Source organism: Pavona decussata, unplaced genomic scaffold (genome assembly GCF_977016875.1).
Source record: "Pavona decussata unplaced genomic scaffold, jaPavDecu1.1 SCAFFOLD_161, whole genome shotgun sequence".
Taxonomy (NCBI): Eukaryota; Metazoa; Cnidaria; class Anthozoa; order Scleractinia; family Agariciidae; genus Pavona; species Pavona decussata.
This window is the reverse complement of record NW_028145572.1, coordinates 353,022-482,221: the sequence shown is the minus strand read 5'-3', so window position 1 is coordinate 482,221 and position 129,200 is coordinate 353,022. Positions and strand designations below refer to the sequence as shown.

The following is a 129,200-nucleotide window of genomic DNA, read 5'->3' as shown; positions in this document are numbered from 1 at the left end:
GACTTTTACATACATATGACCCAAAAAGGAAAGTTTAGAAAAACGGTATGGACTGTAATCGAAATAATATTTTTTCTGTTTTCTCATACGTTTTACGAATTTCTGTGTAGCCGGAGGCTAACAGAGTTTAATCTGTTTGGATTCTTTTAACGGATCGGATATTAAACTGTTTATTAAAGTGACAAAATTTCTCTGGAATCCCATCTGGGGCTCAGATTTGTTCTGTGTCCTCTTATGGTCGATTCTGTACATCTCCCTTTATTTCCTTTATAATAGGAATTGAAAGAGTCCAGAATTTGCCACCATCTTAGATTCCAGTTATTTTCTAAGTTAGTATTACCAAAATTAAGGAGTAATATTGATGAAAAGAAAGTTATTGTGTGTTATTCTTCTGCGCCGCTGCGGACAACATTTTGGGAAATGCTAATATAAAAGATTTTTCCAGAAAACAGTTAATCATTTGAATGTTAATTCTCACTGGTACAACATAAGAACGCATATCAAATGTGATATTTTCAATCACAGCTGAAGAAATACAATTCCATGCCTAGTTATTTTAGAAAATAAACAGAGAAAGGTAATGGGGTTAAATGTGGGCGGATTTGCGTGTGCTTAGGCTGATCTTTTTCTTCGCTGACGCAGTTTTAAGAAAGTTCAATATCAAAAGTGAGCACAGCTGACTGTGACTTATGTGATACATCTTTATGACTCTGCCATTAGTAATCGCGATTGGTTCAAACGTTAGTGGATTAAGTGTACTTTATCTCTCGCGAGTGGAGTTCTACTAACGTTCGTAAAGTTCTACAGTGGCCAATCAGCGCTCGAAGTTATTCTTCAGTGATCATGCGCAAAAGGAGAAGAACTATTACGCCAAGAATGTGCTCAAAGAGGAAACAGAATGAAAGGAATTTGTTTTAGTCTTGGCTGAAACCCAATTGCAATATCTTTTAATTTTCTCAGGCTCGAGCTAAAGCAAGTTGCATAACGATTTGGATAATAAATTTAAATAAATTATAAATTTCAATAGCGCATAATTCCAAAAAATTCCAAAATAAATTCAATGTCAAAGCGTGAACTCTAGAAATAAGTATTTCTTTAATTCGAAACGCGGAGTAACGAGTCAAATTTACTTGTATTAGAAACTGCACTTAATATCATTTGTTTAGTATTGCTCAATAATAGTGTTTAAACAACACAAAACAATCAATAAAGGTGGATATAAATGATTCCATTATTTCTAGAATGGGCTTTAAGTGAAGAGGTGCGCGCAAAAACTGATATTTTTACATCCAGCTCCGATGGATGATTCACTTCTTTTATATATATTTTTTTAATTTGTGGTAGCACTGTTTTTAATTTTATAAATTGCTACTTGTATCTCGGTTGAATAGCTATTGCTCATTATCGCTATTTGTTTAAATTATACAAAATATTATGCTTAGTCAATAAAGGTGCTTTATTAGTACTTCGCTTTTCTAATGACGATAGCGTTTTGGAGATCGAAGGTCAATACTGAAATTATTATTACTACTTGATCTGTACAAAGGTTGTTGTAGAATCGAACTGATTGAACTTACTAAAACACAAATAATATTCTTTTAGTCATTCTGAAAATAAAAAAAGGCCAGGTGTTTTTTTAGGAGAATCCTTTTTTTCCTGAAGCAAGCCCAATTACTCCGCATAATGAGTATCACACAATTGATTTTCCTCGGTGTCGATCTCAGGGTCTTTCCCTTTCATGCTGTGTGTTCAGTTGTTAAACGTCCTGCGGTTATTTTATTGTTATTAAAGTCTTGCTTTGGTATCACCATAGCAACATGGAAAGTCCTTTTGTACAGTGATATTAGACTTGATATTGTGGTCAGATCATCTGAAGATATTTTTAAAATACTAAGCAAATTTATCGTATGGCTATGGCTGTCGATTCACTTTCACCAGAGAAAAAGTCGCAAAGCTTTACACTTAACAAAACAAGACAGTAACGATGGAATTTTAATGAAATTAAACCGTTCAGGCTTGATGAAATCAACCTGTAGTATTTGAAGCTAGGCACTATAGACTAGGGTTACTTTTAATTTTTTGAAAGCTTCTGAACTACATTTGCCACAGTCCCGTTATTTGCAATAGTGGCAGTCAAGCCTGTTTCTTCCTTGCAGCCAATCTCGTCCCCAGAGCCATCGTTACCCTTGTCCAGCGGAACGTCCTTGGTGCTGACCAAAACAATCGCAGCCTCTGGGAATGAGATTGCCTCGTAGCAGCAGGCTCGGTTACATTAAGGTAACTCTTGAATAATGCAGGGACAACTTGTACAAACAGCAGCAAAGTGTCGCCGGATCTTAGTGTAGATCAGGATCAGCAATGTTGAATAAAACGTAAAATCAAATGCAAGGCTGATCGGACAGTGAAAAAGGGGAATTTTATTGCTTAACATTTCGGTTAGACAAAACTAACCTTCTTCAGGGGTTGCAAAAAGCTAAGTAAAAATTGGAAATAAACGGTTGCAATGTTTAAAATGATACTAGTGAAAAGATGAAATATGATTGGTTGATAAACATACAAAGCAAAAACATGTACAGAAACCGTTATAATAGAGATATAGACAGATTAAGTTTCATCGCGTCTGTTCATCCCATAGGGTTCAAGAGTCTTGCCTTGGGAAATTAAAAATGCTTCTCTAGCTTTCCGAATGCCATCTAGTCTCTGTTGGAGTTGATGAGTTCTGGGGGAATGAGTTCTATGTGGTTGATTGAATGACCAGGAAGAGTGAGGTGATCTGAAACGGCGGTAGGTTGATCAATGTGGCGTTGGTTTTTGATTGCGCGTCTGTGTTCGCCAAATCTGTCGCTTAGATGTCGTTTAGTCTCTCCGCTGTATTGTACCTTGTATCTGGAACACTATATCATGTATATGAGATTTGAAGATAAGCAAGTGATGTGATGTCGTATAAGTCTTTGTTCGTTTGCAGAGAAAAAGGTGTAAAACGTGGTTCCCTCCGTAATAAACATAAGCATACCCTTTTCTCTTTGGCAAAACCTCAAGCCCCCTCCCACCACGCCCAGCCTCTAGAGTTTGTCGGTGGAAAAGAGATCAATGTACAGTACAAGCAAGTTCAATACCACTTCGTAATTTCTCTGGGCAAGGTTTCGTAAGTTACTTTTAACTTTACAAGAGTCACTAGAGCGCTAGTGACAAGAGTTACTAGAGTCACTGGAGCACTTGACAATTTAAAAGACCGGTCCAGGGTAGGTTACTTTACCCGCTCCAGTCCTTTTAGTGCTCCTTTTGCTTCACCTACTCCTCTCCAGTTTATGGTTCATCTCTCACCAGATCACTCCGATTTGTAGCTAAAATCAATCAAAGAATATCAAAACTCCTTTAAACAGTCGTGGTAGCGTAAACAGTTTTTGAAAAGCAACTTCCGAAACCTTGCCCAGAGAAATTACGAACAGGTATTGAATTTGCTTTTACTGTACATTGATCTCCTTCCACCGCTGAACTCTCGAGGCTGGGCGGTGTGGGAGGGGGCTTGGGGTTTTGCCAAAGAGAGAAGGGTATATTCATTTAGAAGTTTCTTTTCTGATCTAAACAATGTATGATTTGCAATTACTGTTTCAGGCACGCCGGAATGTTCAATCCAACAGGAGAAATGGCTTACAAAGTGCTAGAGTGACTGGATCACCTGGCAATTTAAAGGATCCGGTCAAGGGTAGATCTGAAATGGTAAGAAACGCAATTAAAACTCTGCAAGGGCGATACAAGGGTTAGAGAGCAGGGAAGATTTATGAAATGGTGCAAGTTTTGAGATAAACCATGGACTGACATATACAGAGAAAAGTGTCGTGATAGAATGTAAATTAACAATTTCCTAAATTTGGGTCACGCCCAAAAATTGCGGGGAGTAACGATCCCAAATCAACCATGTGCACCTGTGCCTTTGGTCCTACGTCATTCTTTTTGAGTGCCCTCCTCCGCTACGCTTTAGAGATGACCTCAGAAAAACTCGATCAGGGCATAAAATCGAAAAGGCAGCTGGCAGCATGTTTAATGATGACATTTGCCGACGCCGGTCAAACATTCGCTCCAAATTTCGCAACGTTGTGCTTCTCATGTATGTCTAAGACCGCAAAGATGGAAATTTAATGAAAACCGTTTATCCTACTAATTGCTTCGTGTAACGAATATGTGGTTAATCGAATTAGGCAGTCAGTGAGACCTTTCAGAGTTTTAAATATTCAATATTCTTCTCGCGGTATCAGTTTTCTCGTGTCTCTGAAATTTTCTGTGTCAGCAGTTTACCATTTTAGAGGTTATCAGCTGTCATATACTTCTAAAACAGAGTGTCACTTCCCAACTTCAATTTTTTTTTCATGAAAGCAGTTTGCAAATATCTCTCAGTGAAGCTGGAGAGTTAATTGAACTATTTTATTCGAAAAATTTGTTTAATTTTGAGGAATTAGTGGCTAAATCGCACCTAATTATTGGCATCATTCATCGCGTTTAGCCGTTTAACTGAAACGAGTCAAGTTGCACCGCGAAAACTCTACGAAATATAATGCACAAGGCAATGCTTTAAATATTGTAGCAGTATTACTGAAATAGCTGCCGTTTGCACAGGGGTGGTTCAGTAAACACTGTGCTCTTGTTTTATAATGGCATTTGAGGATATCAATCGCGCAATTTTGAATGGGTTGGATTGAATTTGTGGTGTTTGTAATCTTCATAACTGGTATAAAAATAATTTCTGTTTAGTGAATATTGTTAGGAAATTGAGAAGGAATCATTTTGCTTAAAAAAGTCAATCACATATTTTTCGATTAACTCGAACGTTGACTTGTTATCCTTTATAACGGCGAATTTAATAACATCTTGAGGTACATTTTCACTTGAGCGCTCTTTTACTGAAACATACTTCACTTTTCTTGCTCAAGCGATCTATATAATAGATTTTAACGTGTCATATCAATTTCGTTGCCTTTAGCTAATGTTAATTCTTGTCGTCGCCAAATGCTTCATTGGTAGTGGCTTTGCCTTTGTCATAAACGTAATATTTACAACTTTCAGTTTTGCAAATATGGGTAGATTTCAGTTGCTACTCGTTAGGAAGTTGAAAAGGAATCATTTTTATTAGAACGTTTTTAGTAGTCTCAGTTAAGGGTTTACTCTTATAGGTATTTCTCGTTTACAGTTTGTTCTTGGTCTAAGGTCATTTACATTCAAGAGATTTTACCGGCCCTGAGATTCCTGTTTGGGTTTATTGTCTAACTTTGTACTTTTGTTATGGAGTTTTCATTGGTGGTCCTCCACTTGTTATTGTCGAGCATGTAGGTATGTTTTCGCACATTGAGTTAAGCAGTTGAGTGTGAAGCTAGAGCTCCCTTGCTCAGCAAACCCAACTTTGTCTACAATTATAGTATATAGCTATAGTGAGGTTCGTAAACAACGTTAGATGTTAGTTGAGAGTGCAGCCTCGCTCTCACCGTTTAAATCTTTAAAAGGATTTCAAATGCAGACTCATTTGAAGTTAGCAATAGGATTGAGTGAACCTGACATTTCTCTACTTATTAAGCTTTCATGAAACGTTGAAAACGCACTTCAAATAGTCAGCGTCTGTTGATGAAGTCAACGAACGGTTTCCTGTATATTAAACAAAAAACGGCGTCGTAGCTTAGGTTACCTTACACATTCAGAGGTGTCTTCGGAGGTATCTCGCGTTCAAGTGATGTAGCGCGTCCAGTTTAAACTGTAGATACCTACACCCCTCTATCAAATTAAAGCTTATAGTGCTCACAATCAAACTAAACTAAGAATTTTGAAATAAAATGAATTGCCGAATTTTTAGCGCTATTTTCTTGAATCAATTTTTTTCACTTGGAGGAGCCACTTCAAAGAGCTAAAACTCAAAGGGAATTTGTTCGTTTGCCTTCAAATTTGGACAGTAGCTAGTTTAGCATATAAACAACAAACAGGTGTCTGCGAATTTTTTCTTTCGAAATACTTTTTCTCCGAGAGCGATTTTGGTACGATCACTCCACATTTAATTCATCCTATTTCGAAAATGTTCTATAACTTTTCATTGCGATCGAATATGGCAAAACGCAGACACGATTTTTTAGCGCTTTGGGTCCGGAAACTGAGGAGAAAATTAAATTAGCGAAAAACAAAATTCGCTTTGACTTGTAGCTTTAAAAAGGTGATTCGGACGCTCGCATTTAGAGGTGGTGAAAAATTCGACAATTCACTTTACTTCAAAATTCTTGGTATAGCTCTATAAGCTTTAATTTGATATAGGTGTTTAGATACCTACAGTTTAAACTGGACGCGCTACATCGCTTGGACGCGAGCCACCTCTGAAGGTATAGGGTAACCTTAAATGCAGTGACCCATGTGGAGTTAGCAGTAGGATTTAGTAACGCATAGATTTCTCTACTAAGCTTTCATGGAACTTTTAAAACCCACTTCAAAGAATAGCACCTGTTTAGTAACTAACGGCTTCCTTGTATAGCAAAAGGCCCAAACTACGGCCTCGTAGCGTTTCAAATGCAGCGATCCATGTGGAGCTTGCAAGAGGATTTAGTAAACTAGATTTCTCTGCTAAGCTTTCATGAAACTTTTAAAATGCATTCAAAGATGTGGCGTCTGCTAACGATTTCCTTGTAACAAAAACCGGCGCCTTCTTTGTTACTTTCTTTTCCATACGCTTCGTTTCGTATTCGGGGGAGGAAAGCATTCATTAATTTAAATCAAAACCAAAGGAAATTCTCTTCGAGGAACAGTTGTTGTCTGTTGCATACATCACATAACATGTAGAAAAATTTGGTGCGAGAATTGTACCCTCCAAGATCGCAGAGAAGATTAACACCGTTTATTGCATTAATCGCTCTATGTAACTGAAGAAATATGTGGATAACCCGATTAGCGCGCAAGCCCGTGAGATCTTTTTCAGTCTTCAATTCCCAGTAATTATCATCATGGTGTCAGATTCCCCTCACCCGAAAAGAACAGATGAATTTTCCTTGTGGGAGTAAATTGCTGTTAAAAAGGTTATTAAGATTATTAGGTTAGTTTTTATTAGCTAAGAGAAGACCGTGCACCCACAGCTGAGAATGCCGAAACGTTTAGGGAAAGGAAGATATCCAAGATTTAGTCAAGGAATTCTAGTTCGAAATATTATTGTTTCTGTTAAACTGAGAAAGAAACTAAGTTAACTTTCTTGGAAGTTCTCATTACTAGATTTCTTTCTTGGTTAAGCTGAAAAGTTGGGAAAAAGATTAAGCCATGTTATTCTAAAAAAAATGTTCAAATTAACCTCTTTCTATCTGGGTCAAGTAATGCCCATGCGGTGCTCTAAGATGGGGCTTGAATTTCAACGCGACGCACGTCTATTTCTTTTCAATCGAAGCTGGGAAATAGATTAAACTGTGTTTAATATTGTAACACTGTTAAATTTAAAAGCATTAATAGATAATCGCACGGATTGTGGCCTCTTTGAACTTTAAAATGTTTTACTTGTATTGCAATTTTGTTATGCGACACAGTGCAGAAGCTTTTCAGCTGGCTTTTGCAGGTCCAGATATAAATGGCCATCCATAATTGATCTCCTAGAAAGTTTGTGCGATTTATGATGCCTGATTCCTGCTCAAACAACGGCTGTATTCTTGTGCATTCCCGATTGGTCGACACCATTACGTTTACACTCACCCTCCCCTCCCACTCTCTCTACTCCGCCACTTCCTGAATGGTAGGTGTCAAAAGGAGGGGGTGGTGGAGAGTGCGCGAGTTGTACATTACATGACAGAATTATTATCTCATTTCATTCACATCTCGTAAGTTATCCCTTCACAAAAAAAATGTATCAGCAGATACACCTAAAAAAGAGATCAATTTAGAGGACATATTTTTTGGCCTCTCCCAGGCGTTCAGGTAAACCGCGCAAAGTATTTTCTCGTTTTTTTTCTTGCTCGCAATATTTTTCCTCGCCTTGATCATTCGCACACATCGCAACTTTCTTCGCGCCGCCCTCCACTTTCTGAACGCGTGGAATAGGCTAACAAAAAAGTCACCAAAGGTGTCTTAACAAAAGGTGGGAAGATGATTTTAAGGTTCTATTTACAAAATAAACTGTTACCCCTCTAGTTCGTTTGTTAGTCAGTATCCCCGTTCTCTAAAACATTAAACAGGTCCTCTGTGGGAATTTTGAACAGAAGCAATCCAGTTTCATGCTCTCAAGGCTTGTTTGGCTCCCGTGGAGAGTTGCAGTATTTCCTGTCCACCCCACATCGTTTCCAGCCGCCGAGTTGTTATCCCCGTTCTCTAAAACATTTAGCATGTCCTCAGTGGGAATTTGGAACAGAAACAATCCAATTTCATGCTTGCAAGACTTGTTAGGCTCCCGTAGAGAGTTATTTCCTGTCCACCGCGCATAGTCTTAAGCCGTTGTTTGTTAGTTATCCCTGTTCTCTAAAAAAATTAACAGGTCCTCGATGGGAATTTGGAACAGAAACAATCCAATTTCATGCTCTCAAGAGGCTTGTTAGGCTCCCTTGGAGAGTTTTCTGATTCCGAGCGCTGATACCTATGACACTGACTGAAAAAAACAAAAAACACAACACAACAACTATCGTGACTTCCGTGTGTTTGAAACCTAACCAGATCGCGCCATCTTGTTTTCTTTTTCTGCTAGGTTTTGTCATTCTTGTTGCCAACCTACTGTAACATTTTCGAACTGTCAAACTCCGCCTGGGATGCGGTGAGGTCGAGTGGTTAGAAGTGCGTACTTGTAATCTGGAGGCCCCGGGTTCAAATCCCCTCTCTGACCACTAATTGGATTTGTTTCTGGGTAGTCCTCTGTTAAAATCCTCGGCCACGCTTTGTAAATAGCCAACTGGTAAGCCTCCCTGCCAGTTGCGATTTTAAAGAGTTTCTGTTCTGTTTAAGATATTTGTTTAATTACACGGTCCCACAAGCTTCTATCCTTAAATCTAACCGTGTATAAATAAATTTACTTTATCTTTTATAATTTTATGTCGACTGCGGCAGTTTCTTTTGCTGATATTGTATCATTTACGTACTTCCAGAATCAATACGTTCATGCCGACTACTGTAATACTAACAAGGTGATTGTCAACGTCAATAAAGCTACAATTGTGCCACCTTAGCTTATGCTATTCTGAGCGGGGATGTATAGTCCACAGGCAGCTATTTAATATCTGAACGACTGTAAATTTCTATCAGCACGGTCATCATGCAGCAAGACCGTGAAGACTTTTTTTCTAATATTGTTATACAAATGCTACAGGTCAATAACTACTGGCATTTTTGTGGTCAAACTGTCAAACTCCACCAAAATGTACAGTTGAAGTTCCAGCATACCACTAGACCCCCAGGACGATTGTGCCTTGATTTTGGTGCTTGAAGAAGTCCGTTGAGCCGTGGACCTGATTTCAATGACTCGTGTACTACAGTACGTACCACCCTGGTTACTGCACCCAAACTCGCTTCATGCATTCCTTATGTATTTCTCTATAAAAAGAGAAGAAACTTGTAATCTCCCACGGAAATGGTTCTTTGAGTCATGCGAATTGGCTGCAATGGGTCGCAAGTCTAACAATTTTCCTCCTCTGTGTCAAACTCGATAACTCTAATCCATGAATTCATGGCACTTCTCTCACGGCCCCCACAAACGGAAATGCTTTTAAATTTCCTCATTTCTCCAAATGGGAAGAAAGGAAAAATTAAGAGATCGATTCTATAATTTTTTTTGTTTTCTCGTAAAGAAAAAGAAAGCTTTTATTTCGGCCTTCTTTGTCGCAGAGAACTTGACGATTTTCAATGACATTACTACAACCTGCTCACTAACATCCACAATTCTTCACCCTTTAAATCATTCGCCGCAAATTAAGGGTGCTCCTGTTCACAATCACGCATGGCTTTTTTCCAACTGTAAGAAAATGAACAATCCCAACGGACAGTGCCTTTCCACATGTTTCATTTGAATTGTCACGCAAACTATTTCATTTAAAACTTAAAAGTTAGAGACTCTTGTATTATTCGAGGTTTGATACTGGACTGGGAGAAGTGATGGAGACTGAACTCGTCCAAGTGTACCGTTTTTGAGGGGTAGATATCTCAGTGCAGCATAACAGATAAAACCGCCAAGCGGTGTGGGACGTCATCACTTCAAGGTTATCATAATCGCAGCAAGTACCTCGCTAATTAGGGTTAAGCCGTCTCCATCCCCCTGACCGTGTGAAAAACGCGGCAATAAAAGCCCCAAGATGATCTAACATGCTTTAAGTGTTGCCACTAGTTGACTTGGTACAAGGGCGTTTTTGTGCGCGGAGATAACACTACTTTGGCAATGGACATCAGTATGTACTCGGTCCAGCAGTACAGATGGCAACAGGGCATACACAAATTTCATGGTCAAAGGTAGGCTTTGAGGAGACAAAATTTTCATTAAATGTTTTTGCCATATGTTGTCTGTAGAAAGGCGTTTGCATGTCGACGCAAAATCGCTTTAGTGTGTACGGCACTCGATTGAAAGAAGCAAAATCTAAAAAATCATGGACACCTTTTCTTGATCAGGGCGAGTTTAATAGACACTTTCGAGGCAGTAAGCGTTAGATCCATTGGCTGGTTAGGAATTAGCTGTTTGTGTGTTTGTGTGTGAGGGGGAATGGTCGCCTTATTGGGAATCAGCGTATTTTCAGAAAGCAAAAGATCATGGGCCTACGTATGGTCATGGCCAGCAAAATATGAGTTACAGGAGATCGTAAAAGACTGGTCAACACAGTGTTTACACGTTGAACAAAACAGGAATCCAATTGCAAATAATTTGTGTCACTGAAATTTGAAACAGTTTTATTCAAATTTGGTCTATTTTTGCCCAATGAGTCCTCATTCGCCGGCGACTTTAATCTATCGCGATCGACGACTCAATGAATTCAAAGACAAATTTATTAACGACGTCGCACAAACGCGACTTCTTGCTTTCAGTACAGTAAACTTTCAAGGTTGGCGTCTGAAGTTTGGGATTCGTCATTTTGTTCTGAACTAACCCGACAAAAGTTATTTCATAGTGATTTCTATTTCGGCCATATTCTAACATAGTGTTCTTTCCAATCGTCCAATCGGATCTCTCTTGAAATAAGGTGGATTGGGAGAAAAACCAGGAAAAGAGATGAATAATTGAAATGTTCGGATATTCAAAAACTTAGCTCGATGAGGTGACGGAGAAAAGAAATTTATATCGCGACATTTGCCTGTTGGACGTACAAATTAGTGTAACGTTTGCACCCAAAAAACAACTATATATGCGGGCCAACAAGGGCAAAACTCTTGATTTCGCGTGATATCATACCAGGTCCCAGTTGTTCAAAGAGCGGATAACTTTATCCACTGGATAAGTCGCTATCCAGCGGAGCAAATGTACTCCAACCAACGCTTCTGGCAAGTTTTCCACGCAATCCCATACTTAAATTTGACATATGCTCCTACTCTATTCACAAATTTTAGGATTATCGGGAAAATACTGCTCACATTTTAACTGCCGGATAGCAACCTATCCAGTGGATAAAATTATCCGCTCTTTGAACAACTGGGGCCAGAGCTCTCCAAAAATCGTTTTCTCTTTTCCTCTCTCTCCTTGAAGGAAGATATCTGAATCGAATGCAGCCTTTAAGCCGCGAAACGGTACTTAGATACATACACAACTCCGTGACTAAAGCAAAACCACTTAGCTGTTAGGTCCCACAAAAACGCGAAGGAAGCATCATTGAGGAAGCATGTTTGCAAAAAAAAAAAAAAAAAAATTCCTTGCTTGTTAGATGTCTTGTTTACACAGGCTTTGACCTTTTGTTCTGCAAAAATGTTTTTCCTTCTATATATAGCACCAAGTCGATCTAGATTTTGAGTCATCTAACTGGAAGTGTTTCTCTCCATTGAGTCCTCAAGTAGTCGGTTTAGAAATCCTTGAGTGTGACAATTCAAACTATAGATAATCTTCATATGGCTGTATGCTGTTACCAGTACTTTTGATTTTTCTGAGAAAGAATCAGACTTTTTTAATTTCCTCTATGTTCACAATGATCGAGCTTCTATTTTTCGGCTCAATTTTCTCTTTGTCTGGAATATTAAACTCAGCAGGGAAACGCTTTTCACAGCTGCCCTTTTTTCACCGGTTATTTTTTTTTCAGACTTAATTCTCGTTGATTGAACTATTACCAAGTTAAATACTGTTTATCAACGGTGATTTTTTTCTAGTTAAATCGGTGTTTCTTTGGCGGTATCTTCCAAATTAAATTATACTCACAAGAAATTGATTTGGTGAAAGACAATGATCAGTCGGGTAGGTATTGCCGAACAATCACTACACTTTGCCGACAAAAGCTTATCATCTAGAAGCAAATGGTTTTTCGTTTAACTAGGTAGCCTAAAATCGAACTTCATTTATACAGTCAGCCAAAACAATTGGTATGATAGACAAAATAAAAGGCCACATGCAAGCGGTCACACTTTAGGATTTCATCCACAGACCAAAACGTTTGAACCGCATCTTGCATGTTCGGCATAATAAACAGCACCACAGGTAAGTACAGCTTAATAATTTCATCTGAATGGTCACACTTCAGGATTTCATCAACAGCCTCAAAGTTAGAGCCACATTGCACAGCATAATAAACAGCACCACAGGTAAGTGCAGCTCAATAGTTTCATCTGAGTGGTCACACTTCAGGATTTTATTGCACAGCATAATAAACAGCACCACAGGAAAGTACTGCTCAGTAGCTTTCATTCGAATAGTCAAACTTTAGGATTTCATCCACAAGTTAGAGCTACCTTGTAAACCATAATAGACCATAATAAACAGCACCACAGGAAAGTACTACTCAGTAGCTTTCATTCGAATGGTCAAACTTAAGAATTTCATCCACAAGTAAGAGCCACCTTGTACAGCATAATAAACAGCACCACAGGAAAGTACTGCTCAGTAGCTTTCATTGGAATAGTCAAACTTGAGAATTTCATCCACAAGTTAGAGCCACCTTATAAACCATAACAGACCATAATAAACAGCACCACAGGACAGTACTGCTCAGTAGCGTTCATTCGAATAGTCAAACTTTAGGATTTGACCTAGGGACTAAAAAGTGAGTAACCACCTCGTCTTCTCAAATTATCATCCACAAGTTAGAGCCACCTTGTAAACCATAATAAACAGCACAACAGGAAAGTACTGCCCAGTAGCTTTCATTTGAATGGTCACACTTTAGGATTTGACCTAGGGACTAAAAAGTGAGTAACCACCTCGTCTTCTCAAATTATTTGATAGGAGACAGAGCTAGCAGTCTTATAGAATCACCTTGTAAAGCAACATAACAAAAAGGTGCGGCCCAATATAGATTTCTTTGGAATGCCGGTTAAACTTTATGCTGTTTCATAAAAATCATTAATTTCAAGGTATTGAACTACTCTATAGCGCGAGGTCCGTATTGTGGCCAATTGTTTTGTTTGTTTGATTTTTCTTTGTTTTTTTTTTTGTTTTTTTTTTTTTCTCTTTTACAAGACCAATATATTTACTTGCGCACCGAACAGCCTCGCTCAAAAAGATTGTACTGTTATGGCTCTAACACAAATTCGCCAACAGCAAAGCGTGTTTCTTTTGGCACGGTACAGAGGAGAAACTTGTTTTTCATGCCAACGTTCTTTCAAAAATGTCGACAAGACACCCGCAAAAAGACTGCATCTCATCAAAATAAACAGTCACCTGTTCGCCATCAGTTATTGGAAAACAACGAATTTTGTGAAATAAGTGGTCCGTATCCTAGCGGTCGGTATAGCAAAATTCGGACTGCTCTGTAAACCAGTCTAAATGCTCTTTTTTTTATCATTGACCTGAAGGAAAGTATTGGTCATAAGTCCTTTTTAATGGCCTTTTAAGGATTCACTCCAGAAGCTCAAAAGAGAATACCAGATTACTCAAGTCAAGACTTGCCCTGGAAGTAGAAGAGTTCACCCTCGCTAAACGAGGAGACTTTTATATCGGTTAGTCCGGCTGGTGAATACCATACTGGCTAAATGAAAGAGGACATTGAATAATGAATCATTTGAAGGACAATGGGAGAACACCACGGTTCATCTCTTCCAGACGAGTAATAGCTAGCTTGCAACTATGCCTGATAGCTTAAAAATGTGTTTGTACATAGACGTTTACAAGGGTGACACATATCTCAGTTAACATGAAGTGACAAAGAATTAAAGCGGCCGATAATAATCCACGGAATCTTTCTTTTTTGTGCGTTTTCATAAAATTGGAGCGTTCGGCTGATAGTTTATTGGGTTGCGTGTTTTTTCTTTGAAGTTTGTAAAATCAAAAAGCTTGCCGATCTCCTGAGGAACAGCCCTATAACACATCCTGTTGTGGCAGATTTTCACGCGAACCTACACGAGTGAGATCGTGTCCAAGAGAAAGGGCGATCGATATTAAATGACTGAAGTTCAATAGCAAGCCGGAAAGGAGTGTGTGTACAAAAAAATCAAATTTCTTTTCACTTAATTCAGTACTGTTACCACCACTATTCACGATATTAATGACTAGTATACGCACTGCAACCAATCGATGACTCAGAAAGTTTCTAAAATGAATACGAGACAGATATGACTGACTCACTACGATTTCTGAACTTGACATATGCCGAAGGAAGGAAGGAGCAGTTATAATTACAGACTGTACAGTAAATACGGAACTAGAACTACAACAAGAACTGTCTGGGGAACTCGGGAAACACACGAAGGGCAAGAAGAAATTATTTCACTTTGAATTACTGGAACAGAATAAGGAAGCCGGATACTGCTTGTGGTTCAAGTTTTTTTTTTGCAATAGTTTGGTGTTCGTTAGATCGTGTTCAAGTTGGCTATACTGACTGATTATTATTTTGTAAGACGACACGGAGTAGCTATATGCCAAACCTACACGTTTATAAAATACCTGGCGTAGTATCCACGATAACGAAGCTCTTCACGTCAAGGCTAAAGGTTGCGTTAGTCAGCATTATCGATCCGTTGTGTTCTCCCTAGGCTGCTTTAAATGGACGATTTTTCGCAAATAAACGACCTTACATGAGCAGTTGTTACCGGCTTTCATCGCTGGTAGATTATGTGGGAAATGCTATCCCTTATGTGGAGTGGTTACATCAGTAATCCGCTTCACTGCAAGTATAAACTGAGATATCAGCAGATGATCCAGCTAAGTCGAGCCGACCTTGCACTCCATCATTTGTTAGCTAAACTACTTAAAATTATCTCAAACCAATGGTGGCATCATTGTGCAAATAATGTCTGCAGAGGCATTGACGAAGCTGTCTCCATCAAAGCGATATTTAACCAACAATCTTTAGAAAAAATTCCCCTTTCTGACTGAACCAAATATCAAAAAGAAGATTATGCCGTATTTCACTCTTACCTTTGATTGTTCTTGGTAGTGAAAGCAATAAATCTTTCACTGAAAGCTAAAACGATGGATATATGGTATGGTTTCCGTGTATTGGCCAATATTACCCGGCTGATATTCGGGAATATTGGCTAAATGTTCTGTAATGACATGGAAATTGCAAGCGTATGCAGTTTGTGAAATTTGGACAGGTGTGGTTTTGTTCCCAACCGCACAAATTCGCGTTTAATTTAGTTTGCTCACCCAGTGTTTAATTCTACTCAGTTCAGCTGAATGACTTCCATTTGAAATATCTGAAAGCCCATTCTCTTGGACCGGAAACTGCGTGTCCCTAATGATGAAGTTATCACGGAAGCCCTCTCTTTAAAGAAGTACAACTGGTCCCACGACACTTTGATGACAATTTCAAATCTCGTTTGACAGTTCCATTTAAGTATGATCACTTCAAAAATACGCTCTGAAATGATAAATCCGATAATCAATCAAAACACTTACGTCTGCGATGCTCAATAATGCCCTCGGGTATAATCGTCAAAATTTGCGGATGCTATTTCTTGGCTTTGAAAAAGAGAATTGAACTCCGTCGTGGATTTGGTTTCGATGCAACGCGATCGGGCAGTGTCGCAACTGCTTCAAACACGTAATAGAACACTTTAAATTGCCTTTTATCACCTTTGAATGCGGCAAATATATAAATTAAGAATTGTTTTCGTTAGATTAAATTAAACATTTTTTCATGCGTTAACCAAGTCATTTGATTAGAATAAGTGACAGCATATTCAATAGTAATAGCATTACTTTTAAAGTAATTCTTTCTTAAGAAAATCGGATTGGTCTAGTGAATGGCAAAAGTGAGTTATGCCGTCAAACAACTAAGGGATTTTGAGGTTCAGCACTGCGAGTTGATATAAATCGATAACACACGGCTTCGCTCACAGATCTGCAGCTGAATAGTTCGCTTATCAAACTGAATCTTCACAATAGCCCAGTTAAAATCATCAGTGATTATTTATCTCAGTTGTGACATGTTTCTGCAGGCTTCCGGCGCATAAATGGAATTGTGTTTTAATGCTTTTTTGAGCCTTTTGTGTTACTCTTTTCGCTTTCGACGCGATGTCGGCTGTAGTTGCCATTTGTCGCTTTAACATCCCGCCTTTGTGTTTCATTAGAACGAGTGCTTCTGAGCCGCGGCCTTGAAATAATGCGCCTTAAATTATCCTACTCGTCTTCGTAAATGGAGTAAGCGTTTCCTCAATTTGCGCATTTTCGATATATTGTAGGTATTAAAAATGCAATAAGCCCGGTGAACAAATATAGTTTTCTGTTTTTATTTACAAGAGAATATTTAAAAGCACATGCTTTACAAGCGAATAATATTGACGCGAAATTCAAAGAAATCTCAGCGTGGCGTAAAAGTTCGCTTGATCACAAGTTAATCACTTCTTCCGAACAAAAGCGTTTGAAAATCACCCTCGGAAATAACTTCTTTAATATCCCCTGATGCATGTGTAAGGAGCCTGCAGGAGATAAAAACAACTTTTTCTTCACGGAAACCTAAATAAAAAGGCCAAAAATCTAATAACTTTATCTGTACTAAGCAATTTAGGCATGCATCTTTTTCAATTTACCATTAAGTTAGTGGAGTTCCGGTCGCGGCGCAGTAAATTTAATGAACTGATAAGTGAGTCGAAATCTTCTTTTGTAACTGAGACAGTCGCCCAGAAAACTTCAATGACGAGGCAATCTCGTCAAAGCGAAGGTAATTCAATTAGAGAACAGGTCAGTGCAGCTTAAAGGGATGTGACGATATTTACTCTGGCTTATATGCACTGTGAATTAAGCTTCTTTATAATTAATATCAATTCCATTTTATTAATGTATTATTTAAAGCAGTGTGAATAGCCTAGAAGATGCAATTCACGCAGGAAAAAATCTCTCCTCCACGACAAACTATAGTCCTTCACGGAATTGAAAGATACGGTGGACATCATAAATTGACATTTAATCTATCATTCAAAAATGTATTTGAAACGATTCTTAACTGCTTTTAGTTATTACGTTTATATCATCGCACGCGCCAATGACTTCTTTTAATCCTCGCACATTTAGGAACATTACTTATTGTATGGTTTTAAGCTGTTAATTAAACTTGTCACACATCTCCCAACTGGTCAGTCTGTTTGCTAACCTGAAAACTGACCATCTATCCGTCATGAATATATTTGATAACTTTTGCTTGGTTATTTTGCCTTCAGAGAAGAACAAGGCAAGGTTTTGTGAAACCCCAACTGAGAAATCTCCGTCCCGTTTGCATCGGGAAAGTTCTAATGATCAAAAAATGATTTCAATTTAGAAGCAGCGAAAAACAAAACTATAAAAGATTAATCATTTGCGCTGATCTTTGTACTAAAAGTAATTATAACTGCTAATTGAAAGACCGAGCTCAGTTTATTGAATCCACGATAGTCTGCATTAACCACAGAACAGATTTTTTTTTTTTTTTTTTTGAAAAACTGAAAAACAGTAGGCAATGTTGGCAGAAGATAAGAATTAGACGAGATCAAGGTCAAACCCCGGTCCTTTAAGAATGATCCAAAAAAAACAGTGGTTCGTAGGGAGTTACTTCACATCGCAGCAAATGATTCATCATTATCACTTGACAGGGAGCTGATCTAGCGTTGTTCGGTTTAGCAGGTGAAATTCTCTGCTGCAATCTTTCGTCCGGTTCCCGACTTGGAGTAAATGTTCCGAGGAAAAACTTTCCGGCCTGTTTTTTGTCGTAGCATCAGCTGTTAGACTTCACAACGGCGCGTAGCCTCTCTTATCGTATGTTTATAACAAGCCACGTACATTTTCCATTTAGTAATCCTTTTGCGGTTAAAAGAGACGACTAAACATCTTAACACCGATTTCTCTGTCTGCGGATAGAATTATAATGCTTCTGACCTAAAATCAGCGCCAGTGACTTAAGGTGTTCATTCGCTTCGCTCGTCATCAACAACACAGCGATTAGGAAGGGAATTGACGTATTTCATAACGAAAATTCTTGCTAGATCGCTAACGTTAAGCCAGAAGTTAACTCAGTTTTTACCATAAAGGAATTTAAGATTCAGGAAGGTGACTCGATCTCCAGCACGCAATAGAATGTGAAGTTAAATAAAATGTGATTTTGCCACTAAAAAGGAGGAAATTTCATGATGTCTTAACGTGTAGGGTACAAACTACGAAGAAATTATCGATCCATAATTACCACTTGTAGCCTAACTATGGGCTATATTAAATTTTTTTACGAGCTTTTTCAAATTCTTCTTATCCCGGAAATGAAGCTTACCCACAAGGGATGGATTTCTGTTTCCTTTGTGCCGGAGAGAAATGAAACTTTTAACGAAAGTCATACGCTGCTTACACTCACAATTTGATTAGGCTTGTGCCTACTCACTATTCTTAAACCAAAATCTTTGGGGGTTTTCAGTTGAAACTGACTGTTCCAACTAGGAGAGTAATTCAGTAGAAACGTTTGAAAGTATAACATTTCAACTTTACCAATTTTTTTGCACGAATTAAAAAGAGTACGAAGAAAAGGAAAAAGCACAAGAAAGGGAATTCAACTCTGGAATTGATTTTTAAAAATGGATGTATATGCACCTCAACTCGCTTCCAATCTTACTGCACTAAGAAAAACAGAAAAAAGAGAAATGAGAACAAAACTATCTATTTTGGTAAAAACTCCAAAGAAAAGATAGAAAAAACATCAATTGTTTTCCAGCAACATTTGATCTGAAAACTAAAAACAGAAATGTCCATCGCGATGTCCAATGAAATCATAGGCTGAACCATCCAAGACAAAAGAGAAAAGGCGTCACCAGCCAAAAGGAGAGTTCTTATATTTCTTAAAACGAGTGTACGAACGCATTAATACATTAAATCCGTAGTTCAACGAAAAATGTGTTCCTGGCAAGAGAGAGAGAGGAGATCAGATTAAAGGTAACGAATTTTTGCTAGCGTTTTTCTGTGATTGTTGGAAGTACGTCACTGCATGATAGGAATTAAATAGAATGTAAAACTGATCTTTTGAACGGAGTAGAAATCGAAAAAATATTTCAATCAGATTACTTTAATACTAAACATGTTGATTGAGTTCGATGATGGCTTCCGAATATTATGTTATTCTTTATCAAACGAAAGACTAAAAAGTCCAACAATATATTTACGCCAATAAATATTAAAATTAGGAACTTGCCTTCTACTAAGCAATATTACGAATATTCGGTTCAACTCGCATCGAAACAAAAATAATTAACTAACATATTTTTTAAAATTATTTTCGGAGTTTGGAGGAAAGAGTTGCGGAAAATAAAATCGAGTTCTTAATTAGCAAAAGAACCGATTCAAACAAAAAAATAAATCCCATGATAGTTTGCTCTATTTGTCTCAAATATTAATATTGTTTGCCGGCTTTGATCTTGATTACAACACAGTTTATTATTTAATAAGCACGACAACTATAAAATTTGCTCACATTACGTACAACGTTCAAAGTACATATCTCTTTTTGCTGGGCGCTAAGTTCAGTTTTGTAACAAGAATGGAGTCTGATAAAGAAGCCAATCTGTGGGTGACGTTACTAGAATACCACCAGATTTAGAATTAGAAACAAATCCATTTAATTTAAAAACGTGTGCCCATGTCAATTATGTTATTGTTCACTTTGAGTAAATTTGCTGTTATCTTTCCTAAAAAAAGGCTAAGATGACTACAAGCAAAAGATTTGTGTAATCGAACAGAAAAGAAAGCGAAGTTCGATTTCTCTTTGCTCCTACTTTTAATGTCTTTGCTTTTGGCAGCAATTTCATGACTCTTGGAAGTTAAAACAACGTTTCACTTTTAATTCTAGTCCGGCCCCGTTTAGTTTTAATCGATTTTGTAATCGTTCAATTCACAATCTAAGGTGATAAACGGCAGGTTGCACCAAAAGTACGAAATGAAGGAAATCGATCAAGATTTCACTGATTTTGGTCCTATAATCTATCCATTTGTTGACATAGAAGCCAACACGTGCAATTAAAGATTCGCTACTTAGACCTCGCATGTAAACCTCTCTGGTACAAATTTGCAGATTTTTTATTATTTTTTGTGATTTATCTCTTCGAAAAGGCTTTTTTTCTCTTTGAGGGTCGAAAAAGGTATGCATTAATGCACGTCATGAATATTGAGGAAGACAAATGTTCTCTGTTTTAATTTACGAAAATTGAATTTAAGATAATTTTGGCCTGTGTAGGAAATATTGCCGGTTTTATATTCCTAGAACGATAAACATATTGAGCTTGGCTTTAATGGCATAAGCAAAAGGCTTTTAGCAGCTTAACGGACTTTACCATTATCTAATATGTCATGATTCGCTGCAATAAACAAAACAAGTTGAATACCACGCAAAAAGAGAAATCTTTGAGTTATCAATATAACTGATCTAAGACCAAAGAATCACCTTGACAATAGGCGCACACATATACTTATATCTCTACCTTATTACATCTATTTACCTCGCTCGTCAAAATTTAATTCATTTAACTGACAAAGAATTAATAAAGCAGTTGTGTGAATCTTAAATGAACGTTTTCAAGTGCTGCAAGTCAAACTTATGAAAATTTCCGTTTGGTCTGGATGAGGCTTTTGTTAAAATTCTAACTTCGAGTAGGGTAGTAATCATGATTTGTAATTGTTCATTACGGAATAAAATAAAATAAAAAATCTAAACACTAGGAGTTCATTTAAGAGGATATGTGATTACGACTTTAACATGACTGTGTTTTGAGAAGCTGTTATTGAACTACAATAAAACATTCAATATATGAAAGATAAACAATGCGCAATATCAATAGATTTGAGCTCCACATAGAACTCATAAAGGAAGCTTACGTGCACGATAAATGAAATTAAAGGTACCGGAATTCATAATAACGCCAAGTAAGATGTACTTCTATTGAATGATTGAATTTTCTTTCAGGGAACATTTGTCTAAATAAGGATGTGATAATGAAAAGCTTTTTGTGTGTTATTGACAATGTAATAAGCTTGGAGCGGGTCAAGCACTCTGTGATATGGATTATTAAGTATGTTATCGACTCGTCTATATTAACCACCACTCGCCGGCAGCCTTTTCACAAAGCATTAAACACAAAACTAGGAAACAGAACTTAGATCCGAGTGTGGCACAGGCCTTTTAATTGCAAAGTAACAATACGTGTAATAATGAATAATAAGGAAGCAACTTTGTGGGAGTCTCACGGTATAAAGACCTTACACGTCCAATCTTCTTAGACAACCTGGCAAAATTACGGACAACGTAACGCTGGACAAATCCGGTTCCAAAAAAATCATGGATTCACTAAGGTAACTCAGCATTTTCAAATTGTCTTTTTCGCAGTCAACCAAGAAAAAGTGATTTGGGTAATTATCTACTGATTTTTTACGTAATAATTTTAGGAGCTGTAAATAATTTTAACTGACGTTAAAACTCATCTATCTGTGTATAGAATTCTGTTAGTAGCTTAGAGCTAAGAGTAACTTCGTCACAAAATGCTCCTGTTGAAGTCTACTTATCTCACATTGAAGTTGTAAATTAAACTTTGTCTCACCGGGTGAAATTTTCGAATGATGTACGGCATTACAGAGTCACCTCAAACATGCATCGCTTGAATTTATCTTTCTTATTACATGACTATAAAATCCGTCCAACAAACAGTGTTTAACTCAGATAAAAGTAATGTTTGTTGTGTTTGTGGCCGACGTACGCTTAGAGATAAGCTTCGTATACATTGTTCGTTTTCTTTACATCATTTTCCTACACTGAACTCCTACGAAGCCGCTAAACCTGAAAAGAGAAAACGTTGTTTTGGTAGAAGTGTGCTTTAATTGTTTCAAGGTGTGGTTCCTTGAGTTTGCCCAATTTTCTTGCTTGCAAGTGACACTGAAAATCAAATTAGTTGACTTCTCTGAAGACAACAAATTTTTTTAATTCAACAATCGTCAGTTCGCAGATCTCGTTAAAACATCTCTGAACTTTGTTTCAACCCTTTCTCTTGGGATCTATATATTCCCTAGCTTTCGTTTACACTAAACAACCTACGCCATATTCTCTGAGATCTAAAATGACGCTGCAAAACTGGTCAGTTCTGATCAACAAATTTGTGAACATCCCAGTGCTTATACAACGCTTTGTTGTCCGTGGTCTTTCTTAAACAATAAGATTCTTTAAATAAGATTCACCGAATGATCTTAAAAAAGTATCCAAAGATAGTCTTAAGTTTGTTTGCTTCTTGATCGAGAGCAATCTTACGATTTAGTAATACCACTAAATATCGCTCATGAGATCGACTTTTCAGCCATTCAAATCAGTCATGTTGTACCTTCTGTAATTTTAGTTGAAAGTGATCTACAATTTGCAAAAATTTAATGGTGTTTGACCTCGGCGGTGTAAGAAACGGCTCATTTGAAGATACAATCATTGCAGAGAAAGCAAGAAATATTTGAAGTTCCCGTTCTTTCTTACACAATCTTGTCAGCAATGCCAGCCTAGAGAATTGACTGTTACTAATCAAAATTGGCACAGATTTTATTTTTTGTAGTTATCTATCTGCCCACTGAAGGTACCAGGTATTTTTTCTTTTTGCTGGGGATTAAGTAAGTTTGATTGTTAATTGTCGGCAGGCCACAGCTTAGTATTGACCATAAATTTAACCTTCTTCGAAACAATTTTGCGACTCCTGATTCAGTACTTAGGCCGGCTTTGGTGCAAAAATGTACAGTTCGTTTTCGCCTCCGAGGCAACATTAAATCTATATTTTACGTGCTCACGATAATAATGCTATACTAAGATAAAATTAAACCAGCTTTACATTCGGTACGTGACCAGTCTGAGTTCATCAACGTTAAATTGCCAAAACGTTTTCCCATTAATGGCAGCTCTCATCGTTTCAAGTTGAGTCTAATCTGTAGATGACTTCCTCCGTGATATACGATCCGGCGGAGAATGGCCACACTTTCATCAGAATCGAATGTTTCCCTGAGTTTACAAAACTGCCCGGTTTTTTTTTTGTTTGTTTGTTTGTTTGTTTCTTTTTAGCATGATAAATTCATGTACCAAAACCTCCAGCCCTTGAGAAAGATGCCGAATCTGTAGATGGAGATTATCCCCATGGACGTCATGTGAACCGACGCGAAGAGCGCGCGGCCATGAAAGCTGCTGCGACATTTTCCCAAAAATGTTTGTTTTCAGGATTTTATATTTGTGTAACATTTCCTGTTTTTAAAATTTTTAATTCAACATGACGAGTGCCAGAAGTCTAGCACTCAGTAAATTATGCAGACATTGGCAGAGGATTGTCTGTTATGATCGTACAAGCGTACATGTCCAGTTCTATCTGGTGTAGCACTTTCAAAAGAGGTGTTATATGAAAAAATTAATCATTTGTTATTTCAGTTAATCTTGAATACCTCGAACCCACAGAAGATCTTTCCGAGAAATAGTTGAGTCTTCTGCGAAGTACGTTACGCTGGGCCATTTGAATGAAGACTTCTAAGAAGTGCTTGTTTCTCAAAAATAAATTAAATGTTACTCTTCTCTTTTTTTAGTATTGAATTTATATGGCTCCGTATGAGGAGCGAATTAAATCTTTGAATTTCTTATGAATCAGCAGTTGATTTAGCTTACAAAGGGCCAGCCCTTAGAATTCTGACCATATGAATATCCATATGTTTGAAACAAAGCAAACATGTGTGCATGAACAATAAAACATTTTTCAGAAAACAGCTTAATTAAAGCTACACTAGTATGTACTTTACAACCGATATCCTCTCTCTAAAGAAACCTTTTTTTTGTTAAGTGTATTTGTTTACATTGAAAAGGAAGGATAATTACTGTTTTGAGACTTTTCCATTGATGTATTTTGCTTTAGCTGTCCAATCAATAACTCCAGATTCCAAACTTGTTGTTGAAGGAACACCCAAATCGTTGCTATCTCGCTTCACCTCCCCTTTTTTGTTTTAACAACAGTGATCGCATTATAACCTGCAGCTACTGTGTGATGAATTAACCAACAATCCCTCTTTCTTTTCTTATTTCACACGAATTTGTTTACTTTAATCAACTTCCAGCTGACAATGTTTGGCTTCGTTTCTGGTTCGTAATTTTGACAATGAATTGTGCCTGAATTTTTTTTGTTCTTTCAACGACTTAAACAAACAATGTATTGGTTATTTGCATGTTTCATGTTTTCATTTTTCCTTCATTTGTTTGAAAGTTAATGAGAGTCAAGACCAATTTATAATCTTTCGATTTCAGTTTACTTTTGAAAATTCTGTGATCCATCTTGAATCAGGAAACGATGTTCAGTTCCCTCGAGGCCAGCATGAGCAAAGTGTTCTTTGCTGTGAAGCTTTCTATGTTAATTATTTAATTTCCTGTGCTTGTCTTGGAATAATAACTCCGTCGCAAGTGCCTCCTTTGTAAAGGACAATGCGAACTACTGAACCGATTTCAAGTCACATGGATTATTAACAAAATTAGAAACCTTAACAAAGCCGGCCAATTCTCAAATCGTCCTGCATCTATAAATGGTTTACCTTATTGCCAACAATTATTTACAATACGGTCAATTTACTCCGCCATACTATCAAAGCGGAAGCCGTTAAACGACATCTACGTGTCAGCTACTCGACCAGATTTCCGAAGCGGCTTAAAGTTGCCCTCTAGAAAACCACAATGGCGGTATTTATACAAGACATTCATAATATTTGAATTGTATAATGCGCCATTGTTTAAAAACCATTGAACTCTTGTGCGGTTTAAATCACAGGCACCGACACAGCCAAGCTCATTAACGTCAAACATCGAAAACTGACACGATTGTTGTAGGGAGTGTGGCGTAAGTGAAGGAAATTTTCGAGATATTATCTGCACTGGGGTTCGCAGATTGTTCTTAATTGCCCGGGTTATTAGCATTGTTGGTAACTTGGTAAAACGTTTACCGCCTTATCACGAACCAAGGCGTTGGGCAAATGGAAAACCCGTGACAATTGTTTCAGGGAAAATATCACCGATAAGGTTCTGATACGTAGTAATTATGTTAAAAGCGCCGGTAAGTAAACAGCGGCTTGGCGCATTCTCTTGAAACAATATGAAGAAATGATCTGGACAGTTGGACGAGGAAGAAACTCATTCTTTTCTCTGTGAACGTTTATTTTGGTGTTTTTCTTTAGACAGTTCTTCACAGAACTTATTAGATTTAACCGAGTCGACAAAACATACTTGTTAACAAAACAAACCCTGCCAGAAGATACTTTACATAAGGCGACATGTTGATTGAATAACAATTATAGAGTTAGTGTGTTTTTCTCAATCAAACTTCTTTGAAAACACCAAGCCCACCGTGCAGTTTATCTTTTGCAATCAGCAGGCTATTTATAACGCGACACGGCTGAAAAGTATTTAACCCCTACCTGGCTATTTTGTATGTAATGATAAACAAGAGAAAATATTTTGGCGTTCGTCCGCACAATGGTTTACCTTTAGGGAAAACTCGGCGTTTTTGAAAAAGTCTTGGTTTTACGAGCCAACGGCAGAAAAATCACAAATTTGGGGCTGATGATTATCTTGGATATTACACATGATCAGGATTTAGTGTTGGGCATTTTATTGGCACGGAAATCTACAAGATTTCTTTGGTGACTCATTTTGTCGGCAAGATCACAGTAGTCTCGCTTCGTGCGTCAGTCAAATGAACTCGAACCAATGAGTGTTAGGCTTTCTCAAAATGTGTGCTTTTGTTCGTCCGACCCCTCCTTACGCCAAGCTTTAGGATGCTTTTCTACTCGTGATTTTTTTTCTCTCGTATCCGATCATAACCAAAAACTGCTTGCACAGAAAAAGGTCTTATCTTTCACCAGAACAATTACTCCAGTGGGTTTTTTTCCTAAGTGAGCATTAGGTGCTAATCGCTATCACAACTCATCGCCACTTGAGGTTGTCAAATCATTCAATTAATTTGGATGACAATTATGCGTGCATACAGCAATCAAAACAAGCTCGTCGACCGACAGTGACTTCTATTGTACCGCCTCACATTACTCTAGTATAGACACCGGCTTAATCCACCCCCAATAGGGAAACCCGAGGTTTCGTAACTCCGTGTGCATTTACGGCGAAACGGCGTCCCGCAACTCGCTGTTCATTGTAGAGACGCTGAGCGCTAGCTAGCAACATGCAAGGCAGTGACCGGTTTTCTATCAACTCTCTCATTGATAACAGGAGTCGAGGCAGCCTCAGCAGCGATACGGAGGACACCCAAGAACTTTCTGCCGCTGAGGATGAGTCCGTGCAAGAAGCAAGACACATAGTGACGTCTTTTACTGTCAAAGACATTTTGGACCCACATAAGTTTAACGCTCCCAAGCGACGATCGAGTGAAAGCGACTCAGACAGTGAAAGTTTTAGTAAAGAGGATGCAAGAAGCGCTTCTTCGTGGCATCCGTGGATGGCGGCAACGCGGCTGACTCGGGTACAAAAGGCAAATGGTAAGAATCTCGCCGATCCGGTCTTGTGACAGCCTTTTGCTCAATACTTGTCTTTCATTTACCTTTAAATTCGCGTTGTTAGGTTATGGAAGCAGCATTTTCCTATTTTTGAAGGGAGAATTTCATTTAATAGTCTCTACAATGGAACATAACCAAAAGCGATTAAAGACATTAAAGGAAGCATAAAGGTGTCTGTTTGGCGAATTTATTCTCAGTCCTGGTCAAATCGCATTAGTAGCAGGTTAAGCTTAAATGTTTTTAAAAAACTTGCAATTAATTCACCATAAAATGTGTTTAAGTTGAATTACAGTATTCTAGTTTAACACACACTGCTACCATTTAACCAACTAATTTACTGTTGATAATGTCTTTTCTCACAAGACAGCGCAGCGGTATCTCTTCAATCACGATCATTTAACCCGCTCATTAAAATGTCTGTGTTAATCTAAAATACAGAAGTTCGAATTTTTCGACGCTTATTAAACGTGAAATTTTCAATTCTTTTCACACAGAAACTGAGAAATGTATGGAAAAAGAGAAGGTTACTCAAGAATCGCCTAATGTCCATGAGAGTGAAGACACCAAATCAACAACAACCTCGAAATCAAAGAGAAAGCGAAGCGGCTCCGAACGCTCAAAGGAAGGAAAACCGAGGCGAGCACGAACTGCTTTCACGTATGAGCAACTCGTTGCTTTAGAAAACAAGTTTAAGAGCACAAGATACCTATCTGTTTGTGAAAGACTTAACTTGGCTCTTTCTCTGAGTCTAACAGAAACGCAAGTGAAAATTTGGTTTCAAAACCGTCGCACAAAATGGAAGAAACAAAATCCCGGTGTTGATGTGACCGCACCACCGCGACCCACTACCTTACCACACGCGCCTTCTCTGGCAGGTTACGGAGCTGGGATTTTATGCACATCGCAATGCCCCACACAGATACATCATCATTTCTCACATTATCCGAGTCCCACAACAGCTCATACGTTACCATGTATAATTAGACCACATCCAACATATGGGCATTTGTAGGTGAATGGACTGATGCGGCCGAGGGACAACAAAGTTGTCCTTTTGTGAGCCCAGAGAAGCGAAGCCCAGTAGGAACTTTGTACCGGCAGAAATTAGATGTATTTATATATGAAGTCATGCACTGTTGTAGCGAAATTATAGTTTCCCCACAACTGTGGTTAATGTGGCATGCTTCCGTCTTTGGCCTCCACTTATTATACACGCTGATTAGATAGAGTGAAAGAAAACGATTTTTGCTATTGGGTAGATAATTTTAATAACTCAACCAAACAAAGAGGTCCTAATGCAGTTTGTCAAAAGCACAGGATCTTTAGAGATTCCTCCGTAATTTACAACCATTTCTTTAATAACATATCGCGTCTGCTGTGGAACTTGGGTCAATATTTTAGTCTTGGGAGTAAAGGCGATTTTTGCGCCCTTTGATTTCCAAACACTGGATAGCTCTTTCTTCAAAGGACGGCTCGTGCTATTTGTTTCGTATCGGAAACGCTGAAATGACGGAGAAATTAGAATATTGGTATACTTCTTGAACTTCTGAACTGTATATACTGTGTATAATTAAATGTACAATAGATAGCCTCGTGAAGTTTTATTTATAATAAGAATGAAAACTGAAATTAAAAGGCAACGGTATATGTGATAACAGATTTATTTTCTTGCCAAGATAGACAAAGCAAAATAGATCTATTTTTTGTCCTATTAAATATCTTTCCAAGAAAGTTAATCGAAATTGAAAAGGTTTCGGTCAACGTCTGATTAGAATTTTGCGTTGGTACATCGTAACATCATTATATATACTATACAACGGCAGCATTTCTGGGGAGAAGCATTGCAACAACACATTACATTGGTATCGTGCAAACGCAGTTAAAATGGTATTCTTAGGGTTCCAGAATTATCTTTGAGCGAAACAGTGTTTTGTCGTCCTGCCGAAAATTTGTTTTGCTAATTGGTAAGAAATTTTTCTTTGAATACGGAAAAGTTCCGCCTTCTTTGTCGATCCATTACGGCCCAATTTAACCAAACTAGGGAAATCATTTGCCGCAATTTTCTTGTTTTCTTCCCACAATAAGATATTTAAATCTCAACAAATATTGAATTTTACCACTTCTGATGTCGGCTTTGTTTGATCCAGTTTTCGAGCGGAAAGGCGCGCATTATACAGCATGGTCTTCGTATGGACACCTGGTTGCTAGTTACACAAAATATCCTTCGTTTCAAAGCAAGACCTTGACTTTTAAGCGTTGCCTAATTTCGATGTTTTCAAAACATGTTCTGTGAAGGCGTTTTATAGGAATATTTGTTTACGACTGTTAAACCCATTCAGTAAGGTTCGTTTCAATCTATTTATCCACGTTAATCTGACAAGACTCCCACTCCTCATAAAAATTCTAGATAACCTAATCTCCTCAAGTTTATTAAACTTATTGTTGAATGGGTATCGATTTAAGTGGCCATGTCTTCGATTATTGTCATTAATTATTCTGTTTAAATTTCCGTAACCCTAAAGCTACAACTCACGACTTCAATTTAGAACGGAGAAGGTTCGGGATTTACATGATGGTATAGAAATAATGTTTGAAACTCCGCGCTGTTGACCATTGCCTGAAGTAAAATATCCGCGTTGAAACAAACGAGACGCGCTCTAGGGTATGTGTTTGTTATGTAATGTTAAGCGTCGTCAATCTTATTATCATGAAATTTCTCGATTTGGTTTTTTGTGGCCTCGAAAGATGACTGAGCTCAAGCCAAGAACACATGGAATCAGTGCGTCTGTCTGCACGATTCTTTGTTCCATAGCACGGAATGTGGGTTCATTGTAGTTTATGACTGAATAGGTGAACCTCGAAAATTATATGTCAAATGACACTTTAGTTAGTAATCCGTGAATATTAGGTGCTTTAAAGAATAATATTATAACATTTTGGATCATTTATATTTTATAGTTTATAAAGGAAGAGTTTTGGTTTTACCGTTAGAAACTGAACGATAACCCGACTTTAATAGCACCAAGTTTTACGAAACAAGTTAAGATTCATAAGTCTCACTTCATAAACATCCGGCCTAACGCCTTGAAGCTAACTGGCTTGTAAATTATCGTTCCTGTCTTAAACCTTTGTGGCTATATCCCCATCACCCCCCCTTTTTTTTCATTTAATAACGTGGTTGTTGCCTAAACAAGGAAAGCCGATTTCTAAAGACAAGTTGGATTGAAACAAATACCGGCAAGATGTTATCTGAAGCCCGAAGCACACTGAGAAACCCTATTTGCGGTCCACGCTTTCGGTAAACTTGTGGCGCCAAAGGAGGAGATTTTGGACATTTTCACGATGATTTGTTAATTAGAAAATAAAAGTTGCCTTCATTTCGCTTCTGTTGGCATTTAGCAAGCGTTTCTAACTGCGATGATAAACTATTGTTACGCCGCGTTAACATTTGCTTAACTTTGTTGAGGGTTGGAAACGTGACCAAAAGATTTCAGTGGACATACAGGAAGAAGTTAGCCCGGGGTGAACTTGTCTCGTCACGGAAGAAACTAAACGAAAATTGTTATGTCGAGTTTCGAGTAAGATCGGATAATTAATTTATTAAGATGCTATCTGATCTGCATTATTCTCAAGTGACTGTCGAGTGAGTTCAGTTCTCTTAGGCACCTGTAGTGTCTACCTGAAATGGCTTTAACTTATGGATGAGGCCTTCTGTTAGGCATTGACTCCGTTCGACTCTCAAAGGTAACGGATCAAAACAGTGTTTACAATGACTGTACAGAAAAAATGGTTTGCCTTCGAGACATGCAAAAGCGAAACATACCGGTAGGTTGGGAACATCTTGTATCTAATTATGTATAGTGTATAATGCTATTGCTGTATGGAATACAAAAATCTTATAACTCATCGATCACTTAGAAACCTTAGAATGAATCGTCTTGACGTCTTCGTTTCGTCCCTACAGTTTGCAAATTCTATCGGATAGAAGCCGAGGGTTAGACATTTAGAGTACATGGGCTGATTTCTTAATGGTGAAATGCGTTGCTTTCCATTCACATTCAAACACGAGAAAACCCTAGTGCACTAGGAAGTAGGAAACTCATAATATTGTCATTCTGAGACAATCATATCTATTCACAGGAAATCTTAAAGCGTGAAGGAGTGATTTGCGAAGAAAAGTGAAATGATCATTTGTTGATTTGTTAACTAGCGATGGCCCATATCAACAACAGTGCTGTTCACGGCAAAAATAAGGCTCATTCCAAAACTTCATGCATAAGCTCCTCCATCTTCACTGCTGACAATATCAAACATGTTGTGTTTTACTTCTAAGAAGAATGAAAATCGAAATTGAAGAAGATTCCGCCATTTGAGTTCTGAAAATGTTGAAAACTTGAGGGCTACGAACAAATAATAGCATACTTAGTAGCAACGCATTTTCAAGGGTTTTCGCACTCAGGAATTTCAGTCATGTGGCACATACTTGTCTAAAGGCTTGAACTAAACAATTTGTAAAGAATAATAAACAGTACGGAGGAAAGTTCTACTCAGAACTAAACAATTTGTACAGAATAATGAGAGTATTGAGGAAAGTTCTGCTTAGCGTCTATGCTATCAGTATCTTCACACTAGGCACTAGTTTTCTTACGTTTTGGGAGTGGGCGTAAAATGTCCAAAATATAATGTGACGTGAGTGTAGCATTAGACTTGACATAAATTATTGCTCTCCAACGAGATATAACTAGCTTAGTGCCCCATAGTATCGTATAAACTGTTTTTCGATATTAGTTAGTAAACTCAGTTATACTGGCTTTAGAGCCTCTGTTAGGGAGTTTACGAAATCCTGGTATAAATGTAAAAAGAATAAACACATTCCACTACATATACAATGAGATATGAAGAAGATGTACTTCCCCCTTGTTAATCCCACTTAGAAAAACTACGATTCCTTGCTGTATAGCTGGGAAGAAGCTGTTTACTTTATTTACACTTTCAGAAAACTCGCACGGGTGGCAGGGCTTACCATACAACACACTACATTGAAACAGTAATAACAGAAAAATCCTGCTTAAGGTAGTTGGGGGCTGATGTGGAAAGTCCAAACTGAGCCAAGCAGTAAATGTACACATCACATTTCTTTGCTACTTTGATAAGAATTAATGAAAGCACGGAGCCGACAGGTAGTTATTCTACCCCCCAGTTAGTTTCAGTGTGCCTGTATGATAAAACAAAGAGTTCAAGGAAAGGAACCACACAACCACCAAGAAAAGCTGGCTTATAAATTAAATTAAATTGTATCCATCTTCAGTACTATACATGTAAGCGGAGCATTTGGGAACGTTAACATCTTTTCGACTGATTGTGAAGAGCTGTGCTGCATTGTGATGCACAAATTTACTGAAAGAGGCGGCTCACCACCCGCATAACCGACGCCACAATTTCTACAGCGTCTCAGCTACCGCTTGCATACCCGGGTGATGGGAAGATGACCAAGTCCTTTGTCTTAAATGACAACTATGATTTATCATTCGATATGAAGTTAGCTGTAAACAAAATTCTTAGCTTAATTGAAAGAAGAGTTATTTTTCTCTGAGCGACCTTCTTGTCTCTAAACACAACCGGGGCATGTCGCGTGTTCAATCATGGCACCTGGCATCTTAGTTCTACGGGCTATAGGCGACAAATTACACGTGCATGCTGTAACGTAACTGTAATGATAAAAAGATACAATATAAATGATTGCTACTTTCACACTTTCTGATTCCCGAAAGCGGTTATGATCAAAACAAAAAAAAAGGAATACCAAATTTCGTTCTGAAACTTTGAGAGAGCCGTCGATATCAAATGACAGTACTGCTCAGTAGCTTTCATGGTTTTAAATTAAAGGCAATGGTTCCATGTTGGATATTCATCCAGTCAAATCAAACTGCTCAATAACTAAGCACAGCTCACACTGCTAAATAAGTAAAACCAATGTTATAAATTGATTTGTAAATTCAAACCTTCATGGGTATTCGGAACTGAAAAAGTTTCGTTTTCCAGAAGGAAATAGTTCTTTGTTTAACTCAGCCTGAGCACCGCAGTCTGTATCGTCACAGAGTTAACGTTTTCCTGTTTCGCTTTGAGATAGCAACCTCAGCGTCATAAGGCAAACAAATACCTCGTGGTTACCCGACAACGATATAGATTTTCGTGTAATTACGAATGCATGTGTTTTACTACACACTTGTTTAAGAACGTTGTTCATTATCTACGTCGACGTCAAACACCCACAAAGTTCATGATTTTTCAGCTATCCTGGTAAGCGACATATAAAAAAATAGAAGACTATAGTAGGTACTTTATGTCTGAGTATATTGACTGCAGACTATACAGAGTGAAAGGCAAACTCAAATTAGTCTTAACGTACATATTTGCATCCTAAAATGTATTGTAGCTCTTTTTCTATGGCCATCAATAGGAATTCTAAAAATTCCTCAGTCGTTGAACTTTTAAAATTTCAACATTGTTTAAACAGCTGTACTTGAAACGATTGTGATTTCCATGGAGTGGAATCATGTTTCGTCGGATAAACTTTTTCTTTAGTTTGATGAAGTCATTACTTTGTCGGCAAACATTAAAGGTGAAATCGGCCATTATTTGCGTCTCTCAAGTGGTTTGTTTATTCCTTAGTCGGTCATCATTGAGACCAGGTATTAGCCGTGGCGAACAGTTTAATTAAATACGTCTTTGAATACCTAAGTAAATACAGTTAATGAGAAAACACACAAAAGCTTGAATAATTTAGGCGCTTAACTTCTTGTGTATTACCAACACACGGTCCTCGAGTTTGATTGTTTCCGAAAGCTGACAAAGACTCCCCGCTTGATTTTCAACGTGGCTTTGTATCCACCCGGCTGGGGGCAATTTATAGCATTTCCACCCATATTCAGAGCTATTATACCAGTAATCAAATGAGGCATTCACCAAATTCCTTAAGTACACACTTTCTATGAATCATGTGGCCGGCTTCAGTGCGTTTCACTGGTTGTTAACGGTTCGCAGGTGCTTGTTAAACAACCTACAGGTAGATGATTGTGCCCGGTTTCACCATGTGCCATGTGCCACCTAAGAGAACAAGTCCTTGCAGGTAGAAAAAACTATCAGGAGCAAGTCGTCTTTTCGTAAATTTTCTCACTTTGCTATACCACTCAAATTCGTCAGTGTCGACTTTCAAACTTTATCTGCTTCCTCAAAGAATGACATTGTTCTCACTCTAAACACGTGCTTGTTCTCTTTCTGGTGCTAATAAAGAGGACAATTATCATTATAAACGTCAAAATCTGCTTAATTCAGCTGTTAATTTTCCTATGGTTTCTAATTTCAAAATCACGATGAAAGCTATATGTAAAGAGCGTTTAAGGGCTGTTGAAGAGATATGATATGAGCCGCCCTCGTTCAAACTCTCTTCCTTGTGATCTGGGTTTGTTTTCCATGCACGAGCTACCTTATTACAAGCTTTCTTCAAACGCTTTCGGCTAAGAAGCATATTTATATAACACTCTTTAAGGGAAAAGTAAATAGACCCGGTGAGGTATTAGCTTAAATCATCAGACCCAAACTGTGTTCGCCATTGTGGCTAAACGTTCCTTTCAATTCGTGTGGAGATAATTAATTCTAAAATGATTATATTTTTATTGTGCGGGTACGCTTTTCAGTGCTACGCGCTCTAGCTAAGATTCAGTGGGTTATGCAACAATATGACCACTTATAATACCACGGTAATACATGTACACGGTACCGTGAAGGCAAAATGAACTTAGTTTTGAACATGAAACGGCCATGTGCCAGGAAACGCTTTAATTTAAAAACAAATTATCTAAAGCGGCTACTCTACTAAGTGACTTGTCCCTTGAGGGATAAGTGACTTAAAATAAGCTAATATGACCCGCGGTTTCTATGAATGCTGCTTAAATCAAGCCCCATTGTTTCACAGTGTAATAAATAGGTATAAATTGCCTTTAATCAATTTGATCTATTAATTGTGGCTCTCAATCGAGACCCGACGACCTTTGAGAACAATTTGGCGCAACTCATTGTGCGGTGTTTACAATATGCCATGGTTTGATAGCCTCAGGCCCTTATGTTTAATTGCTTATTGTTCGTAATACCTTTCATCCCGCCGCAAAACTGGCTAATAAAGTTTTATGAAAAGCAAACAGGCAACAGCGCGTGACATTGTGGGTTCTTTGTTGACAATTTTCGATACTGCAAACTCGATAGAAGTCCCCTCAGAAAACAGTCGCATATGCTTGTTATTTTAGGCTACACCAAACGTCTTGGATCATGCCGCGAACAAGAGGGCAAAATTTGATATAATTAGCCGCTAGGTTTACTAACTAATGAAAGTATAGAACTCTGGTAGATTTATAAATTATAGTAATATATCTTTCTTGAAAAAGGGGACAGTTTAAGGCCAATGCGACCAAACGTCATTCGTTTGATACGATGAATAGGGCTTGTAGATTTGACGGATTTTTATGATCAGTGAGTTAGGAGAAAGACATTCTTTTGTTCTTGTCAGCGCGTGCGCAATCGGTTTTTTTCTCCAGGACTCGTGAGATTTGGGCACATGAGGTTACTCGGCGCGGTTTCGTGAAGCGTACGTCGGCCGAGTTGTCCGTCGGAGGCCGACGTAATCTAAGACATAACATTCACACGTGGCCATATTAACGTCAGGGTCTGGAAGGGGGGGTCCTGATCCCGCATTCCCGCCCCTTTTTCACGAGAATCCCGAATCCCGCACTTTTTTCACCGCTATCCCGAATCCCGTTTTTTCTCTCCCAAAAAATACATTTAAAAAAATCATTTCCGCAAAAGCTAATAAATTTAAGATGGGATGTCTCTGGTACTCAGGAAAGAAGAGGTACGAAGTAAACTTAAAGATCAATGAAGGAAAGAGTTAAGGCTGTTTGGTTTGTATCGCGTGGGCGAAAACATTTCAATGGCAAAAATATTTATACAAAATATCAAAAATCGAGGGAAAAGTATACAAGAAAATACAGAGGCACTCAATATACAATTTTGTAAAACTGCACCATTCTACTCAAATTTACAATGAAAGCCGTTTATGTATTTCTTAAATTTATTTGTCCCCTTTAAGTTTTGATTTCCCAGCACACTGTTCATAGAGAGTTTCCCCGCCACCAGCAAGTAAAATCAATCTCTCATACTTTCCAGCAGCCCAAAACAAATTTAATTAATTAATGAATTATAGGCCAATTAGCCAGTTGAGAAAGTAAAAAGAGGCCAAGGCCTTCTTGTAATACAAATTTATTTGAGCAATAGTTCTAGATTCTATTCTTCTTTTTATGTTATTTTCTCCATAGGTGCCAAAATGCCAATTGAAAAGTTCAAACATTTACATAAATGGTTCCCTTAATATTTTTTTACCTCAATCAAAATCCAGATAATTTCACTGTAATTCACTCCTGTTTGCTTGTTAGTGGTGAAAACTACTAATCATACTATTAATATTTACAGCCATAACATATGCTGTGTTCAAAGTTTCAAGTTCCAATTACAGCCGTTTTCAAGAGTGCTGTGTGTATAGGCCAAGATTTCTCAGATATAAATTCGCCGCTAACTAAAGTATACCTTAGCATGAAGAAATCATGAAGGTTAAATTATTTTCCTCATATCACGTCTCAAGATCTCGGTCAAATTATACACAGTAAATCTCCATACTTATTGGATTGTTTTGGACACCTTCAACTTTTAAATATATTAGAAAGATATCTGATTTTGATAACAAGTAAATGTGAATAATTACCCCATACAAAATTTACCTTTCATTGAAAATCGGATTAGTAGTTCAAATCAAGATTATATCTTTGACATGTGAAACAGTCATTGTAAGGGGAATAAAAGGCATGAAGGGGGAGAGTGAAAGAAACAGGATTGGTTTTCCTCTGATCAAAAGCCTGGATAAAGAAAAGAAAAGAGAAAAGCCAATATTGAGGATTACTGCCACACATCTGGACTGAAGAGAGAAATAAGCGACAACCAAAGAACTGCCATTATCACAAGCAGCCCACCTCAACCACATGAAAGACAAAGGGTCACAACAAGCAAACACTGAACTTCCATGATCACCACAAACCTTACTCAACTTGTTGGAAGAGAAAGTGACTCATGATAATTAATGGACAGCCAATGAATATTGATTTTCACAAGCCTAAGTCAAGTTTATGAGATGGAAAGTGTAAAGATAACCAACAGCCAATAAATGCTCATCATCACAAGCCTAACCAAACCTGCAGCTGTGGGTAAAGAAAAAGTGAAAATTGATAATCAACAGCCAATGAATATTCTTTGTCACAAGTCTAACACAACTTGATAAAAGAGAAAGTGTGATGTCACCCAGCAGCCAATGGAAGCTCGTCAGCATAGCCTAACCCAACCACGAGCAAGTAAAACTGAGTCACAGTAATGACAAACGGGTGCCTGTTATCACAAGGCCAAATCCACCAAATAATCAGCTTGTGCTTACAAGCCTGAGTCACTCTGCTAAATAAAGAAAGATTGAGGGGAAGATGTGAATTCCCTGGTTTGTGAGTGCTGGTTATCACATACTTGCAATACTCCTGACGAAATAAGAACAATACTAGCTGTTCTAAAATTTAACAAAAAAAAATCGCTTGCACATTAAATCCCTCTTACTGACAGTTAATGCAGGCAAGTGGTTACATATGTACAGTGGCTAGAAATAATTACTGATTTATTTATTTAATATTATTTATTTATTTATTTATTCATTTATTTATTTTCTTTGTTTCATCCATCCAGGTGTACTCTTTGGCTTTAGCATTTGCATGCTTGAGCTCAATTTTGAAGATATTTGTAATAAACAACAAGCTTGTAAAAAGGAGAACTCTATTTCAATTTATGGGTGGTTTAGTTACTGCCGTCAATCTAGGGGCTTCTTCTAAAACATTTTCATAAACAAGGGCAAAACAAAGACCACTGAAACCCTTAAATGATGAAAATAATGTACGCTTTAAAAAGTAATCTTCCAAAAAATGAAGGCCTCAACAGCGAAAAAAATAAAAACGTGACAAGAAAGCTTACCTGTATCAAGCATAGGTTGATGGGTGGTTTGTATTGCCGCCATGTTGGTGGACAAAACAAAAGAAAATTTGTACACATAGTTTGCATAATAATGGTAGTTAACTCCCAGAGGAGAAAAATCTTGTTGTTCCTGGTCTTCCTGTCCACCAACATGGCCGCCATGACGTCACATGCAAACCATCAATTTGGCGGCCATGTTGGTAGTTAGGAACAATAAAATTTTTATCCTCTGTGAGTTAAGTATGTGAGCAAATTTTCTTTTGTTTTGGCACCAACATGGCGGCAATGCAATCAACCTATAGGCACTTAAGCTTTATAAAAACGTTGTCTCACCGGGTCTGTAATAGCAGACTGGATACTGTTCACCGTTAACAAACTAAAAGCTTTTAGCGCGATTCCACGGGACCACGGATAATTCGATCACCGTATGTCTCAGTTAAACAAGAGAGTGCTAGGAGTAAGCTTATCACTTTATGCCACCCGGCTTCACAGGTGTTATACAGCTAAATAAAGGATGGCAAATTAAAGTAATTAATGTGTAAACATACCTTTTGTCGAATCCATTGCAGGTGAATAAATATGCCTCGAACCGAAGTGAGAACCGAAAAAGCGACCTATTTGGTCAGCGGTTGTTGCCACCGACCCAGGCTCCCACCAAGGCCAGGAAGGGTTGATTTTTAGAATTTTTTCTGGAAAAATTGAAGCCTACACAGCCGGATTATTACCCAGGGGACCTGCTACAAAGTCTTCAAAATTGAGCTCAAACTTGAAAAACTAAGACCTGAGCGTAAGGAACCGTTCTTTATTTAATGAAAGGGGTGGGGTTGGGGGAACGGGTGGGAAAATGGGGGACTTTGCCAATGATAAAAGGGGGGTCCCGCAGTACTTGCTGAGTTTGGAGGGGGAAGGGGTGGGGGCACACACCTGTAAATAATGGAGCAACTGAAAATGCACATAAACTGACGCAACACCAGTATTTTGGTGAAAAAAGAAGTGCTATCGCCATTTCTTGAATAAAGGATTATTTAAAATGCTATTGAGATCCTACAATAAACGTATTACAGCAATGCAATGGTAACTTAACAATGTTGGAACTCTAGTTTTACAGATGCAGTAGTGGATCAACAGTAACTGGATCTTAAACGTAACTGCCTGACACTTTAGCATAACCACAACATTACAAACACTGCAAGATGAAACTAATTACACCTTGCCTTGAAGGATGGCCACCCTTGAATTTTTGGGCGAAATAACTGAAGACCCATGTCTTAAATTACTTGAGAACGCACATCTAATTTAGCAATGTTATTTTTCGTTCTGTTTGTAACCTGAGTGTTCTTAAGCGGGTCAGTTCCGAGATATGTCCCGAGAGTTCTCTTTCGAGGTGTTTTTTTTTTCTTTTGGAGAAGGAAGAAGAAAGGGGAAGCCTTCCCGGCACGTACGATGCTTAAAAAAATTAAGGCTTGAACGGGGTTTAAAGCTATTACCTCTGCGATGCCGGTGCAGTCCTCTACCAACTGAGCTTTCAAGCCAAGTGGGAGCTGGTCATATCGTGAGTTCGTAATATACCCGTGAAGGATGAATAATGAATATGAATCAATGAAAAACATATCTGAACTGCAGATGAAGGATCATCTTTCACCCGCAGTTTAAATATCTGTTTCATATATTCATATTCATTTTAGAAACTTTACTAGTAAAAGTTCTGTAAAGCACAAAATCTTAGAGATTTTATAAACTTTACGCTCCCAAACTGAGTGCAGAGCATCAGTGGTATCTAGTAGGTACACACTATCATGAACGGCATGACGCATGCGCATAGCCTATTACCTTTGCAATGTGTAAGGCAACCATGTTTGATAGTGCTTTGCAGAGCTTTCGAGCGTAAAGATTTTTTATTATTTAACAAGTATTTATACAGGGAGTATCCACTTCAGCATAGACTAGTTTAAATGGAGTCCTGTATAATTACATTAATATTAATAATAAAAATAGTATACATATACATTACACACCACATTACAATTATTTATTGTTTGGTTTTTAAGAGGTTGGCGAGGACAATTTTAAGTTGAAAAAAGAAGAGAAAGAGCCGGGATTTTAATGGCCGGTGAACGATGGAAGCACATCGCAAAGCTCGACGCAAACACAAACAACAATGAATTATAGTTTCCTCTACAAATTGTATGCGATTCGGCACCTAGAGAACCAAGACTAACTACAAATGATTGGAACTCTTCATAAGAAATAAAGTGAATTGAAACATGCGCAGTCTAACTGATTGGCCACAAGGCCCAATCTCCATTGATGTTGTAGTTTGTTTCCAGTTTCCAGCGACCAACCATCTGCACCCCCATGACTTCACCATCATACAGCACCCGGTGCCTTGCGTATTGCTTGACAAACTGCACCTTAGAACCTGACGAGACCAGATCAAAAACATGTGAAAGATTTAATAAGCCACATATATTATAATTTCTATGCCCTTAAAAATATTATTCAGTAAAAATCAGTGACAAAACAAAAGGACCACGGCGATAAAATTAAAGTACTGGATCTTGCAGTAAATGATCTAATCAGTAACAAATCATAGAACAAATAATCCAAAAAATTAGAGCAAGGCTGATTTCACGGTCAGGGAAATATATTTTTTCAATATTTCGAAAGGCACGGCCTTTCTTCCTTAGGGTATTTTAGAAACTTACCCTATGGCAAAAGACGTTACAAAATAGTTAACGTTAAGGGGGTGCTACACCTGAATTTTGGCATTTGGCGGTACTAAGGGTTTGGGTGACACTAACTCAATACTTACTGAGCGAAACCAAACAAAACCATATATTTTCTGAATCTGGAAGACCTAGGCAACAAATTGAAGTAAAAAAATCTACCTTTGTACAATGATACAGGGCCCCCTGGAGTGATTAACTTTCACAATCACCACACCTAATACACTTGGCCAAAATCCTATCTCCTTGAAAATGCATTTCTAAATTGCACTGAGAACACTTTTTATCAATAGTGTGGGAGTTAAGCTACAACATGATGAAGGGAATATCAGATATCACTACTCTTGTTGCCATGGCAACCAAAACTGAAAAAAAATTATGTTTTTGTGTTCAAGAAACAATGTCTCATAGGCTATTTACTCCTTTTAAAATTGCTATCATCATTTTGCTTCTATACATGTGTACAATAAATGCTGAAAATTTCAGCTTGATCGATTCAATACTTTTAAAGTTATAAGATTTTTAAGTTCACTAGTCGCAAAAAGTCTACTTTTCAAGAAATGATCTCTAAAGATCGAAGAGTTCAAAATGTCGGTATAACTCAACTTCACACTGATTTTTCCACATAAAATGACTTCATTTGCTAAAACAAACAAAAGGAAATCTTAATTTCACTGAAACAGTCATTTTTTCTTGGAATTCTCTGCCTGCAGTTGGGCAAGTGGCATGTCGTCATCAGAGCTACTATAGAACTGGAGTGGGTCAACATCGTTGAACTTTCCTGCGCCATATGAAGTTCCTTCCACTGACTTTTTCTCCTCCTCTGCCCTCAGTTTTGCAACCCTTATCTTCTTCCTGGCTTTTCTTTGCTTCTGGGATGACTTCTGCTTTGCATTGTAGATCCTTTTGGTGTCCTTTTGTGCACTACCTCTCTCAGAATGTTTGCCGCATGAGATCCCAGCCTTTTCCATTACAAGATGCTTTCCAGAAGCTCCTTCATTGAACTGAACAATAGCACCAATTGCTGCCATTTCAACCCTTTGTGGGCCATAGAACTTATGCTTAGGGGCTCTCATCCACACTAAGCTGTTTATGCTTTCATTATTGTTCTGGGAGAACCCTGGCAAACAACGGCGGAGAAGAGACTCACTACTCAGCCTTCTGAAAACTGGCTCAAGAAGCTCTAGAAAGACGGGGTCCAGATGGTGGTCTTTGTTTTCAAAGGACCCAGTTCTTTTGAAGCCACACCATGAATCTTTCCCTGAAGGGCAAAACTTGTGTCTTTCTTTATTGTCAATATTACAGCTATGGTATAGTACAGCCATAATGTCATTCTGCATGTTTTTTATGTGCTGCTTTGCTTGCTCAGAACTGATGTCTCCAGCAATAACATTTCTGCGTATGGCATTCCCATAGTACTTCTGGAGTTTATCAATGCAGCTATCCGTGAGCCTGTGTTTTCTTCCCCCAACAGGCAGCCCATCCTTCAACTTTCCCGCATTCTTTTTTCGAAATTCACGAAGAGCTGTCCCTGCTCTTTTCTGGACATGACCAATACAGTCAAGTTTCATTACTCTTGGACAGTTTGCATGTCCAAGTTCATGGTCTGACTTCCACTTCTCATGGGCATCAGAGTCAACCCATTTCTTATATTGATTGCTCTTCCTATCCATTCGCTCCCACTTATTTCAATCTTCACAGCAGCCATAAACATCCCATACATTGTTGTAAGCCTTGCTGTCACCGTCACAGACCATGTATATATATCGGAGATTGAAAGCAAGAGAATTACTCCATAATCGTCTTGCAATGTCTTTTTCCATGGCTCCACTAGATCCAGTATGATTTTCCGTACAATTAGAACTGTGGGTCGCATACCAGGTTCTAAATTCTTCAGAGCTCTCTCCAAACTGTTCTTTTTTTCGTGAACAATGATGGCAAAACTTTGACGCAAAACCATAGTCCAACACTTGTCCAGTGTCAACAGAGATTACAAAGCCTACACCAAAGTTTGCTGTAAAGCCTCGTTTGGACCAAGTACCATCAAAAGAAACAGCAATTTCTATCACATCATCTTCTGTAAGGTCTGGATTTTCTTCACTGTAAAGTTCATGAACATGCATTCTGGCTTTTGCAAGCTTTTCATCAACAGCCTGTTTGTGTGCTTGATACAGTGTTTGTGAGTGTTCATTCCAGGATGATGGCTGGCAAGGTGGTGGCATATTCAGAATTTCACACATAACAGAAATGGCTTCGCGTCCAACACCCATTTCACAAGCAGAATAAACCATGCGACGGTTTATGTCTGATGCATTTTTGGCTTTCCATTTGCCACCACAATTAGCTGACGTTTGCAGGTAAACTTTCTTCTTGCATTTTGTGCATTCAATATGAATTAAAGAGCTATTTCCATAGCGTTTTGCCTGTTCGTCATTAAAGACTAGCTTTCCTTTCTTACAATTATGAAGCTCTTGAAATGAATTCATCAAACTTGACAACTCGACCAAGCGGTAGCTAATCGAAGATTGGTCTTCATAATATTCCGTTGTGCGTGTACGTTTCACAGTTCCCAGCTTTCTTTCTGATGCAGTCTCTTTGAAGCATTCTTCCTCGCTCTGACTGCTAAGTGAATCGCCTGGATCACTTTCAGGGTCATTTCCTTCTGTTACCGGCTGTGAACTTTCGCCAGAACCTTCCTGTAATTCTTGTTTCATTTGCCAGACCGGAGTCCCGTGGAAACGGCGTTTCTTAGGCTTTTTTGGCATTTCGAGCGGCTTGAAAACTTAGCTGTTTCACTATAGATATGAGAACTTTCCAATGCCCGAACTCAAGACGAAAAACAATCGAAATTTAACGATATAACAAGCCTTAATCCTCTTCACAGTTACTCGCGAATCCAATATGGCGACTCAAAACATGTGCTTGATTTCACGGCTCGATACCAGTTTACTCTCGGTCATTTTATCTAGTACCCAGCTTCCCAACCAAGTGAGCTGCCAAAAATATTCTTTTGACCATATTGAAGCGGTTTTTGAGCCTTCTGTACCCGAATTTTTTACAATTTAATGATGTAAACACTTGTCGTTTCCATGGCAACTGATTATGGCGGCAAATTTGAATCTGACCACAGTGGAAAAAAATTGATATAACTCAAAAACGGGACAAGATATCGACACAGAATAAACGGCATTTGTTTCCTTGATAAATTTTCCTTAACCTAATACAAAAAGCTGAAATTCAAATTTTTTGACCAAATTCAGGTGTAGCACCCCCTTAAAACGTAGGAAATGAAAACAAAAAAGAGAAACCAATATAACATCATAACACAAGGAGCATGAAAGACAGATGAGATATGAACATTTTTCAGAGGCCGGCAAAATTTAAATAAATCAACTTTGATTAATGAGGGTGACACACAATACTCTGTTACGACTGACAAACCTGTGGCCCTTTTATTCCGGATCGAATTGGTTTTTGAAGAGAGGGGAAAACCGGAGTACCCAGAGAAAAACCTCTTGGAAGAAGGACGAGAACCAACAACAAACTCAACCCACATATGACACCGAGTCTGGGAATCGAACCCAGGCCACATTGGTGGGAGGCGTGTGCTCTCACCACTACACCATCCCTGACCCTATCCCGTTAACACAGGCAGATTTTTTGTCCCGATAGTGGCCGTATAACTGGGTTCCACAGTATTGAAGACATTGTAGATCCCGGTTGATTGCACGACCGGAATTCGGAGTCTTTGACCTTCCGCACCGAGGTCTGATCTGGCCCTTTCAGGCTGAACTGGTTGTTTAAAGTGCAGATAACTCTATCCAGTGGAAAAATCGCTACCCAGCCGATAAAATATCAGTACTCCAACCAATACATTCTATCCGCTAGATAAAGTTATCCGCTCTTTGAACAACTGGGACCCGGATGGCATTATTTCTTAATCTCGCGGTATACAATCATTCTGAGGTCTCCATGGCTCTTTACTCTTGTAAAGTATGAATTAAATGTGTTGCACTTACCGGAGATCTTCCCATTTGCGAAAGTAAATGGACCAATGTCGTCTTTTCCTTTTCCTGTAAACTGGTTACCATTTTGAAAAGTAATGTTGACATCAATCAGCCACTTGCTTCCCGCAGCATGTCCTCGCAGTGCCCGTTTGTCGACGAAGTAACCTTGCCAATTCCCTACCAAAAAAAAAACAACAAGCAGTGAGTTCATCACCCAGATATTCTATTCAGGATCTGTCTATCTGCTTATTGGTCCATCCGTTTTTTTCTGTTCGCCGTTCCGTCTATCAGTCTGTCTGTCTGTCATCCTGTCTACTACTGAGCCCGTTTTCCCGACTGTCTGTTTGTTTGTTAGAGTCTTGTCTCTGTTCGTCTACCTTGCCTATCTACCTATCTGCTGGTCCCTCAGCCATCTAGATCTGTCCGTCTTTCGTTCAGTGTTTCTATTAGTGGTATCGAATGGTCCCATTCAATTTAAAAGTGCTCGCAAAATTTGGCCTTTGCTCGAACTGCTCGCAAAAAATACACGGGTGCTCGCTTGCTCGCTTGCTCGTGCTCGCGAAATTTTTGCAACTGCTCACATGCTCGCACTCTCGTTAACATGTGCTTGATTGCTCGGAATTTCGTTAATCGTACTTTGTGGTTTTTTTTTTATACATATAATGAACGATAAATCAGTTATGATTAGAAAGAGATGGAAAACTTTAGATCGCGGTCTTTGGATCTAGTAGATCTCCTTGAAAGCCGCTTGAAGTTCTTGAGCGTCCACCCTGACTGACTCACGCGAAGCTACGTGACGTAATTTGACATCAAGCAGGGCACACTTGGCTGTAAGATGCTGGGACTGGTTGAACCGCCCTAGCTTTGCACCTATTGTTCTGTTTTGGAGGTATCAGCCAGATTATTAGCTATTACTTGGCGCAATTAATAAAAGAGAGATTCCGGCTAGCGGAAAATTTACGAAGTACTCGAAGTGCTCGCTGCTCGCCATCTGTATTTTTCTCAAGTGCTCGCTGCTCGCAAGAAAAATTTGACAATTGCTCGTGCTCGCAAAAATAAACACACTGCTCGCATGCTCGCAAATGCTCGCAAAGACCATTCGATACCCCTTCTATTCTTCCGTTCGCTTGACTTTCTATCTCTTTCCCTGGCTGTTCTGCCATGCATCCTGTCTACCGGTGCCTCTGCATACTAAGATTCGTCTGTCTGTGTTTTCAGGTTTCTTCTTAAATTTTTAGACTTACCTGATGGCAGCGTTTGAGCACCCTTTGTAGTAAGTGATTTTTTGACAATGGACAGTTCCTTCGACTCAGCCGCGGACAGCTGAGCTGATTTCGGCATTGGCCTGGCCGATTGTGATGCTGCTGCAGCCTTGTAGGGAACAACGCCTTTCAACTTCTCCATGACTAACTTGAACGCTTGATCTTCGTTTTCGCACTAAAGAAGAGGAATCAGAACCTTCGTTGTGATTGTCTTAATTTGCGAGACTGTTAAATTATTTTGTAATGAAAAAGGAAACATAACAAAATTAACGCTCCATAATTTTTAGTATTATTTTATTCATAGTAGGATTTTAGATAAAATACACGGCTCGATGAAAGAGCATATCTTAGTTGTATATATGAATTGATACCGTGTTTAAATAAAACTATGACTGACTGAGCACATATAACTTTGGTAGCGTTATATCGTTAAAGAATTAAAGTTAAATAACGAAGAAAAGATTTGATGTTTCATCTTTTAGCATACAGACAATGTCGTTAATATTAGCAATTGTGTGTTCTACCGTCTGGAAAGTTGGTCAAGTAAATGGTGTCAGCAGGCAAGAATTTCCAATTAATAATAATTCTTAACCCGTCAACCTGGGTCATCGCCTTGAAAGGGTGACGAGGCTTGCATGGCTGAAGCTATTCTGGCTGTGACACTGTGTTCCTTGGTATAGATACAATCGCACCGGTCAACGTAGAGAAACCGTATAAAGGATGCCGCGGATTCTCTGTGGTCACTGATAGGGCCAATCACAGCAGATTAAAGGAAACCTTTAAAATTTACATCTCAACTAATGCTACGTCGAAAATAGCACAACGACTTTCCAAACTCGAGAAGAAGGCTTTATCAGCTGGAACGATGCCGGCGTGACCGTCGTTTGTAGGCTGAACTGCATGCTGAATAAGTCGTTAACAAATCACAAGAGAACAATGGGCCCACTCCTCATCGAGACAATGGATATAAGTCAAAACAAATTTTGCACTCAATCTGATCCCGAGATACATGAGTACATATCCAACTACCTGCCTCTTGTTAGTCAAAAGCTCTTTTACCATCAGATATTCAATGTATTTCTTATTACAATGGTTAATTATCCATTTATAATGTTTAAATTCTTACATCGCTCATGAACACTCCTTGAAAATTGGCAAGCATAGCATCCACGTGGGCATACTTCTCCAAGTCAAATCTTTCTGTGACTATCGGCATGATGACTGGTGTCTGTTTGACCAGATTCTTGCGCTGTAGAGGTAACGTCCATAAAAAATTCCAATCAAAACTTGAATCCATGTATCCGCACAGAAAATGTCACTGAGTATATATCGAAAAAAGATACAAAGATTTCTCAGGTTCCAGAACATCGCCAAAACATATTCCATGCATTGAGATGCACTGGTTACCCTCGCGTTCTATTGAAGTTAATCATCTCAAACCATTGATTGTAAAATGGTAAAACTTTGACAGTTTGTGTTTGAAACTACACGGAGCCACTAACTATTATGATTATTATCACATTACCTCCAAAAACTAAATAATCCATAAGCCCATTGACCTATCAAATGGTCAAAAATACATCACGTGCAGTGACTTTTTATCGATAGACCTCGTCCTTATTAGTATGCGGTGTTTTATCAGCTGAAAAAACACTCCTCATTAGTATGTGGCGTTTTTCTCGTATGCTAATTTCCAACGTTCGCAAAAGCATCATTGTTATGAACTCTATTGACACACGCTTTTCCAGGAATGTTTTTGAAGCCGTTAAAAAAACTCGCAGCACGTGTTTTATCGGGTCTAAAACCATTTGGTGCGCCTCGTGGTTTGAAACCCGATAAAACACTCCTGCTCGTTTTTAAACATTACATCAATGATTCTATTTCGTGATCATTTTATATACCGACTTATTTGAAATTAAGCGACTGCTGAAACATGTATGAAGTGTCATTGTTTCTAGTTACCATTGCATAGTTGCATTCAAAGGTGCACTCTTGTGACTTGGCCCACTTCTCATTGAGAAAAATCAAGAAAACTTTCGCATCCCGAACATTTGCCAAAATCTCCTCTCGAAAAGTATCGCCTCCATCAATATCAGTGCACATCCAAGTAGAGATGCCATGTCTATGGAAACGAAAAAAAGATCTTAATTATGAAATGAAAACACGCCGGGTTTTAAACCTTCCATTTTTTTTCCTTTTTACAATTTGGTCCCAATGGTGTCCGCAATAATTGAGTTCGACTGTATTACATTAGAATGCGAAACAAGGGTTTGAGTTATTTCCCCCAGGCCTTGCGCGGACAACGAGACCAGGGAGCTACTGGGCTTAAAAACTCATTTTGTTTTCGATTGTTGGGTTAACGTTTGCAGAGCTCAATAAATAGCAACGTCTTGCTCGAAGTAACCAGGAACGAATACATTCAGTCATTCCCGAAATTTCATGGGATAGTTGTTCTCGAGGAATGAACTCGGTACTTTCACTAAGCGGGGTATTCATTGTGGCTCTTTAGAGAAGACAAAGCTTAGCGTACGGTGTTAAAGCTGAAATGACGACAATAGTTATTTTTAGTTGCTACCTTAAACTGTACAAGCCCGAATAAATATAACGATATGAAGAGATTGGTATCTTTTGCGTGTGAAAAAATTTGTCGCTCCCACGAAACGAGATTCTGGTTTCTACTGGGGGTTCGTTTCAAACTTCATTAAAAAGAGAAGGGAACTGAGTGTCTTTGCTCTTTGGCTTACATGTAAACGTGATTAACATTTCAGGCAAAACAATAGTTTTCTTACCTGTGAAAGATGCTCCTCGCTTTGTCCACTTGCTTCTTGGATGAAGCAACGTTCAAACTCAAAAAATAATCAGCCATATTTCTGCGAACTGAGATTACACATCATTTCTTTTAGGTGAATTTCAATAGCCCTTCTCACGGTTACTTTTTCTCATTTGCATTACAATGTAGTTCAACTTGGATGCGAGGCAATTTCGGGCTAAAACTACAAAATAGCCTGAAATTGCCTCACAAACCTGCTAGATTTTATTATAATGCAAATGAGCAGAGTTATTCGTGAAAATGGCTATTGCACGACAAAATTGTGTGAATTCTGTGTTTGCTTTGGCCCGCCTTGCAATAAATATACTCCTCTGCTTCTTGCTTACAGGTTTAAACTATAAATCAAAGTTTGTTGTTCGAGTTCTTATTAGGTCCAAACGGAAACGATTTTAAATACGTACGAATACCTTTTTATGGCGAAGAGATAGGGCTGGTACTCGGGGTCTCTGACGGAACTTGAGGGCGTATGTTGACTGACACGTACACCATTCATGATAATAAATGACTTCATGCTTAAAAGCACTGACGTCGAAGGTTCTTTGTTTTGCGAAAACGGGTCAACCTTAAACTAAAACTCTTTGTTTCCACGGCTAATAAATCTTTTGTTAAAATCCCCAATTTGAATACAGAACACTGTTATAAAAACGGAACACAGACCGATACAGTATTCGTAATCATGACGCAAATTTGAAGAGATGAGAGACTTCAACAACATTCATTTGTCATCTTGAACAAACTGTTCGTCATTTATGGAATAGATACTAAAAAAATAAATTGGGCAGATGCTTTTGCTTCTTTGTATGTATTAGTTATCTATGAAGTTCAAAGGTGAATTAATGAACGGGTTACGAATGATGATTTCAACTACTTTAATAGCGCGAAAGTAAGCTACTTCGTTACTATGATATGCTCTTGCACGACTCCAAAACTCTTTCAGTCGAGATTCGGTAAATTTGCTTTCGTTATTTCTCGAGAGTTAAATTTGGAGGATTTTTCACGGTCAATAAACATATGCGTGAGAACAAAAAGCTTTCGTACAACCAAATTTGCGAAATTTGAGTGTTAAATAGTTCCTCCGTTCCAATACAATTACTGACAGTGCTGTTTCACTTTGCAGTGCTTAAAATATCCATCACCAGCAATTGCTCTACGTGCTTTAGTATGAAACTGATCAGAACTCTACTTATTAAAAAGCGTCCACTCCCTGATTTTGTTTACAGCGCACAATTTTATATGATAACCAGTCATTAGTCTACTTTCTGATGATTCTCGCTTCGATGAGGAAAAGTGCAACTCGACAAATTTTCACGATCTCAAAAAATACGAATTTTAGGCCTTACCTTGAATGAAGAACGAATCAAACCTGCAGTGTTGTTTCAATTTGATACAGTTATCCTTCTGCAATTAAGCAAACAAGGAAATTATGCTAATGAGATGCACGTGACAGCAGGTCCAGAACTAGCGGATCGGAAAGTGTGACAATAGCCCCTTATCACTCGGCGGCCATGTTGAGTCTGGCTTGGACATGTTCACCGCATGCTGGATGGCGGGATCCCAAAGGGCCCCCTCTGTGGTGAACTCGCCACAGGCAAAAGAGCGTGTCGGACGCCCACATCTCAGCTTCAGGGACGTCTGCAAAAGAGACCAGAAGCCAACGGACATATATTGACATCGAAAGTAGGGAAAAGCTGGCCTCTGACCGAGACAAGAGTTACGCAGGAGTCTCGACAGATCGGAGGCCAAGCAAAGGCAGGCCGCTGAGGAAAAACGTTCTCGGCGAAAGAACAGCCAGATGACAACTCCTCAGGACACTTCCTTCAGGTACAACCTGTGCGGAAGAGACTGCCACTCCTGTATTGGCCTGCACAGTCACGGCAAGCGATGCTGAGTAAGACTCTCAAACTTCCCAGGCGCAGATCCATAATCTCCCGAGATTGACGAATGCCGATACTGATACTACTGATTAAGGGAATGTACTGTACATCTTTGAAACTTCGGTCGAGTTTGATGTCCCAGGGCAGACCAGCAATTTACTAATCTTAAGATAGAAGACATTGAATTTGATACCTTTCCACGATGTGTGACACCTTGGACACAAAACCTTCCCAAATGTCAACAACATCCGCCATTTTTGTTCACTTTCAAATACTCAAACGCAGTGAATGCACAACTTGAAATGATTTATTCAAAATGGCACTGAAATGGTACACGACTCAAAGAATTAAAAAATCCCAAGCCCACTCGCTGTCTGTTTAATAATTATCTATTCTGCAACTTGATAAAATAAATGATGAAGGGATAGCCTTATTTACATTTCGTTCTTTTAATAGAATGCTTCCTGTGACATTAATGAATTTTTAAAATTAAGTAAGTTATTGCATGGTCATAATACAAGATCCAAATTTAAAATCCACAAAGAATATGCCAGTACAAATTATAAAAAAATATTCCAGATTTGAAACAACCTTCCAACAGAAATTATAAGCTCAAGTTCACTATGTGTATTACAAAAATATACATAAAAAATTTACCAAACTCAATCAACTTAATTTAAAAGTTAAAATGCATATAAATATTCTTCGCATTTGATAATGTGTAGCCATATGATGTGAAATATAGTATCGACATTGTAGCAGGGGCTCTCTTCGTAAATCCCAAAAGGGTTTGTTGAGGGTTCCTGCTTCTTATGAGGTACTTACGATGTAACATCTATGTAACATTCCTGGGGCAAATAAAAATATATAAATAAAAGAATAAAGAATAAAAAATCGCAGGAAACCCACCAGATCAGTTTGGGTCCGTTCTCCTTATACGAACGCAATTATTTAAACCTAAAAAACAGCTAGCTCTACTCTTTGTTAGCGAGTACACTCGTTTACATCATTAAGATACTTTACTTATGTTTACAATTGCGTGACCACAGAGGTCTATCATTAATAATACTTTCACTATAAAATCACTTCAATAATGTAACAAAAAAAAATCATTACCATTCTATTTTATCATATCTCTACATTAAAACACTTTCTAAGCGTTGATTCTTTAAATCAGTTACGTTTTTTATCCTGGGTAACCACACATCGAACAATTTTACCTAAAAAGCCCCGTCCCCTCGCCTTTCCGCGCTTGTCGAGTATAGCGAGCTGCATAACGGACGTTTTGGCGAATCACACGATTAGCTGGACATTTGATGTCACATTCTACTGGAAACGAGGCTCCCCTAAAATATACATTTCTTTGTTTTTGTCCAGGGATAGAAATAACGACAAATGCATACATGTTTTCGTGATAAAAAATTAAATAAATCACTTTATTTAAGCGTCAATGTATTTAGCGCAGAGCACTAATTGGGGACACTTTCCGGATCGAATAAGAATTTAGAAATGTTGGTTTTTGAGGAGAGGGGAAAACCGGAGTACCCAGAGAAAAACCTCTCGGATAAAGGACGAGAACCAACAACAAATTCAACCCACATATGACACCGAGTCCGGGAATCGAACCCGGACCACATTGGCGGGAGGCGAGTGCTCTCACCACTGCGCCATCCCTGCTCCCCTAAGCCCGTGAAAATAAACTCGTTTGGGACCAGCGAGTTTAGACTTTGTTCTTCTGTTCTGTCTAAGTTTGCGTTCGATTGACCGTATTCCGGAATAAGAATAAGCGGAATAGCTGTTAGATTTCTCTTTTTATGTAATCTGGGAAGGCATTTCTGCAAACTTTCACTGACACATGATAATTTAGCAGCCGTTTCGTACTTCAGTAACTCCTAAAACCTCTTATGAGGGATTTCTTGTCATCGTAGTTTGTATCCCTGTTGGGGAATATGGGTCAATCTAACGTACCTTAAGTTCGTGTTTGACTTGATTTAGGTCGGAATAGAAGTTCAAGTTCAAGTTCGAGAATAGTGAGCTTACGCAACAGGACGACTGACAGAAGGAGACGGTGAATTATCGTTGTGTGACCAACATGACATCTTAGAACCTTCACATTTTTAGGCGATTTGCGGCTAAAACTGCTGTTCTCACATCTGTCACAACGTGAAGACCACGAGTGGTAGGAATGGTACAATCTAGAATCGTAAATACTTGGACGTGACGTTGGTCACACAAGGACAATTTGCCATCCCACCACATCAGCCGTCCTGTTGCGTAAACTCCCTAATCTCTACACGCTAGACGGCTGCAACGCGGAAGTGATTCAAACATCCTTCTCAAAATTACTGCGATTATCCAACCACTCATCATGCCACTTCAGATCTTGGAACCTATCTTCATCAGCGTAAAACCTCGCTCTTCAGTTGTTGTTTCTCTTCTCTAGACGTTGAAGCTTTGCTAGATTTTGTTTCAGTGTGGCGTTGTTTGGATCCAACTTAGCTGCACTTTCGTAATGTATTCGTGCTTCTGCATAATTACCCTGTGAAAGAATACACGGTTGTTTAATTTCATCTTACAATGCACATGTATACACTATTCTCACCAGTGTACTTTTTTCTCAAGAAAACATAACGCGAATCTCACGTTTTCCATAAACGTAAACATAAATAAATCTCAAATTCCGTCACACTATGTTAGCATATATACCTACAGTTCTTATGTTGTAAAATCACTTACCTCAAGATGAAATATAACCCCGAGATTCAAAAGAGCACTAAAATGATCTGGGTCCAGCTGTAAAGCCATCTTGAAACTCTACAAACAAACAACAACGTCCCAAATTTTCTACTTGCTTCATTCACCTTTACTGTTCGCGCGCGAACAAGCAAAGATTGTGAGTGGAGGACCAGGGCTTGCCACCGCCGTCCGCCATTTTGAATATCGCGAAGAGCCTGGGGTCGAGGTTACAGATATACTGCGGGTAAAATGGTGTGACACAATGGGCCGCCCACCGCTCGAAAAAAGTGAAACGAAATAAAAATAACAATGCTTTGGACATTGTGAAGGGTATCATTACGCTGTACTTAGTGGTTTGCATTTACATTTCATACTTGCACCCACCATAAAAGTAGCTTGCATTGTTAGCATTATCGCCCACTTGAACGAAACGTTTTGGCGGTGGGGTCTCTATTTCTAGCGAAACTAGCCTCGGAGCACGCTGCAAAATACTCCACGAATCGTGGAGTATCTTGTCACGTGACAAATACTTAATACCGGAAAAAGTATTGCGACGACGAAATATCAAGTGTCACGTGACAAAATACTCCACGATTCTTGCAGTATTTTGTCACGTGTCCCAGAGTCTTCGCCGTAGTCCGCCATCTTGAATATAGCAAAGATCCTGGGAACGAGGCTGGTGTATCTGTACTGCCGCGCCTAAATACACAATTCTCACGACCTACTCCTGGCTCCTGGCTCGTAACTCAGCGGGTTAAAACGTTGGAAAATCTAATTAGAGTTTGCGAGTTCCATTCACGCCGTGGTCAAAGACTCTATCTTTGATTCCCAGGATTTCAAAAATCTCCTTTCTAAGACTTAATGTTTACGAGGATTTCATCCCCCACAGCACAAGCACTACATTACACTTTATACCTTCAATTCACTTTCTACAAGTACTACGCGCCCTACACACAATGTGTCACAATATCTGGAGCTTTTCGAACTCGGGCCGCACTTTTTATGGAAGACGATCGCCCTTCCCCCTACCTGTTTGGCCTGTTGCATGTTGTTTAAATCCTTGTATATATTTCCTTGTTGAAAATAAATCTCTGCATCTCCACCATGAAGTTTTAGAGCCCCTGTTATAACGTGTAAAGCCTGTAAAATGCAACAAAAATTAAGGGACATGAAGCATAAAAATACGCAAAAATACAAGACCCCCCTCCCTCCCCCCAAGTAATACGGTGACTGGATAGTATTAAAACATCATGAGAACACTGAACACTTACAAACAAAGGAGCAAGGATGATTTACACTTGGCCTCTGTTTTGGTTTTAATGGCCATTTTGGATTCTTTGGGGAGGTTATATTCTGCTGAAATTCTGTAGAAGTTACAAGTTATCTCAAAGCACAAAATGTTCAAAAAGTGTATTTTAAACGCCAGTCCGAATGAAAAACTTGACGTGTAAATTCCTTTTCTTTCTTTACGACAAATTGTTACTCGTAAGAACGCTAAAATGATCACTCAAAGTGTCAACGATATGAGCTAGCTTTACAAAAACAGCATTAACTGAGATCCTTACATCATTTAGTTGTCTGTTCTGAGCGTACACTCCAGCCAGCGTTTTGTAATGTTCGAAGTTGTGGGGATCATCTAGCACCACTCCTCTAAGAATTCTCACAGCCTCACTGAGCCGGTTTGTGCGACCAAGTAGAATGGCCTGGGAATAATGAAATCAACTTGAAGATCATATGTCTGAAATACTGAGTAAAAACAGCGGTCATTTTTTTTACAAGCACGGGACAAGAGAATCCCAAGGAAAATAGCACGAATAAAGCTGCTAAAACAATGACCTACCTTGCCAGACCGAGCTTAACAGTACTGTCACATTACTCAAGTTCCTCACAAACAAATGGACAACTGGCGACCGCAAGAGAAAGAGGCAGGTAACACTAACATAAAGTCTTATCCTGCAGTGTGGGGGTTTTTTGGAGAGAGAGAGAGCGCTGCATGTGTAGGCGTATCTTGATTTACATGTTCAACTCATTCGCATATTTTAGCATAACCAACAAAACCAGCTACAAATAAGAGGTCTCCATAAATTGAAAGAAATTAGCAAACTTAGGGCCTGTTTACATGGCGGGAGGAAGATTCTAGAAGGCGAAACAACTTTCCGTTTGAAGTAGACGCAGAAATTTCGGTCGGGGTTGTTATCAAGTGGAGAAGGAAAGCAAGACGAAATTGTTGGCCTTTAGCAGCTGAACACCCGGCTGCAGCCATGTATGTTTTCTTGTCCCTAGTACTAAGACCTTCCGAGCGAAGGTTATTTACATGGTTACACTATTCAACAAATCACACTCATATCCACCCTGACTACCAAGAGTGACACACTCGTTTACTCTATGGTGTCCATTTGTTCGTAGCTTGTTGTTAAGGCAAAATGTCAACAAATGCGTCAGCAAACATTCTCCTACATTCGTCCAACTCTCCTCTGGAAACCAATAGTAAGTTGAGAACAATTACCGTGGGGCACGGGGATTCGCCCTCCTGTATCATGTTCTCTTGGCTTCCCCTAACTTGTAAAGTCAAGTTGGTAAAGCAACCTCACCAAACACAAGATCAAATGCGCAGTTAATACTGATTCAGTAAGTTAGAAATGCACCAAGTCAATATTTAATTCACTGAAAATGTACTCACATAGTTTGAGCGAGTCTCGGCATTCGAAGGCTCTAGTTCTAGCGCCTCTTTCCAAGCCAGCTCTGCTTCTTTTAACTGATTGTTATGGTAATACAAGACTCCGAGAAGCTGTAAAGTGCTTGGTTCTCTTTTTATTGATAAAGCTCTGCAGTGTCAATGAGATACAAAGGTTTGTCAAATGTGTTCATTATTAGTTTTTGGAGACAATTTTTTTTTAAAATATGTTAGTCTGCTTTTGTTTGTTTTTGTCATAGACAGGTAAGTTTCACTCCGTTTAGAGTGTATATGACGGATTTTTTTATTTGCTTGATCAAATCTTCATGTTGTTCTCGTATGAAAATCGAAAAACAAATTCCTTATCAATTTTTCTTCCCCGCGTGTGAGGCGTACATCACTTCCGGTTGGGTACAATACCACGCAAAACGGGAGACTGGGGATAGTAGGGTTGTGACGTCAATACAGGAACGCTAGTCTTGCCATTTCTCTATTCCTCAGTTTGTTTTTCGTGTGCAGAAGAAGAAAACTGTGTGGACGGAAATATGAATGGGATTGTTGATTGATCAGAATGAAACAATTGAGGAATAGAGAAACGGAGAGACTAAGCATTCCTGTATTGACATCACAGCCCTTCTATCCCCAGTCTCCCGTCGTGCGCGTTATTGTACCCAACTGGAAGAGAAATTTGACGCTTTTGTATGTTTCATACGTGGGGAAGAAGAATTGATAGGGAATTTTTTCGATTTTCATACGAGAACAACATTTGATCAAGGAAATAAAAAAAAATCCTGCTATATACACTTTAAAGACAGTAGCGAGGAACAACATTGTTTTCCTCAAGGGATCCTAGATACTTTTCCAGCAATGAATCTTTACTCTGACGATGTCACAGTGATTAAATGAGAAGATGTCGGAAGAATGTTTCTAAACTAAATACGGAATTTCGAAATTCTCGTTGAAGTTTGTTTTGCATGATACAAAAAGCATAGTTTATACTCAGATGTCTGGGTCAATTCCAAAAGCGATCATCCCCCCCCCCCCCCCCGGGCAAACCCCCGGGCACTTGACTTTTTTAAAAATGCCTGATCAAATTCCCCGCTATGTGGGCCGATTTCTAGGTCAAATGCCCCACTGGTTGGGGCTGAAAAGTCATCGTGTTGGTTTTTAGCTCTATTTATATAAAAATCAACGAAATTGATAACTTCCGCAATTTTATATAATATCTGGTATTGACGGCAGAATTATTAACGAAATATTCTCATAAAGTACGGCACAAGGATTAAAACCGAAGCCCGAATAAAAATTACACATCAATGCATCATCATCCAAAATCGTTATGTACTTGTCGATTTTATAGTTTCGAAGGATTCGACTAGACTCTCAGTGCATGGCTAACGCTTTTTTGTGCTGAACGCTTCATTAGTGTAGTGTGCTTGCTCCCGATAATTTTACGCCGCGATAATTTTAAGATTACGCTTTAGATTACTAAAGATTAGCTAAAGAAAGGCTTCACAGCTTTAATACCTTTTGATACAAATTCTTTGAATGTTGACGCTAAAACAACTTTCCTCACGTCCTTCTGAAAATTCCAAACCTTGTATAATGGCATATTTCCAAATATTTTAATAGGCTGGAGCTCGCATATATCAACATAAATTTTGTCGAAAACCACGAGGAGTTGTGACATATTACATGGAGTACAAATCATTTTTAAACGCGACCGCTGACTAGCATTTTGTCGACGGGTCAAATGCCCGATGGGTCGGGTTTCTATTCGCGTCAAATGCCCCACTATGTGGAGCCGAACAGGGGTCAAATGCCCGGGGGTTGCCCGGGGGGGGGGGGGGGATGATCGCGCTTGGAATTGACTAATACAAGACAACACGATAAATATAAAACGAGTACAAAAATCATCACAACTTATTGCACTCGCCTTCATTTTCCAGACCGCTCTATGGAAATTCGAAAACATAAAAAAACCCAACGAGTTGAGTGGTTAGTCTTGTTCTAGTATTCTTGTGCCAAATTGAATCATTTGAATGTGGAATGCAAGAATCCAACATTCCAAACAAACCTGTTATAAACCTGTTCTGCCTCCCGAACGTTCCCGGATGCACGTAGCTGGCGAGCCATGTTCACCAGTGCCACCGAGTGACTAGGATTCAGTTTTAACGCTGTGTAATATTTCTCCAAGGCTTCCTTTGTTCGACCTGCGTATGAAGAAGCTTCATTAGTTCTTTCACTCACAGAGTAATGAGGTTCTACCTTTTCGACGACATCCTAAAGTGCGACAATTTAAATGAAATCTAGTGTACTTAGTCGTACAAGGTGGATCAGTGGATGAAATCCTAAAGTGTGACTATTCAAATGAAGGCCATTGAGCAAGCAGGACTTGGGAATTAAGAATTTGGGAATTTTTAGTGGATTCCACGGGGTGCCTCTTCCATCCACTGTTTCCAGGTCGAATTGGAATTTGGAAATGTTGGCCTTTTTGTGGAGGGAGGAAAACCGGAGTACCCGGAGAAAAACCCTCGGAGCAGGGACGAGAACCAACAACAAATTCAACCCACATATGACACCGAGACCGGGAATCGAACCCGGGCCACATTGGTGGGAGGTGAGTGCTCTCACCACTTCCTGGGGCGCTGGTTATTATGCTGTGAAAGATGGTTCTAATTTTTGTGTTCGTAAAATGACACCCTTTATTCAGGGATTGCTAAAATATATGGTAATTTTCTGCCACCCCTATACAACAAGTCTCGAGGCATTCATAAATCTGAAGTAAACTTAGAAGTTTGAAAATGACATTTGCTTGTTTTCCAGCTCACCAATTTTTCCTAAGAACACAGCGTAATTATTAAAAGCGTCAGCGTTTTGTGGCTCCAAAGTTAGAGCTCTTTTATAAAACACTTCAGCCTCGTCGAATTTCCCTTGATCACTCAGCACACCGGCAATATTCATGATTGCATCCAAATACGCCGGATTTATTCTGCAAAGATAAATTCATGTAAGTGGTCGATCCTTTACAATATAAGTTAACAGGGTTGGGTGCGTCTGGTATTCTTAAACTTTTGGAAGAGAAAATATATCAATAAAAATGTTACAGTTGTGAAACTTACCAACTAGTGGATTCTATACGTACGCATGGACTGCGGTCGCGTTATGGACAACTAACTTCCGTAGTCGCAGAAAGTTGAACCGCGCTGAACCGTAGTTAACATTTAAAACGTACGGTCTTTGCACTTGGTAGTCTATTTTCTTTCTATATGTCCAGTTCCCGGGAAGGAAGGGGGGGAGGGATACTATGGTTCTTGAACCGAGTGAATTACAATTCTGCATGTAGTGACGACGGGCGGTGAATTTTCAAGCGCGTTTTACATTTTATCCGTTGGATAGCAACTTATCTACTGGAAAAATTATACGCTCTTTGAACAACCAGGGTTATCGTCATAATTATATGTCCGCGTGCAGGACGGTAAGTCTGTAAATGTACGTTCACAAATTTTGGAACGCAGAATCCCGCCTCGTTTAGGACCTACGGACGTACGTGAGAGCCACGCATTTAAAATCAAATTACTAGAACGTCAGTACGCAACTTACAGCGACACTAGTGCCATTTTTAGCAAAACACTTCTATATTAGACTACTGTAAAACGAGTCTCTTAACATTTGTTAACAAGTCAATAAAGCAGAAGCTGACAAGTGCAAATTCTTAAATGACACTCGCTTAGCGCTTACCTTAACGCTTCTTTCAGCATGCTTTCAGCTTCAGGCAAGCGTTTTAAAGCCCTGTAAAATAAATCACCAAAGTCGATAACACTGATCACATTCAACAGGGAAACGTCATATCCTGTATTCCCCCTGTTCCTCCATTTAAACCTTTTGTTCAGAGTAACTATAACTACAGTAGGTTCATATGCTGTAATCATCCCACACACTGCTGGCATCGTTCTGCCAAACGATTCCTGTGTCACAACAAGGAGAATGGCGTTTAATTTGGAGCTCAGTTATACAAACTTTATTCAGGATGTCAGTCATTACAATGCCATGCACATTTCGTTTGTTGTTTAAACTCTCTTAGACAAATTAATGTCAAAACACACGCCTTATTCTGTTCATCGAGGATCACACCTTTGTTCGTATTTTTAGTGCTCCTGGAACATTTTTTGCTTCTTGGAACGAATACTTAGTAAGAGGCCTATGAGAATATTTTCGTGTAGCCTTCAAATTTAATACAACGTCCTTCATCGTCCGTGGATGCAAAGGAAAAGTGAATTAGGGTTCTTCGTTCTATATTCTAGATTTATCCTTATATCATCTACTGTCATATCATAAGATACTTACGCCAATCGTGTTCCAAGATTGAAGTAAGAGTTAGCGTGATAAGGGTCGTGTCTTATGGCTTGATGGAAATGCTTCATGGCGTCCTACATACAACACACAAAACACAGAGACAACTACTTTTCACTTCAAAACCATTAACAAGTCCGGTTTTCCCTGAGGTCACCGTTAAAGGTCATGCATTCTCCTTTAAAAATTTGTTGAGACTTTCTTCTGATCACCGTATTTATGGCAGACTGTAAACACTACTGAAAGAAATGTTCACAGTTTGTGTGTTTGTGGGCTACCTGTGCCTGTTCCGTGGAAGAGATAGTGCAAGCAGGTGGACATTTCTAGCTAAGCAGCCTGGTGTAGTAAACAAAAGCTGCTCTTACATAGACAGTGTTAAATACTTGTGAAATGTTCGTGGCTAAATTCTGAAGGTCTCTGAAGAGTCTCTTGGCCGAGACGATACGCCGCGTCAGACTAGCCACGAACATTTCACAAGTAATTGATAATTTTTCAATTCTTTACTGCATGAATTAGACAGTAGTGTTACAATTAATTCAGGATGGGGAGGGGAAACCAGTTACTTTGATGCCTCATTAGCCTTACTGACTTAATAAAGAAGATGATGATAATGAAAATGAATTGGTGAGTTCACATAAAACCGTCATAATTAATAATTATCTGAATGATACAACCGTATCCATCACCAGTTTCGGGATGTTACAAATGTTTAAGATCTCTCATACTATTAAGAAATTTCGGTTATTATCTGATTATAATAATACTTAGCATTGTGGTAGAACGTTGTAATACCTCGTTGTTTTCCAACAGAGTACCAAGATTATTGTGAGCACTGACATGATCTGGAGCCAACCTGAAAAATAAAGCTTTGCTTAATGAGTGAAACAAATAAATAGGATTAGGTTGCTGGTACCCCACGTACTGAGTTTATTTTCACTTTGCGGTTAATAACCATTATGTAGCTATCAATGTTAAGCCACAGCAGGGGAGGGTGGCAGGAAGGGGGGGGGGGGGGGGAGGGAGGACCCAATATAGATGTGAGACATTTTTGATCTATCATTCTATATACAGAAATAAATCACAAAAATGAGACGATTTCAACCCCATTTGACCTTTTTTGGCTCCAGGGAAAGGGATTGTTATAAAAAAGCGTTCTTTAAAAGAGGTAATATGCCACACAGCTGCCTGCATCCCCCTTCCTCCACCCCCCCCCCCCCCCAAAAAAAAACTGAACATCGACAGACCTGTCGACATTATCTCAATACCAGCATTCCTCGGTATCGAACGAACCATATGACCCACCGATCTCCATTTCATCACGTTAAAAGTAAATCTGACAAGTTTGCCTTGACTTGCTAGCTGGCTTTGGTATGACATTAAAAATAATAACGAAAAATAGAATTTTAAATTATGGATAAAAATGAACGATCTCTCAAAAGCTCACCGTAGGGCTGCTTCATAATGATACACAGCTTCCTTGTTCCTACCAACATCTTTCAGAAAATTGGCAAAGTTATAATGAGCTTTAGCATTGTGGGGAAGGGTTTCTACTCCAGATCTGTAAAAAAAAAGTATAGAAACCGGAAATAAATTGACATACTCCTGAATTGATGGTTTGCATGTCATCTCATGACGGCCATGTTGGTGGACAGGATCAATAAGATTTTTCTCCTCTGGGAGTTAACTGCCATTTTTATGCAAATTATGTGAGCAAATTTTCTTTTGTTTTGTCCACCAACATGGCGGCAGTGCAAACCACCTATTTCAACTTGAAAACTGTAATTTAAAGCTCAAGATGTCTTTTTCGGGCCTTTATCCTATCAAGTTTCAATGAAACAGTAAAACACGTCGTCTGTAGCATGAAAACTAACATTTGCTTTTTTTACTTTGAACAATGCATTTTTTTATTTTTTTTTTCTCACAGTTGAATAACCACAACTTTATTGCCTCCTTCATGCTTATTACACTTACTTTTTGCAATCCACGCATTTCTGCAGAAAACATTATTTGAAGCTTACAATATTGAGGTTTGAATGACGCCTTTGACTACTGTTAAAATTAAAGGTTAAAAATCCAAGCTTTTTTCGTTCAACGGATTTTTAACCTTTAATTTTAACAGTTACTGTACTTAAAGGCCTCATTCGAACTTCACAATTGTTATTTTCAAAATGCTACTGAAGGACATTATCAACCATTGATAAAAATCAATAAAATGATTGAAACTACTGACAAAAATCAAGAGTTGAAACCGCTAAGAAAAAACGAGAAAACAGCTGAAACCAAGTGTTGACAAAAAATCGAGAAAAGAGTTGAAACTTTAGTTTTTGAAACGCATCTTTAACTATTCAAGAACTTTATTTTGGAAATAATAATTTTTATAGTTAAAAAAATGTTTGATAAAAACAAATTAATTCAATTATTCCTTACCTAAATAAGGTCTCCCTGCTGGTCCACACACGGTTACGAACAACAACCTTCCAACAAAATAATCCAATCAACACAAAAACTACTGACAGCAAAATTTTGTGAAGCATGGATGTTGCATCTGCGGCTAGTGCATCTAAAGATGCATTTCTTCCATTTCCATTGCTACTATACACATCTTCAACTTGGTGTCCGGCAGCAACTGATGCTAGTTTGTTGAGTCCACAAACAACTAGTATACAAAATCCCATGCTACAAAGTAAAAAAAAAAGAATGATCATGTTAACTTGGTAGTAATAGCAGTGTAAAAGAAACGTTGAGAACTTTTTAACTTCATGCAAAATGATAATTTTACCAATTGTCCTAGGTAACAAAACAGTTGAATGACGATTGTGTAACAACTAATAAATTACTCGGTATTATTATCAGTAATGATTTAAAGTGGAACAAGCATATTGATTACATATCGAAAAAAGCTTTGAAGCGCCTGTATTCCCTGATGATTCTTTAAAAAGTGGATTCTCAAAGTTTACTTGACAACAATAAGACCTATACTAGAATATGGTGTGCAAGTCTGGCATGATATTCCTGAATTTCTTTCAAATAAGCTGGAATCAATTCAAAAAAGGGCACTACACATTATCTATCCATGCCATAGTTGCTTAAATAGATGCCTTTAATATTACCATCCATAGCAGCTTGAAAGAAAGACGAACTCAGCTCTGCTGTAAATATATTCAGAAGATGTCTCAAAATGATCACCACATTAACTCCCTCAAGCCGAGAACAGCAACTAGTGGTCATAGTTTCAACCTGCGGCCCGGCGGCAACAATAGAAATAATGTTTACGCTGATAGGAGTTGTTGCCGGACCCAGAGTTCCTTTATTTCATTCACTAGTAAATATGTGAATATGTGAATAGTTATTTAAGATATTTCTATTGCTCCTATAGTAGTAGTAGTTAATTATTTATTGATTGTAAATTTATAGCCCTTTAATTCAGTTGATTCTGTAATGGGGCAAATAAATGGTATATTTATTTATTTATTTATTTAATTATTTATTTATTTATTTATTTTCACATCAGGCAACTTATTTTGTATTAAAGGGTTGAACGACTGTGAACAAAGCAACCTTAATTTTAATCATTCTATGGTGCACATACTTTTAACTTAGAATAAATTAATTTTAACCATTTGTTGCCAGGCCCTTTCTCATTTCAAAAGTGGCCAGTAGCTGGCCATCAGGCACACTGACATACCTTGGTAAATACAAAATTCTTTCTGCAACAACAAATCCCACTCTAAAAAATAGGTTGGATGCTGGAAGGAATGGAATAACCAGCAAAGCCAGAGAAAGCACAAGAATGTCCTGTTCATTGGGCTAAAACAAAGAAGAAGGGGCACACAGTTGGCTAAATATGACAATGCTTGAATGTGTCATGTGAAATACAGTCGTCGGATCTTGATTATTCAAACACTTGATTTTTCTAAACTCCTGAATCTTTGAACCAAACGTTTTTCCCCTGGATTTGTTTTGGTCAGATAGTTACCTCCCATTTTTGAAACTCTCAGCTTTTTGGTTTTTTTTTTAAATTCAGTTCCCTGGGAAGTTTGAAAAATCACTGTAAGTTTCACTGCACTAACAAATCAATTAACTAACCAATTCATTAATTTCAGAGTAGCTGGTCACTAAATAATTGATAATTAAATATATAACAATTAATCATAAATTAAATTAATTAATTAATCTGATAGATGGATGGGTAGTCTGCCTCGCAGCCGTTCTGTGTTTTGTCATGCTCAGGAGGAGCGTTGTGTGACGAGACAGAACAGCTGTGAGGGAGACTAATGGATGGGTGGATAACCACAAACTTTAAACTAAAGGTTACTTATAAGTAATCAACTGACACTGTACAGCCACTTAAAGTTTTTTTTTTTAAAGAATGCTATACTCACATCAGTGTTGTTTGATATCACAGCATAGTAAACCAAAAGCACAGCTACTATGATGAATGTGAATGTCGCTAAGTTTCGCAAATCCAGCAGTGATTCCACAAGTGGTATACTACCCATCTGCCAATCATAGCTCAAGACACTTGGTGAGAGTAGAAGCCAACAGTTAAATGCAATCAGATACCAATAAGTCATAACACGAGTGCTGAGACAGTCTGAGAATGATGCTGGATTGTCTTGCTTGGTGAAATAAGGAAGATGACCACCAAGCATCCATATTCTGAAGGCCATGAGAGACACAACCTGCAGCAAGGAGTAAAAAATATTTTAAAGAAATAAAGTAACATTTCTCAGCCAGGCCTTGCTTTTAATTGAATGTTTATAATAAGTTGTTCTAGATGGTAACACCATGCAGGGATGGAGAGGGAGGCTTATACATTCACAGCACTGGAGCAAGGGGGTCAGCACTGCCATCCAGGCAGGGCAAACCTCTGAATTTATGGTAGGGGTGTATAGAGTGTTTTCACATTACATCACGGCGGCCATGTTGGTGTCCCAAAACAAAGAAATGGCGGCTATGTTGGTGTCCCAAACTAAACTTCTGGGAATTGAACTCTATTTTTATGTAAATACTTTCTTTTGTTTCAGTAAACCAACATGGCCGGTAGTCACGTGAATGAAAACAGTCTACAGCTTGGTTCTCAAAATCCTGACCCTATTTCTGACCAAAAAAGAAATTACATAATTTTCCAGTATCCTTTTTCAGACCCAGCCTTCAAAATTCAAACCTATTTTTGGACCTGAGACCAGATTCACCAAGCACTCTTAAGTTACGAATGTATCACTATGAAATGTTTCTTAACAACAAGCTATTGTTGGACTAACAATAGCCTATTGTTAAGTACCAACAGTTATGATACATCTTCAGTTAGGAAGGCTTTGTGAATCTGGCCCATGGTCTTTAAAATCCATACCAAATTCAGTCTGTAAAATCCACGCCAATACTCAGCCTTTCAGGACAAAATCGTTAAAATCTATACCCATTCTCAGACCAACATGACTCAAAAACCATACCCTTTGGCGTCACATATACCTACTAATTAGTATTCAATTCCAGGGTTTTGATTGGCTTAGCGGCCATGGTATTTGAGCAACTATACCATGCTTGAGAAGTAGCGATCATAAATTGTTTTCTGGTTGCTCTTGAAAAGAAAATCAGCAAGGCCTACCAATATTACTTGATTGTTTTTAATAAAACAATAAATTTAAGTCCACTCGCGCTTGTTGGATATGAGATGATTATAGCCAACTCGGTGCTATGCGCCTCGTTGGCTATCTATCATCTCATATCCAACGCGCGCTCATGGAATAATTGTTAAATATAGCTTATATAATATTGGGGAGCATCCCCTCCCTCACATCTTTTACCCCCCCCCCCCCCCCATCTTGGGTGACTGCCATGAGGAAGAGGTTAACAAAATGGGGGGTAAATGACATTATTTTGAACTAGCTAATTGATGTAGGTGCCCATAGTGAAAAAAAAATTGCACAATACTATACTGCATATAACATTCTGCAGCGGCATATACATATCATTACTTGTATGTAAGAGGTAGAAACATCCAATGAAGAGGCAAGAATTGACTGAAAATGAAAGAGACTTTTGTCTTTAAACTTTGGCTGATGCATGCATGAACATGAAACCTTGAATAACCAAACCAAAAGATGTTCCTGATAATATTATAATTATATACTTTTTAACATAACATTAAGAACAATTGATCTTAATAATCATTTACAATACATGTACAAGATAGTGCCTTTTTATTTTACATAGGAGAATGGTACTAACTATCAACATGATATATTTGCTATAAAAGTTTAAGTTTTATAAATAAAGAAACTTACTGATGCAGAAAGAATAAGTGTTCTTATCAAAACCAGTTTAACTCTTCCACTTTCACAGGACAGCATTCCCCTATTATTTAAAAACCTGTTGAAGAAAAAGTTATAGTCTGTTATTTTTATTTATTTAGTAAACAGAGCCTTTATAGTATTCTCGGAGACCTAGGGGCAGAAAATGAGGGCAGGGGGGGGGGGGGGGTGGAGTTGTACATAACAGGCAGCAAAGAAAAGTTGTGGTCTCTGGATGAGCCATCTGTCACTGTTATACTGAGTACTGAGTCAGACCATTGTTATAACAACAGACAATAACTGTGAGCTTCTCCTTACAGTGTAGTCACCAACAAAAATGTGAACGATAAAAATGTTCCTAGATCATGGATTCTAGGTAATTAAATCTATTAAATAGTAGTTTTCTGTAAACACAGTACATGCATTACACAAACCCAGCAATTAAACTTGTGCCAATGAAAATTACATGAATTTTGTAAAAATTAACATCAACAATGCAAACATTCAAATCAGATAAATTATTCGCCAAAAGTACAGACATTGCTCACCTCCATGTTAACTTCTTGTTGATTATTAGAAAATCGTAGACTATACAGACACCAAACACAGTTATGCCATGCTCCTTCACAAGCATTGCCATTGAACCAAACATGACGCAGACAATTGTGTACATGATACAGTGATGACCCTCATTTCTTGTTGACCTAATCAGAGGGAGAAGAGATAAGAATGATTACAGTCAAACCTGGACAGTTAATAATAATAAACTACTGGTGTCTGTGAATGTTTTCCTCCCCTAATTATATAATGTCTTGCAATAAAGGAGTTTGGGAGGGGGGTGGGTCCACCCAGTGGTGAGATTCTATAGCCCCCTTTTCCCACCCCCATGAGTTGAGTTTGTAAGCAGTGGGAGGGGAGGCAGATGACAATGTTAATCTCATCCCACTTTCTTAGTCCTGGGCACTTTCTGTTTTGCCAAAATTTTCAGTTTAACCGGTTGAAATGCAAATGGGACAAACAGATCAAATGGAAATTTCCCAGAACAAACAGACAACCTTTAGAAGTACTCTATTTTGTCTGTTTCAAGCAATCTGAATAGAAATAATAATTGTTCTACAGTTGAACCTCCACTAACGGCCACCTCTCTACAATGGCCACATTTTTTTGTCCCGGCGGACAGTCTATACATTAGCTCTTGTTTAAACCTCTCTACAACGGCCACCTCTCTACAACGGCAACGGCCACTAAAGTGCGTCCCCAACTGCCAAAATAACCTCTCTGCAACGGCCAGTAGAATTCTTTTTTGTAAAAACCTTTTTTTATAAACTGATGCAGTAATCGACATTTATCTTCGGAACATTACATTTCTGTATCCATTTTAATGATATACGTATTTTGATTGTGTTCCATTTATATGCTGCAGTAAACATAAATTGTCTACAATAATATAGCGAATGTTGCGAACCTTGCTCGTTTCATCTTGTTAACATTTTGATTCAAAACATTTTTTATGTTTAATTGTGTATTTTATGTATATATATATTATTTAAGATTGGATTGCCATTATAGGGTATAATAAGCATAAACTTGGCACAATAAACATTTTGTACTTCCCGAAAAAAAGGTGTCATATTACACCCCTACCTCCCCATAACGGCCACCTCTCCACAACGGCTACTTTCTTCTGTCCCCAAGGTGGCCGTTGTGGAGAGGTTCAACTGTATTTGCACAAAATTTCCATTTCACCTTTGTTGTTTCCTTAAACCATCAAATCAGTAAGTTTTCTTGATCTGCTAATGAGATTGCTAGTTTGGAGCAAATGGGAGAAAGCATTTCCATTTGACAATTTCTTCCTCTCCCCTCCCCCCCCCCCCCTCTTCCTAAAGATCTATCAATGAAGATAAAATTTTGCCATTTTGCCCTAGTTCCTGCAACCTCCTGCCTCATGTTTCCAATCTTTCTTCCAATTTTCTGGGCTTTCTTCTACCCTCTCTGCCCCTTAGTCTCTCCACATGTCCCATTGCACCCCCCCCCCCTCCCCAAAAAAAATTTGGGGTTATCACCGTTACTCCTGACCAACAGTTTTTCTTTGGCAATCTGGTTAACCTCCTATCACAAAAGCCAACATTCCCAAATTCAGTTCAATCTGGCTACGTGAAAACCAAGTACAGTAGATAACACCATTTTGTCTCGGAATGTCATTAACTACAAGCTAATGTTTACTCACTGACAGGTAAGGAAAAATCAAAATTACCTCACAAATGCCAGGAATGAGAGTAGAAAAAGTAGACATCCCAACACATCTGCTCGACCTACGACTCCTGTCACCTATAAAGAACCAAAAGTAACATAATTCCCTCCAGATATTTTTACTACTAATCACAGATAACAGTCTGATGTTCAAAATGGGTTCTTTTTCAGCATGTTTTTGGCACCCTTGCTTTTAGCTGCAGATTCAAAACAAGTGATCATGTGATCTGACAATTCTACTGACCATGCACCAGATAAGTAACCTTGGAACCTTGCTTGGAACTTACGATGAATGAACTGTAAATTACTCTTGCCTCTCAGGCCCTCAGGAAAAACTTCATTAATAGTACAAGGCACACTGTAATTTAACGAAAAATTTCAACTGAAACCATTTATGGTGACTACCAGTTGAAATTCATTCACTGTAAGAGTCATCAAAATCGCTATGGTAATGTCACTTTTATTAAAATTGGTAGCTGAAACCAATGGTGTATGAAACAAGCTGAATTAAGCCATTGCAACAGATATCTGGGCTCAAATTATCATAAAAAATATGGTTGATAGTGGGATAATGTTAACTTAATTTGGTGTTTAGAACAAAATCATTGTTTGTCCCAGAAGCTAACAGAATCTAACTTCGCTATGATGAGGGTGGGAGAGGGGGAAGGGGCAGGGTAACTTGCTCCCTTATCTAAGCTGCGTTGGTAATTGTGCAACCCAAAGGGTACGTTTTTGAGCAACTATGGTCTGAAAATGGTACTACTTTTTTTTTACCAGTTTGGGTCAAACTATAATATACAAATTATTTAACCTACTGACAGCTAATGTAACAGGGTACAGATTTTTCCATTTTGTTTTCCTTAATGGTCCAAATTTTCTCAAAAATCGTTTCTGAGACCACAGCTTTTAATTGTTAACCTGGGATTTCACCTTACGAGACGTTTTAGATCTGCCACTGAACAGGACGGTAAAACTCATATTATTATTTTGATCCCAAATCTAAGAATTAGCGCCCGCATCCACCCACCCATATAAAACATCGAGGGGTACAGTTGTAGCTCCCATGTGGGTCTGGTAACTGGTAATTGTAATTATTTTTATTGTATTTTTAAAACATGCTCAGTGACTGATGAAACTTACAGCTTCTGTGTGAACAGGATGCGTAGAAAACAGAAGTCCTGCGAGAACTGCAAGCACGGATGACTTGAAAGCCACCATCTCACACATAAAGGTGTACAACAAACAAACCATACAATGTAAAATCACATTAACTGCATGATACCCAAAAGGGTTTAATCCGTGAACTGCGTAATTCATTCGAAAGGTAAGCGTACAGAGCGGTCTGTATGACTTATGACTTCTATTGCTCCACATTGGCTTGCCCCAGAAGTCATTCGAGAGTAAATTATGCAGCGGAGTTTCCGGGCGGACGTCCGCGTTCTCCTTAATCGCAAATACATCGTCGTGGACCAAATCGTAATCCAAGGTATTGAAATAACACGCAGCTGACGCGAATGCAATGATTCCATATCCCAAAGGTCTTGGTAAGTTAGGAAAAGGGATGTTACGAAGATCACAGATGTTATTGATATTCTGGTCGAGATGCCTTGTTGATTTCTTCAAATTCGCCGCCATATTGAAACTAAGTTATCCCAGGTTTCATTTCGGACCGATTTCGGACGTCACCGCGCGGCCTTGCGTGACAATCGACATGCCAGACGCCCCCTCTCAAATAAACACCTCTTGCCTTATAACGCCCCCACCCCCCCCCCCCCTACGCTGTCAAGTTTGTATTAGACCTCCCTCTCTACTAAATGCCCCCTGTCCAATACTAAATGCCCCCTGTCCCTGCTCCAATTCAGTTGCATCTTGTCAAGTTCAAAGTAAGAATAGAGCTCTTTGATCTTCTTGATATCTGTGCTCAGTATGTCAACAATTTTCTTCCCACCTGTCCTAGCTTGGTAAGTTTTCGTTTTACGTAAACTTGGACGGCTGAGGGAATTCGTTTCGACGCTGCTAGAAAACCAGCAAGCGCTCTTGACAGCTCAACAGGGACATGTCCTGCTAAATCCAAATCGTCTCGCTCGGGTAATTGTTTGTACATACCAACTGCATCAGAATAAATGCCTCCTATCTATTTAACGCCTCGCCTTTGACCCCTCAAATTAAATAGACGCCCCGGGCGTCTCTTAGATCATTTACGGTACTTGCTTTTTCTTTTGTTTGTTTTTGTTGTTATTGTTGTTGTTATTGTTGTTGTTGTTGTTGTTTTCTTTACCTTTTCTTCTCTATCCAGCCAAAGAGCCCTAGATACGCCAATTATTGTTTTTTGGTAGCCTCCGTAGAAAGAAATCAAAAGATATAAGTGCTGTTAAAAGTGGCACACGAATCATGCAATTCTAAGGCCGTGCATGGGCAATAAGAAACATGGGAATCGACTAAATAAATATTACATTTATCTCAAATATAGTTGAATTACTCACAATAAAGTAGTCTTTAGTCTTTTCTGGTCGTTGCCCCCCATTTATTTCTTGTAGAATAGCTTATCTAATATAACATTTATTTAGTCGAAACCATGTTTCCTATCGCCCATGGGTCGTGTTGCTGTTCATTGATGGATTCTGGCGCACAGTGCCATTTTCTTCTACTGCGCGCGCACTTGCAACGTTGACGCTTTGCAAAATCGTCGGCAGCGCGTATAGAAACTCACTCAACATTAAAACAACAAAAACAGGGTAACAAAAAAAACTACTTATCTTACTTTGACGTGTTGAGTCAGGGATGATTAAACGTAGCCTGCGTCACAGACGGACTATAACCCCCGGTAATTACCGGCGGTTATAGTCCGTCTGTGACGCAGGCTAATTAAACGCGGTGGTTTCGAATCAGTGCACTGGTCTTATGTCTTATCGCCGGCTTTGCGATTCAAGCAGCATTCACTTTCGTTCAAGCGAGGATCTGAATTTAAGGTTACCATATACCTTCAGAGGTGTCTCGCGTTTAAGCGGTGTAGCGAGTCCAGTTTAAACTGTAGATACCTAAGCCCCTATATCAAATTAAAGCTTATAGAGCTGGCTAATAAACTATACCAAAAATTTTGAAATAACAATGAATTGTCGAATTTTTCACGACCTCCTGAATTGCGAGCGTCCGAATCACCTTATGGTTCCTGAGCTACAAGTCAAAGCAAATTTTGATTTTCGCTAGTTTAATTTGCTCCTCAGTTTCCGGACCGAAAGCGCTAAAAAAAAAGGTCTGCGTTTTGCCATATTCAATCGCAATGGAAAGTTATAGGGCATTTTCGAAAAAGGATGAAAAGAAATGTGGAGTGATCGTACAAAAATCACTCTAGGAGAAAAAAATATTTCGAAAGAAAAAATTTGCAGACATGTTTTGTTTGTTGTTTATATGTTAAACTAGCTACTTTCCAGATTTGAAGGCAAACGAACAAATTCCTTTTGAGTTTTAGCTCTTTGGAGTGGCTCCTCCAATTAAAAAAACTGATTCGAGAAAACAGAGCTAAAAATTCGGCAATGCATTTTATTTCAAAATTCTTGGTTAAGCTTGGTAGCCAGTTCTATAAGCTTTAATTTGATATAAGGGTTCAGGTATCTACAGTTTAAACCGCACGCGCTACATCGCTTGGACGCGAGACACCTCTGAAGACATCTCTGAAGGTATAGGGTAACCTTAACCGTTTATCAAAATGAGTAAATTGACTGTTAACCCCAATACTGCTTAATTTGAATTTATAATTTGCTATAAGCTTCATTCTTCGCACAATACTAATACTGAGAGCCAAGCTATTTTCTTCTTTTATTGGAATTGTAACAATGAACAAAGTGATGACGTGATTTTAATGCAGGCGTTTTTCCGCGCCTTGAACAAATTGTACAATGCCTTGTACAAGTTGTGCAAGAGTTGTACTAGATTGGGAGGGAGAATCCGGAGAGCTCTGTGGGAAGTCTGGGTCTTAGTGATCATGATGTACAGCTGGTTGATGCCCCCCCCCCCCTCCCCCACCCGTGTCTATTACGTGACTAAGAGAAAGGTTTTTACATACGCTCAGGATGAGTTTTTTGGCGAAACCGGCTGCCATCTCTCGTCGCATATTCCGAACCAGAGATCAAACCATGTAACATACAAAACAGAAAATGACAACTTAAATATTCTCGTTGGGTTTAATTTTCCCCAACCTACTGAACAAGATATTATACGAGTAAATGTTCTCTTAAGTACAGAGGAGCAGTCGTATGGAACAGTTTACCGGCTGTTTTAAAGGAATCAAAATCATATAGAACTTTTAAAAAATCACTGAAATTATGTTTTCAAAACCAGTTATGTTAAGTTAGTATAAGAAATAGTAATAAGATATAAGCATGGACAATCTTGTTAATTTAATGATAAGCCTCCATCCTTTTCTTGACGCCCACAACTGTGTAATAACTAATTACGAGGGATATTTACAAAAGCTCAACAGAGCTTGCTTAAGATCTCCTTGCCTCTTAAAATAAATGAGTTTTGTGAAAGCCTAATAATACATGATGTAAAGGATGCAAGGCAAAATAAAGAAAGAAATATTATACGAGTCCATTTGTTTTCGGAGTTCCGTCTCGAACTCCATGTCCAAATCACATGCTTGTCAAATCAGAGCAAACTTTTGTTTTGTTAATTCTGTACCATCTATGAGGAACTTCACAAGCCAAGTTCCTGCATTCTCTTGTATGACGATGAGTTACAAAGATTCGTATGATGCAGTTGTTTACACGGTTCTTGCGAAAGAAAACGAAACATTTGATACGGGATGCGTGACTCCTTTAAGAGGAAATACGATACTCATTACTCAATATTTTTTTGAGCTTGACAAGCCATCGTAGAAAATAAATCAATTAATTACTCGCTAAATTACGCTAACAAAAAAATCGCTAAATTTAAAAGCACTTTCATCATGACAAAGTTAATTTTATTCAAAAGTTGTGGAATTAAAATGCCATCATTAGAGAGTTGGTAGCAAAAGAATTGAATATTTCAATCGCAACTCCATCTGGTCAAAACAGTTTAAAGTCCCATTTTTCAAGGTCATTGCAAAATGATATTCAAAGTGACCCAACTTAAGGTCAGTTTATTGTTAGTTTGGCGTTTATTTAGACAAAGTAAACTATTGAATTCATATATGCCCAGGCCTGGTTCTATGGATTCACACGGGATCATTTAAGGGATTACCCCCAACGCACAGAAGTTCCTTTCGATTGTTTTTAAGCCGGATCTTTTTGAAAGAGTCACGATTTCCTGTATATTACATTTTGTACCTGAGGGAAGTTTCGGAATGGATTTGGGCCAAAACTCTCAGTCATCAGCGAAGACACTCAGCTCGAATTTCAACATCTTATCTGGCTCACTCGACACCACTCATAAAATTTTGTTTATTTTTAAACCGGTGGACCAACCCTCTATAGTTTACCTTTTATCTTCGTACAAATACACCTTATAGCTGGCCTCATTTTACTGTCAGCTGAAAATAGAGTCGCTTCTATTCTAGCCTTGTTAAAATGAGTAATGCGAGTAGGAAAATAATTCCTTTGTGAAGAGCCAGGGTCGGAATGAATGTCCAATCGGGGTTGGCTGCGGTTATAGACCGAATTTCACGATGCATGGCCAACCAGAAAAGTTAAAGGAACGTTTGGTTTATCAACAGAGTTGATAACTAAAGGAAGACTGACCATCGTTAACTGAAGAAATATAAGTGAGCTCTCTTTACGGCGGTCAATTTACCTTTAAAAGTTATCAACTCTGTTGATAGACCCTGTAACTTGAACAAACATTCGTTTCTACTCCCCATCGACGCAGCACCACGATGTCTTTATATTAGACACTAACCCCTCTAGCCAGAATAGTTAGACACACTAGCTACTCTACTTAAAGAATGTTAAGAAGCGGCGCTTATTAGAGATAGCCTTTTGATCTGCTAAAAGATGACCCCCTTAAAAACAAATAGATACGGTCTGGTCAGCTCTCATTGATTATCGTCAACCCTGATACAAGCTGCCCAAGTTAGACTGTTTTTAAATTGCCGGACATTGAGGTTTTTAGCTTTCGGACAACTCACAGGCACTTAAACGAAAACGGCAAGCACGGGAGGACGGATCAAAGGTCGATTAAGATCGCTTTATGTTGCGTCACAGGGTTGTGACTAATAGTGTGACACAAGAAAGTTTGGCAACGCTCTATTTTTAAACCTTTTTCTCAGAAATCAGGAAAGTTTTGCCAATGGTCAAATCTAGCCTAAGTGACCTTTGCACAATCTCGGTGTAAGATGGGGAGAAACGGTTCCTGAAAAATCGATTTCATCGATTCCGCTTCACCACTATGGCGCAAGTAAACAAAAAAGGCCGAACCAGGAACGAACGAACGAAGGCGGGAAAATTGGTTCGCGTGTGCATCGACTACTCAGCCTTAACCTACTTGATATTTCCATACGTCTTGCCAAAGAGGATTTTACGACTTTTTGATCGCGGGTAGAAGTTATATTATAATCATTTAAATAAAAGAAATGTTTATAATGAAAATTTATGGTGTAAGACTGAATCATGGCAATAGTTCCTGATGCTGCAAGGATATTTGCGGCGCGTTTCGTAACACTCGGTATTCTTAAATACTCTGCACTTTACAAGCACTAGGGTATTGGAACTTGAATTCAAGGTCACATATTTCACTTCAAACGGTCTAAAAGTAAAGTTATCGATCACGACTATTCGTAGATTCTTATTAATTGTCAGACACAATTTTAAATCGGATGTTAGGGTGTTTTTCTCCTAGCTTTGAAAGGATACTGAACTAGCAAGTTGCTGACGAGCTGGACAATTATCGAGTCATTGCTCATTTCAGAGAAACATCAAATCATAATAAATAACCTATTATTCCTTTTTACGCCCTAACATTAAAAAACGCGGAATCCGCTTAAACGCGGCTTCGCCCAGTTTCAACGTAACTTATACTGAACAGGATGATACAACTGACGTCTTTGTTGATGCCATGCAAGAAATTAAAAGCCATTCGGGTAACTGTTGAAAACGATTTAACTGAATTCTGTTCTCCAATCTGTATTTTCTGTATTCCTTCAGATTCAGAGCTGACAAATATACTGAAGTCAGGTTAACCGGAGCAGAACAGAAGTGGGAGGAATTTAAGAGAATTAATAATTGAGGATGTTTCAGCACTGTGAGTGTTCGATTTCCGTGTTTGCTAATCATACGCTATAGACTCTGTTCAGTCCAGTTATTTCGTAATAGTGAAGCTGGTAATTCTGTACAATTACACAGTTGCTAAACTCACGTTTCCTCCCCTGTTTGTTGCGCAACACGGGACTATCCCAGAATTAAAAAAAAAAACGTACAGCCAATCAGCGTCTAGGTCACGCCGCAATTCGACTTGGCTTCCTCTTTTTCACTTTGTGAGGAATTCTAACTTTAACCAATGTAAAAATAATCATTATCTTTAAAATAACTTCCAACGAAAGGGAATAATTCAAGGAAGGCGGTCATAATGATAAATAGATCTGATACGCGGGAAAGAATCGATATAAGGAGACGCCAAAGTTTTGGGAACTTCAATTCACAAAAGAAGAGTGCAAGCTAGTTTGTTCGTCATTTGTCAGTTATTCTACTCTGTCTTGACTACTGAGTCAGTCGCACAAGAACAAGGATTGTACTATGGGTAATTATCATGATATTCTTATCTTTATGAAGCTTTCATGACAAATTAAGTCTTATCACTGGCTTTAGCTGGATCCGTGAAAATTTAGTTATACAGCTATTTCAATTAACGTTGTCGATTCAAAGCTCCAAATGGTTAAAGGCATCTTCAAAGAGGCTGCCACCTCATCCACTTCAGTGATATCCTAACATTTCTTTCATCCAAATGGCTCGCCATCGTATATCTTCACTGGACGTACGAGGCATAACTGATTTTGAAGAACTTATTCATAAAAAAAAATTTGACAGAATCTTAAGGTCTTGTCGATCTTTCAGCTTTACACTGATCCGAAAACGCCATTGAAATAGCTGTATAGTCATCGACACAATCTCATTTTAAACTAAGCTAACGCGCGCCGGCGACGTTCAATGCCGGCTATAGCAGAGTCAAGTCTCCAGTAATATCTTATTGAAAACTTTTCACTATATATATAACTGTTCTTCCTTTTAACGGGATGCTTAACTGTAGATCATATGATAGCGCGGACTGTTTTGTTTCTAACAGAGTTTGAGTTGATCCCAAACCATCGTCTAAGCGTCTTATCTAATTGTTGGAGTTGAGGTAGACTTGGCCACAAGTCGAGCTCAAGAATTTTTCTCGGGGAACTCAAAAAGAAAAACCAAACGAACAAAAGCAAAGCGAAGAAGTGAAGACTCGCGCCAGAACCAAACAGACCGAAAATGAAGGGAAGAACTTCCAGAAAGCCTAGGGTATAGGTGCATGGATTCACAGTGTATTTTGCCACGGATCACTTGGCCGCGCGCTTACTATACTGTGGACATGCATATGTCTAAGTGCCCGTCAAATTCGTGTAAATCTTTAATCAGTGAATGTACACTCAAGATAAGCGAACATATAAATTATTAGGAAATGCCCTCCACTAACCTTTGAAGCCATGCATCTGATTTCGTCCAGTGTGATCGAGTTTGAACTCACTATGTAGGTTTTGAAAAATATATGTAGCACGTTTTTCTGCTAACAAATAATAACACCAAGGCATTTTCAATTGCAGGATCAAAAGATATTTTTCCCTTTACAAGATTTTCCATCGTTTTCTTGGCTTGTTTTATCGTGGTTTGTTCCGCTGCACCTGCGAAAGAAGTGCAGGACCTGACGGTTCTGAGCTGGCTGAAAAACTGGACCGTGCAGCTGGCAGAAAGCGCAGTGGAAACGTTCAAAGCATACGTAAGTGTTAACTGATGGTTTAGGCTGATTAACTTACTTAACGGCTGACTTTCTGATTCAGAATGACTGACTCACTCACCGACCGCGACCTTAAAATTTACCCGATCAACAATGATTTCACATCTAACAATCTGACTTGTTCCTTGACACTTGGTCAGCTGTAACTCCATTATAATTTCGTTTTTCTTTCATTAATTACAGGAAAATGTCTACTTCGGAGACAGAATCAACAGTAAGCCCTTTCTCCGGCTTGGCATTCTGAGACTCCGCACAGGAAACAAGCGGCTAACGGTAAGAGCTGAGCAAGGAAAGAGAGCAAAGAAATTCTTTCCAAAAGCAACCTTTTTGGCTTTCTCGCAAGCGCTGTTATTTAGCAAATTTATGTTAAAATACGGTTAACTATTTCTATATATACCATCTGATAACATCAGCTTTAGTACAGTGATTGCCGATAAGAAAAACTTAAAGAAAGCATCCACTAGTGTAGAGTGGGTGGCGGTCTGCTAAGGTACAGGGATCAAGTGAAAGAGTCGTACAAAAAGGCAGTGATACAGACAAAAGGCATAGAAATGCGTTTTTCCTGAGCTATACCAGGGCCGTAGCTAGCATGAGGCAAGACGAGGCAGTTGCCTCGTCTTGATTTTGGCCTCTTTTTTTTTTTTTCGGAAGAAACTTTTAATTGAGAAAATAATCCCTACAAAAAATTGGATTGGTTAAGATAAAACCAGCTAATATAAGGTGGATAAATAATTATTGAGGGGAAAAGCATTTTAATGAGGTTAATTCGTTTGATGTGAACTGTGAGTAGCGGTTTTTCAAATGATTTAAGGTTATAGTGGGGCCATTAAGGAGACGTATCATGACATAACTGTGACAGGCCGCGTGACATCAAAGGTCACCATTATTCGCGTGTCTTATCTGCAATGGCTGAGAGCCGGTGTGGGAGCTTTCTTTACTTATATAACTGTCGTAAAAGAACAAAATATCGTTTGCAGTGCTGGCAATCGATTTATTGCAAACACTATAATATTGAACATTTCAGCGAAAAGAAAATGTAAAAGAATAGATTTTAAAATATTCTGTTGAACAAGCCTTCCTCGTTTGTAACGGCTCTTAAAAGAGCCGTTTGCATTTGGTTGGCGTCAGAGAGGCATTTCAAGACTTTTGACGGAGCTCGCACAGGTTTGCCTCTAGAACATCCATACTGTCTACTATTGAGGTGATGTTGTCTCTCAGACCAAAGTAGGTTTCTACTATCCGTCGTAAATAACCCTCTCCCAGTACAGCCGCGGTTATCGCAAAGGTGTTTTTCAACACATGCAGCAATGCCTTTCGATGTTCTTCAAAGGTTTCCAGGAAATCGAGGCGATGGTCACGGATACGGTTTATCTCTTCCACGACTTCCATCTTGGTGGTACAGTGAAATTTTAAAGCGGGAAGCAAGTCAAGATTTCTCATACGGGTATTAAAATGCAGATTAAAATGCAGATGGTCATTAACTTGGCACCAGTATCGCTAAGCAATAAAAAAGTGAACTTCTACACTTGCCCAAGATTGACTTTTCTGAAGAAAAATGCCACGGAAAATCCTTACAAGAGCATTTCTGAGCCGCTAGATTTCAAAATTTTCTGGGGGGGGCATGCCCCCACACCACCCTAGCGGCTCGCGCCTTCGGCGCTCGAAACTTGCCTCGTCTTGTTCTGAAGTCTGGCTACGGCCATGTATACGGGCAGAATTTTCTGTTTGCAAAGGACAAACCATGAAAATTTGTTTTCGACTAGACTTTGGTTGGCTTAAATGAAATGAAAAAGACCACTTCATTCATAATCCTTCTTTATCCTTGCGTATAATCGCCTCACCGTGCCGGCAGAAAGAATAACTGATAGAATTAAATGTCTTGTGAGAGCTGACAACTTTTTCAGCTCCTCACAAACTAAGAAATAAGTTACCCCAGTACCCTGAATGTTTCATTTTTCCACTATTAAAGGCATTGTTTGATAGAGTTTTTCAATTGAGTGTCGAAAGCATTTTTTGCGTTTGTTTTGGTTTTGCTTTACATGCACTGTGTGGTTGGTTGGCAAAAGTTGCGCTATTTTCTCAACCAATGTAAAGCAAAACCTCGCACGCGTTTTCCCGCGCTTGAGTTCTGATTGTTTCATTGCACTCTTTCCGTATGTTGTGATTGGCCAGAGTTATTACTATTAAACTAATAGCTGTTGTTTTATAATTTACAGCCCAAGAACGTCTCGGATATGATTTGCCGCCAGCTACTGGAATTCACCACTCCAGTGTATTTAGCTTTCTTTGACGAGAGTCAACGTTTGAATTCGGATGCTGAACTCACAAGATTGCTGCTGAATGTATCTGCTATCCTCAATTCCACAACGGAGATAGCTCAGTATCTAGTAAGTATACATTGCCCTGTCTTCATAGACTGTCCACGTGTTGAAAACCCTAGCTCCATCCCCTTTCCTTTTAATTTACTTTCGCGATTTTTCAATAACTATTTGCTGTTTTTTTTTTTTGTATCAATTCTAGCATATTCGAAAGTTCCCCGACGCAAACCAACCACACGCTGTGAAATCTTGGTCCAGAGATGTTTTGTACAATAAAGTAAATACCTACAAGGTATGTTTGCTTCTGCAGCTGCCAAGCAGCGTTACATTTATATTTATTTATTCATTTATTAATTAATTAATTTATTTATTTATTACTCTGCTTCCCACATCCAGGATAAAATAAGAGCACCGTATCTGACTATTTAGCACCCGACATTCATTCTCAACCCAGCTGAACACTCAAAATATATGTTTCAGTCGGCCTAGCCTGCATCTGTTCTGATCATTGGACCCTGGTAATCTACAGCTCCTTTGTGTTTATGTTTAGAAGCATTATGGCTGACGTTTTTTTTCCCTCTCACCCAATAATATGAGACGTTGGAAATTGTTCAGGTCGCCCCTCATGCTAACCTTCTCAGCCCCCCCCCCCCCCCCCACCCATTCCCCTTCCTAGCGTGCCCTCAATGCTCACTACTTTCGCCTCCAACGCTAGCTGGGTCGCAGTCTCGATGCTCGCTTCGTGGGCCCACTATATTTGAAGACGAACAACGACTGATCGATCACTAATTATACAATATTCGATGCTTTTTTAGGGATTTAGGCCCGATCCAAGCAGCATCAATGAACTTCGAACCTGGGCCACTTTGTCTGAGCTGATGTACCTTCCACAAAAGCTGAACGATTTCCTTAAACGCATCTAAGTTGCCAGTGTGTGTCATGCCATGCATGGTCTATAGCGTTCCTTTATGATAAAGGTCAAAACAAGAAAAAAAAAAATATATAATTTGTATCTTTTGATATGTGGACAGTCATAAATATAAATTAAATATAAGATAACTGAATAGCTCTGCTTGTTGAGGCGTTTTATATTAAAACAGAATATTTGTCATTCAGTGTAATTAGTATTTATATCACAGATTGTCGGTGTAATATGAAAACAACAACAATCTTATTTGTATTTCTATATAAAGAGATGGTATTGCATTTAAAAAAAAAGAATTCTAAAAGTACAGTAGTTATGATACATCAATAATAATAAAAAATAGAGTAATTTGCAGCAATGAATTGCTACTACGATCTTTGTTTTCTTTTCTGGAAAGCCTCGAAAACAAAATAACCTAGATTTTTACAAATAAAAAGGAAATATGGAAACAAGTACTGCGCAACAGAAAATAGCATGATTTGGGACGAAATTATTTTAATACGTTAATTGTAGCAAACAGCAAAGGAACGGCGTAAGTGTAATTTTAGTTAGTGCTAAATGGTATACAGAATTCATTGTATCATGAAACTTAAAGGAAATAAATTTTACTACTGAAAACATTATTTGTGACTTCTTGAAGCTATGACGGTAGTATTTTCGTTGTGATCCCTAAAAAGACAGGCCAGGCTGGCCAAACCCGCGGTTTAGTGGAAAACAGAAATGGAAAATTAAAAGGAAACAATATTTGCCGAATCCGAAAACTGGGCTACATACAGCAGAAGTAAGAGCGCTTGCGTGAGCAACGTGACAGCTAGGCTTTTATGCATTTAGAATGATATGTGTGCATTCTTTTGAACTTTTACGAGATGAAGGGTAATCGATGTCACGCCGGTCTCACTAATCTCCGGAGTAGCCCCTCCCTCGTTCAAAAAAAAAAATCGTTACTATGGAAACGCGGACTGCTCAAGTTATGCCCAAGATGGCGGGCGAAGAAACGCTTGAAAGAAGGCCCTTCTCTTGCCCTGTTGGGCCGTTTACTGATCGAAAATTAAGCGCCGAAAAACTTCCCAACATTAGACCGTTCTCTATGGGAGCAGCACAAGAAACGGAGGAAGATGAAATATCAGATGAACTTCTCGAAGAAATTTTAGTTAAGCGTGCAGGAAGCGGAGATAATCTCGCCAAGTTTCAACTGGGACAGTTCTACTTCGAGCGCGAAATTTATGATAAAGCTTTGATCGCATTCGAAAGAATCAAGAGTACGGATTTCCAAGCCAAATATCAACTTGGAGTGATGTACTATGATGGAATTGGAACAAAGTCGAACCCGGTGAGCATTAACTATTTTACAAGTATAAATTTCATTATTAAAAACTGCATCATTGTATAATGCAATTCGAGGGATTTGATTGGCTTAGCGGCCATGGTATATGAGCAATTATACCATGGCCGAGAAATGGCGACCATTAAATTGCCTTCTGGTCGTTCTTGCACAGCGAAATCAGTAAGATCTAGCAATATTTCTCGGTTGTTTTTAATAAAACAATTATTCCACTTGCGCTTGTTGGATATGAGATAATTATAGCCAACTCGGCGCTACGCGCCTCGTTGGCTATCTATCATCTCATATCCAACGCGCGCTCGTGGAATAATTGTTAATTAGACGTCATCTCGCTCATTTCGAGTAACCTTCAATAATTAATTAATTAATTAAGGAAAGTTTACGTTGTCTGTTGTTTAAAAACGACCAGCGTGGTGACTTGTTGTTGTATGAAACGGCATATTCCAGCTGCGTTAACCATTTGCTGTATATACGTAGTGACAATAGAATGGTGCATTGTGCACGAGAGGAAATTTTGAGAGTAGTTCCAGAAGTGACAGCTAGGACCCATAAAATATCCATACCACCTTCACTTTATTAGCTTCGTTATGCTCTGGTGACTCCATACAAATCCTTCTAATTTTGTCTCAGTTCCAAACGTTAAGAACTGAGACAAAATTAGAAGGATTTGTATAGAGTCACCAGGACATAACATTGCTAATATCTGACGCCCCCAAATTGCAATAAGATGCTGATTTTTGGCAAGTAGGCATTTTTCATCGTGCTCTTTCCGAATATACTAACAAATCCCATATTTTCATAAATTCAAATATTTGTGACGTCGCACTTAAAAACTCTATTCTAATTTCGCTTAATAATTTCCTTTTGGAGACCCCCCTCCCCCTTGAATTGCCAAATCATCCCTTCTTGGGATGGGGGTAGGGGGTTGGGGTGGTTATTTTCATGAACTACATGTAAACAATTTTGGTTCCCATAACTAGAACTCTATAGAATTTATTTTTGGGACAAATAGGTAGTTAACACAACATCTTTAATCCCAGTAGGGCAAATTATTTTTTAATGATAGAAATAGTAATAAAATAGACCCTTCTCCAAAATGGCGGCAACAGATTTGAATGAATTAAAATTGAACTGAATGAAAAACTGATACCAGCACTGGAAAGAGCACCTTTACTTTTTGTAACCTTGCAAAGTTTCAGCATATTAGGTGTTATAGCAGCTTAGGAAATGTAAGATGAAGATTTGACAAATTTACAGACGTTTGTATGACTGGGGGTATACATCATACCCCCACTCATACAAACGTCTGTAAATTTTTCATTTTTCAACTTATATTTTCTCAGCTAATATTACACCTGATGTGCTGAAATGTTGCAGCGTTACTAAAGTAAAAGTGCTATTTTTAGTGCTGGTATACGTTTCTAATTTTACTCGCTTATTTGAATTTTTAGTCACTATTTTGGAGAAGGGTCTATTGACCAGTACAGGTCCTTGCATACTCTATGATTCCTGTACCAGTGACTTAAGCATACAGCAAACTACAGTATGATCAGCTGGAACCTGCAAAGTTAGTCTGGGGCAATGCGTCACTGCAAAATTCACCGAGAGACTACTTACTATCTGAACCACAGTTATTTAAGGATGGACTATCAGATCCAGCTTGTGCTTCACTGTAAAATATTAATGTAACAAACATGTCATACCCAATCCAGTCTTTGCATGCATTTTAGGGAAAATCATCCATTCACATTTGTTCTGTTAAAAACAAAACAAAAAAGGATCTTTTTTTTGTAATTTGTAGGTAGTCTTCCTAGTTAGCAGGTCTGAAGCCCAGTTCAGACGCCGAACTTTTCATGAGCCAAACTTAATTCAAATTAAGGTCGGCCCGAATCACGAAAATCCGGCCTTTTGATTCAGACGCGGAACTTAATTAGCCGAACTTAATTTACTTGAAGCAAAACCAATCGAAATGTCAGCGTTTTTTTTTATTTTTATTTATTTTTATTTGAAATACGTTATAATAATTTATGCATTAGGTTCGGCTCATGACAAGTTCAACGTCTGAATCAAAGCAGTTCCAAAGCCGAAATCCAGGCAGGAAGAACGGCTGAGCCGTTCCAAATTGAAACAGCTGTTCTCAACAGATTCAGACGCCAAACTTTTCATGTACTTATTAATTAATCCAAGGTATTAGGTTCGGCTCATGAAAAGTTCGGCGTCTGAACTGGGCATAAGGCATTTTTTTAAAATCTATTTTTTTTTCTAACTCTTTTCAATAGTTGTTTCATTTGTGGCTTTTTCTCACCAAGTCTTCTGAGCACTTCTTCATTACTTAAAAACATCCAATAGATTCATTTTTTTTAAATTTTGATCTTCAGGAGAAAGGATTTCAACTCCTTAAAGAGGTTGCAGAATCTTCTAATCCTGATGCAGCTCATCTGGTTCCTTTTGCCAAGTATAATGTCGGCAGGGCTTACTATGAAGGATTTGGAGTCAAACAGTCTGATGCAGAGGCAGAAAGATGCTTCCTAGTGGCTGCTCAAGATGGTGACCCCAGTGGTAGTATCAAGGCACAGACAGTTCTAGGCCTGTTCTACTCACGGCCGGGCGAGGAATCCTTTGACTTAAAAAAGGTTTGTTTGTCTGTGGGTACAAATGTACATGAACTCGTAGTAAACTTGGTGTTCAGGGTACCTTAATTATTGGCGGTGACTGTTTTATTGTACTGTTTATCATGAGAAATGTTATTAAGGTAGATACCTCCTCTGGTTGCTGTGCATACATTCTGTGCATCTCAGAAACTAATTCTTAAGGACAGTGCCTGGTAATTCAATGGTATTTTTGCACAGGTTATGACTATGTGGGAAAAGCAGGTCTTAGCAAGGGCTGTTGATATCCATTTAAAGAAAATTGGGGGTTACCAGTCACACATTTTTCAGAGATACTTAAGCTAAGGGGGGAAATGCCATTGACATGAACCTTTAAAGCAAATTAAACTTTTCCAATGCTAAGAATAAACTCTTCTGCTCTAACTAAGACGACAACTTGAAAAAGCTGATGCATAGCATGGCGGTCAGTTGTGATGTGCAGAATATTTGCCATATAGGTGGGAAAAATATCAAATAAGTGACTGAAGCATTAGCATCAATCAAACTTGCTGAAAGCCTTTAGCCATGATAATTTGTGATTTCATGTTAATCATCATTGCATGCAGTTCTGCATTATTGTGCACTCAGCTTTGTGGTGCCCAAAGGATGTCATTAATTCCTTAGAGCCGTAACTCAGCACTTTCAAAAGGCATGTTGATTTTCAACCCCTTGTAAATGTTGAGGTATGGTTCCTTCAGTGACAGGCATCTAGGACCCGGCGAGGGGGAATCCCATAAATTTGGGGTAGGTGTGTGCCGCCCAGGTTCTTAAACCCTGACCCTATTGAAGGATGAGACAAGCAAAAATTGATACCCTATTTAAGGCTCAAACTCGAACAATGACACCCTATTCAAGGGAAAAACAAAAACTAAGAATTTAATGTCGAGAACAGCTTTTTTTCATTCCTGTAACATTGGAAGTTAAGCATCAAGCATAGAATACTAGAGTATTAGCCTAGTTTAATAATATGCCATCATAACCATGGAACATCTTTCAGAGAAGTTTGTTCACTGCTGTGACAGTGTTATGCAGATACAATTTAGGTAATATACCCTATCTAAGGATCACACCGGGAACACAAATTGTGTCAACATGTGCAAAAATGATACCCTATTTAAGGATCGAGACTCTAACAAAACCATGGCCTATCGGGCGGCACATACCTATCTACATGTAGCCCATACATGGGACTATTTCCCCCCCCCCCCCCCCCCCTGGATCTAGGGCAATTATGACACATTCAAGTTGATACTGTTTTTACACAAGAGCTGCTTCAACTGACTGCCTGTATGGCCAATCCGGACCTGCATTAATGAAATTATTGTGTTTTAATGGTCAGGGCCTCATTGCTTGTCAAATAAGTAGGGATACCCATAACTCATTGTGACACGCAAAGGCAAGCATAGCTCTGTAGGACATGCTGACAGTGAGAATTAGTAAAAAAATAAATCACTTTGTAACTCTTAGCAGCATAATTTAATTTTATAACTTTTTTCAGGCTTATTTCTGGCATCAGGAAGCCACAGGAAATGGGAGTCTTGAGTCACAAGGTTTGTTGAAAAAAATGTTAAAAAACATTTGGCAGAGTAAAGTTAATGTTTCATGATACATAAACTCAGAACTTGAAAATCAACTACTTGTACATGTGGAACAATTGGGTTTTTACACTGCTGTCAATCACATTTATGGCAACAACCCATGATGGACTGTGAATAAAAGAACTGGGGCCCGTTTTTCGAAAGTACCGGTAACTTACTGGGCCTGATAAGTATGTTTTTAAATGTTTTTTGCTGATTACACAGTGATTTCAGACATGGTACTTGACCAATGTTTTCGTAGAAATATAAGATTTTAAAATTTAGTATTCAAAGCTAACAAAAATTGACTTCTGTTAAGAAACATTTTTCGCCAAAATCACTTATCGGGCCTGGTAGGTTACCGGGACTTTTGAGAAACGGGCCCCTGAGGTAAAATTGGATTTGAAATCCACCAATCATATTGCACAGATACCTTTTGACTATAATTATATGCGCTAGAGGCTCAAAACAATGATTGACAGTAGTGAAGAATGTAACCATTGCTTATGCCTTGATCTTGAACTTCATAATTATTGGCATGTTATTAGAAGAGGGATTAGACCACATTTCAGTGAGTTTTTTTCATCGTTGCCCAATTTTCATGGCCATGAAATGATCGAGATAGAGCGGTTTTCAATTGAGTGTCAAAACTAACTTGGCGTTTGCTTTCAGGTTGCATTGCTACGCTCTGTGATTGGTTAACAAAACTCGCGCCACATTTTTTAACCAATGGGAATTCAAACCAAAACCAATCGTGTTTTCGCCGCACGAGTTTTCCCGCGCTTGGCATCAATTACATGTATTTGCTTCGAATTCTGATTGGCTCGTTGTGTTGTTTACATCTGTTGCGATTGGCCGGAGTAATTACTTTGGTTTCGGTTTTACGACACTCAATTGGAAACCGCTCTATTATGATCTGTTATGATTAACAACACATTCACAAGTCGAGTTTTCAGTGTCAACATGTAGTTGAAGAGTAGAGTAATCAACTACGGTATTCGTTGTTACAGGTGCATTAGGTGTAATGTTTGAATATGGCATTGGTGTTCGGCGAGATGGCGAGGCGTCGTTTAAGTGTCTTAAAGAAGCAGCAGCCAGAGGCAATGTTTATGCTCAAGGAAACTTAGCTGTCCATTATTTCAGAAGAAAACTGTGGAACAAGGCTGCAGATGTGGCCAAAAGGTATTTGATTTTGAAAAGCCTTCAGGGAAACTTTGTTCTTGATTGGAAGAAGGTGTCCTTGGACGAGCTGACTTGTTTTTTTTTTTTGTTGTTGTTTTTTTTTTGTTTCGTGATAAAAAGGATGACTTTTCGGCTGAAGAAAATGCCAGAGTAAAGTTGACCGATTGATGTATGAAGCAATATTAATAAAGATCAAAAGCTGAAACTCAACAAACAGTAGGACACAATCCGCGTAAAATTATTTTTATTCAGTTGTTCACCTTTCTCTTCCCTTCGAGAATGCATATTTGTTTTCTTCTTTTAAATGATTTAAAAAATTTTTACTGTAAAATGAAAAACACCAAACTCGCTGGTTTTAGGCTATTAAAACAAAACTTTGCTTAGATAGAGTTGATGTGTAGATTAGTTGATGACCTTTTTTTCTTTTCAATTTTCTCCATGTAGTGTTGCAGAGCAGGAGGATGTGGAAGGTCTTGCTCTTGAAACTGACTGTCTCCCGCATTACGTGGCTAAAGGGATTGCTTTAGGTTGCTTTGTTTATGCGCGCTGTCTGCATCATGGATTAGGAGTAGAAAAAAGTAGAGAACAAGCGAAACATTGGTACTCAAGGGTATGCACACTGAAACTCAGTTTTCTTTTCTCCTTTCTACTTCTCAACACCCCTTTATATATCTTTACACATATACAATGTAAACTATTCCTAAAAGAGGTTGTTCATGTTCACGTTTACTAGCAAAAAGAAGCGACTCTGAGTTGAAATTGAAGTCAGCTTTAGTGTGACTTTAGTCAGAGCACCGCTAGTAGCTGCCCCATGCCATCTAAAATGAAACCATTGCTAGTCGCCCCCGTGTATATTGTTGAAGGAAAGTGTACTTTATGACGATTTTCACGGTCTTTTTCGAGGTGCTTTTTAGTTACTTGCCTTTTGAAGGCGCCTTCCACACCAGAATTTGAAGGCGCCTTCCACACCAGAATTTGCAATGAAGTTCGAGGCCGTAATTTCATATCACTGGAAAGACTACCAAAGCAAAAAACAGAAATCAGGTTGTGTCAACATGTCCTTAAAAATTAAAGTTTGGCGTACAGGTGTAGACTGGGTTCCTGATGTCAACTTAGCATCATGGCAATTGCGTTCCTAGGTAGAGTAAGTGACAGATATTTTGTGACAGGGTGGCCACCAAAAAATTGGATTATCATAATGAATCCAGTCAACACTGCGCCTAAAAATTCATTTCAAATGTTCCTCTCCATTGCAGGCTGGTTCCTTTGATCTTGAAGTTGTCTCTAGGCTCCAAGATGAAACAACTTATGGTTACATCTGAGCTATCCCTAACATCAACAATGCTGGCTCGTTTGGTTGAGTCATTTATTTATTGGGCTTGTGACAGAATGTCAGCAGAAATGGAGAAAGAGGAATCCCGAGATCGGTCTGAGGAGATCCTAAAATATTTAAAAAGATTTTTTTTTCAAGAATCTGCGTTTTTTAATCAGACTAGTACGCTGTCAACTACTTGACCTTATGTAGATCGTAACAGTTAAGTGTGAAATCTGGATCCTACACCCCGTTATCAATTAAACAAGTTTCATTTTTTTAGCTCTCACTAGAAATTCATCCCTGAGTTTGAAATTTAGTTTTGTTTCTGATTTTGCTTCAAGTTTTCTTCGCAAACCGACAGAAAAAAAGAGAAACGTTCTTCTTGAAATCAACACCGGCTTCTAAATGTTGTTTTACAAGATCCTCTAAAGTTTAATTCGTAAGATAAATGTTTAGTTTTTCTTCTTTTCTAGGCCAATCACATTAAAGTTCGGAACCAATTGTCTTCTAACTTTCGCCGGCGCGTACGTGTACGTTCCTGGTCTAATGTCCGGCTGAGAAAATCAATCAAGTGATTTCCTCTTTCTATCTTTTTGCTGGATAATTCCAGTTTAGTGGTGAATCTTATATTAAAAAAAAAAAAAACTTCTGTTAAAACGTTCCAGTTGCAATAAACATGATCTCTGTCGCATCTACCCTAGCCGAGTCTACCAGATTTGACGTCACTTTGAGTGAGCTTTACATGCAGTACCTAATTTAACCAGGTATTTATGTTACTATTTTAACCATAGTTAGTTGAGGAACTGGTTAAGAAACCTTGCCATGAAAACAATGGTGCTGCAATTTATGTTGGAAGGGCCGCGACCCTGCACAATTCTTTGTTTTAACGCCGGTTCACACCACAGTTGAATATCTTAACAAAAACGTTTCGATTGGTCAGTTGCTCCAACACATTCCGAATTTTATTGTTGTCTGTGCAGGGTCGAGGCTTAAAAGGCAAACAAAAACATATAACAAAGAAGTTTGTCGGGTTTCATAACCATTGCCTTTCATGGACTATGTTTTAACTCATTATTGTAAATATCTTAAAATGTGGAAGTGTGAAAAATCTTTTGACAAGTTCATTAAAGGAATGTTGCAAATCTATAATTGTGGTCAAATACAACGGCCTTAACTCTTGTTGATCTGTAGGTGCCTGAGAATGCTAGAATCAAATGTAAATAGGCGCTCAAATTTAATTTTATTTGATATATTAAAATTCGTACTATATGTGGGTTGAATTTTTTCTTGTTCTCGTCCCCGCTACGAGGTTTTTTCTCCGGGTACTCCGATTTTCCTCTCTACAATAAAAACCAACGTTTCCAAATTGCAAGTCAACTTGGCAAGAGTGGATGAAAGCGCCACTCTGTGGAAGTCACTGACATTCCCATTTATTTATTTATTTATTTATTTATTTATTTATTTATTTATTTATTTTAATTTATTTACTTGGAGAACGAGACTTCGGGGGATACTAACAGAAATGGCATTGAGGTTCAGAGGTAAATTATTAATTTCTTCTTTGTTCTTTTTCCCAAAATCTCGTTGCCAAGCAAGAATTCATTGAAACTGGTCTATTGGACCTTCCAGACAACCGACAGTTTGTCCGGCTTGACGAAAACTCAGTCAAACTCATCAACTCACCACTTCCCTCGCCACGCACTGCTTTGGCTGCAAGACAGTGCAGTGGTTAGAGACTGGCACAGTTTGGACTTTCCCCAGACTTAATCTTGTTCACCATTTGCTTCGCTCAATCCAGACTCTTCCTTCGAAGACAGCGTGCGCTCGAAGCAAGGACCGACGTATTTTGTAGTCTTTGCACTGGTCCGAGTCTCTGTGCATTGTATAACGAGTCAATTAGACTGACTGATTAGAATGATGGCGAACTGGTATAATTTTACGGACTTGGCTGTTTTCTTGACTAAATTACGAGCCTGATCTCTGATTACAACAGGATGAGTAATGTATCAGTCAATTCCAACAGTGACCCCTCCACACTCCCCCCACCCCTTCCCTCTTCGAATTCAGCCCCTGAGGTTGACCTCTTGGATCCAAAACTGCTTCCTGTAGCCTCGTGTAGCCTCCCACGCAGACGTTCTTTGGCGAGGAGGAGTGCGTGACGTCACGCAATCTTTCCTCCCAAAATATTCGCATCTTTAATTTGGAAGGGGCGAAAGCGGCGGTCGCTAAAAGGAGCTGGTAAGTTATCTCCGATTTTTGTCGCACCGTAACTAGCAATTCAGTAAACTACGATCGGTCTTTTGTTAGAAGACGGAGTTCAGTTAGAGAACGAAACTAGCAAAAATTGGCAAACATTCAATAGTGAATACAACTCTGAATAATTATTGACATGCAAATGACGGCACAGAAGTGGACACTGTTATCATCGACATATTTTGTGCACCAATTTCTGTCTAAATTTTGAAGACAAATCAATTTGCCCACACCTATGATCTTCTAACTATCTTAATACAGCTGTGAGTCCTAACTTAAGGCTCGTTTTTTTAACAAAACGACCGCTGGCGGTCTATGGGAGCTTTAGCAACCGGGCGACAACGGTGATCGATCGACGGCAGCGGAAACGCACTATTACGTATTAAATTTTGATTTTCAAACGTCGTCGCAATTATTCCTACTCGCTGTAAATCTCAAATGTAGGTGAAATTTCCTAGAGTTGAATATACCGCATTCAAGTTTACAATTCGTCCGGCGTTGTCGTGTGTTTACGTCCTCCATAAAACGTCCCATCCGAAAATTTCACGTCCAAGTCGTGCAGTGACGGCAAAGAAATGTACAGAAAAGTGTAACGCACGTACAGAGTTGTTGTTCTGGTTAAAGGACAGTGTCACTTTGTATAATCAAAAACATATTTGGGTCGATGTAAACGTTAGAATGATCCGGAATAATGGTTCAGTTTTGTTAACAATAACCCCACTGGTGAACAGAAAATAGTATAAATTATGTTTAGCTGCTGCAGATGGTTAGGGTGGCAATGGATTGTAAATTCTAAGTATTTTGGAAAAATTGCTAAAAACTGACTACAGTACTAGTTGATTCTTCCGATCCTCGCGGAGAAATCTTTTCATGTTTTCGTCCCAGTGCTCTGACAGTAATTTCAGAGGTCAAATATTTGAGCAGATTTGACCAACCCCGAGGGGAAGGGGGGGGGGGGTTACTTGACCCGTGTTCGGGTATATAGGGGTGCCGCTGAGGGTTTGAAACCCTGACCCTGTTTAGGACATAAATAACCTAAAATACCTACCCTGTGTAGGATGACACCCTCTATTTTAAGACCCTATTTAGGACAAAGGACCAACATCTAGCTCTTGTTTTACACAAGTAATTTAAAGGCCCACTGTCACTTACCGGACGTGATGTTCCACGCATTGAAACGCGAACACCAATCTCAACAGATAAAATAATACATTACCTAGAAGTGATGGCGAAAATCCCAAAATTTCGCATTAACAGCGGTGATCTTAAGGTGGAAACTTAATCGACGTGAAGCATTGTTCACTAAAATAAATACAGACAAACGTCTCTGATCTTGTTCGGATTGCCAAATACTCGACGCCCCAGTCTTGCAACCATATCCTGTCTAGGACGGGTCCAGGACAGATTCGCTTGAAATTATGTACCCCGTTCAGGGCAGGGACACCAAAAACCATACCCTATCCAGCGGCACGTCCCCGTATAGCCCATATAGGGGAGTACCCCCCCCCCCCCCGGTGACCAACATACGGCAAAATCTAAGTGACAGTGCCCCTTGCTCTTTTGATGTTCTCGTTGCTGTCGCCGTCGTCGTTGCTAAAGCTCCCCCAATCAGTATTCCGCAGATATTTAATACACGTATTAAATGACAGAAGTAGTATTTTAAAAAAGGCGCTGTATATGGGATATGAGCTGATATATGGCGTCTTGTTGGTTTAGATAGCCTGCAGTGCAGGCGTATTTTGGGCTCGAGGGAACGTATTTTCTTTGCGGAATGCGTTGCCGCCGCCCAATGCTCAAAAATTAAGCCTTTGAGCACTTGCCCATAAAAACGCACCTGCTCTGTGTCTTTATTCATCTCCACACATTACATTAGAACAGTAATAATTATTGCCAAAAAAGAGAAAAAAAGAACATGTGTAATGTAACGGAGAGGGCAGCTCTGCAGGGCAGCTCTCTCGTGTTTGAAGATGTAAGTTGTTCTGGAGATGTTTGTGGTGAAGGGTTTAAAAAGTAAACGTGAAAAGTAAACTCGTTTGGGCATGTATTCGGTGAAGGAAGGCTTTGTCTTTCCCCACTTAACTCATGATATTTCAGATGCTTTGTTAATTGTTCGTACCGTAGTCACGCACTATGACGTGGCAATCGTACCGGAATCATTACCACGTGCATAATAATCCCGGGGCCGGGATAATAATAAGCTTTATTCGTCCATCTTAAAATATGGATTACATAATTGGATCTAAAGTTAAAAATGCACAATCATAAACAAAGGAGCCTTGCTGCCCGCGCCATAAAAGAGTTCGCATGTCTTTTGGTTCTTGACCTTGGTATTGCTACTGGTCCTGGTTTTGCTGTGCTACACCGTGCTGACGAGAGCCAACCACCTTGCAGTTTTCAGTTACTTATGTAAACATTAAACAAGGTCACATGACCGCTACGCAAAACGCGATTTGAAGAGCAAGCGGCGAGATCCAGAAGAAAAACACAGTTCAGAGGCTGGATTGAGGTGAGACAAATAATTTCTTTTCGCATGTTGGGGAATCTTCCGCGGCAAATATCTTTCCGTCCGACTCGTCTTCGTCTTTGTGGATGCTGGCGAATGGAAGAGAACCAGAAATTTCTCTTTCCCCTTGTCGCGTTTTGCTAAAGACAAGCATATTTGACTTCATCTGGCGCTGGTTTTCGCGTCCACGGCGTCCCCGATAAAGTAAGAAGGACAGTAAGAAGTAGTCTAGAACCAGGCCGTTCTTTGTAGCTGATCGAGCTGGATTATGAGGTCCTGTAGTACAAGGCCATCTTGCTTTCTCGCTGAGGTGTAAACTGACGTGACACAGTCATTCAGTTCTTGTTTCGACATTTCCTCGATTGGTTTAGAAAACGTTTGGCCACCAAGAATGGCAGGCCACTCTAAAACAAGGTAAACATTCAGTTTAATTACGCTTAACTAATTCGAAAGTTACGAATGCTGTTCTATATTTTTGTGTATATTTTGAACGTATTAGGCCTTGATCCAGACGCCGCTCCACTCATGTGCCGAACCTAATTGACGAATTAAGTCCGGTAAAAGAGCGCCGTCTGAATCAGTTTGGTACGGTAGTTTTAAATTTGGTGCGGTAAACATCGTTAAATTCGACAGGGTCTGCAGCATTTTGCCACAGGCCGAACATAAGCCGGCGTTTGTGATTGGCTCAAAGCTCCATACCGTGACAAGTCACGCACGAAGTTGATGTCGCTTGATTCTCTTGAGTCTCGTCTTTTGGCTTTCATTTCGCTAGCATTTGTGATTTTTTTCTAGAGTGAATTGCTTTGGCATTAATCTGTTTTACCTGCTGTTTTCATCCTGACTAGAAATTTAGAATTTAAAGCTACAACTATCGGAAAAATTCATTGAAAATCACCGATAAAAGTTTAATTTCTCTTCTTGTATTCAGTGTTATCAGGGAAGTTCGTGTGATTTGAAGTCTATTTTGCAGCATTATATTTGTAGCTCAATTTTAGTCACTTTGATTCCGATGGCCACATTTTGGCTGCTAATATTATACAGATCATCTTCATCGAGCGATGGTGTCAACTGACTGTGTACATTGTTTCATTATAAGTAGCACATTGGTGGTTATAGCCTCCTACGCGAACGTTCTTAGGGGTTCGTCACGCGTTCCTGCCCCACGAACGTCTGCTGAAACGAACAGCCACTTCCGTTCGTCGACTGCGGACCAATCAGGAGTTGTTTCCCAATTTTGGGTAAACTCGTGTTTGAAATTAAAAATATTACCCTAGACAGGATGGCGGAGCTTAAATGTGGTTTTTGGTCATGTGTGCCAAACGTTTGGTTTAAGGGAGTTGAATGCGTATCAAAGATAAGTCATAGTGCAATTTGCGCAGAAGAAAACTGATGTGTTCGTAAACCTTCCAACTGGTTATGGAAAGTCACTTATTTATCAAGCTCTATCGTTTGTTTACAATTCAATTCTTGAAGCTGCTGGTCACTATTTGTTGTTGTGGTTTCACCGGTTGTAAATCTTATGAAAGACCAGGTAGACAAATTGGCAAATATTGGAATTCTTGCCGCTTCTCTCAGTGAAATCACTGAAGAAAATGCAGGGTGTTATGGAAGGAAAAATTTCAATCGTATAAACTATATGCACGTCCGGAAGCGAAAATATCTCCACGGCTGATGATTTCCGTTGTTTTGCAACATGTACTTGTCATAATGAGTCAATGCTGATTGGTCTGTTCAGACAAAGGCAATTTGCCGACGAACGGAAGTGGCTGTTCGTTTCAGCAGACGTTCGTGGGGCAGGAACGCGTGACAAACCCCTACGAACGTCTGCGTGGGAGGCTATGGTGGTTAGTGATTGTTCAGACTAGACACTGATCCCTCAGGAGTCCGCTGTGTAACCGATCGGCTGTTGTGCTGTTTGATAGCTTTTGGAATTTGAGTTGCATTACCCCTAATGATATTGAGGGTGTAGCCTTAGGTGTGCTGTGATGCTCATGGCATCTTAAACACTACAGGTGTACCAGTGAAGGCCGTAGTCACTAAGTCAAAGCCTCTCATCATGTCTCATTAAGGCTGGTTTACACGTGCGATAAGCATAAGGACAAAGTGACATATGCAGGTGCAGTGAATTGAAATTTTGGTGTCAAAATACCCCTGATATCCCTTCAGTTATACTTTAACTTATGGCAAAACTGGGGTAGATTTCTTTTTGGGCGCAAGTTCTTTTCCGGTTGTTAGTCTCTTGCTTTTGCAATGTTTTTCACAAACAAATAGGGATATCCATTAAAAGGAGAACCGATGTCAAGTATTTCTTCTCCTCATATGAAAAAACTCCTCAACTTGAGCATAACAGATTCCCTCCTTCACTATTTTCCTATACCCAATTGTATCATCATCCTTGTTTGCACTCCTTCTTGTCTTTCTTGTTTTTCTATCTTACATCAGTGACCCTTCTTTTCTGTTTAATTTCAGTTTTTAATAGATGTTCATTCAGAGCCTCACCATCAGTGAGGGCTAGGATCTGATCAGAGAGTAAATGGAAGCAAGTGAGTTGCACATTGTTGTCTTGTTTTTTTAACAATCTACTTCACACATTTTTAAGCATGGCTTGTGATCATGGCTATTTGAAAGATTTGGTCTTTACTTAGATTACTCAAATGCTGTTGTCTTATAAAGCTTGCTTCATTTGACCCAGGTGTAAAATGTTACTACAATCTATAAAGTTTGTGGGAATAATGATTCCCCCATCCCCCCCACCCCCACACCTCCCCCTTAAACAAAGTAAGCCAATAGCTGACTCCTCAAAAAATATGAGAAATGGTAGTAATTATTATTCCTGGTTTATATGTGAAGTATAGGTTTACAAATGCATACACCTTTGTGTGTCATTTAGAAGTTATCCTTGCTCTGTTTACATATCTAGAGCTGCGAAAAGTGGATGTGCTCGTTGAAAGAGGTTTTTTGTCAAGCAATTTGGTCATAAACCGTGACCAGAATGTCTAAAACATGTCAAACTGAAACATGTTGAGGACAATTACAATAAAAAAAAAGTGGTGTGCAACCAGCTTAAATGAAGTTGAATCAAGTAAGCCAATCTGGCTTGAATCCTTTATTGGTAAGCCATGTCACAGATGTCAGTCCACAAACATTTATTTCTGTTTGATCTCTTTTTTCTCTTTCAGTCTCGGTGAACCAAGCATCTCCTGTTGGGTTTGTTTTATTTGGTTTGGGTTCTGCTGGTCGTATTCATGCAAATAATCTGATCAGAAATCCTCAAGTGAGGCTGAAATATATTGTGAGCACTAACCAAGACAAAGCGAAGGAATTCGTGACATCAAACTACCTCGACACCAAGGTTGTCACGCCATCCACCATGGAGACTGCGTTGTGTGACCCATCTGTTACTGCCGCAGTGATTACTACTCCAACCAATATACATGAGGAGTTCGTTGTGAACTGCTTAAAGGCAGGGAAAGCTGTGTTTTGTGAGAAACCAATTGCTACAACTGTGGAAGCCATAGGTACGAATTTCAATGCTGCGAGCAATAGAAAAAAGAGTTGAGACACTATATCTGTTATTTGGTACTTTTTAGACACTCACCCAGTTGTATTGCTTGTTCCCCCCCCCCCCCACCCCCCATCAATGTTGAAAGAAATTCGCAATGACATTCAACGAAGCATGCGTCAATATTGAAAGGGAGAGGGGGGGCTTGAAGTGTATTACATTGTTCATGGCCCTTTTAGAGTGCGTTATTTGCAAGAAATAGGAACAACGCTGAGAGTGTCTCGACCTTTTTGCAATATTGCTTGTAGCGTTAAGTCCCGGTCAAACTACCAGGAAAGGTAAAACCACCGCAGTTCATCGATCGGGTGTTGATCCGCGTTTCCCTACCCGAATGAGTCATTTTTAGCCTGAAATACTCGGAATAAAATAAAGCGTATAAAAAGGCTGATTAATGACTGTGAAAAAGTAAAATTCAACTTGATAGTACGTCAACACAAGAACTCGCATCATGTCGCAACAGGCGATTCTTGCGTCTATTTGACGGGGAGGTGGTGTTAGCGATGCGAACCTCAGAGTGAAAAGGGTGGCGAAATGGCTGTAACAGTACTGAATAAAATTTGGAAGCGGGACTCTCTCAGGTAGCGGAATAAGGGGATGAGACCATCTAAAACAAACAGGATGAAGCTAGACTGAAATATGGGAATGAATCAGAACGAACTCCATTTTCACCCTGACTCGCTATTTCTTTATTTTCAGAGCGTTGTTACAAGGATGCCGAGGGCCGTAACGTTCCATTATTTTGTGCCTTCAACCGACGATTTGATCCAACAATTTCTTCCATAGCTGACAGGGTGAAAAACGGTGACATCGGTAAAGTCCATATGATCAAGACCACAAGTCGTGACTTTCCCCGCCCTAGCATTGATTACCTAAAGATTTCCGGGGGTATCTTTCACGACTGCTGCCTACATGATGTAGATGCAATATGCTGGATTCTGGGTGAGACCCCCCATACAGTGTTCTGTCTTGCCAACGCTTTCAAGTCGGAGATAGGCGCACTTAATGATGCGGATACAGTTGGAGTGGTGATGAAGTTCCCCAGTGGTGCTATTGGTCAGATAGATCTTTCCCGCCATGCTGTCTACGGTTATGATCAACGCATTGAAGTGTTTGGAGCGGATGGTATGATAACCAGTGAGAACGTGCCTGCTCTCAATTCTCAGTTTTTTGACCCTAGTGGAAGATTGCAACACCCGCCGAAGTATTCATATTCCCAGAGATATGCCGATAGCTTTGCTTTAGAAATGAGCCATTTTATTGACGTGGTCAAAAAGAAGGAAAATTTGGGCGTCTCGAAACAGGATGTGCTTCGATCGTGGCATGTTGTTGATGCCATCGAGAGGTCTTTCCATAGTGGAAATCCAGTCACTTTAGAGTTACTGTAGTGTCTCTTAGGGTTGACCTGGAAGGGGGTGGGGTGGGAGTGGGAGGGGCAATTTCTATGGGTTTCAGTTACCAAAGACCGAAACTTGAAATCCCCAAATCGGCTTCTGACGCGATACGTCGTTGAAAGTTATTGGCAAGTCAATCAATTTTAAAGTCAATTTATTTAATTCACGCGAATATTACAAAAAACTAGGTCACAAACATTAATATAAAGGATACAGTACATACAGTAAGGAAAAAGAATCGAAAATAATTCAGTTTACATATCATTGCTACTAAAAATAGATTTTTAAAAAATGAAGGCAGAAAAAAGTTGTCATAATTCTGAGTTTTCGCTTTTGTAAAGTCGTCACTGGCTTTATAAATAGGTTGGGTATGTTAGAACCCATACTTGAATGCGATAAGTGAGAAAGGTGTAGATCAGCATTTAGCGAAGGATAATAAAATTGTGTACGTTAGACCACGATAAGTTCTGCTTGTAATTCTCGGTTTTCACTATCACGCCATTGAAAAAAAAAAAATCGAAACCATTCCATGAATGAAGTCAAGAAATTGACATGGTATAGAGGATAAATAAATAAGGTATCTGTCCAAGTGTCAGGTCTGTGCGGCATTCCGTACTCGAGTTATTTGACAAAATGTTCCACATAAATTTATAGAGCTTAGTATGGAGACGCCATGTTTGTGTCCCTCTGAGGGGCACAAACATGGCGGCCGGAAATACGAAAAAACATCTGGAGTTCACTTTTGCCAGAAAAGAGGTTTGTTTACCCTTGTGAATTTTCGAATGTTTAGATTAATATTTCTCCTCAAACTTAAATTGTTTAGAATGCTGAAAATCACCCGAAGAGTCATTTTTAAGATACGGAAAAGCTCTGTCACGGCCGTCCTCCTTATGTCACGCACGATGGATAACTCGCAAATTGAAATTGTTCTATTTTCAAAAGGAAGCACGACATCGAGCTAAGAAATTGTGAACAGACATATTTTTAGGCAATCTTTCCTTGAATGAAGGTAAAAATTTTGTAGGCCTCCCAGTTTTGAATTCTAGAATTTGGTGACGTCACGTGAAAACCGAGAATACTCTCTTGTATGTGTTGAATAATTAGTCGATCAACTTTGAATCTCTTTTTTAGATTATTGACATTTTGTAATATTGTGTAGCATTCTTTCCTGAAAGTTTAAATGTTGTTAAAGGGTTAAATAAAGCTGGGATCAAAACAGGTATCAAGTGAATGTGTACTTCCTTTTTTTTCTGTACACTTTGACATTTTCTTATTTTATTTCCACGAACATTTTTATGTGATTTCTATGTGCCTGATTGATAAGCAAAACAACCCATCATGTTGTAAGTCGTAAAGTTACGTATTACTCGTTTTTCAACTGGTTTAAGCCATTTTCTGTGTCGAGCTTTTTTGTAAGTTGCTGCTAAAAGTAGGTTTGATAACGACAGCAAACTTCTGGCCTTGGAAATTTCAAACCGTCAGAGATAAAATGATAACGAAACTACTTTTCACACACTCGATGGAAACGACAGCTGCTGCTGCCTCAACCAGAGATGTCTGGAAACAGACCATAATGCAACCAAATCTTTCTACCAGGACAGATGGACAGATAATGGATCCTTGACTCATCTCCACGAAAGAGTCATTCTAAACGAATGTTATCGGTGCTTTCAGGTCAACACCGCCGAGAAGTGTCTGATTGTCAACTTAATGTCTCATGTTACTTGACCTCTCCTGTTTAAATCTTGAAGAGTCCAGTCACTCGCCTTTTGACCAGCCAATTCTCTTGTTTCTTACGATAAATGAGAACCCGAATTATCCCCAACAATTATTTATTAATCCCTCATCCCTAAGATTAGTTTGCCACTAATCCCTTATCCTCAAGGTGCCATTAAACAGGCCGTATTTGATGTCTGGAGCCCCTCTATGAACACTGAATGCCGTAAATTCTCGATTGAACGCGCCCCACCTTAAATAAAACGAGCTTTTGACCATTCGTGGAATTGGACAGTCGCGCGGGAGAGGGAAGGCCAAAAGTCCAAAAGGTTTGCTCGTTTTGACTTTCCCTCGCGCCGGCTATCCACCCCTGGGTATACAAGGATGGCGTTTATCAAATAGGAAATTTGATGAATTTGTATTTGGAGGGAACAAGGGGATAAGAGTTGATTCAAATTTATTCCAGACAATGAACCCAAGAAGTGTTCAAATGTGAAAGCGACCACTGCAGTGAAGAAAGTATTCCAAGGTTCAACTTGAATGTTTCAGTTCATCCAAAGAGATCATTTGTTGCCACTGCAGATTGTTTTGTGTTTCCCAGATCGTTTTAAGACACATAAGCTGATACCGTTTGATATGTTCGGGATGATTTAGTGAAAATTTAATGTGCAGAAAATTTAAGAAAACGGACTTTTTTCCCAAATTTACCAGCTGTCGTTGGTTTTACGAAAAATTCTAGCTGACTTTTTTTTTTTTTTTGCATTGTTATTTGCTTTTTTAACAACCTATCACTACCCCTAGCTGCGAAAACGAAAGAAATTAGTTCTCTAGTGTTAAGAAACTTTCCAGCTGACATTTAGCTCTAAATTTCTCATGACGACTTAATCCGAATTTCTGATGCCATAAAAAAATTTCCGAACAAATATCCACCGAAATGAACCGTTGCCTGTGCCCCGATGTCTTGGACGCCCGGGTTGCACGCTGTTGAATGAAGATAAAAGATGCCTCAGATTTGATGGTCGAAACTATTCATCGTCTAGAGTATATTAAATGCATCTTTCGCATCTTTCAATACAGCTACCGTAAAAGCTGTATTACTAGAGGAGCACTCTCTCTCTAATAAGCCCTCCGTTTGGAAGTCGGTTTTTGTCAGTAATACCCCCCCTCCCTTCCTCTCTAAATCGATACGAGAAACCACTTTCACAGAAGGACGGAAGTGTCAAAGTAAATGTTGTGTAAAGTCCGGCGCCTATGCGCGTGCAAAGCAAAGGTGAAAATGGTTGACGGGATTTGCTCCGACCATTTTTATTGACCAATCAGATTGGAGAACGTGATCGATTTTACCGGATGTTTTCTCTTAAGACAAACACCTTGGTACGAGATTATAGAATTATTCTAACATGAGATTAATAGGGTCATCAACATATATCGAAAAACATAATAAACAGGCCGCCATGATTTATCTATGAGTTTTACGAAGAGAGTAAACAGCATAAACCTATGCCTCTGTGATCTGCTTTCTGCATAGGAGCTCGTGTGGTTGAGTCATAGCTGAGTTTGGTAAATGCATTAATTAATAGACCAATTTCGATATAGTAAAATGTGATAAGGGGCCTAGTTTCTAAAGGAACTGCAGTGCTGCGTTGGTGGCGAGTAGAAACGAATTAAAAGTTTGGTTTATCAACTCCAGAGTTGATAACTAAAGGTAAATTGGCCGCCCTAAAGAGACTTCGAACACTTTGTTCGTTGTTCAGTCACAGTGCTAAACAAACATTTATTTTTGGTTTGCATTTTTTTTTCCTTCCCAGTCAATATGAGCCAAGATTCTCCTGTTGGGTTTGCTTTATTTGGCTTCGGTCGCGCAGGTAATATTCATGGCAATAATCTAATTAGAGATCCCCAGGCGAGGCTGAAATATATTGTGGATATTGACGAGGACAAAGCCAAGGAGTTCGTGAAATCCAACTACCTGGACACCAAGGTTGTCACGCCATCCGCCATGGAGACTGTGTTGGGTGACAAAACTGTCACTGCTGCAGTGATTACTACTCCAACTCATCTTCATGAGGATCTTATTCTCAGCTGTTTAAAGGCAGGGAAAGCTGTGTTTTGTGAGAAACCAATTGCTGCTACAGCGGAGGGAATAGGTAAGAATTTTAAAAGTAAGAAATTCATTTTAAAAGTAAGAAATACATTGATATTGGGTAGCCTGCAATGCAGGCGTATTTTTGGAGCGGGAGCGCTGAATAATCCTTCGTTGCTGTCATTTTGGGCGAGGAAGCGCGAGAGGGCTGGAGCGAGTCAAAAGTGACCCTAAGGGAGAGGACGACTGGCTGCCCCCCCCCCTCCCCCTCAGCCTCCTTCAAATACGCGAACTAAATTTATTATTCAGCGCTCGCCCATGAAAAACGCCTGCACTGCAGGCTAATATTGGGCGGTCTTGTTGTTCTAGATCAGAGTATTAGTCGATATCCCATAGCCGTTAGGTGGCTATGGTTCTTCGCAAGATCTTTACCATGGCTCAGAAACAAACTTTCTGAAGCAAAGCAATTATTCAAGGTGATCCTATCTTCCTAACCTAGCCTTGAGATGTTTACTTGATGTCCCAAGTGCCTTAATCCAAATTGGATTAACAGAGACACTTCTCAGTGCAGTCGCAGCTCCTTTGAACTCCATTTTTATGTCCTAACAATGTTTAATCTTCTCCTTTACAGTTTGCCCACCAGGCAAATGCCACATCAATAATAGGTACGCATTGCGTACATGTGGGTAGTGCTCTACACACGTTGCGGACCTGTTTGTTTACGGACACTCACTCACTCACTCACTCACTCACTAGGGAGCTTAAGCAACGACGATGGCAACGGCAACGAAAACGTCACCCGAAAATATATCTTTATTTCATATGTGCTACTTCGCGATTATTTCACCTCGCTCGACTTTTACAAAATTGGCGAACTATCCAGGAACCAAATTGGTAGGAGTGGCGTACAAGTTAAGAAAGAAAATGAAAAATTCACCGTTGTGCCTTGACGTTCTCAACAAAACCTTAAATGTGGTCATTTAACGTTGTTGTTTTGCAGAGGACGGCAAAGAAATGTAGCAAAATGTAAAACACACGTGCAGAGCGATTGTTTTTGCTCATTAAACCTATTGTTTTGCGGAGTTGTCGTTGCCGTCGCCGTCGTCGTTGCTTAAGCTCCCTTCCTTACATGCCTGACAACGTAATAAGTAGAGCACTATACGTATATACAGTGGGCTGCCCACAATTCTTCCTTCTTTTCAAGCACAACAGCAGGCCTGTTGCGCGCGCGGTGGCCTTATGGATGGAGCGTTGGACTACTGAACAAGCGGACCGCATTCGAGGCCAGTGTTGTGTTCTGGGGCAAGGACCCACTTTACTTTCGCGTTGTCTCTCTCCACCCAGGGGTATAAATGGTATCGATGAACTGTTAGGCAAACTTGACGAAATGTTTAGGGGAGCTTCGAGGTAACCTGTGATGGACCAGCATCTCATCGGGAAGGTAGCCTTCGAGAGCAAACGCGCTTCCGTCTTTTGTTTCAATTTCACACGCCGCCTCGCGGCGGGTGAAAACAAAAGCCTTCCGATTCGTGTGCTTTCGCACACCAATAGGAAGAAACTCTTTTATAGAAATTAAGTGAAAGGTCTCCTCCGTTTTCACTTTCCTTGGGATTTTTATGCGTACCTGTTTATCCATTTCAGATCGTTGTTACAGGGATGCCGAGAGTCGTGGTCTTCCATTATTTAGCGCCTTCAATCGACGATTTGATCCAACACTTTCGTCCATAGCTGACAGGGTGAAAAGTGGTGACATTGGTAAAGTCCATATCATTAAGACCGTATCTCGAGACTCCCCCGTACCTCCCATTGGTTTCCTAAAGATTTCCGGGGGGTTCTTCCACGACTTTGGTGTGCATGATGTAGATGTGATATGCTGGATTTTGGGTGAGACCCCCCATACAGTGTTCTGTCTTGCCCATGCTTTCGATTCAGACGTAGCTACCGTTAATGATGTGGATACAGTTGGAGTGGTGATGAAGTTCCCCAGTGGTGCTATTGGTCAGATAGATCTTTCCCGCCATGCTGTCTACGGTTATGATCAACGCATTGAAGTGTTTGGAGAGGAGGGAATGATTACTTGCGATAACAGCCCCGCTCTAAACTCTCAGCTTTTTAAACGTAGTGGAATCTCTCAGCCTCCAATAAAGCATTCATTTCCCCAGAGATATGCCGATTCATATGAAAAGGAAATGAGCCATTTTATTAATGTGGTTAAAAAGAAGGGAAATTTGCGCGTCTCTAAAGATGACGCGCTTCGAACGTGGCATGTCGTTGATGCCATTGAGAGGTCTTGCCATAGTGGAAAGCCAGTCACTTTACCATAGTATCTCGTAGAGATGGCCGAGGGGTTCTTTGGGTACGCTTGAATTCAATAGCTTTTTAAAATTACCTAATAAAACAAACGAATCACAGATTGAGTGTAATTTTCGCATCCCGGTCAGAACACTGCTTCAACGTAGCCCTGCTCACAACGGCACTTGTAGCATCTACGATCAGGGCACTGGACATGTATGTTTGACTAGTTTATATTTACCTATCACCTTATTAGTCATTGTCGTTATTACTGGACATTATTAAAGTGTGTATGGCACTAAATTGTTCTCATGTGTTTTACTGTTTTATAGAATAAAAAGCGATTCTAAATTTAAAACGAGCATGAGGCTTCTGAAACGCCGTTCTTTTGCTTTCGAATCCGCGCTATTTTGACTCCAAAGTGTTGCCACCGCGTGCGGCCAGAACGTCATAATTATGATAGGCCGAGATGTCTACAATAATTTAACTCTTTTGAAACTGATTTCAGAAACTAACTCTGAATGAATCTTTTTCATCAAATATCGGTTGTAGTGAGTCTATTTGAAAAATCGTACTTTTGGATTATTTCTTTCAATTCTGCAAGCTTATGATTCCTCTAACAACGTTCAGCGACATCTAACTTCCATGCAGAACCATTCAAACGAACAGTCGGAGAAAAAAAGAAGAAAAATCCCCATCTCACCACTACTGTATATTGAAACAATCACATAATAACCGTTTAGCAATAAAAAGTTTAATTTCTTAGCGCGGCACTTCCTAGATAACATGTTCTGGGCACTAGAGCTTATTTCTCGCGCGAATTATTCTATTGGGGACGAATTAAGGACGGTGCCTACTGAAACAGAAGTATTTTGCATAGTTTATAAGAATGTAAGAAAAGCAGATCTTAGCAAGGGCTATTGGAATCCAAAAAGAAAATTGGGGGTAACCAGTCATGTTTTAGAATAATTAAAGACAAGAGAGGATCAAGGGGTATCCTCTCTTGTTAAAGAACAATATTTCTAAAATGCGCTAAAATACAAAACGTATGACAATTTTAGCCAAATTGAAGCTTCATTATCTCTGAAAAATGCGTGGTTTCCCCTAATTTTTTTTTCAGATTCCAGTAACTCTTGCCAACATCTGCTTTTCATGCGTGCTAGAAACCGCGCAAAAATATCTCTGTTTTAGCAGTTTTTTGGACGATTTTAGCTCTATATTTTATGATTTCTAGTTGTATATCATTATATAATATATATCTAGTTTTAGGACCTCTATGTAAACCACTCTTAGTGATGGAGCTTCCTAATAAAAGATTGTTATTATTACAGTCAACTCTCTCGTAAGCGACCACCCTTGGTGGACGACAAAGTCGTCGCTTACGGGAGGTGGTCGCTTACGGGAAAGATCAACAAAATAAGCCTAATGCTGGACTGATAAATTAATTACCTTAAAATATTACCTAAGCAGCTAAAATTAGGCAAATAGAAACTAATTTATTTGATTTTTTCACATCTATTCATTCTTCTGACGAAACTTTGTGTAGCATTTTGGAACAGATCACTGTAACAATTGCCCGGGGGGGGGGGGGGGGGGGTACTTGGGTTAAGTTTTGCTGGGTATGTGCCGCTGGCCTCTCACAGCCCCTGCCCCATTATAGTCTATTTTGTGGCCAGTTATAGACCCCATCTTAGTCACTTTTTGGGAAAATGTAATTTTCGCGATCCCAACTAAGTCACTTTCTATTTATGCATCCACTTTGAAGAACGGAATGTAATGCGAGGTGATTGTTACATTTAATAAACAACAACTTTCTGAACTTTTTAACCGAGACCATTTTGAATCCCTACTTAATAGAATTTTCTCACCCCAAAAATCCGAAAATGTGCGACCCCATTCTAGTGACTATATTGAAAATGCGACCCCATTCTAGTCAATCCAGTCGTGAAAATGCGACCCCATCCAGCGGCACATCCCCATTAGCCTCTTATAAGGGAGTAACCCCCCCGGGAACAATTGCCATTTACCTACAGATTTAATTATAGTAATCTTCTCTGTCTGTAAACTGTCAGTTGTCCGGGGTAGCGTCATTAAAAATTGAACTTTTGTTACTTCTGAGTAATTATTTACTCAGATCATACGCGAATATGTTGGGTGGTCGCTTACCGGAAACAGAAAACAAACTTGTACGAAATTTCTCCGGAAACGTTGTTACAGTAATAATAAGCTTAAGGGATTGAAAGAGTTAATCCAAAATTACGATTTATCAGATAGACTCAGTACACTCTGTTTTTTTTTTATAAGAACGTCTAATTTTGGAGCTGAGGCTGAACGTTCTTATCTTTTTTTGCGATGTGAGGCTGAAAACGTTCTTGAGATGTTCTTATATCACATGGTATACACTACATGTATTTCAGTAAATCAACGCGGACGTGACCAGGAAACCTATCAAAGTGCATTGCCTGCTGAGATATGGTATCAAGAACTGCTGATTATGACAAACCGAGATGTGTGTCACCATTGTTAATGTTATACAAAACATGCCCATAAGTATTTTGGCTAATTTACAGTTGTTACCTTGATTTTATATACAGATTAGCAAAATAAAAAACGTTCTTAATCGATTCTCAGCCTGAGGAATGTTCTTGATACGTTCTTAAAATTTTGGTTAATCTCAGCCTCGACGCTCTTCGGTTCTTATAAAGAAGGTTCTTATAAAAAAAAAAAAAAAAACAGAGTGTATACAACCGATATTTGACGAAAAAGATTCATTCAGAGTTAGTTTAGATAGTTTCTGAGATCAGTTTAAAAAGAATTAAATTGCTATAGACATCCCGGCCTATTATAATTATGAGTTCTGGCCACACGCAGTTGCAACACTTTGGAGTCAACATAGCGCACAAGCCTCATGCTTGTTTTAAGTTTAGAATCGCTTTTTATTTATATAAAACAGCAAAACATATATTAAAGAACAATTTAGTGCCATACACACTTTAATGATGTCCAGTATTAACGACAATGACCAATGAGGTGATAGGTAAATATAAACTAATCAAACATACTTGTCCAGTGCCCTGGATGCTACAAGTGCCTGTTGTGCGCAGGACTACGTACAAACAGTGTCTAAAGCCTCGTACCAGTCTGTTCTTCAAAGGAATAACCTTAGTTAGACTGGGAGTTACCAGCATGACAAGGATGCGAAAATTTCATTCAGTCTGTGATTCGTTTTGTTTTATTAGGTAACTTTAAAAAGGAATTGAATTCAAGTGTACCCAAAGAACCCCTCGTCCAACTACGAGATACTATGGTAAAGTGACTCGCATCGGCGTTTTTTAATTGTATAAAAACTTCCATGGCCATTGCATGTAAGCGTAAAACTTAGCAGAATACCGCAAAGCTGTTGTCAAAACAACCTTTGCTCCTAAGTTTAAAAAAAAATGACAGAATTCTGTAAACATCGAAGCAATAGTGACTTTTATTTGTTTAATTTAAGTTGTAATCACGACAGCTTGGCATAATTGCCTGAACTGAGGGGGCTTCGAGCGACGAAGAAAAACTTACATTCACTTCGCCACCGGTCAGGGAGCTACTACATGCATTTATTTCCACCAACGGCTTCATTTGAAGAAAACGGACGACTAAGAAGTTATGTTTGAGAACAACCACGTTTCTTTGATTGAGAGCTATCTATTTTGCAGCTCAAAACAATTCCTTTGCGGATGGCCTAGCCTCCCTAGGCCTCGCGGACGTTCAAGATTTTGTTGGGGAGGAAAGATTGCGTGACGACCGTCTGCGAGAGAGGTTACGGATGGCCTTGCTTCCAGTTAAACAAAAAGGAAAAGGGAACGAACAGTTGAATGGTTTCCAGTTCTGATTGGCTGGCTACGTTATTTTCTTCCTTCTTATTGGCTCAGAGCAGCGCCTCAATTTTAGCCCGCAAAATACACCATAATGCCCGACGAAATTATTATAATAAAAAACAGAGGCGGGATTGGCGGCAATGGATTGTAAAAGCCTGTTTTGGACGCTTGATGTTGGTTGACTAGCCGGGGCAGCAAAGTCAGTAGAATCCGGAAGACAGCTTGAAGCAGCTATATTGTAGTTGAAAGCTCAGCGCTTCGGCGACGTAAGCGGAAGAAACAAAAATATACTACCGGTCGAGGCAGAGCAAGTAACTTAAGGCAAAAGAGGCCAAATCTGAACCAGAACAATTTACTTAAAAGAGCAAACGCGACCCATAAATTTTCAGCTAAAGCTTTCGAACACATCAAATTGTATTAGCTTACACAAATACGTCTTTAAAAGGCCACAAAAATTTTTCTTAACTCTTTGATGTAGAGTGCCCCTAAACTTAATGATAAAAAAGTATTGTTTTGGTCGAATCCTCGAATTCATCGAAATAACTTCTTAATACAGACTGTACTTACCTTCGGGATTTGTCGCCATTAGAACACGAGGAACCCGCAAGAACTAGTAAAAGTTTGGCCAACGTCTTGCTTACTGCGAAAAGCAACTGCTTAATCGTTCAAGACACCTTCGGTGCGAATGGTTGTTGCCCGAGAACAGAAAAGACCCATAATAAAAAATGACCAATGGTATAACACGTTACGCGTCTCTACATGTGAGCGATGCGTGATATGCTGGTTTTATTTTTTGCACGTGTTTCTCCCAAGTCAGCCGATGAGTGTTTATTAGTCACAAGACGTAATAAAAGGGAGTTTTAGAAGGTACTAAGGCGATAGCCTGTTATCAAGCTCTCTTTTAGGTCAGCCGCGAGAGGATAGCGCGAGCCGCGAGAAGATTGGGGCGCCCAATATTCTCGCGGCACGCCGCTCTAATCTCGTATCCAGAGTCCTTTACGCTCTTTGGCCAGCGGATATAGTCTCCAGGAAAGACTCTGGAAATGGAATTTACCGCAGGATTTCTGCGGTAAAACAATGCAAACCGGTTACGGAGCAGCCAATCAAAAAATTGTAAATAAAATTCCAGTTTCCCAGAGTCTCTCCTGGCGACCAACCGCTAGCCTTGGAGCTTGAGGACTCTGGGTACGAGATTGTCGCCGCTCGCGATATCCTTCTGTGGCAGACCTTAAGGGAGCATGTTCGTCGGTTACTACGGCAACGGCAACGAAAACCTCACAACACCATGATAGAGGCCCTGAACGTGCGTTAAAAATTTTGTCGCCGTACTCAGCTGTTCTGTTACTGGATAGTTCGGTCACATTGAACAAGTCGAACGTGTTGGAATAATCACAAAGTATTTCAAGTAACGCGAACTTAAACTAGTTCAAGTGAGGTTTTCGTTGAGTTGCCGTCGTGGTTTCTTAAAATCATATCCCTTAAAAAAAAACCCAAACCAGGTTCAAATGTTAATATTTTCCGATTAGTTTAGCCACGAAATGATAAACACGTATTCCACTTATGTTGTAACGAAATTTTTCAAATCGGAAAACGGAAATATACTCTGGACGCCAGGGATTTTTCTCAGTGCTCGGCCAAAGTTTCTTGTTTGTTTAGTTTGACCTGAACGAGGACGGTGCTTCTTTGGTTATACTGCGCACGCGTTTTACTTCTCTCGGAATGGTCCAAAGAAACTACACGCATGAAGAGCAGATGTTGGCAAGGGTTCATGGAATCTGAAAAAAAAATTAGGGGAAACCACGCATTTTTGAGAGATAATCAAGCTTCAATTTTGGAAAAATTGTCATACGTTTTGTTTAATTATCTCTAAAAAATGCCTGGTTATCCCCAATTTTCTTTTTGGATTCCAATAGCCCTTGCTAAGATCTGCCTTTCCCACATACTTATAAACTACGCAAAATACTTCTATTTCAGTAGGCACCGTCCTTAATTCGTCCCCAATAGAATAATTCGCCCGAGAAATAATCTCTAGTGCCCAAAACATGTTATCTAGGAAGTGCTGCGCTAAGAGATTAAACTTTTTATTGCTAATGATTGTTTCAATATACAGAACGAGTCGATATTCGACAACTAATCTACATAGAACGAAATCTCTCCTTCTACAACGGCGAGGTGAATGCATCTGTATTTCGAAGAATTATCGCTTCCTTGGTTTTCCAACCTAGGAAGATATAACTAGCAAAAATGGCCTCAAATCAACAAGAGGCAAAAACACAAGACCGGAGGAGCTTTTATTATATAGACACAAGTTTTTTCCTGGAAAAAAACACCACCCGTAAAATTTATACGAAACTTCATCCGGGACCCGAAGTGGGGTGTTTTCCATACTCACTAGTGAGGATATTGATGACGTCATTTCCCGCCTTTTCATGGTTGTTTATGCAAACAGTCGGTGGAAAATAGCGAGCGATGGATTTGCCTATATAAAAATAAAAAGAAAATTACACGGTGCTTTTAAGATATGAATTTTATTTTTTCGTGTTAAAAATAATATTGCTTTTACTACTCGAAAATAGAATTGATATCTTTGCGCGGCCGTGAGATATCCTCTATTTATTTGCAAATTCCCCAAATTAACTTACGTGCAAATGAAAACAAGTGCCGATCACTTTAAAACTTCAAGATCCCCTCTGGGTGAGGGAGGGGGGGGGGGGGGTAGTGGTAAGATGGGGATTTTTTTTTCTTTTTTTCCGACTGTTCGCTTGAAAAGATCCGGAAGTTAGAAGTCTCAGAACGTTGTTAGAGGAATAATAAGCTTGCGGAATTGAAAGAAATAATCCAAAAGTACGATTTATCAGATAGACTCAGTATACAACCGATATTTGATGAAAAAGATTCATTCAGAGTTAGTTTAGTTAGTTTCTGAAATCAGTTTAAAAAGAGTTAAATTATTGCAGACATCTCGGCCTATCATGACTATAATTATGACGTTCTGGCCGCACGCGGTGGCAACACTTTGGAGTCAAAATAGCGCGGATCGAGATTTAGAATCGAGTTTTATTCTTATAAAAAAGCAAAACACACGAGAACATTTTAGTGCCATACACACTTTAATGATGTCCAATAATAACGAAAATGACTAATGAGGTGACAGCTAAATATAAAGTAATTAAACATACATGTCCAGTACCCTGACTTCGATCGTGGATGCTACAAGTACCCTTGAGTGCAACTTGGCTACGTGGAAACAGTGTTCTAACCGGGATGCGAAAATTACACTCAGTCTGTGATTCGTTTTGTTTTATTCAGTAATTTAAAAAAATGAATTGAGTTCAAGTCTACCAAAAGAACCTCTCGGCCATCCCTACGAGATACTATGGTAAAGTGACTGGCTTTCCACTATGGAAAGACCTGTCGAGAGCATCAACGACACGCCACGTTCGAAGCGCATCATCTTTTGAGACGCACAAATTTTCCTTCTTTTTAACCACATTAATAAAATGGCTCATTTCCTTTTCATATGAATCGGAATATCTCTGGGGAAATGAATGCTTTATTGGAGGCTGAGAGATTCCACTACGTTTGAAGAGATGAGAGTTTAGAGCAGGGCTGTTATCGCTGGTAATCATTCCCTCCTCTCCAAACACTTCAATGCGTTGATCATAACCGTAGACAGCATGGCGAGAAAGATCTATCTGACCAATAGCACCACTGGGGAACTTCATCACCACTCCAACTGTATCCACATCATTAAGTGCACTTATCGCTGAATCGAAAGCATGGGCAAGACAGAACACTGTATGGGGGGTCTCACCCAGAATCCAGCATATCATATCTACATCATGCACGCCACAGTCGTGAAAGATCCCCCCGGAAATCATTAGGTAATCAATGGGAGGTACGGGGGAGTCTCGACTTGTGGTCTTGATGATATGGACTTTACCGATGTCGCCGTTTTTCACCCTGTCAGCCAAGGACAAAATTGTTGGATCAAATCGTCGATTGAAGGCGCTAAATAATGGAAGACCACGACTCTCGGCATCCCTGTAACAACGATCTGAAATAATAATAATAATAATAATAATAATAATAATAATAATAATAATAATAATAATAGTACTATAGTTTCGGCGTTATTTTACTTTATTCTACTCTGACTTAGTTATTTTTCCTAATGTTTACCCCGGTGTAAGGCAGTTAACCGTTTGCATCTTGTTTGGAAAGATTTCTGCACGGCCCCATACATTTATTATACTTGCACCACTGTCATACTAACCCTCTTCCAAAAGTCGTAAAACGGCGAGCGTGAATAGAGTTTGAGTCGCAAAATGTATACATAATTAATGTATGGGGCTGTGCGGAAATCTTGCCTACATATTCTGGTGTTTTTTTTTTTTTTTTTTTCTTTTTGTTTTGTTTTTTCCAACAACATTCAAAACGGTTGTTTTGAGTGAAATGTTACGTCTGCTTGACCGGAGCTTAAAGCGAGTAATGAAATTCTTACCTATGCCCTCCGCTGTAGCAGCAATTGGTTTCTCACAAAACACAACTTTCCCTGCCTTTAAACAGCTCAGAATAAGATCCTCATGAAGATGAGTTGGAGTAGCAATCACTGCGGCAGTGACTGTTTTGTCACCCAACACAGTTTCCATGGCGGATGGCGGGGCAACTTTGGTGTCCAGGTAGTTGGATTTCACGAACTCCTTGGCTTTGTCCTCGTCAATATCCACAATATATTTTAGCCTCGCCTGGGGATCTCTAATTAGATTATTTGCATGAATATTACCTGCGCGACCGATGCCAAACAAAGCAAACCCAACCGGAGAATCTTGGCTCATATTGACTGGAAAGAAAAAAAAAATTGCAAACCAAAATAAATGTTTGTTTGGCAGTGTCGCTTACCAATAAACAAAGTGTTCGAATATCTTTATGGTGGCCAACTGATTATCTTTTGTTATCAACTCATAACAATTTAACAACTCATAACAACTTATAACAATTTTGAAGTTCGAATGAGGCCTTTAACTACTGTTACAGCGCGACGCGCCTTACCGTGGCCACCCAACAAACTTTGTTTTTACAAGTTAGCCATAAAATACAAAACGACATGTTTTCAATAATTCGTTGTTGCGTCACTTGCATGTTGGACTTTGCAAGGAGGCGTGACTGTTAATCAAATTCGCGTATCCTGATTGGCTAACTTGAAAAAAAAAAAGTTTGTTGTGTGGCCACGGTAAGGCGCGTCGCACTTTTAAATTAAAGGTGAAAAATCCAAACTTTCCCCGATAAAAGCCGGCATTATCAGTGACAAGAAAAAATATTCCACGTAGAGCTTATATACAAATGAATGTAAAGTAAAATGTGTGAAAAGTGTAGGAATGGTGCAAGGTATGTAAAATGTATGAGAAGTATAAAATACAAATATGAATGAAAGCTGTCGATAAAATTCTACTCTCCACCGACGCATTACCGAAGTTTCTTTAGAAACTACCGCCAGTTGTGAAACCACAGCCGAATTACAAAAGATTTTGAGGAAATAATAGCTTTAAGCTGTAAATTGCGACAACGTAAATTGAATCGAAACAGCATTTTCATAGGCGGGTACAGGATAGGACGGGTGCCGTATATACAGGATCATAGGTTAGGTTAAACTACGAGTCAGACGACCTCAGAGACATTAGAAGGTATGTATTGAAATGAAACCCAGAAACCGCGGGCATATTACTTTCTGATGTTACATTGTTTGTTTGCTTGGGATAACTCTTTCCTCTGACTCATTACTTAACCTAAGTTGTGATCCTGCATATCGGGTACCCGTCCTATCCTGTACCGGCCTATGAAACAGCTGTGTCGATTCAATTTACGTTGTCGGATTTACAGCTTTAAGCTAGTACCTCCAAATCTTTACCTGAATTTACGAAAGTGTGTATCTTTTCAAAATAAACATTAAATAGTAAGTAACCCAAGAAAAGAAATATTTAGAATGACCAGTCAATTCAATCCTCGGTCCGTAAGTGGAGTTTTGTGTCTCACTTGTAACCTCACCAAAGAACAACCAGATTTTAATCTAAACTTTGATGCCTATCTTCATAATTAATTAACGAGAGTACATTATCAATACTGTAAAAGGCTATCAATTGACCATCAGTTGAAATATGGCGATGAGCTAAAACAACGTGAGTTTAACTAGGCGGGATTGGGATAAAAATGTTCATTGCGCCGGTGGGATAACACATCACAACAGAGTTGATGTTCGCGGGCGGAAATGTGTTTTTGGCCCGACTCAGGCTCATTTATATTGAGTCTGAGAAGGGTCAAAAACATACGCCCAAGAACATCATCACCGGTCACGGAGCTACTACATGCGTTATTTCCACCAACGACTTCATTTGAAGAAAACGGACGACTAAGAATGTCAGAACAACCACGTTTCTTTGATTCGGATTTATCCATTTTGTAACTCAAAACAATTTCTTTGCCGGATGGCCGCGCTTCAAGGGAAATGGCCCGAACAGTTGAATGGTTTCTAGTTCTGATTGGCTGGCTACGTTATTTTCTTCTTTCTTATTGGAGGGACTCTGTTAACAAACTATTTGTCCCGTTTCCGCGAACTAATTTCATGAAAAGCAGCTTTACTTATAGCGGAGCAGTTCTCTGGAACAGCCTGCCCTGTCATGTGAGAGAAGCTAAATCTCTTAGTCAATTCAAAAGATTAGTTAATGATCATTTTTAATGTTAGAGTACTAGTATACACGGCATTCATGAAAAACAGGTTTTAGTTAGATTAGTTGTAGTTAGGTATTGAATTTTGTTTAGGATAGTTAGGTTATTTTTAATTTTTATACTCCTGATGGATTTTACCGTGTTTAAATAAAGATTTATTGATTGATATTGATTGATTGGCTTAGAGCAGCGGGTTCCATTTTAGCCCGCCGAATACGCGGCAAAGCATGATGAAATTATCATAATAAAAAAATAGACGCGAGATGCGGGATTGAAAAAGCCTAGTTTGGACGCTCGATGTTCGTCGGCTAGAAGGGCAACCAAGTCAGTAGAATCCGGAACAACTGAGGCAGCCATATTGTAGTTGAAAGAACAGCGCTTCGGCGACGTAAGCAGAAGAATCAAAAATATACTACTAGTCTAGGCAGAGCGAGTAACTTGGCAAAAGAAGCGAAAACAACCAGAATAATTTACCATAAAAAAGCAAACGGGACCCCTAGAGAGACATCCGGTATGAACTATTAAACAGGTAAAAACTATTTTAATTAAGCTAAATTTTCAGTTAAAGCATACTGAAGAACATGTCAAACTGTATTAGCTTACGCTAATATACGGTGGCCCATGGGTATCACGGCGCAAACAAAAACTTCACGGCAAAAACAAAAACTTCACGGCACAAACGAAAACTCTCACGGCACAAACAAAAACTTCACGGCACAAACATAAACTCTCACGGCACAAACAAAAACATCACGGCACAAACGAAAACTCTCACGGCACAAACAAAAACTTCACGGCACAAACGAAAACTCTCACGGCGGAAGTGATTTTTGCGGCGGAAATAAAAATACTGTATCTTCACACGAGCGGTTACTCAGTCGCTCGAAAATATGGCGGAATCTGTGGAACTTTGAGTTGGGAAAAGAAGACGAGGATAGCGTTCTTCTTCTAGCGTCTTCGGTATTATTTTTTTAGAGGCTTTGAGTACAAAGAAATTATCTTGCTTCTACTAAAGAACCATGATTGACCATTGACCGTGATTCAGACAATGAATATCAAGAATACTTTGAGTATGTTTCAGGTATTTGTGATCTTGGACAACCAAATGATTGGGGAGAAGCACTAGAGCTCTATAAAATTCTTCTTCAATTTGCGTATCATGGGAGTATGTGACTGAGGTTTCCATTGACAAACCCAAATGGAAGGCCTGTGTGGGATCTGATTGGCTGCTAGCCTCAAAATCAGGAAGCTTAAATAGCATTATTTAATATTAATCTGTGATTCAGTGGAGCCTTGGTAATAAATATTCCTAATTACCTAAAGACTGGAAAAATGTAGGGAAAACATTTGCAATTTTGATAGAATGTTGTTTGTGCAAAACCAGAAAACTTGGTGGCTGTTTCCACGTGATTGACTGTTTAACATAATAACTGTGATTTAACAGTGCTGTCTGTTTGTGTTTAAAATGAAATATTGATTGTCCAATAACTCTTGAATTCATTTAAGGAGGTTAAGGCAGACTGTTCATGCTATGATAGATAATACACCAATGTGAATGACATGGGGAAAGATAGTTGCTCGTCGATAGCCATTTTTAATTTTTTTCACAACAGTTGCAAAGTTGAACTTTGTTTCTTAATTAATTATCTTTTGACAATCAAAAAGGAATATAAACTAAACATGTCATTTATAAACTGCTCTTCCTATAACAGTGTTGTATTGATGTGACCAACTGAAAGCACTTTGCCCTATTTGCACTTGACAATTTTTTTGTCTTATTTACATGTATATGGTCAAGAACCAGAAATGTGTAAATCATAGGTTTTTATGTGCTTTTGATATTTTCTCCTGTTAAAGAGAACATTCTGCCGTTTTCTTGGTAGTTTTTTGGAACAACAATACTAATTTGTAACACTCATTTACAATGAGCATATCATAGTGTTTTGCACTTAAAGCTATTAATATTGAGTTTATGGGAGTTATGAAATATTCCCAAACTATTAATGCAACAAAAGGACAAACATGTAACAAGTATATTGGCCTAATGGCCGTATAACCAATGGGTTTTCTAGAACCTGCCCAAGTTATTTTGAACTGTAAACAAATGTCCTTCACATGTAATTTTCAAAGTAGCAAAAACTGTGACACTGAAATTAGAAGGGGCCCATTGGCTCCTGATAATGCTTATTGCTCCAATGAAATGTAAACTTGAAACGATTTTTTCCTCTTCTTCTGCAAAACTACTGTAACCTCATCGATGTTGTAGTCGGGTCGTTGTCCCCTAAAGGCTGGTTTTCACTAGCGACGGAGTCGGAGTCGGAGTCGTAAGCGGAGTCGTAAGAGCGCTTATGACCTAGTGAAAATCAAAAATCGGAGTCGTAAGCGGAGTCATAAGCGCGACGGAATCGGAGTCAGAAGAATCAGAACGTTTCCATTTTCTTCCGACTCCGCTTACGACTCCGTCGCTTACGTTCCTGAATCGGAACGCTGTTTTCACTAGATCATAAGCTATACGCTTCTGATTACGACTCCGACTTCGACTCCGTCGCTAGTGAAAACCAGCCTTAAGACCGTAACTTTTGATTCGTCGTTTAAGGTGTTTAGGCTCATTTCAAAGTTATGGTTCTTTGGTAGAAGCAAGATAATTTCTTTGTACTCAAAGCCTCTAAAAAAATAATACCGAAGAAGGCTTTCTTCGCTATCCTCGTCTTCTTTTCCCAACTCAAAGTCGTCATCGGGTTCCACAGATTCCGCCATATTTTCGAGCGACTGAGTAACCGCTCGTGCCAGATACAGTATTTTTTATTTCCGCCGCAAAAATCACTTCCGCCGTGAGTTTTCGTTTGTGCCGTGAAGTTTTTGTTTGTGCCGTGAGAGTTTATGTTTGTGCCGTGAAGTTTATGTTTGTGCCGTGAAGTTTTTGTTTGTGCCGTGAGAGTTTTCGTTTGTGCCGTGAGAGTTTATGTTTGTGCCGTGAAGTTTTTGTTTGTGCCGTGAGAGTTTTCGTTTGTGCCGTGAAGTTTTTGTTTGTGCCGTGAAGTTTTTGTTTGTGCCGTGAAGTTTTTGATTGTGCCGTGACACCCATGGGCCACCGTACTAATATGTCTTTAAAAGGCCACAAAATTAATTATAACGGTCTGGGAACAATGGAGTAAACATATTAAGCATTTTGCTTAAATTAATGTTGACCAAGGGTTCCCCTGAGCTTGATGATCAAGAAGTATTGATTTCGTTCAATCATCGAATTCATCGAAATAACTTCTTAATACAGACTATAGTTACCTTCGGGATTCATCGCCGCTAGAACACGAAGAGCCAGAACTAGTGAAATTTTTGTCCAACGTCGTGCTGACTAAAAAAAAAAAAAACAACCGTTTAGCTTAGTTGTTCAATACACCTTCGGTGCCAAAGAACAGAAAAGACCCATGATCAAAAATGACTCATGATGACACACGAGTCCTATAACTCGTAACTGCATGTGAGCGATGCGTGATACGGTCGTTTAATTTTTGCCACGTGTTTCACCCAAGTCAGCCGATGAGTGATGTGTTTGTAAGTCACAGGACGTAAGAAGCTACTACGGTGATAGCCTGCAAGCAAGTACTCTTATGGGTCAGCTGCGAGACTGATTGGGGTAACGATAACGATAACGATAACGATAACCTCACAACACATGAAGGATTAAATGAAGAAAACAAAACGCCTTGGACGTGCGTTAGCAATTATTTTGGTACATTTCTTTCCCGTACTCGGCCAAACAACAACGGCAAATGAAGTGACCACAGATTCAAGGTTTTGTGCAGAACGTGAGCACAAGATTGCAACATTTTTATTCTCTGTCTCAACTTGGACGCCGTTCCCACCTGGATAGTTCGGTCACATTGAACAAGTCCAATGAGTTGGAATAATCACGAAGTAGTACAAGTAACGCGAACTTAAACTAGTTCAAGTGACGTTTTGGTTGACGTTGCCGTCGTGGTTTCCGTCAAAATCCCTTTAAAAACCCTAAACCAGGCTGAAATGACTTGTCCATACTATGACAGGATATGTTTTACAAATACGGGTTTTTTATTTTTATTGTTTTATTTTTAATTTTTTGCAGTAAATACTCATCAAACTGAAGCACTTTACTTTTTATTTGCAAAATTCACCAAATAAACTTATTAGCTGATGAAAACAAGTGCCGATCACTTTAGACTGTTCACAGTCCCCTATTTTCCCGTTGGATTGTCGAGACTCGTATGCTTCGATCAAACTCCCGCCATCTTGGTTTGTAACGGCGGGTGCAACCTGGGGAGAGTGTCTAAACTACTGAGGGGAGTGGAGCGGGGAGGCAGTGGGAAAAATTAATTTCTCGCTTCTCCTTCCCCACTCAATTTACCCTGACTAGGGTCTCACTCGGTAGATTAAACACTCTCCCCAGGTTGCGCTCGCCGTTACAAACCAAGATGGCGGGAGTTCGATCGAAGCATACGAATCTCGAAAATCCCATTGTAAAAAAAAGAATGAAAAACGTATTTTTGAAACATATCCGAACATAGTATGGACAAGTTGACAACCTCACTTGAACTAGTTTAAGCTCGCGTTACTTGTACTACTTCGTGATTATTCCAATTCATTGTACTTGTTCAATGTGGCCGAACAATCCAGGTGGGAGCGGCGTCCAAATTGAGACAGAAAATAAAAATAAGTACTGTCATGTGCTAACGTTCTGCACAAAACTTTGAATTTGGTCACTTCAGGTCGTTGTTTGGCCGAGTACGGGGTAGAAATGTAACAAAATTTCTAACGCATCAGCCAAACAGTATTTAAATGAGTAGAAATCATATCGCAAATTTATTCAGAAAACGCGAGTGTAATTTTTAAATTCCGTTTTCGTTGACGACGTCGTCGTAATCACAGTTACAGAAACTGGTATTTCCAAATTTCCGGGTAAAAGGACAACCTCCAGAGGTAGTGCAAAAGTTAATTTTGATTGGTCGATGGAGACAATGGTTCATCGACGGTCTTGACATAAAGGACACGAGGGGACCCCGGGAACAAATCTGTTTGCCTGTGGACAACTGACCGCTGTTTCCCCCGTGCCAAGGAACTTTTGTTACCCAGCGCGTTCAATGTGTCCATAGCGTTCTGGCCGCGGGTCTTTCGAAATTTCAGAAGCGAGCCGACTTGAAAGAAAATCTTTCTAGCAAACGTGATACGGCTTCAATCGAGTCGGAAATGCGATGGAAGGAAAGCTATTTACCTCTTCTTTGATCCTATGAAGGAATTGGGACACCAGGGATGATTTCAACGGATTTATTCCGTTTCGTGTTTCGGACATGGCTGAAATACTGTTTGGCCTTTCGTTACACTTAACAGTAGAAACCCGAATGACGCTAACTCGCCGAAATCGCTCCGAAACGGCATGAAAAGCTGGTAAGTGACAAAGAATACAAGAAGAAACAGGGTAAGTTGACTCTATTGACAAAGCATTGTTATTTTCTACCATTTTTAACAAATCCGTTGTATTCCCATACAAATCCTTGTAAATCAACGGTTCTCTGATAGTGAGCTTGGGCTGCCTGTGTTTACATTTGCAGGAATACGACCACTAATCCGTTCAGCAAAGACAGTGTAAGAAGTTTTCGGTTAAAAAGACTTCATCTTAACAATCGCTCATGGTTGTTTCCACACGGAACGATAACCGACTGCACACTATCTCCAAAATTTAACAGCAGCCGCTCAACCACGTGTAGTGTACTGAATGCAGTGATTATGCAAGAGTGACAAACATGTTTACCACGCATACCAGCAGACAAAAGCAATTGTTTATACAAATTGTTGTGTGAATAATCCAAAGTTCAGAAAACAGTTGAGAAAAACATCTTTACGGCTGAAATCTCACTACCTACTACTGCCATTAAAAAAAATGTTATGAACTAGACTTCCACCTTAAGGTCCTTGTTTCTATTAGGAATCCTCACCAACCAAAAAATAAGCATGTTGTTGACCTGTCCCTCGGGGATATGTGATATATTCCCCTCGTGGCGTGTCCTCGCGCTACGCCCTCGGGCACGCCACGAGGGGAATATATCACATATCCCCTCGTTCCAGGCCAATAACCCTTACTAATTTCCTTAAAAAAGCAAACGGGACCCGAAAAGAGACATCCGCACGACTTATTTCTTGAGTATTAAATTAAAAACAATAGAAAAGGTTCAGTAAGCTGGTAAATTCGGGAAATAAAATTTCGTTTCCTAAAACTTTTTACAACCTAAATTTTCAGCTAAACCATAAGAACATATCAAACTGTATTAGCCGTACACAAAATGGGCACAAAATTATAACGATCTTGGAACAATGGAGTAAACATTTTAAGTATTTTGCTTAAATTAATGTTGACGTAGGGTTCCAATGAGCTTGATGATCAAGAAGCATTGATTCCCGGGGTAGTCAATCGATAAAAATTGATATCGGAAAATCATTCGTTAAACGATGTCGATTTTATCGGTCAATCGATAAAATTCGATACTCACACGCCGACGAAGTGTTAATGTTATCGATTGTATCGGATTCATCCATCGTTATTAAATCGATAAAAATTATTTTGTTTCCGTTGAGGGAGCGCTTGATTGTGACTCTTTAAATGTAGATTTCAAAGGCGGCAATGAAATGATTTGTTGACAAACACTGTACAAGAGACCAAAGAGACTGCATTGTGATTTTCTTCCTGGTTTTATTGTTCGATAACCGGGTTCGATTACAAACGTAAATTATTTCTTCCTTTTCCGGCTTCTCGGCTTCAAGGTTGTCTTCTAAATTTTCTCTTTTTCCTTTGTTCCGTTGGTTTTGAAACCACGCTTTAAGAAATATGGGGGACAAGAAGAATTTAGATTACGAGCCTAAGGGCGTCTAGATGATTTGTTCATATCTTTACTAAAAAAATCACGAAAATCTTTCCCTTTAAAGACTGGATGAAAGAGCAACGAGCGTGCCATTGTGTTACATCAGCAAATAGATAAAACAGTGGAATAATCAACCAGGGATCTATATCGGATTCCAAACACAACACGCGCTGAGTAATACTTAAAGTTTGTAGAAAAGATGGAGCCATTTTTATCGTTTAACGAGTATTATGTTATAAGTGTCTCTGCGAGTTCTTTAATATCTTTTGGTGTTTCCGTTTCGAAAGTTGGAACGATAATTCAGTTTCAATAAATTAGATATTTATCGATAAAATCGATAGCCCTGATTCAAAAATCGATAACTATCGATTACTCACAACGAAATCTTTTATCGATTTTTATCGAATTTCGAAAAAATTAATCGATTTTTATCGATTGTTATCGAATGCTATCGATTATCGATATTATCGATTGACTACCGCGGGATTGATTTCGTCGTGTCATCGAATTCATCGAAATAACTTCTTAGTACAGACTTTATAATTACCTTCGGGATGTTTCGCCGTTAGAACACGAAGAGCCAGAACTAGTGGAAATTTTGTCCAACGTCGTGCTGACTGAAGAAAACAACCACTTGGTTATTCAAGACACATTCGGTGTAAAAGATTGTCGTCCGAGAACAGACTGAAATTACCTAAGATCTAAAACGGAACCATGATGACACGTCAGTCGTATAATTATAACTCGTTACGCGTCTCTACATGTGAGCGATGCGTGATATGTAAGGGTTATTGGCCTGGAACGAGGGGATATGTGATATATTCCCCTCGTGGCGTGCCCGAGGGCGTGGCCCGAGGGCACGCCACGAGGGGAATATATCACATATCCCCGAGGGACAGGTCAATAACATGCTTATTTATTTATTTTTTTTTTCGGTTGGTGAGGATTCCTAATAGAAACAAGGACCTTAAATAATTAAATGCTTATTTTATACCAGGTGGAAGTCTAATACATAACATTTTTTAATGGAAGTAGTAGGCAGTGAGATTTCAGCCGTAAAGATGTTTTTCTCAACTGTTTTCTGAACTTTGGATTATTCACCCAATCAATTTGTATAAACAATTGCTTTTGTCTGCTGGTATGCGTGGTAAACATGTTTGTCACTCTTGCATAATCACTGCATTCAGTACACTACACGTGGTTGAGCGGCTGCTGTTAAATTTTGGAGATAGTGTGCAGTCGGTTATCGTTCCGTGTGGAAACAACCATGAGCGATTGTTAAGATAAAGTCTTTTTAACCGAAAACTTCTTACACTGTCTTTGCTGAACGGATTAGTGGTTGTATTCCTGCAAATGTAAAGAAAGCTACCAGTGGGACAGTACGAGTATGTAATGAGTGGTCGCCGATGAAAGAACCTCCCTTCCAACTAGTAGTCGACAAGAAGATGAGTTTGAGTTTGTTGTTGCGCCTGTTATTGAATTAATAGTAGTAGTAGTACAAGTAGTAGTAGTAGTAGTAGTAGTAGTAGTAGTAGTAGTAGTAGTAGTAGTAGTAGTAGTAGTAGTAGTAGTAGTAGTAGTAGTAGAAGTAGTAGGAGAAAAAGTTATGTTCTTCATTTTTTCTTTAATAATAAACGACTAAGAACTCGTTGAAATGTTTAAGATTACTAAATAAGGGGAATAAGTCGAGCGGTATATGGCGAGGAAATATATATTCCCCACCCCTCGTCATAGGTATATGGCGAAGGGGAGGGAAATATATATTCCCCACCCCTCGTCATAATCCCCTCGCCTCAGCTATTGTTTTCAGCCCCGCCCTCCCCTTTTACAACCAAAGCCGCACCCAGTTTTTCAGACAATTAGTAATTGACAGGGGCTATTGAATATATTCAACCGAAAAGAACAAAGGAAACCGTGCCAACTGAAAAATAAGTCTGGTTGTTTTCGCTTCTTTTTCCAAGTTTCTCGCTGTGCCTCGACCAGTGGCTAGTATGTTTTTGTTTCTTCCGCTTACGTCGCCGGAGCGCTGTGTTTTCAATTACAATATGGCTGCCTCAGTTGTTCCGGATTCTACTGACTTGGCTGCCCTTCTAGCCGACGAACATCGAGCGTCCAAACTAGGCTTTTTCAATCTCGCATCCCGTGTCTATTTTTTTTATGATAATAAATTTCATCGGGCATTGCGGCATATTTTGCGGGTAAAATTGAGCCGCTGCTCTAAGCCAATAGGAAAAAAGAATTTCAAAATAATGTAGCCAATCAATCAGACTGAAGCCATTTTACTGTTCGCGCCATTTCCCTTCTTGTTTAACTGGAAGTGCGGAGATCCGGAAAGATATTGTTTTGAGCTACAAAATGGATAGCTCCAAATCAAAGAAACGTGGTTGTTCTGAAACATAACTTCTTAGTCGTCCTTTTTCTTTAAATGAAGCCGTTGGTGGAAATAATGCATGTAGTAGCTCAGTGACCGGTGACGAAGTGAATGTAAGTTTTCCTTCGTCGCTCGAAGTCCCCTCAGTTTAGGCAATTATGACAAACTGTCGTGATTGCAACTTATTTTTAACACATAAAACTGACTATAAATAAATAAATAATAATAATAATAATAATAATAATAATAGTAATAATAATTATAATATTAATCACTCACTCACTCACTCATGCCCATATCCCGGCTTGGCATGTAGGGCAGCAACAAAATTAAGCCACTCCTGTCTGTCCCTGGCCAGCCTCTGAATGGTTCCCCAGGTATGATGTAAGGTCTTCAGTTCTGCTTCCACAGTCCGACGCCAGGTGATCTTGGGTCGTCCTCGCCTGCGTCTCCCCTCTGGTGTCCAGTGAAGGGCTGTGCGAGTGATGTTGTCTTGCTCCCGTCGCATGACATGTCCGATCCATTTCTATCGTCTCCGCATTATGATGGTTCCCATGCTGTCCTGGTTGCAGCGAGCAAGAAGTTCTTGGTTGGAGATGGTTTCAGGCCAGAATATACGTAGGATTCTTCTGAGGTTTTTCGTGTGGAAGGTGGACAGCTTGTTGAGGTCGCTCTCTGTCATCCTCCAACATTCCGAGCCGTACAATAGGGTGGAGATTACACAGCTCTGGTACAGTCTTAGTTTGGTCTTGGTGCTGTACTGGGATGACTTCCAAACGTTGTTCATCATTCTAAACGCATTTCTGGCCTTACTGAGGCGGTTCTTGATGTCGCTGCCTGCCCCACCGTCATGTCTGACAGTGCTCCCAAGGTATGTAAATTCTTCGGTCGTTGGTAGATCTTCTTCATTTACTGTGACAGGTGATGGGTTTGATACGTTCAGCATCATTACCTCCGTCTTCTTCTGGCTGATCTTCAAGCCTACTTGCTCTGCAAAGGTATTTAGACGGGACGTCTTCTCCTGCATGTGCTGGTGGGTATGCGACATGAGTGCTAGATCGTCAGCAAAGTCCAAATCTTCAAGTTGTGTCAAGAGGGTCCATCTGATGCCTCGCGCTTGGTCTGCTGTTGTCTGCCTCATCACCCAGTCAATTGTCAAGTTGAAGTGCATCGCAGACATACAACAGCCTTGTCTAACACCGGTCTTCACGCTGAAGCTGGTCTCGCTGCTTCCTACCCTGCATGTGAAGTTGTTGTAGAAACTCTTGATTACAAGAACAATCTCCTGCAGTATTCCATATGCCCTGAGAATGCGCCATAGACTCTCTCGATGGATGCTATCAAAGGCCTTTTCAAAGTCCACGAAGTTGATGTACAACTGTCTCTGCCATTCTGTGCACTGTTCGATGATGTTTCGCAGAGTAAATATTTGGTCTGTGCACCCTCTTCCTGGTCGAAAACCGGCCTGCACCTTTCGGAGTTGCTGGTCCACTGCCTCTTCAATTCGCTTGATGATGATTTTTGCGAGGATCTTGCTTGAAACAGACAGGAGGGTGATTCCTCTCCAATTTTTACAATTGCTCAAGGCTCCCTTTTTCGGGATCTTTACTATGACGCCTTCCGTCCAATCCTCTGGTAGTTGTTGCTTGTCCCAGATGGCTGTAAAGAGTGGCTGAAGAACTTGCGCTGCAAGCTCTGGGTCTGCCTTGAAGAGTTCTGCATTGAGGCTGTCTTGACCAGGGGCCTTTCCGTTTTTGAGGGATCTGATGGCTGCCACAATTTCTTGTTTCTCAGGTGGCGTTGTGTTTACATCCAGGTCTTCAGCCGGGTCCTGTACATCCGCTGGAGCGGTTGGTGGTGGTCTGTTTAGAACTTCGCTGAAATGTTCTGCCCATCTCGCCTCTTGTTCCGCTTCTGTTGTTAGTATCCGTCCCTGTTTATCTGCGATGGATGTGTCTGTAGATCCCCGGTACTTGCCGCTGACGAGCTTAGTGATTTTGTACACTCGTCCTTGTTCTCCTCTGGCCGCGGCCTCTTCTGCTTCCCTTGCAAGGCCTTCCATGTAGGCCCGCTTGTTGGCCCTAGCCATTCTTTTCACTCTTTGATCAGCTTCCCTGAACTGTTGTTTGTACCTCTCTTCCAGCCTTTCTGACTTGGTCTCCAACACTCTCTTCTTAAGGGTTCTCCTGTTCTCAATGGCTTTCCAGGTATCCGTTGTTATCCACTCTTTCCTCCTCTTTCGTCCTCTTCCTAAGCAAGCTTCACTGGTTTGTGTGTAGGCTGATCTTACTTGCTTCCACGCGGGGTCGATTCCGGCTGACTCTGTCTGGGTGTAGTTTTCAGCATCTGCCAAAGCTTGAAACTTGTTCTTCAGCTTAAGGATGAAGGCATTCTTTGCTTTGGGGTTGCGCAGCTTCTCCACATCAAACTGTTGTTGTTGTTGCTTCGATGTTCACAGAATTCTTTAATTTTCCTTTTGAAAACTTAGGAGCAAAGGTTGTTTTGACAAATTTTGCGGTGTTCTGCTAAATGTTACGCTTATTTGCAATGAAAGTTTTTATACAATAAAACAAACGCCGACGCGACGCCGGCAGCGTTCAAGATATTGCTCACCGCACTGTCTTTGATTCCTTTTCTGAATTCCTTCTGAAATTATTATAATAGTAATATAGTTGATGTTCTTGGACGTATGCTTTTGGTCCTTCTCAGACTCAATTTATGAGCCTGAGTCGGGCCGCTAACATCAACTCTATGTGAGTCAAGTCATGTTGATCCCGGGCCAACGGCCATGAGTATTTTCATCCCAATCTGGCCTAATTAAACCCACGTTGCTTCAGCTGCACCGCCATATTTCAACTGATTGACAATTTATAGCTTTTACAGTATTGACAATGTACGCTCATCAACCTACTAAATTATAGATTAAAAAACTGGTTGTTCCTCGGTGAAGTTTACAAGTGAGACACAAAACTCCACTTACGGACCGAGGATTGAATTGAGTGGTCATTCTAAACATTTTTTTTTTCTTGGGATACTTACTATTTAATGTTAATTTTGAAAAGATACACACTTACTTCAATTCAGGTAACATGTACCTGTCCTACCCCATACCAGCCTATGAAACAGCTGCATGTTTTAGTTTACGTTATCGGAATTTACAGCTTTAAGCTACAAGCAATTGCAAAAAGAGTTGAGATACTCCCTGTTATTGACCTCATTTTACAGACGCACCATTGCCTTACTTCTTCTCCCCGACCCCCCCCCCCCCCTCCCCACCTCCCTCTTCATCCGAATGTTGACCGAATTTTGAAATGGTATTCCACAAACGATGGGACAACATTGAAAGGAGGAGGGGGGCCTTGAAGGGTATTAAATGTTTCATTTGCCTTTTAGAGTGAGTTTTTTGCATAAAGTAGGAAAAATGCTAAGAGTGTCTCAAGGTTTTTGCTCTGCCTGTAGCTCTAATTGCAAATCTTTTATAATTCGGCTGTGATTTCACAATTGCAATTTCGGTGCTGCATCGGTGGGGAGTGGAATTTTATCAACAGAGTTGATAACAAAAGATAATCCGGTTGACCACCAAAAAGAGATTCGAACACTTTGTTCATTGGAAAGCGACAGTGCTAACTGAAACAGTTATTTTGTTCTGCTATTTTTTTTCTTTTCAGTCAATATGAGCCAAGATTCTCCTGTTGGGTTTGCTTTATTTGGCTTCAGTCGCGCAGGTGATATTCATGCCAATAATCTAATTAGAGATCCCCAGGCGAGGCTGAAATATATTGTGGATATTGACGAGGACAAAGCCAAGAAGTTCGTGAAATCCAACTACCTGGACACCAAAGTTGTCCCGCCATCCGCCATGGAAACTGTGTTGCGTGACAAAACAGTCACTGCCGCAGTGATTACTACTCCAACTCATCTTCACGAGAATCTTATTCTCAGCTGTTTAAAGGCAGGAAAAGCTGTGTTTTGTGAGAAACCAATTGCTGTTACTGTGGAGGGCATAGGTAAGAATTCTAGGAATTTCATTACTAGCGTTAACCTCCGGTAAAACAGACCCAACATTTCACGCAAAACAACGGTGTTGAGCGTTATTGATAAAACACCAGAATATGTAGGCAAGACTTCCACACAGCCCCATACATT

At 39.2% G+C, this 129,200-nt stretch overlaps 8 protein-coding genes across 16 annotated transcripts; 5 read left to right on the top strand and 3 right to left on the bottom strand.

Annotated features, from left to right (window-relative positions):
* The first annotated feature begins 9,915 nt into the window (after nt 1-9,915).
* LOC146464565 (uncharacterized) lies at nt 9,916-28,692 on the top strand. 2 transcript variants are annotated; one of them, XM_085129569.1, is made up of 3 exons: nt 9,916-10,428; nt 26,754-27,019; nt 27,532-28,692. In XM_085129569.1, the coding sequence occupies exons 1-3, from the start codon at nt 10,358-10,360 to the stop codon at nt 28,047-28,049; spliced, it is 855 nt and encodes a 284-aa protein (XP_084985695.1). In that variant the 5' UTR covers nt 9,916-10,357; the 3' UTR covers nt 28,050-28,692. The 2 variants fall into 2 exon arrangements, with proteins under 2 accessions (XP_084985695.1, XP_084985696.1); XM_085129570.1 differs by lacking the exon at nt 9,916-10,428 and adding an exon at nt 21,606-21,838.
* An 11,470-nt stretch (nt 28,693-40,162) lies between these two features.
* LOC146464564 (uncharacterized) lies at nt 40,163-49,339 on the bottom strand. The gene is made up of 6 exons (XM_085129543.1): nt 48,931-49,339; nt 48,104-48,263; nt 47,268-47,390; nt 46,124-46,316; nt 44,892-45,056; nt 40,163-40,565 (listed from the first exon to the last, which is right to left on the bottom strand). Exons 1-6 carry the CDS (start codon nt 49,005-49,007, stop codon nt 40,420-40,422), a joined length of 864 nt encoding a protein of 287 aa, XP_084985669.1. The 5' UTR covers nt 49,008-49,339; the 3' UTR covers nt 40,163-40,419.
* Nucleotides 49,340-49,383: 44 nt separating this feature from the next.
* On the bottom strand, nt 49,384-71,553 carry LOC146464563 (protein O-mannosyl-transferase TMTC1-like). Of its 3 annotated transcripts, none has more exons than XR_014868452.1 (19): nt 71,359-71,553; nt 69,156-69,229; nt 67,450-67,605; nt 66,896-66,980; nt 64,991-65,290; nt 64,294-64,415; nt 63,036-63,284; nt 62,053-62,166; nt 61,401-61,461; nt 60,603-60,685; nt 59,997-60,047; nt 59,087-59,247; nt 58,333-58,468; nt 56,262-56,406; nt 55,147-55,284; nt 54,611-54,721; nt 53,582-53,659; nt 50,867-53,384; nt 49,384-50,819 (listed from the first exon to the last, which is right to left on the bottom strand). XR_014868452.1 is itself a non-coding variant. In XM_085129536.1 (18 exons), exons 1-18 carry the CDS (start codon nt 70,784-70,786, stop codon nt 53,265-53,267), a joined length of 2,679 nt encoding a protein of 892 aa, XP_084985662.1. In that variant the 5' UTR covers nt 70,787-70,885; the 3' UTR covers nt 49,384-53,264. The 3 variants fall into 3 exon arrangements, 1 of the variants encoding a protein (XP_084985662.1); XR_014868451.1 differs by lacking the exon at nt 71,359-71,553 and adding an exon at nt 70,292-70,885; XM_085129536.1 differs by lacking the exon at nt 71,359-71,553 and adding an exon at nt 70,292-70,885 and having other exon boundaries at nt 49,384-53,384.
* Nucleotides 71,554-76,860: 5,307 nt separating this feature from the next.
* On the top strand, nt 76,861-81,969 carry LOC146464562 (uncharacterized). The gene is made up of 6 exons (XM_085129577.1): nt 76,861-76,864; nt 77,916-78,088; nt 78,290-78,379; nt 80,323-80,493; nt 80,627-80,716; nt 81,240-81,969. Exons 1-6 carry the CDS (start codon nt 76,861-76,863, stop codon nt 81,345-81,347), a joined length of 636 nt encoding a protein of 211 aa, XP_084985703.1. The 3' UTR covers nt 81,348-81,969.
* A 326-nt stretch (nt 81,970-82,295) lies between these two features.
* LOC146464561 (LRP2-binding protein-like) lies at nt 82,296-90,689 on the top strand. Its single transcript, XM_085129421.1, has 6 exons — nt 82,296-82,679; nt 85,070-85,324; nt 86,838-86,889; nt 87,927-88,098; nt 88,543-88,708; nt 89,355-90,689. The coding sequence occupies exons 1-6, from the start codon at nt 82,296-82,298 to the stop codon at nt 89,418-89,420; spliced, it is 1,095 nt and encodes a 364-aa protein (XP_084985547.1). The 3' UTR covers nt 89,421-90,689.
* Nucleotides 90,690-91,589: 900 nt separating this feature from the next.
* LOC146464559 (uncharacterized) lies at nt 91,590-106,161 on the top strand. The gene is made up of 3 exons (XM_085129542.1): nt 91,590-91,651; nt 102,647-102,985; nt 104,563-106,161. The coding sequence occupies exons 2-3, from the start codon at nt 102,652-102,654 to the stop codon at nt 105,243-105,245; spliced, it is 1,017 nt and encodes a 338-aa protein (XP_084985668.1). The 5' UTR covers nt 91,590-91,651; nt 102,647-102,651; the 3' UTR covers nt 105,246-106,161.
* LOC146464560 (uncharacterized) lies at nt 91,609-100,344 on the top strand. Of its 5 annotated transcripts, none has more exons than XR_014868453.1 (5): nt 93,643-94,583; nt 96,639-96,712; nt 97,349-97,687; nt 98,428-99,605; nt 100,197-100,344. XR_014868453.1 is itself a non-coding variant. In XM_085129541.1 (4 exons), the coding sequence occupies exons 2-4, from the start codon at nt 96,703-96,705 to the stop codon at nt 99,114-99,116; spliced, it is 1,038 nt and encodes a 345-aa protein (XP_084985667.1). In that variant the 5' UTR covers nt 91,609-91,651; nt 96,639-96,702; the 3' UTR covers nt 99,117-100,344. The 5 variants fall into 5 exon arrangements, 3 of the variants coding, with proteins under 3 accessions (XP_084985667.1, XP_084985665.1, XP_084985666.1); XR_014868454.1 differs by having other exon boundaries at nt 94,100-94,172; XM_085129541.1 differs by lacking the exon at nt 93,643-94,583 and adding an exon at nt 91,609-91,651 and having other exon boundaries at nt 98,428-100,344.
* A 5,966-nt stretch (nt 106,162-112,127) lies between the features above and the next one.
* Nucleotides 112,128-123,382, bottom strand: LOC146464558 (uncharacterized). Of its 2 annotated transcripts, XM_085129315.1 has the most exons (4): nt 123,303-123,340; nt 119,079-119,150; nt 113,578-113,916; nt 112,129-113,130 (listed from the first exon to the last, which is right to left on the bottom strand). In XM_085129315.1, the coding sequence occupies exons 2-4, from the start codon at nt 119,089-119,091 to the stop codon at nt 112,448-112,450; spliced, it is 1,035 nt and encodes a 344-aa protein (XP_084985441.1). In that variant the 5' UTR covers nt 119,092-119,150; nt 123,303-123,340; the 3' UTR covers nt 112,129-112,447. The 2 variants fall into 2 exon arrangements, with proteins under 2 accessions (XP_084985442.1, XP_084985441.1); XM_085129316.1 differs by lacking the exon at nt 119,079-119,150 and having other exon boundaries at nt 112,128-113,130; nt 123,231-123,382.
* Between the last annotated feature and the right edge of the window lie 5,818 nt (nt 123,383-129,200).

Excerpts from the sequence above, each read along its gene's own strand:
- LOC146464565 (XM_085129569.1), top strand. The coding sequence starts at position 10,358 with ATGGACATCAGTATGTACTCGGTCCAGCAGTACAGATGGCAACAGGGC. Across the intron at positions 10,429-26,753 it reads CACAAATTTCATGGTCAAAG|GAGTCGAGGCAGCCTCAGCA; the intron begins GTAGGCTTTGAG and ends CATTGATAACAG. Across the intron at positions 27,020-27,531 it reads TCGGGTACAAAAGGCAAATG|AAACTGAGAAATGTATGGAA; the intron begins GTAAGAATCTCG and ends CTTTTCACACAG.
- LOC146464564 (XM_085129543.1), bottom strand. The coding sequence starts at position 49,007 with ATGGCTGATTATTTTTTGAGTTTGAACGTTGCTTCATCCAAGAAGCAA. Across the intron at positions 48,264-48,930 it reads GCGAGGAGCATCTTTCACAG|ACATGGCATCTCTACTTGGA; the intron begins GTAAGAAAACTA and ends TCGTTTCCATAG. Across the intron at positions 47,391-48,103 it reads TTGAATGCAACTATGCAATG|CGCAAGAATCTGGTCAAACA; the intron begins GTAACTAGAAAC and ends TTACCTCTACAG.
- LOC146464563 (XM_085129536.1), bottom strand. The coding sequence starts at position 70,786 with ATGGCGGCGAATTTGAAGAAATCAACAAGGCATCTCGACCAGAATATC. Across the intron at positions 60,686-61,400 it reads CTCTGTTGGAAAACAACGAG|GACGCCATGAAGCATTTCCA; the intron begins GTATTACAACGT and ends TGTTGTATGTAG. Across the intron at positions 54,722-55,146 it reads AGAACAGACAACTAAATGAT|GCTTTACACGTTATAACAGG; the intron begins GTAAGGATCTCA and ends TGCATTTTACAG.
- LOC146464562 (XM_085129577.1), top strand. Across the intron at positions 78,089-78,289 it reads TGGAAACGTTCAAAGCATAC|GAAAATGTCTACTTCGGAGA; the intron begins GTAAGTGTTAAC and ends CATTAATTACAG. Across the intron at positions 80,717-81,239 it reads ATAAAGTAAATACCTACAAG|GGATTTAGGCCCGATCCAAG; the intron begins GTATGTTTGCTT and ends ATGCTTTTTTAG.
- LOC146464561 (XM_085129421.1), top strand. The coding sequence starts at position 82,296 with ATGGAAACGCGGACTGCTCAAGTTATGCCCAAGATGGCGGGCGAAGAA. Across the intron at positions 86,890-87,926 it reads TGGGAGTCTTGAGTCACAAG|GTGCATTAGGTGTAATGTTT; the intron begins GTTTGTTGAAAA and ends TCGTTGTTACAG. Across the intron at positions 88,709-89,354 it reads CGAAACATTGGTACTCAAGG|GCTGGTTCCTTTGATCTTGA; the intron begins GTATGCACACTG and ends TCTCCATTGCAG.
- LOC146464560 (XM_085129541.1), top strand. Across the intron at positions 97,688-98,427 it reads TACAACTGTGGAAGCCATAG|AGCGTTGTTACAAGGATGCC; the intron begins GTACGAATTTCA and ends CTTTATTTTCAG.
- LOC146464559 (XM_085129542.1), top strand. The coding sequence starts at position 102,652 with ATGAGCCAAGATTCTCCTGTTGGGTTTGCTTTATTTGGCTTCGGTCGC. Across the intron at positions 102,986-104,562 it reads TGCTACAGCGGAGGGAATAG|ATCGTTGTTACAGGGATGCC; the intron begins GTAAGAATTTTA and ends TATCCATTTCAG.
- LOC146464558 (XM_085129315.1), bottom strand. Across the intron at positions 113,131-113,577 it reads TGCTACAGCGGAGGGCATAG|ATCGTTGTTACAGGGATGCC; the intron begins GTAAGAATTTCA and ends TTATTATTTCAG.